Genomic DNA, 144179 nt, shown 5'->3' on the forward strand with positions numbered 1-144179 from the left:
TGTTATGTTAACAATTTAAGGACACAGGATGCTTGTGTACATGTAAAAGCTCCACACAATCAAGCATTACTAGCAACACAGTAGAGAGAGTTTGAAAAACTTTCCATGTAGACCACAGAAATCAACATGTCTCGCAAGTCGTGAACTTGGCATTCCTCATCCATCTGTTTGGAAGATTCTGCCCCAGAGACTGCTCCAGACACCATACCGCACACAGCTATTGCAACATTTATGGCAAGATGACCACGGAATCTGATACTAATTCTGTGCATTTTTTCAGACATCATTGGAAGATGACAAATTCACATTTTGAATAGTGTTCAGTGACTATTTAACCTTCCACTCAAATGGAAAGGTGAAGTGCCACAATGTCCGAAAATGGGGAATAGAAAATCCCAATGCCACTGTGGAAATCAAAAGATATTCTCCAGTAGTAGAAAGTATGTTTGGGTCTTGTGACAACAGGAGGACACAGAAGTTTTTTAAACATTATGTGCTAAACTTGGAGAGTTTATGATCGTTATCAAGTGCTATTCACTATTGCACATGTAACACATTTTTTGAAATATACCTCTTTGAAACCAAAAGCATCTTTTATTATCACTCTGTATATCAGTCTCTTAAACCCTCTGCACAGAACCCTATTTTGTAATATACAACTCTGGAAAAAACTAAAAGACCACTGCATGGTTTTATAAAAATCAGCTTCTCTACATGTCTGACAGCCATTCCATTCCAGTGTCAGTTGAATTCCAACCAGAGTACAACTAAATTCTACTTAATGTGCTTCTGATTAGGTGATCACCTGAACCAAATCTTATTTAACTAGAGAAAGTGTAAAAAACCCTGCTGTGGTGCTCACAATCCTCTTGCAATAGTGGAGCGCCCCGCGGGGCCTGGGGGTACTCGGTACCGGGCCCGTTGACTTCCATGGGGGACGGTGTCACAGCGGCGGCGACCTGGTCCGTGGTCCAGAGGCGTCCAGTAATAAAATAAGGGAAAGTTGTGTGATATTTTTGTGGTAAAAATGAAAATAAAGTAATTAGATGGTGAAATACGTAATGTCACCTGTGGTATTCTAGTCAGAGGTGACCAGCGCTGCGGTGTTGCTTCTCTGAGATGGATGTTGGGCGCAGCTATGATGTTGTAGCCCTCCACAGGTAGGGCTGTAGTCCCAGGGCAAAAATGTTAAATAAATAGTAAAAATGGCTGTAAACATTGGGGTGCAGATAAATGAGAGAAAGACACAGAGAGGTGCAGTTTCTTTACCTTTTACTGGTAATAGGTTGCAGTCCAGAGTACCACATACAGGTGATGGAATGAGTCCGGCTCGCCTGGAGGCATTCAGGGGATCCACCTTGCCAGGTGGGGATTTAGGACCTTCCTTTCTGTGCTATGTGTGTGGGTCTCCGCTGTATATAACTATGCTGCGACCCTCTATTCGTGATGGTTTCACTAACCTGTACGGCTGTCAGCGTGAGCCTATTCCACGGGTACCATTCTCTTCACCGTAGGCCCCGGGCTCCTTATCCGCTGATGTGCCCTCAGGTGTTCAAGGTGCACAGGAATTTACAATCCCCTGTACTTATTAGCGCTTCACTCAGGGGTCTGCTATATGCAGAATTTTAGCTTCCCTAGAGTCTCTCAGTCTCTGCTCTTGTCCTTTCTCTCTTCACAGATCAGCTGCCTGTCTTGAACTGACAGGATCTTCCAGAAAGATCTCTTTACCTCACCTCCTCATGTTTTTAACTGTCTTGTCATTTCTACTCACAGCTCACAGCTGCTTCGCTTCCATGAAAACCCCCTCAGCTGACTTCTAGCTGACTCACCAACCCCCTCTGCTGGCCAGAATTCATAAGGCATCTCCCTTTTCTGACCAGCAGCAGGAAATTGTGATTAAATCTATGCTGCCTGGCATGGGGGTCCCTTTCTGCCTCCAAGCATGACTTTACCCATTAGAGGGAGGTAATGTCACTGTGACAACCGGACTCTGGGGTGTCACATTCCCCCCAGTTAAGTTAAGTACTCCTGGACTGAGGAAACATAACAAGAATTGTTAACAGCAATTAGTGCAAATCTACAAAGTCTTAAAATTGTAAAAATTATCAAAAACCAGAAAAACAATAGCACAGTTACTGCAGCGACCAGTCCTTATGCTGCTGTCCAGAAATTGTCTTTGCGCTTGTACCTGGAGTTTGGTTGGTTGGAACTGCCTTAACCCACTTTGTGTGTCTTCCCTGGGCATGGCTACAGGGCACTCTGTAGATGGGCCTGTTTTTCGGCCACACCAGAGGCTTATTTCCAAGGCCTTTTTTGAGTATTTACAAATACAGTTCTGACCACACAAAGTCCTGTGGCCCAATTGTCATTTAACTGGTTATTGCGAATACTTTAAAAAAGGTTCATGCATTAAGTCTCTGTAAGCTCTCATGCTTAACGGTTACTACTATACATTCTTATTACTTTATTTACATTACGTAATCTCTGTAATGGGCAGGGATTTGACCTCTAGTACTACGAGTGGATCTACACAGTATAGGTATATCTGATGACCTGACCTGTTCTCTGATGTCTACTGTTGGTGCATTAGTCACTACGCTATAAGTAGACTTGTGTAAGATAGATATTCTAGACTGCCTTCTCTCTACTCCTAGACTCACCATGAGATTGTCAGATTTGCTGTTAGCAGGGGACAGATTTCCGAATTCTTCTGCAGATGTGGTATCTGTTACTGGAGCCATTTCATTTAGAGTCTCTTCATCTGGTGCAGTAGGCTGATGAAAGATTAGTACTGGTACTACTATTGCCTGATTTACTTGTGTCCAAGTCCGAGGAAATTCTCCAAGTATAGTTTGAATCTTTTCTTCCACCTCTACTATGGGTTGTGGAGTGTCTTGGACTTCTTTCTTGTCCTTCAATTCATCAGGGCATATCTTTAGATGATCTCTTGAGACTGCTTCAAAGGTTTCTCCTCCATCTTTGCTGATGATACATACTTTGGTGTTATTAAAGTCTGAAGGTATCACGGTGTATGGCTCTGCTTCCCACTGGTCATCTAGTTTGTGAACACGTCTCTCTCTTTTAAGTACTTGTTCTCCTGGTGTCAAGGGTACTGCAGGGGCATGTTGGTTGTAATTTCTTTCCTGTCTCTGTCTTGCTTGAGGCACTTTTCTCTACACATTCTTGTACTTTGCGGTATTGTTGCTGCCGCTCTGTATCCCAGTCTGTATCTGGTGATGTTGTCTCAGGTGTTAAGACTCCCATGTCTAAATCAATAGGTTACTTGCCAGGTCTTGCTCTCATCAAATAGGCCAGAGTGCAATTTGTGGAGTTTACCGGTATATGATTATATAGATCTACCAAATCTGGCAACTTCGCTGGCCACTAGTTTCGTTCTTCCAGAGGTAAGGTCTTCAATAAGTCAATGACCACTTGGTTCATCTTCTCACACATGTCAATTGTCTGTGGATGGTATGACGTTGTTCTGATTTTCTTGCATCCGTACATGTTACAGAACTCCTGAAACACTTCTGCCTCAAAGGCTGGACCTTGGTCGGTGAGCACTTGTTCAGGGTATCTGTGCGGTCGACAAAAGTGTTGCTGAAATGCCTTGGCTGCTGTCTTCGCTGTTTGGTCTTTAACAGGTACAACTACCAAGAACCTTGAGTAATGGTCTACGATGGTCAAAGCATAGGTGTAGCCATTCCTACTCGGAGTTAACTTCACATAATCCAAGGCTACCAGTTCAACCGGCTGTTTTGTGATGATTGGCTGTAATGGGGCTCGCTGGCTGTTTCGGTCTTTTCTGCGCAGGTTGCATGGGCCACATTCTCGGCACCACTTCTCAATGGAACTCTTCATGCCAACCCAGTAGAACCTTTCACGAAGTAGGACCTCCAACTTCTTCCACTCAAAGTGTCCTGCTCCATTGCGGTATGCCTCCAAGACCATTGGCGCGTCCCTCTTTGGGACTACCACTTGCCAGACCAGTTCCTGTGTCTGTGAGTTGATGTTCCTCCGACACAGTTTACCCTCGTAGATGAACAGCTTGCCTCTTTCCTTCCATAGCTGCTGTGCTTCTTGTGGGTCATCTGGAACAGGGTGTGCATCAGCTTGTGCCAGGCACTCCTTTATTAGGTGAACAGCTGGGTTACTGTCTTTTGTCTCTGCCCACTCATGATGGGGTAATGGGTTCAATGTTACTTCTCGTATGATTAGGCGCTTATTCCTTACTCCTTGAGAGCGCTGGGCTGCAATTGGATGGTGGAAGGCAGGTAACTCGATTTCTTCGAGTTGTTTGGATCTTCTCCCCCGTCTGGTGAATTAGGCATTCTGGACAATGCATCCGCAGTAGCATTCTTATGTCCTGCTCGGTACTTGATGGTGAACTCGTAGTTGGACAGCCGGGCCATCCATCGCTGCTCAAGTGCGCCCAGCTTTGCTGTTTCAAGGTGGGTTAGTGGATTATTGTCCGTGTAGGTGAACTTTGCGGAAGCCAAGTAGTGCTTGAAGTGCTCTGTTACCGCCCAGACTATGGCGAGGAACTCCAGCTTAAAGAAACTGTAGTTGTTGGGGTTCCTCTCAGTGGGATGAAGATTCCTGCTGGCGTAGGCAATCACACTCTCTCTCTGCCTTTCTGCACTTGTGACAGCACTGCTCCCAATGCTGGCATCAGTGTAAAGTACAAATGGTTGGTCATAGTCAGGGTAGACCAGGACCTCATCTCCTGTGAGGGCCAATTTCAACTTGGTGAAGGACTCTTCTATCCTTTTGTTCCACTCGAACGGAAGATTTTTATTCTCGGCCTTCTTGGTTTGGCCCACTAGAAGATCTTGCAGCGGTACTGCTATCTTGGTGAAGTCCTTGATACATCTTCGGTAGTAGTCTATTTACCCAAGAAATTGCCTCAAGTCATGGATAGTGCTGGGTCTTTGCCAGTCCCGGATAACGGTGACTTTGTTAGGATCGGGTGCCACACCTTCCGCGCTCACCACATGGCCTAGGTACTGCACCTTGGGTTTCAAAAGGTGACATTTGGACAGTTTTATTTTCAGGCTAAAGTTTGACAGGGCTTTGAATACCTCCGCTAGGTGCTTCAAATGGTCTTCGTAGATTTTGGAGAAGATGATGATGTCATCCAGGTACAGCAGAACGGTTTCAAAGTTTTTATGTTCAAGGCAGCATTCCATCATCCGCTGAAATGTTCCTTGTGCATTGCTGAGCCCGAACGGCATGTAGTTAAAGTCGCAGAGGCACATTGGTGTTGTAAATGCCGTCTTCTTTTTGTCTGCCTCTGCCACAGGAACCTGCCAATACCCACTGGTGAGATCTAAGGTAGAGACATAATTAGCAGTTCTCAGTGCGGCTAGTGATTCCTCAATTCTAGGCAATGGGTAAGCATCTTTATGTGTAATGCTGTTAATCCGCCTGTAGTCTACACACATTCTCATAGTACCATCTTTCTTCTTAACGAGGACTAATGGAGCTGCCCAGGGGATAAAACGATCTCTGATTACCCCAGTCTCCTTCATCTCCCGTAACATACTCTTGGCACATTGATAGTATGCTGGGGGTACAGGCCGGTATCTCTCTTTAATGGGTGGATGATCTCCGGTGGGGATATGATGTTGAACCCCTTTTGCCTGGCCAAAATCTAGAGGATGCTTGCTAAAGACCCGTTCAAATTCTCGAGCCACCCGGTAAGCCCCATGCTTTAGGTGCGAAGGGGTGGAGTCAGTGCCTACGTGTAGTTGCTGACACCAATCCTCCTGCTGCCCTTCAGAGCCATTCTCTTCCACCTTGTCAGATGGAAGCAAGGGTTCTAGTGTCTCGATTGCATTGTTACTGACGGTGAACAATTTAGCAAGGGTGGCATACCGGGGTAAGTGGACCTCGCTCTCCCCACAATTTAAGATTCGTATTGGTACTCTCCCCTTGCGGACATCAACTACCCCTCTGGCTGTCAGGATACTCAGCCTACTATCAGAGTACATGGGTTCTACCAGGGCTTGGTAATCTTGATGCCTTAGATCTATTGCTGCCCGACACCAACTTAACATTTCACTTCGAGGAGGTACTGCAATGGGGAAAGGATCACTTACTCTGACACTGCTGACTTCTCCACCAGACAGCTCTACCTGTTGTCTCGGCATCAGGGCTCTGATCTCCTTTTGCAGGACCCGTTCCTGACTGGAGCTGGCGGTCTCGGCTACCTGTTATAACAAAACAATAATTTCTCCAAGACAATTTTCAATTACATTAGTGCCTAAAGTTATCATAGGATGGCATTCTCGTTTGTCAATATCAACTATTATCAAACCTTGCGATTGCAATTCTACTCGGCCAATTTTGATGGTCACCTCTTTATATCCCATCTGAGGCAAGGGCTGACCATTGCTGGCAAAAATGGTAAGGTCTTTATCTGGGCTATGAGTAATGTCCGAATCTGCCCAGTACTGCTTAAAAAGAACATAGAATCATAGAATCATAGAGTTGGAAGGGACCTCCTGGGCCATCTGGTCCAACCCCCTGCTCAAAGCAGGATTCGCTAAATCATCCCAGTCAGATGTCTGTCCAGCCTCTGTTTGAAGACTTCCATTGAAGGAGAACTCACCACTTCTCGTGGCAGCCTGTTCCACTCATTGATCGCTCTAACTGTCAAAAAGTTTTTTCTAATAGCTAATCTGTGTCTCCTCCCATTCAGTTTCATCCCATTGCTTCTAGTCTTTCCTTGTGCAAATGAGAATAAAGATGATCCTTCTACAATGTGACAGCCCTTTAGATATTTGTAGACAGCTATTAAGTCTCCTCTCAGTCTTCTCTTTTGAAAACTAAACATTCCCAAATCCTGCAACCTTTCCTCATAAGACAGGGTTTGCCGACCAGTCACCATTCTGGTCGCTCTTTTCTGAACTTGCTCCAGTTTGTTGATGTCTTTTTTAAAATGTGGTGCCCAAAACTGGACACAATATTCCAGATGAGGTCTGACCAAAGAGGAGTAGAGGGCAATAATGACTTCATGTGATCTAGACTGTATGCTTCTGTTAATACATCCTAGAATTGCATTTGCCTTTTTTTGCTGCTGCATCACACTGTTGACTCATATTCAGTCTGTGATCTATTAGTATACCCAAGTCTTTTTCACATGTGCTGTTGCTTAGCCCTATCCCTCCCATTCTGTATATGCTTTTTTCATTTTTATTGCCCAGATGTAGTACTTTGCATTTTTCCCTGTTAAAAACCATTCTGTTAGTTGCTGCCCACTGCTCCAGTTTATTTATATCTTTTTGAATCCTCTCTCTTTCTTCTCTAGTATTAGCTATCCCTCCTAGCTTTGTGTCATCAGCAAATTTAATCAGTTTACCCTCAATTCCTTCATCTAAGTCGTTGATAAAGATGTTGAACAATACAGGGCCCAGGACAGAGCCCTGTGGTACCCCACTTGAGACATTCTTCCAACTGGATGTGCAGCCATTTACGACCACTCTTTGGGTCCGATCACTAAGCCAGTTATGAATCCACCTAACAGTTGCCTTGTCCATTCCATACTTAGTCATTTTTTCAATAAGGATTGTATGAGAGACTTTGTCAAATGCTTTGCTGAAGTCAAGATATACTATATCTACAGCATTTCCTTGATCCACCCAATCAGTGATACCGTCATAGAAGGAAATTAAGTTAGTCTGACATGACTTATTAGTTACAAACCCATGCTGACTCTGTTTAATCACTTCATTCTTATCCAGGTATTGACATACATGTTGTTTAATAATTTGTTCAAAGATCTTTCCTGGTATAGAAGTCAGACTCACCGGCCTATAGTTGCCTGGGTCCACCTTCTTCCCCTTTTTGAAGATAGGAACAACATTTGCTCTTCTCCAGTCTTCTGGCACTTCTCCTGTTCTCCAAGAATTTTCAAAGATTATGGAGAGGGGTTCAAAAATTTCTTCTGCTATCTCCTTCAGTACTCTGGGGTGTAATTCATCTGGACCTGGAGACTTGAATTCATTTAGGTTAGCTAAGTGTTTCCTCACTATCTTTCTGTTTATAGATATCCTGGATTCTTCTATTCCCTTAATAGGACAGTGAAGAACAGTTGATGTTACATTCCCTTTCTGAGAGAAAACAGATGCAAAATAGGAATTTAAAAGTTCGGCCTTCTCAACATCCTGTCTTACCATTTCATCATTTTCATCCTGTAAAAATCCTATAACATCTTTGACTTTTCTTTTACTTTTGACATATCCCCAAAATCCTTTATTATTGCTTTTGACATCTCTTGCAAGCCTCAATTCATTTTCAGCTTTAGTAAATCTAATTTGTGCCCTGCAGGTTCTGCAGACAGCATTATATTCTTCTTTAGATATGCCTCCCTCTTTCCATTTTATAAACATTTTTTTCTTCCTTTTTAGCATGTGCTTAAGTTCTGTGTTCATCCATCCTGGTTTCCTTAAATGCTTCCTATTCTTCCCTCTTTTGGGAATTGTTAACAACTGTGCTTTGAGAATTTCATTTTTCAAGATTTCCCATCCTTCCTGGACATTTTTGTCTTTAAGGATATCCAGCCATTGGATCCCTCCAATTCTCTTTCTGAATCCCTTAAAATCTGCCTTTCTGAAATCTAACCTTGACGTCTGAGTCTTCACAGGTCTTCCGCCTCTAGTTATCCAAAATTCTAAAATAGCATGGTCGCTACCTCCTAGGGTCCCAGCCACTTTTACCTCCTCAACCATTTCCTCCCTGTTTATAAGAATTAGATCCAAGGTAGCAGTTCCCCTTGTTTTCTCCCCTAACTTTTGGAAGATAAAGTTGTCAGCAAGAGAGGATAAGAATTTCCTTGACCTGTTAGTTTTGCCTGAGAGAGATTCCCAACAAATGTCTGGATAGTTGAAATCTCCCATGACAACTATGTCATATTTTTTGGAGAACTTGGCCATTTGATGCATAAAGAGTTCATCCATATCTTCAGCTTGCACAGGCGGCCTGTAGTAAATGCCTACAATGGTGTCCTTTCCATTGTTCTGTCCTTGTATTCTTACCCAAACAGTTTCCACAGAACTTCCAGTCTCTGAAGCTTCAATCTCTGTGCAGATATACGCGTTTCTAACATACAATGCGACACCCCCTCCTCGTTTATCAAGTCTGTTTCTTGCAAATAAGTTGTATCCTTCTAGTCTTGTATTCCAATCATGTGTATTGTCCCACCAAGTTTCAGTGATTCCAATGACATCATATTTCTTTTCCTGTGTTAGTAGTTCCAATTCTCCTTGTTTGTTGCCCATGCTTTGTGCATTAGTATAGAAACATTTTAGTTTGTGATTGGTTTCTCTTTCTCCAATATTTTTATTAATTAGATACTTTTGTCTTTGTTCTTCCTTTCCACTTCTAATAGCAGAGTTCTCAATAGCATTTGTCAGGTGTATGGCTTTTTCTGGTCTTTTGCTTCCCTTCCCATGTTGTTCTAGTTTAAAGCTCTCCTTACAAGTGTAGCAAGGCGACTTCCAAATACATGCTTTCCAGTCTTCGTAAGGTGCACCCCATCTCTAGCAAGTAGTCCATCGTATAAGTAATTCACTCCGTGATCCAGAAATCCAAATCGTTGCTGACGGCACCATCGACATAGCCAGTTGTTCACCTGCAGAATCTTATTCCACCTCCTTGTTCCATGGCCATCCACTGGGAGGATGGAAGAGAAGACCACCTGCGCTCCCAGTTCTTTCACTTTCTTGCCTAAGTCTTCAAAGTCTCTGCAGATGGTTTCCAGGTCATTTCTTGCGGTGTCATTTGTCCCCACATGTAGTAGCAGGAATGGGTAGTCATTAGTGTTGAGCATTCCGATACCGCAAGTATCGGGTATCGGCCGATACTTGCTGTATCGGAATTCCGATACCGACTTCCGATATTTTTTCAATATCGGAATTCGGCATCGGAATCGGAAGTTCAGTTGATTGACGGCCTGACGTCATCATGATGCGCGGTGTGTGCGCATCATGATGCGCCGTCATTTCGGGCATTCCGGGGGTCTCTGCCGGCCTGCCGGGGGGCTGTGCCGGCCTGCCGGGGGGCTGTGTGGACTGCCCGGGGTCTCTGCCGGCCTGCCGGGGGGCTGTGCCGGCCTGCCGGGGGGCTGTGCACCCTGTGGGGGTCTGTACCGGCCTGCCGGGGGGCTGTGCCGGCCTGCCGGGGGGCTGTGCTGATGTCCGGGGGTCTGTGCAAGCATCGTCCGATGGGACTACAAGTCCCATCGGGCGATGCCTGCTACCATGACAGTGATTGACACATTAGCCAATGATGGGACAGTAGTAGTCCCATCATCCGGCTAATGTGTTAAATGTTAAAAAAAAAAAAAAAAAAAAAAAAAATACTACATACATACTACATGCTACATACATACTACATATATACTACATACATACTACATACATACTACATACATACTACATGCATGCTACATACATACTACATATATACTACATACATACTACATACATACTGCATGCTACATACATACTACATACATACTACATACATACTACATGCATGCTACATATATACTACATGCTACATACATACCACATACATACTACATGCATGCTACATATATACTACATGCATGCTACATACATACTACATATATACTACATGCATGCTACATACATACTACATGCTACATGCATGCTACATACATACTACATACATGCTACATATATACTACATACATACTACATATATACTACATACATACTACATATATACTACATGCATGCTACATATATACTACATACATACTACATATATACTACATACATGCTACATATATACTACATACATACTACATATATACTACATACATGCTACATACATACTACATACATAACACATATATACTACATGCATGCTACATATATACTACATGCTACATACATACCACATACATACTACATACATGCTACATATATACTACATGCATGCTACATACATACTACATATATACTACATGCATGCTACATACATACTACATGCTACATGCATGCTACATACATACTACATACATACTACATGCTACATACATACCACATATATACTACATACATACAATACATTCATACAATACATACATAGACATACAGTACATATAACATAGAGTAACATACTTACCAATACTTGTCACATTGTTCCCCGAAGCCATTGTCTTTCCGGAATAAATATTAACATAACAAACCACAAAAATACTCACCCACGATCCGAAGCAGTCCACGAGTGTGTCCCACGACGATCTTGGGTAGAGAACTGCAGCATCAGATGATGCTGCCGTTCTCTACGGGCTGCAGGAATCCAATGACGGAAGGTAGGTATCCTTCCGCACTGTATTCCTCCGCCACTTAAAAAAAAAAAGTCCCTAGTCTCACTTTATGCCATTGCTGTGTGGGAATTTCCCACACAGCAATGGCATAAAGTGAGACTAGGGACTTTTTTTTTTTTTAAGTGGCGGAGGAATGCAGTGCGGAAGGATACCTACCTTCCGTCATTGGATTCCTGCAGCCCGTAGAGAACGGCAGCATCAGCTGATGCTGCAGTTCTCTACCCAAGATCGTCGTGGGACACACTCGTGGACTGCTTCGGATCGTGGGTGAGTATTTTTGTGGTTTGTTATGTTAATATTTATTCCGTAGACGACAATGGCTTCGGGGAACAATGTGACAAGTATTGGTAAGTATGTTACTCTATGTTATATGTACTGTATGTCTATGTATGTATTGTATGAATGTATTGTATGTATGTAGTATATATGTGGTATGTATGTAGCATGTAGTATGTATGTAGCATGCATGTAGCATGTAGTATGTATGTAGCATGCATGTAGTATATATGTAGTATGTATGTAGCATGCATGTAGTATATATGTAGCATGCATGTAGTATGTATGTGGTATGTATGTAGTATATATGTAGTATGTATGTAGTATATATGTAGCATGTATGTAGTATGTATGTAGCATGCATGTAGCATGTATGTAGCATGCATGTAGTATATATGTAGTATGTATGTAGCATGCATGTAGTATATATGTAGTATGTATGTAGTATATATGTAGCATGTATGTAGTATATATGTAGCATGCATGTAGCATGTAGTATGTATGTAGCATGCATGTAGTATATATGTAGCATGCATGTAGTATATATGTAGCATGCATGTAGTATATATGTAGTATGTATGTAGTATATATGTAGCATGTATGTAGTATGTATGTAGCATGCATGTAGCATGTAGTATGTATGTAGCATGTATGTAGCATGTAGTATGTATGTAGCATGCAGTATATATGTAGTATGTATGTAGCATGCATGTAGTATATATGTAGTATGTATCATGTAGTATGTATGTAGCATGCATGTAGTATATATGTAGCATGCATGTAGTATATATGTAGTATGTATGTTGCATGTAGTATGAATGTAGCATGTATGTAGTATGTAGTATGAATGTAGCATGTATGTAGTATGTAGTATGAATGTAGCATGTAATTTTTTTTTTTTTTTTTTTTTACATTTAACACATTAGCCGGATGATGGGACTACTACTGTCCCATCATTGGCTAATGTGTCAATCACTGTCATGGTAGCAGGCATCGCCAGATGGGACTTGTAGTCCCATCGGACGATGCCTGCACAGACCCCCGGAGCCTGCACAGACCACCGGCAGGCCGGCACAGCCCCCCGGCAGGCCGGCACAGCCCCCCGGCAGGCCGGCACAGCCCCCCGGAGCCTGCGCAGACCACCGGCAGGCCGGCACAGACCACCGGAGCCTGCACAGACCCCCTGGCAGGCCGGCACAGCCCACCGGAGCCTGCACAGACCCCCTGGCAGGCCGGCACAGCCCCCCGGCAGGCCGGCACAGCCCCCCGGAGCCTGCACAGACCACCGGCAGGCCGGCACAGACCACCGGAGCCTGCACAGACCCCCTGGCAGGCCGGCACAGCCCCCCGAAAGGCCCGTACAGACCCCAGAGAGGCTGTACAAGGGCAGGAAAGGGTTTTTCTTATTCCGATACCGGAAGTCCCATAGACTTGAATGGGACTTCCGGTATCGGAATCGGCGATACCGATACTTTTTTTAAAGATCGGCCGATACCATCCGATACGATACTTTGAAGTATCGGATGGTATCGCTCAACTCTAGTAGTCATCTGTAGGTCTGAAGAGTCCTGATATCCTGTCAGACACATCTTTAATTTTTGCACCTGGAAGACAGCACATTTCTCTTGAAGTTATATCCGGTCTGCAGATAGCTGCCTCTGTTCCTCTCAACAGGGAATCCCCCATGACCACCACTCTCCGTCTCTTCTTCACAACATTTTTCTTTCTCCATCCAGGAGGACTCTGAAGGCGTACAAGGTTGCTGTTTGTTGGCAAAGTCTTATCCTGATGTATTTCTTCATTGTTTTCCTGCGTGAGAGCCTGGTACTGGTTTCTGAGCAGTATGGGTGCTGACTGCCTCCTGATCCTCCTGCTTCTCTGGGTCACATGTCTCCATTCCTCTGTTTCTTCAGGTGCACTTCGAATTTCTTCTCTTTCTGTAACATGAAGAGATAATTCTGCTCTGTCCAAGAACTCTTCACCTTCCTTAATGATCTTCAACGTAGCTAACCTCTCTTCGAGATTTTGCAACTTTTCCTCCAACAGGGACACAAGCTTGCATTTGTGGCATGTGAAGTTTGGCTTTTCCACTGGTAAGTCTGGTATGGTTCATGCAACACTTGAATGGCTCTATCCTTTAAGTGTGCAAAGTGCAATTCAGGATTTTGTAGGGCCATTATGCGCAGCTGTGTCCTTTGGTTGTTAGACTGGAGTCCCTCTATGAACTGCTCTGTTAATAATCTATCTTCATCTTGCACGCTCTCAGGATCAACCTGCTTTACTGCCTGTAGTGGCTCCTGAAGATTAAGGGCATCGTCCCGTATACTGTCCTGCACTCTCTGTTTGCACCCAAAGAATCTCATTTTTATCTCTGTTGCAGTACGGGTATCAAAAGTGTCTTTCAGTCTGGCTAAGATTTGTTTGACACTTATTTTATCAGTGCCCGGCCAGGACTTTACTTCCCTCTGAGCCGCGCCAGTTAACTGGCCAATAAGGATACTGACTTTTTGGCTCTCTGACAGGGGGTACACTTTGAATAAACTACATAGTGTCTCTTTAAAATCACTCAGGGTGTGCGACTCCCCTGAGTACAGAGGTAACCAGGCCGCTTCTGGTATATATGGTATTGATAGCGGCATTATTGAGGCTGCAGCTGCAACCGCCGCTGAATCTTCACCCACGCTGAGCATTTCTCTTCCTGCTTTTTCACTTGCTCACTAACGTCAGAGCACAGGCAGGGGCTTTGCGTCGTGCTTTATTTCTGGCTCTGTCCACAATTGCACGTCCCTCTCTGCTCGTATGACCTGTATGAACCAGTTATGGCGGTTATTTGAAAGCTCATTAAAGTCTTTAGCACTCAATTTAATAAAGTCTATGGCGCACAGTACCCAGCTTTGCCAGGCTCCTTTTTACCCAGCTTTGCTAGGCTCGCTAAATCCTGTTCGTGACGCCAGTTGGAGCGCCCCGTGGGGCCTGGGGTACTCGGTACCAGGCCCGTCCACTTCCATGGGAGACGGTGTCACGGCGGCGGCGACCCGGTCCGTGGCCCAGAGGCGTCCAGTAATAAAATAGGGGAAAGTTGTGTGGTATTTTTGTGGTAAAAATGAAAATAAAGTTATTAGATGGTGAAATACGTGACACCACCTGTGGTATTCTAGTCAGAGGTGACCAGCGCTGTGGTGTTGCTTCTCTGGGATGTATGTTGGGCGCAGCTATGATGTTGTAGCCCTCCACAGGTAGGGCTGTAGTCCCAGGGCAAAGATGTTAAATAAATAGTAAAAATGGCTGTAAACGTTGGGGTGCAGATAAATGAGAGAAAGACACAGAGAGGTGCAGTTTCCTTACCTTTTACTGGTAATAGGTTGCAGTCAGGAGTACCACATACAGGTGATGGAATGAGTCCGGCTCGCCTGGAGGTATTCAGGTGATCCACCTTGCCAGGTGGGGATTTAGGACCTTCCTTTCTATGCTATGTGTGTGGGTCTCCGCTGTATATAACTATGCTGCGACCTTCTATTCGTGATGGTTTCACTAACCTGTACGGCTGTCAGCGTGAGCCTTTTCCACGGGTACCATTCTCTTCACCGTTGGCCCCGGGCTCCTTATCTGCTGACGTGCCCTCAGGTGTTCAATGTGCACAGGAATTTACAATCCCCTGTACTTTCAGATTCAGCTATCAGGGCGTAGAGTTCCTGTCAGCCTAGGACTCTGATGTCCCTTTTCTCTTTATTAGCGCTTCACTCAGGGGTCTGCTATATGCAGTATTTTAGCTTCTCCAGAGTCTCTCAGTCTCTGCTTCTTGTCCTTTCCCTCTTCACAGATCAGCTGCCTGTCTTGAACTGACAGGATCTTCCAGAAAGATCTCTTTACCTCACGTCCTCACGTTTTTAACTGTCTTGTCATTTCTACTCATAGCTCACAGCTGCTTCGTTTCCATGACAACCCCCTCTTCTAGCTCACTCACCAACCCCCTCTGCTGGCCAGAATTCATAAGGTATCTCCCTTTTCTGACCTGCAGCAGGAAATTGTGATTAAATCTATGCTGCCTGGCATGGAGGTCCCTTTCTGCCTCCAAGCATGACTTTACCAATTAGAGGGAGGTAATGGCACTGTGACAACCGGACTCTGGGGTGTCTCCATAGGACAACCTGGATGGCAAAACAAGTGCTAGTAATATCCCAAAAGTAATAAGAATGAAAAAATAACTTTTAACCATGCCAAAGGATTTGAAAAGAAAAGTCTTAAGTGAGGAAAAAAGGGCTCATTTCTGGCTTTACTAGCAGAGGGATACAGTTAACGTCGTGTTGCCTCCATCCTTAAAATTTCTATGATGGAAGTCCATTACAACAAGGTCAAGCAGCAGACATTGGGGCCAACAAAGCTACAGATCAGAATAGGGCAAAAATGACTCTCCACAGACTGAGATGACCGTCATCTTATTCGAATGTCACTCAGCAACCTCAGGATGACATCAAGTGACCTGCAAAAGGAATGGCAAATGGCAGCTGGAGTGAAGTGCGTGGCAAGAACAGTTCGCAACAGGCTCCTACAGGCAGGGCTCAAGTCATGTAAAGGTAGAAAAAAAGCCTTTCATCAATGAGAAGCAAAGGAGAGCTAGGCTGAAGTTTGCCAAAGACCATAAGGATTGGACCATAGAGGACTCGAGTAAGGTAATCTCTGATCAGTCTAATTTTCAGCTTTGCCTAACACCTGGTTGTCTATTGGTTAGACGGAGACCTGGAGAGGCATACAAGCCTCAGTGTCTTGCATCCACTGTGAAATTTGGTGGAGGATCGGTGATGATCTGGGGATGCTTCTGCAAGTTTGGAATTGGGCAGGTTATTTTTTGTGAAGGACGTGTGAATCAAGCCGCATACAAGGTTATCCGATGTAAAGAGAGTAGATTGCAAAATTGGGGCAGAGTGGGGCAGCAGTGCTAACCACTGAGTGGTGGCTATGTGGTTAGCACTGCAGCCTTGCAGCTCTGGAGTCTTGGGTTCAATTCCCATCAAGGACAACATCTGCAAGGAGTTTGTATGTTCTCCCCATGTTTGTGTGGATTATTATTATCAGAGTAGTACGGTACCAACAGTGTATATGAGATTTCAACAAATTATATCTGCAAACCTTGCAGAAGAATTATGCTTGGAAAATTTCCATTATGCCAATTCTTTATACAAAAGTATTTGCAATTTTCACTCTTCGCAAAAACAATCTAGTCAAATCTACAGTTAAATCCACAATTAAAATATAAAGGTTTTTCATCTGATATACTGTGAAAAAAACTATAGTAAAACTTCTATGCATAAACATACCTAATAGTTTTGGGAGCTTAAGGTGGACCTTATTAATTCATGGCTTTATAGCTGATTTAGAAATAAAGCTTTAGTTAGGAATAATATTGAGGAATAGGAGACGATTGACTGGGAACCCCCTCAACCAACTCCTGTCAGGGGGCACTCAGATACTTAAAGGGGTTGTCTGGTCCAAATCAAAAAAGCCTGCAATCACTGTGAATTCAGACTTATGAATCTTCTCAGCGCACGCATCTAGTGATGCGGCTGGCCAGTAAGCGTGTCTGTAAAGGGCGCAGCCTTGCTCTATGTGAATGTATAGCTAGCTGAGCAGTAGTCAAAAAAGGCTGCACCAGACTCTTTTTTTAGACTGAACATCATTATGAATTAAGGTTCCTAAATGAATGAGATTCAAATCTATTAAATGTAAGTAGCTATATTTATACGATCAGTCTCTGCAAGGTAAACAGCCTACTCTATGGATACGCTGCGACAATTCCGCATGTGTTCAATGAGCACATCCGGAATCACTGCGCATACAAAAGGGGTGGGCTTTGGGAGGGGCGGGGTTTCCGCTCCGTCCAAAGCGCAGGGATTATGGTACGTGAAAAGTACCCTAAAATAAATTGGAATAAATCAGACAAAAGTTAAAATCGCGAACACATTTCAGATCTATGTCTGACTTAATCATTGCATCAATGATTAAGCATATCTCTCTGAAACGCATTTGCAACTTTTAAATTTTGTACTACTTGTTCTGAGTTGTCCTACTGATCTACAATAAAGTAGATGCATTTTAACAAGCCATGACTTGTACTACTGGACCTTATCTTATCTCTTCCTGCATTCATCTTGCTGAGCTCCAAGTATTCTTTGCATGAGACATGTCTGACCTGCAGAATATGATAGTTTAGGTGTCTTTGCTTTCAAATTTAGGCTAGCTAAAACTGTTTATCCACAATGTAGTATGTTGTGAGTTCATTTTCCCCTCCGTCACTGAGGCCTGGTGAACTCCCTATTCTAGTGAAGGAAGGTAGTGAGCCTGATTATCAGGCACCTGGGACTAATGATGACGATTGGCTGAGTGGAGTCACTGACTGGATTTAAGGCAGCCTACGCCCTTTCTGCCCTGTGGGTGATTTCTCTGTGGACTCTTGGACACCAGTCTGATTCCTGCTCTCCTAAAGCTAAGTTTTCTGTTTTGCCTTTTTGCATTTAAGATTTGTTTTTGTTTTTCTTACTTTTGGATTCTGCCACTCCCTGCTGGAGTGTGGTGTGTGCCGTGAGCTCTGTCTCCTGAAAGTACCTGAGTGCTGATTTAGTTTTTGAAGCTTAGTTGCTTCAGGGCCATTTTTATTTCAGCTTGTTGGCTTTTGTCTCTGATTGGGTTTTGGCAGATTGCAGACAGCAGCCTTCCTATCCGTTCCTATCTAGGTAGTTTTTGGGCCCCGTCTTTGCTCAGCCTGTCTTTCTGTCTGTGTAAGTGTTTTCATCTTGCTTCACCGTCATTATATCTGGGGGGCTGCCTATTGCTTTGGGGTCTGCTCTGGGGCAGTTAGATTTCCCCTTTCCTTCTTTAGGCCTATGTATCTCTCCGGCTGTGATCGAGGGGTCTAGGTCATCGTAGGAACCCCCCACGGCTACTGCTAGTTGTGTTGATAGGTTCAGGGGTCTGCAATCTGATAGTTGCCAACTTCTCTGGTTTTCTGGACTTAGCTAGCATTTCTGTTTTTGCCTCCTACGGTGACTCAATCATAACAGTAGTAACTGTTAAGGCCCCGTCACACTTAGCGATGCCCCAGCGATCCCGATCACGATATGACCCAGTCAGAATCGCTGGTGCATCGCTAAGTGGTCACTAGTGAGCTGCCAAACAGGCAGATCTCACCAGCGACATAGCAGGAGTCGGCAGTCGTTACTTTCCTGTCAGACGCAGTGATGAAGACATCTTCCCGCCCGCATCCACGCGTTGCTCATCAGCGCCAGCAGGAAGCCCAGCAGGAAGCGCCTGACGAGAAATGGCCCAGGACATTCTCGCGCGATCAGTGATAGCCAGCGGGGGAGCCGGTCAGAGGTAAGTATCACATATAGCGATATTGCTTAGTGTGACAGGGCCTTTAGCCAAGCTTTCTATCATAATTAAAAGAATACCATTGGGTTCATAAGAAGTACTTACAGCAATATCAAAACAAGTGAACATTTTTACATAATGAAAAATGCTCCAGCAAAGGGTCCTACTTGAACCTTCTGTTCAGAAAACTGTAAATCACTGTTAATACACATCAGGCTTTTGTAGGAGCAGCCATTTCTTATTATTTCTCAAATTTTTGTATTATTATTTTGGATGTTTTACACTTATTGGGCAAATATATCATTTTTTTCTTAATATTTATCTTGTGTAATTGAGGGATAAATTTACTTGAATTTAGTGTGGGATACATTCTCTGTACTTAGCGTTTCTTCTTAGGGGTTATCTAATCTATGTTTTTTCTTATTTTTTATTACCACGTGAGAACTTGTTGTCTTGTGAAATAATATTAATTTAACATATATAGTAATAAAAGTGTCATGTAATAAATAGTGCTATAATTAATAATAATAATAATAATAATAATAATAATAATTTGCAAGTACTCTTCAAACTTGAGACATAGTAATTATGTCATGAGTAGTAAATCTCAGTATTAAACACTTAAAACGGAGGGTGCAAAAAAAGTTAAAAAAATAGAAATTTGTCTTCAGTTTGATATTGAAGTGTTGCTTTCTGTTCGACAGAATAAATAAAACCCTAATTATAGGAATTATTTTTTTTTTCATTTAGCAAAGTTGGGAGTTGTATTTTGACCTTGAGCAAGCCACAGTAAACATGCAAAAAACAATACCCTATGTATGCTCTATAACTCTTTTACTAATATACATTATGGAATACTAAGGTCTCGGGTTGAATGTTAAGACTTTTATATCTCTGTACAGAAAACTTTATCTGTCTGCCCCTGGAAGCAATTATGTAAATTATACCATTGCATCCATATATTCTGCTTGTGATAGATTTATCGTTATCCTTGTAATATAATTAGCATATTGAAGAGTCATTGTGGGATCACTGTATGCTATCTGTGAATCCTACATATCGTGAATTTTTCTTTCTATGGGAGAGATGAGTTTAATCTACATATCTTTTATTATCTCAAGTAAGTATCATTTACCCCGAAGAAAGAGCAATGCTGTAACAGCCATGTTTTGTAAATTATAAACTAACAATGATCTCTACTTATACGACAAATCGCTCTAACATATATTTTCCACTTGATAACGTAACTAAAGAAAATAGAACATCAGAAAGCAACATAGGTATCACTACTGGGAATTAAAGAATGCATACATGCAATATTCTTAGAAAGGTAAATACATTGCCAAGTAAAAAGCTCTTTCACTGACTTTTGAATGTCTCTTGGTAGGTGAATCCATTTACAGCAGCAGTGTGCATAAACATATCAACAATGTACATTGTCAATCAGGAATTCTGATGCTTTTATCTTAGTACTATGAATAAAACACTAGGTGGATCAAGTGTTACCAAATCTTAATATCTCTATTTAATGTCTAAAAATATATGTGTTTAATTACATTCCTCAGTACCAGCTTTGGAGCGCCCCCCGGGGCCTGGAGGTACTCGGTACCGGGCCCGTCGACTTCAATGGGGGACGGTGTCATGGCAGTGGCGACCTGGTCCGTGGCCCAGAGGCGTCCAGTAATAAAATAGGGGAAAGTTGTGTGGTATTTTTGTGATAAAAATGAAAATAAAGTTATTAGATGGTGAAATACGTGACGCCACCTGTGGTATTCTAGTCAGAGGTGACCAGTGCTGCGGTGTTGCTTCTCTGGGATGGATGTTGCACGCAGCTATGATGTTGTAGCCCTCCACAGGTAGGTATCAAAAGTGTTCTTCAGTCTGGCTAAGATTTGTTTGACAGTTCCTTTATCAGTGTCCGGCCAGGACTTTACTTCCCTCTGGGCCGCACCAGTTAACTGGCCAATGAGGATACTGACTTTTTGACTCTCAGACAGGGGGTACACTTTGAATAAACTACATAGTCTTTCTTTAAAATCGCTCAGGGTGTGCGACTCCCCTGAGTACTGTGGTAACCAGGCCGCTCCTGGTATTTATGGCATTGATAGCGGCATTATTGAGGTTGCGGCTGCTGAATCTTCACCCGCGTTGAGCATTTTCTTCCTGCTTTTTCACTTGCTCACTAACGTCAGACCCGGTCCGTGGCCAAGAGGCATCCAGTAATAAAATAGGGGAAAGTTGTGTGGTATTTTTGTGTTAAAAATGAAAATAAAGTTATTAGATGGTGAAATACGTGACGCCACCTATGGTATTCTAGTCAGAGGTGACCAGCGCTGCAGTGTTGCTTCTCTGGGATGGATGTTGGGTGCAGCAATGATGTTGTAGCCCGCCATAAGTAGGGCTGTAGTCCCAGGGCAAAGATGTTAAATAAATAGTAAAAATGGCTGTAAACACTGGGGTGCAGATAAATGAGAGAAAGACACTGAGAGGTGCAGTTTCTTTACCTTTTACTGGTAATAGGTTGCAGTCCTGAGTACCACATACAGGTGATGGAATGAGTCCGGCTCGCCTGGAGGCATTCAGGGGATCCACCTTGACAGGTGGGGATTTAGGACCTTCCTTTCTGTGCTATGTGTGTGGGTCTCCGCTGTATATAACTATGCTGCGACCCTTTATTCGTGATGGTTTCACTAAGGCCTCTTTCACACTTCCGTTTTTGACAATCAGTCAAGATCCGCCAATTTTGAAAAAAAACAGATCCGCCATTTTTCTTTGCGGATCCGTTTTTTTCCCCATTAACTTTCATTATTTGCGGATCATGACTGATTGCCCTCCGTTGCATCCGTTTTTTTGAGGATCCGCCACAAAGCTAGTGTCCGTCAACATCCTCAAAGATTTCCAAACGGAGCTTGCAACGTTTTTTTGGCCGGCGGATCCTCCAGACACTGAATTAACCCCAAAATCTGGGTGCCGGACAAAAAAGTTCTCTCTCTCTCTCTCTCTCCTCTTCCCGGCCAGCGGTTCCTTTAATTTTCCTCATTTTCAGGATCCGTCTCAAAACGGATCCTGTGCCATCCGTTCACATCAGTTGAGAACGGATCCGCTTGTCTGCCTTTTTGGCGGATTTTAACTGATGCAAATAACTGAAGTGTGAAAGAGGCCTAACCTGTATGGCTGTCAGCGTGAGCCTATTCCACAGGTACTGTTCTTTTTACCTTCAGCACCGGGCTCATTATCCGCTGCCGTGCCCTCAGGTGATTAATGTGCACAGGAATTTACAATCCCCTGTACTTTCAGATTCGGCTATCAGGGCGTACAGTTCCTCTCAGCCTAGGACTCTGATGTCCCTTTTCTCTTTATTAGCGCTTCACTCACGGGTCTGCTATATGCAGTATTTTAGCTTCCCTAGAGTCTCTCAGTTTCTGCTCTTGTCCTTTCCCTCTTCACAGATCAGCTCTGCCTATCGAGCTCCTCTCAGATCAGCTCCCTGTCTTCATCTCCTCTCAGATCAGCTCCCTGTCTTCATCTGACAGGATCTTCCAGAAAGATCTCTTTACCTCACCTCCTCATGTTGTAGCTGTCATTTCTCCTCACAGCTCACAGCTGCTTCATTTCCATGACAACCCACTCAGCTGATTTCAAGCTGACTCACCAACCCCGTCTGCTGGCCACAATTTATAAGGCATCTCCCTTTTCTGACCTGCAGCAGGAAATTGTGATTAAATCTATGCTGCCTGGCTTGGGGGTCCCTTTCTGCCTCCAAGCATGACTTTACCCATTAGAGGGAGGTAATGTCAATGTGACAACCAGACTCTGGTGTGTCACATTCCCCCCAGTTAAGTTCAGTACTCCTGGACTGAGGAAAAAATATAACAAGAATTGTTAACAACAATTAATGAAAATCTACAAAGTCTTAAAAATTGTAAAAATTATCAAAAACCAGACAAGAAAAGGAAAACAATAGCACAGTTACTGCAGCGACCAGTCCTTAAGCTGCTATCCAGGAATTGTGTTTGTGCTTGTACCTGGAGTTTGGTTGGTGGGAACCGCCTTAACCCACTTTGTGTGTCATCCATGGGCGTGGCTACAGGGCACCCTGTAGATGGACCTGTTTTTCGGCCACGCCGGCGGCTTATTTCAAAGGCCTTTTTTGAGTAACGATTTACAAATACAGTTCTGACCACACATAGTCCTGTGGCCCAATTGTCCTTTAACTGGTTATTGCAAATACTTTAAAAAAGGTTCTTACAGTAAGTCTCTGTAGGCTCTCATGCTTAACGGTTACTACTATACATTCTTACACTTTATTTACATTACGTAATCTCTGTAACGGGCAGGGATTTGACCTCTAGTACTGCGAGTGGATCTACGCCGTATAGGTATTTCTGATGACTTGACCTGTTCTCTGATGTCTACTGTTGGTGCATTAGTCACTACGCTATAAGTAGACTTGTGTAATATAGGTATTCTAGACTGCCTTCTCTCTTCTCTTAGACTCACCATGAGATTGTCAGATTCGCTGTTAGCAGGGGACAGATTTCTGCATTCCTCTGCAGATGTGTTATTTGTTACTGGAGCCATTTCATTTAGAGTCTCTACTTCATCTGGTGCAGTAGGCTAATGAAAGGTTAGTACTGGTACCACTATTGCCTGATTTACTTGTGTCCACGTCCGAGGAAATTCTCCAAGTATAGTTTGAATCTTTTCTTCCACCTCTACTATGGGTTGTGGAGTGTCTTGGACTTCTTTCTTGTCCTTCAATTGATCAGGGCACATCTTTAGATGATCTCTTGAGACTGCTTCGAAGGTTTCTCCTCCATCTTTGCTGATGATACATACTTTGGTGTTATTAAAGTCTGAAGGTATCACAGTGTATGGCTCTGCTTCCCACTGGTCATCTAGTTTGTGAACACGTCTCTTTCTTTTGAGTACTTATTCTTCTGGTGCCATGGGAACTGCAGGGGCTTGTTGATTGTAATTTCTTTCCTGCCTCTGTCTTGCTTGGGACAAACTTTTCTCCACACATTCTTGTACTTTGCGGTATTGTTGTTACCGATCTGTATCCCAGTCTGCATCTGGTGATGATGTCTCTGGTGTTAAGACTCCCATGTCTAAATCAATAGGTAACTTGCCATGTCTCGCTCTTATCAGGTAGGCCGGAGTGCAATTTGTGGAGTTTACCGGTATATGATTATATAGATTTACCAGATCTGGCAACTTCTCTGGCCACTGGTTTTGTTCTTCCAGAGGTAAGGTCTTCAATAAGTCAATGACCACTTGGTTCATCTTCTCACACATTCCATTTATCTGTGGATGGTACGGCGTTGTTCTCCTGGAACACTTCTGCCTCAAAGGCTGGACCTTGGTCGGTGAGCGCTTGTTCAGGGTATCCGTGCGGTCGACAAAAGTGTTGCTGAAATGCCTTGGCTGCTGTCTTCGCTGTTTTTCCTTTAACAGGTACGACTACCAAGAACCTTGAGTAATGGTCCACGATGGTCAAAGCATATGTGTAGCCATTCCTACTTGGAGTTAACTTCACGTAATCCAAGGCTACCAATTCAAGCCGCTGTTTTGTGATGATCGGCTGTAATGGGGCTCGCTGGCTGTTTTGGTGTTTTCTGCGCAGGTTGCATGGGCCACATTCTTGGCACCACTTCTCAATGGAACTCCTCATGCCAACACAGTAGAATCTTTCCCAAAGTAGGATCTCCAACTTCTTCCACCCGAAGTGTCCTGCTCCATTGTGCTACGCCTCAAAGACCATTGGCGCATCCCTCTTCGAGACTACCACCTGCCAGACCAGTTTGTGTGTGCGCGAATTGATGTTCCTCCGACACAGTTTACCCTCGCAGATGAACAGCTTGCCTCTTTCCTTCCATAACTGCTGTGCTTCCTGTGGGTTATCTGGACCAGGGTGTGCATCAGCTTCTGCCAGGCACTCCTTTACGAGGCGAACAGCTGGGTCACTGTCTTGTGTCTCTGCCCACTCATGATGGGGTAATGGATTCAGCGTTATCTCTCGTACAACAAAGCGCTTATTCCTCACTCCTTGAGAGCACTGGGCTGCAATTGGACGGTGGAAGGCTGGTAACGTGATTTCTTTGAGTCCTTTTGGATCTTCTCCCCCATCTGGTGAATTGGGCATCCGGTACAATGCATCTGCATTAGCATTCTTATGTCCTGCTCTGTACTTGATGGTAGTTGGACAGCCGGGCAATCCATCGCTGCTCAAGTGCACCAAGCTTTGCCGTTTCAAGGTGGGTTAGCGGATTATTGTCCTGTAGATGGTGAACTTGGCTGAAGCCAAGTATTGCTTGAAGCACTCTGTTATCACCCAGACTATGGCGAGGAACTCCAGCTTTAAGGAATTGTAGTTGTCGGGGTTCCTCTCAGTGGGACGAAGCTTCCTGCTGGCATAGGCAATCAATCTCTCTCTGCCTTTCCACACTTGTGACAGCACTACTCCCAATCCCACGCTGCTAGCGTCAGTGTAAAGTACAAATGGTTGGTCATAGTCAGGGTAGGCCAGGACCTCATCTCCTGTGAGGGCCAATTTCAACTTGGTGAAGGACTCTTCTATCCTTTTGTTCCACTTGAATGGAAGATTTTTGTTCTTGGCCTTCTTGGATTGGCCCACTAGAAGATCTTGCAGCGGTGCTGCTATCTTGGTGAAGTTCTTGATAAATCTTCGGTAGTACCCTACTAACCAAAGAAATTGCCTCACTTCATGGATAGTGCTGGGTCTTTGCCAGTCCCGGATAACGGTGACTTTTTCAGGATCGGATGCCACACCTTCCGCGCTCACCACATGGCCTAGGTACTGCACCTTGGGTTTCAAAAGGTGACATTTGGACGGTTTTATTTTCAGGCCAAAGTTTGACAGGGCTTCGAATACCTCAGATAGGTGCTTCAAATGGTCTTCGTAGGTTTTGGAGAAGACGATGATGTCATCCAGGTACAGCAGAATGGTTTCAAAGTTTTTATGTCCAAGGCAGCATTCCATTAACCGCAGAAATGTTCCTGCTGAATTACTGAGCCTGAACTGCATGTGATTAAACTCGCAGAGGCCCATTGGTGTTGTAAACGACGTCTTCTCTTTGTCTGCTTCTGCCACAGGAACCTGCCAATCCCCACTGGTGAGATCTAAGGTAGAGAAATAATTAGTAGTTCTCAGTGCAGCTAGTGATTCCTCAGTTCTAGGCAATGGGTACGCATCTTTATGTGTAATGCTGTTAATCCGCCTCTAGTCTACACACATTCTCATAGTACAGTCTTCCTTCTTAACGAGGACTAATGGAGCTGCCCAGGGGCTACAACTATCTCTGATTACCCCAGCCTCCTTCATCTCTCGTAACATACTCTTGGCACATTGGTAGTGTGCTGAGGGTACAGGCCGGTGTCTCTCTTTAATGGGTGGATGATCTCCGGTGGGGATATGATGTTGAACCCCTTTTGCCTGCCCAAAATCTAGAGGATTCTCGCTGAAGACCCGTTCAAATTCTCGAGCCACCCGGTAAGCCCCATGCTTTTGGTGTGAAGGGGTGGAGTCAGTGCCTACGTGTAGCTGCTGACACCAATCCTCCTGTTGCCCTTCACAGCCATTCTCTTCCACCTTATCAGATGGAAGCAAGGGTTCTAGTGTCTCAATTGCATTGTTGCTGATGGTGAACAATTTAGCAAGGGTGGCACACCGGGGTAATTGGACCTCTCTCTCCCCACAAATTAAGATTCGTATTGGTACTCTCCCCTTGTGGACATCAACTACCCCTCTGGCTGTCAGGATAGTGGGTCTACTATCAGAATACATCGGTTCTACCAAGACTTGGTAATCTTGACCCCTTAGGCCTATTGCTGCCTGACACCAAATTAACATTTCACTTCTGGGAGGTACTGCAATGGGGAAAGGATCATGTACTCTGACACTGCTGACTTCACCAGACAGCTCTACCTGTTGTCTCTGCATCAGGGCTCTGTTCTCCTTTTGCAGGACCCGTTCCTGACTGGAGCTGGCGGTCTCGGCTACCTGTTGTAACAAAACAATAATTTCTCCAAGACAATTTTCAATTACATTAGTGCCTAAAGTGATCATAGGATGGCATTCTCATTTGTCAACATCAACTATTATCAAACCTTGCGATTGCAATTCTACTCGGCCAATCTTGATGGTCACCTCTTTATATCCCATCTGAGGCAAGGGCTGACCATTGCTAGCAAAAATGGTAAGGTCTTTATCTGGGCTATGAGTAATGTCCGAATCTGCCCAGTACTGCTTAAAAATAACATATGGTATTGTTGTCACCTGGGAACCGGTGTCCAGTAAAGCGTTCATCGGAAAACCGTCAATCACAACAGGCAAGACTGGTCGTCCTCCTACGTACTTGTCTTGCCAATTTGGTGGGCCTGGTCATCTTTCTCCTGGGGGATGGCCTTTTTGCCCCAGGGGTTGCTTGTTTAAATAACAGTATCTTGCTAGGTGTCCTGCCTTGTTGCAGAGGCCACATATGGGCTGTCCGTCCTCGTCGTAACGATCGCTGTCTCTCCCTCTGGTCGGCAGGATCCTCTTCCGCTGTCGCCATGGGAAGTCTACTGAACTGGAGGCCAGCTGGATTTTCTTCTTTGGAGTCACTTGCAGGGACTGCACAGTTTTTCTGAGTGTAGCCACACTTTTGGTTAGTTCCTTGACTTGGAGACGTTTGTCTGCAACAGAATTATCATCTTGGGACGGCTTGTCAGTCTCAATAGAGGTCTTTTGAAAGGATGCTGTCTCCTGCTGGTATGTAATTGCAGGATGCTTAGAGGGCTCTGTGCTGCTAGGGTTAGGTTCATGCAGCACTCTGATGGCTCTATCCTTAAAGTGTGCAAATTCCAATTCACGATTTTGTAGAGCCAATATGCGCAGCTGTGTCCTTTGGTTGTTAGACTGGAGTCCCTCTGTGAACTGCTCTGTTAGCAATCTATCTTCATCTTGCACACTCTCAGGATCAATCTGCTTTACAGCCCGTAGTGCCTCCTGAAGACTAAGGGCATAGTCCCGTATACTGTCCTGCTCTCTCTGTTTGCCCCCAAAAAATCTCATTTTATCTCTGTTGCAGTATGGGTATCAAAAGTGTTCTTCAGTCTGGCTAAGATTTGTTTGACTGTTCCTTTATCAGTGTCTGGCCAGGACTTTACTTCCCTCTGGGCCGCACCAGTTAACTGGCCAATGAGGATACTGAATTTTTGACTCTCAGACAGGGGGTACACTTTGAATAAACTACATAGTCTTTCTTTAAAATCGCTCAGGGTGTGCGACTCCCCTGAGTACTGTGGTAACCAGGCCGCTCCTGGTATTTATGGCATTGATAGCGGCATTATTGAGGTTGCGGCTGCGACCACCACTGCTGAATCTTCAGCCGCGTTGAGTATTTTCTTCCTGCTTTTTCACTTGCTCACTAACGTCAGACCCGGTCCGTTGCCAAGAGGCGTCCAGTAATAAAATAGGGGAAAGTTGTGTGGTATTTTTGTGTTAAAAATGAAAATAAAGTTATTAGATGGTGAAATACGTGACGCCACCTGTGGTTTTCTAGTCAGAGGTGACCAGCGCTGCGGTGTTGCTTCTCTGGGATGGATGTTGGGCGCAGCAATGATGTTGTAGCCCTCCACAAGTAGGGCTGTAGTCCCAGGGCAAAGATGTTAAATAAATAGTAAAAATGGCTGTAAACGTTGGGGTGCAGATAACTGAGAGAAAGACACAGAGAGGTGCAGTTTCTTTACCTTTTACTGGTAATAGGTTGCAGTCAGGAGTACCACATACAGGTGTTGGAATGAGTCCAGCTCGCCTGGAGGCAATCAAGGGAACCACCTTGCCAGGTGGGGATTTAGGACCTTCCTTTCTGCGCTATGTGTGTGGGTCTCCGCTGTATATGACTATGCTGCAACCCTTTATTCATGATGGTTTCACTAACCTGTCCGGCTGTCAGCGTGAGCCTATTCCACGGGTACCGTTCTCTTTACCGTCGGCCCTGGGCTCCTTATCCACTGCCGTGCCCTCAGGTGATTAATGTGCACAGGAATTTACAATCCCCTGTACTTCGGCTATCGGATTCGGCTATCAGGGCGTACAGTTCCTGTCAGCCTAGGACTCTGATGTCCCTTTTCTCTTTATTAGCGCTTCACTCACGGGTCTGCTATATGCAGTATTTTAGCTTCCCTAGAGTCTCTCAGTCTCTGCTCTTGTCCTTTCCCTCTTCACAGATCGGCTCAGCCTATAGAGCTCCTCTCAGATCAGCTCCCTGTCTTCATCTCCTCTCAGATCAGCTCCCTGTCTTCATCTGACAGGATCTTCCAGAAAGATCTCTTTACTTCACCTCCTGATGTTGTAGCTGTCATTTCTCCTCACAGCTCACAGTTGCTTCGTTTCAATGACAACCCCCTCAGCTTATTTCTAGCTGACTCACCAACCCCCTCTGCTGGCCAGAATTTATAAGGCATCTCCCTTTTCTGACCTGCAGCAGGAAATTGTGATTAAATCTATGCTGCCTGGCATGGGGGTCCCTTTCTGCCTCAAAGCATGACTTTACCCATTAGAGGGAGGTAATATCTCTGTGACAACAGGACTCTGGGGTGTCACAGCATCTGCCCTGAGTGACCTTATGTTCAAGCTTTTTATTGACTGTTTAAGGAGTGGCCATCCAATGTAATTAACTGCCTACAATAGTATTCTGACTGGATATTCACTATAGCTTAACATGGGTAGAGTACATTAATCTTTAATATGGGAAAAACTTTCCCGAATCTCTTCTTTCAGTAGCTTGCAGAGGGGGAAAAGTGAAGTATTTGCCTATCCACAATAGTATTGGTGACTATTATAAATGTTCGCAAAATCTTGGGCCACGTTCACATGCACAGTATTTGGTCAGTATTTTACATCTGTATTTGTAAGCCAAAAATAGGAATGGAAAAATAAGAGGAAAAGTATATTAGAAATGTGTGTACTACTTCTGTATTTTTCACTAATTCTTGGTTTTGGCTTATAAATGCTGATATAAAATACTAACCAAATACTGAACATGTTAAAGTGGCCTTACACTTTTGTTTCAGTCAAGATTGTCACTGACTAGTACCAAGCTATGGTATGAATCAAGTACCCAAATCTAACATTAAAATCCCTACTTGTACCATTGAATTTTGTTTCTGTCACCATGTGTCTCCAGATTAATTCTATGAGCAACACTGGTGATGGAGGAGATGTAGTGGCCAATAGCTCTGGGCACTGAAGGAATTTCTAAGCTAGAAATACAAGTTTAGCCTGGATCTGTAATGCCAACTAGTCAGTCAAAATGTGTATGTGTTCTCTCCAGCAGCTCAGCAGGAGTAATTAGCTCATTACTGTAGCCAATGTGGCAGTACCAGACCCTATTTAAATTTTCAGCATATTGCTAGGAGATGTCAGTTATAAGTTTATACTGAGACTAGAATATTTCCCATATGTTACCCTGCTTCATGCTTTATATGACACCATGGATTGTGATGATTATGACTCTGATTCTATCCTCCTAGTTCTGAACTCAGTTATCCTCAAGACTTTGCTTTGGCTTAAGGATATTGTCTAGTATTTGCTCTCACTGGTTTTGACCCAGCTAGTTATTCCTAGTTTCAACTTTGTGGATGCAACCCAGGTGCCCCTGTTGTAAATTCAGATTCATGTATACAGGTTAAAGGGTGAAAACCAGAGAAATTCTGGTAGGTGGTAGATGGCGTAGCTTGCGCAAAGTCAGTCAATGGAATCCTCTGTTTCCACAAACAGAACTTTCAATAAATAAGTCCAAGGCTGGAGGAATCATGCTCACTTGAAATGTCATAAAAAGATGTGTAAAATGCAAAGTAAAAAGAAAATAATTAAAAAATATACAGCAATGTTCAAAATAATAGCAGTGTGTTATAAAACATGAGTTAATCACAAAATTTTTATACTAGTTTTAATTTTCATGTATTGGGAACATTCAAAACATGAATTTTTAACCACTTTAACATTGGCCTGTTGTAAAAATGGCAGCATCTGCATTTGTCTTTACAAACTCACAATATGTACTTTTTTGTGGATTTAGCTTTCCTGTGAATCACTAACCTAATATTTAGCTGTATATCCACAGTTGTTTAGAACTGCTTCACATCTATGCTGCACAGAGTCAATCAACTTCTGGCCCCTGTCAGCCGTTATTCCAGCCCAGAATGCTTGGACTACATCCCACAATTGTTTGGAATTTGTTGGCTTTGCCTCAGAAACTGAATTTTTTATGTCATCCCGCAAGTGTTCTATCAGATTAAGGTCCGGGGATTGGGCTGGCCATTCCATAACCTCATTTTTGTTGGACTGGAGCCATGATTTTGCTCGTTTACTGGTGTGTTTAGTGTTGTTCTCTTGTTGAAGCACCATTTCAAGAGCATATCTTCTTCAGCGTGAGACAACATGACCTTTTCAAGTATTTTAATATATGCAAAGTGGTCCATGATTCCTGGTATTCGGTAAATAGGTCCGGAACCATAGTAAGAGAAATATGCCCAGATCATGATATCATGATGGTTGCATTACCATGCTTCACTGTTTTAGAATGTACTGTGGCTTGAGTGCAGAGTTTGGGGGTCATCTGATGAACTGTTTGCAGACCTTGGACCCAAAAAGAACAATTTTACTTTCACCAGTCCACAAAATGTTTCTCTATTTCTCTTTAGGCTATTTGATGTGTTGAGAAATTGTATCCGCTGCAGTTCATGTCTTTTTTTAACAGTGGGGCTTTGCAGGGACTTTTTCCTAACTGTCACAGTACTCACAGGTAACTTGAGACTGTCTTTGATAATCCTGCAGCTGATCATGGCTGAGTCTTTGCCATTCTGGCAATTCTTCCATCCATTTGAATGTAGTATTCCATTTTCTTCCATGTCTCTTTGATTTGGCTTACTATATTAAAGCATTGGAGATCATTTTAGTTCATAGAATCATAGAATCATAGAATCGTAGAGTTGGAAGGGACCTCCTGGGCCATCTGGTCCAACCCCCTGCTCAAAGCAGGATTCGCTAAATCATCCCAGTCAGATGTCTGTTCAGCCTCTGTTTGAAGACTTCCATTGAAGGAGAACTCACCACTTCTCGTGGCAGCCTGTTCCACTCATTGATCACTCTAACTGTCAAAAAGTTTTTTCTAATATCTAATCTGTGTCTCCACCCATTCAGTTTCATCCCATTGCTTCTAGTCTTTCCTTGTGCAAATGAGAATAAAGTTGATCCTTCTACAATGTGACAGCCCTTTAGATATTTGTAGACAGCTATTAAGTCTCCTCTCAGTCTTCTCTTTTGTAAACTAAACATTCCCAAAACCTGCAACCTTTCCTCATAAGACAGGGTTTGCAGACCGGTCACCATTCTGGTCGCTCTTTTCTGAACTTGCTCCAGTTTGTTGTCTACACTTTATAAGTTTTACCCTCTCCAATAACTTTTTTAATCAAAGTACATTGTTGCTCTGAAAATTATCTCGAATGACCCATATTTCTCAGGCTTTCTATGAGAAATGTATGAACTACATGTCTTGGCTTCACTCTTAAATAAGAGCCACCTCATTCACTCCTGTTTCTTCACAGAATGATTGACCTTACTAATTGAACTCCACACTGCTATTATTTTGAACACACCCCCTTTCAATTAATTATTATAATACAAAGACTCAAAAACATGCAGATCATGAATGCAGAGTCTGTTGGTTTTCTTAGAATCTACTGCACAACTGTTAAATTGTTTGACATGGGGTAATATAATGTTTACCAAAAATAGTGATTATTCTGGATTGTCACACTGGACTGCTGTTATTTTGAACTCTACTTTAGCATATCCAGAAGATGTCTAAGCTAACAAACACCTTCCATAAGTCAAGCAATGCGTCTCAGCTATTGCCCTGATCATAACTTTCAGTTTGCAGTGGTGATATTAACAGTGATACTGGCTCTCTGCACAGAACAAGCAGCTGAGTTCACTCAGCAGCACCAGTCATATTCACTTTATATGTAACACCATTAATGCATGCTGTAAACATCTTGGAGTCTAATATGAAATAAGAAAAATATTGTTTAAGCCTTCTGGGAATTTTAAAGTAAAATTGACATCTAGGACGCTCCCAAAACCCCTTTGACAAGACGTACAGGAGGGCCTCATGAAAAAATTGTTCCATTATTAGGAAGTGGGTCTCCCATAGTGTTTGCCTATGCAGTGAGTGGCAGAGCTCCCCAAAAATTTGGATGCACCCCAATACCCCTTTGAAGAGATGCACAGTAGGGCCTCCTGAAAACAATGTTCCCATTATTAGGAAGTGGGTCTCCCATACTGTTTGCCAAAGCAGTGAATGCAATGCTTGGCCAAAATTTAGATGCACCCCAATACACTTTTGCAGAGATGTACAGGAGGGCCTCCTGAAAACAATTTTCTCTTTATTTGGAAGTAGGTCTCCCGTACTGTTTGCCTATGCAGTGAGTGCAAGGGCTGGAAAAAATTTAGACGCACACCAATATCCCTTTGAAGAGAGGTACAAGAGGGCCTCCTGAAAGCAATGTTCCCATTATTAATAAGTGGCTCTCCCATACTGTTTGCCAAAGCAGTGATTGCAAAGCCTGGCCAAAATTTAGAGCCACTCCAATGCCCTTTGGAAGAAATGTGAAGGAGGGCCTCATAAAAATTTTGCTTTTAGAAAGGAGCTGGTCTCCTATACTTGTAATTTCCATGCAGTAAGTGCATGGGCTGACAATCATTTACCCCTGGGGGGTATACATGAACATACTGTATAACCATTTTTTGTGTACAGGCATCATAAACACCCTTTAAAAAAATTATGTGGGTGGTGCATCATGGACCATGATCACCCTGGTGATATGGTGGTGGAGGTTGAGGATGAGGAGAAAGAGGAGGAAAACAGCAAATAGCCAAAATCAGGAAGCATATACCCATGTGTGGGTGTGAAGAGGTGCATGGGAATAGACCTCCCAAAAAAGACACTGGATTTGAGTTTGTGTTATTCGGCTATCATTCGGTGGTGTTGAGAAGTCTAGTCCAATCCAGTCCTTGTTCATTTTTATAAGAGTAAGCCTGTCAGCATTTTTAGCTGACAGGCGGATGCACTTATCAGCTATAATTCCACCAGCAGCTCTAAAAACCCGCTCTGACAAAATGCTAGTGGCAGGGCAGGCCAGGACCTCCAAGGCGTTGGAGCCAGTTCGTGCCACGTGTACAGCTTGGATAACCAATAATTATAAGGCATAGAGGAATCATGGAGGACATTGATACGGTCAGCAAAGTGCTCCCTCAGCATCTTCCAAAACGTTGTACTCCTTGTGAGAGTACCCCGCGCCTCAGGGTCTGTGCGATAGGGGGGTCTGAGAAAACTCTCCTAAAACTTTGCCAGTGATTCCCTGCCTCTGCTGGATTGGCATTCTTTCTCTCTTGCCGGTACTCCTTGGCTGTCCAACAAACATTGACCTCTGTCACAAGTTGTTTTCAAATGGGAATTTTTTTAACAATTCAGCAACAAAGTCCTTCTGGTACTGCCTCATTTTAGCAGACCTGTCCACCTTGGGAATAAGATATAGAAAGTTATCCATATAGTGTGGGTCTATGAGTAACATAAACTCAGCCATTCGTGCCAGAATGCTAACAGGCAAGACTTCCGTGTCCTCACCAAGAGGATGACGACCATGCTCTCCTACTCCTCCTTCTCCTCCCCCTCCCTGTCCTCAAGCCATACACGCTGAACAGACGGTATGACAGTTGTGCAGGTAGCACCATATGTAGTGCATGAAACTAGCTCCTGTTCTTCATCGTCCTCCTCTTCCTCATTGTCACCCAATCCACATTGGGATGACATGAGATTGGGCTGTGTGTAATCACCCTGTATGGTTCCTTGCTCCATCTCATCATGCCCCGCCTGCAATGCATCCTCTTTGATTGTGAGCAGAGAGCGTGGGATAGTGATGCTAATGATGTGATTGTTGCTCACCATCTTGGTACAGTCCTCAAAGTTTTGGAGGATTGTACATATGTCTGACATCCATGTCTACTCCTGAGGTCTTATGTGTGGAGTCTGAACTGAATACCGATGGCCTTGTTGATGCTGGTAGTCAACAACTGCCCTCTTCTGCTCACAAATCCTTTCCAACATATGCAGTGTAGAGTTCCAATGCATGGGGCCATCACACAACAGTCAGTGAGGCGGAAGTTGTAAATGCTGCTGAAGCATGGCAAGGGCAGCAGAAGCTGTATCTGACTTTCCTCAAGTGAGGTTTATATGTGGTTCATGTTTGATTACTTCATTATTTGTGACAGCAGTCATATAATCACTAGAGTTGAGCGACTTTTGGTTTTTTAGGGTCGAGTTTCGTTTCGTGAAACCCGACTTTTCCAAAAGTCGGGTCGAGCAAGATCGGCCGATTATAGGGAAAAGTCGGGGTCATCCCGAAACACGAAACCCAATGTAAGTCAATGGGGAATAAAAGTCGGCAGTGAGAGGAGGACAGGAAACACACCTACAGTGCCCATTTGAATGCCAAAAGCATCAATTCTTCTTACTTAAGCTTGTCAACCTTAATTAACTTCATAATACAAGTTACGCACTGAAAAATGGGGGTTATTTGGCTAAAGTTGTGGGGGGGTAGGGCTGGCTCCAGGTTTTCATGTGCCCTGGGCGAAAGAGCGCCCCTTTAACACATACCACAACTCATCATGCTCCGATACGGCAGAGAAATAGTGGTATAGTACAATGAAAAATACTTCACTTTTTACATCTCATGACGAGGCCCATCTATTTCTCCATACAGAATCATTGGTCCCATATAATGTTTGAAACAGTATATGATGAGCTCCACATAATGCTACAGTATATGTTGATCCCCATGGATGAAGCTCCACTGTCTTATGGGCCCAAATAATGCTCCAAACATGATGGGCCCCATTTCTAATGCTCTAGTGTATAATGGGCCCTGTAAATGCTGCTCCAGTGTCTGATGTCCACCTTTGGAATGTTCCAGTGTATGGTGGGCCCCATCTATCATTCTCCAGAGTATAGTGCTCCCCAAAAATTGCTGTCCCAACATTGAAACAATCAAATAAGTCTCCTCGCTAGGGAATCCCTGTACTAGTCTGGACTCCTCGTCGTCCCCATCTTCCATCTCACTGCACTGTATTTCAACCTTGCAAGTGCTGTGATCCTGAGCAAGCAGGGGGGGCCCACTCGTTGGCGACGGCACTGGCACAGGGCCCCTGATAGTACGGAGGTGTGTCTGATGGCGGGTGGGCCGAACCTGCACTTTCATCTGCATCTTCCACTTTGTCACCGTGTAAGATGGAACTGTATATGGGAAGGGTAACCTGAGTTTCATCAGGGTCAGATTCAGGCCGTGTAGCGTGTGAGGGGAATGTAGTGGTCTGGGTCAATGTACCAGCAGATTCATCGAGCAGTGGCTGGGCATCAGTGCACTTGTGTCACCCCCAGGAGTACGGTCGCCACAATGGCATTACCTTCCTCCTAGGGAGTGTGATGTCATGCTTGGGAGCAACGAAGGATCTCTCTAGCAGGTTAACTGATTGGGCGGCGTTATTCCCACGAGTCATGACCCTCCAAACAGCGTTCATGAAGGCAAAGTGTTTGTTTTACGTGGGCAGTATGGTTGCAAAGCTGAACCTTAAAGGAATGTCCAGAAGGGCACCACCAGGAGTGGAGCCTACGGTTAAATTCGACTCCACCTGGGAAACCTCAACCATGCCAGCTACAGAACAGATGCACACATTGCAAGCTTAATTCCGTTAACGAACGAGACTCCGTCATGCCCCGCGGTCCGAGTCCGGCTTACTAGAGGGACACGTGAGGCTCTGGCACATGAGATTGGCCAATAACTGGTGTGTCATGCCCTTACATGTCCGTGGCTGCATGTGCGCTACACTGAAAAGGCCAGTGTTTGTCGCTTACAGGTGCAGATAACCGGCTGAACAACGTTAGTGATGGGGATCACTGATTACAATTATTACCCGCGAACGATGATTTCCCAGTAAGTGCAGGTCAACCGCAGTTCCGGAATTAGGCCTAACCGTCATTCCTGAAAAAATGAAAAACTTACGTGTGCAAACCACAGGTGCTGTAGCTTGCTTAACAGCTCGCCAGCCGTTCTCACGCCCAGTATGGATTACACGTGATTGCACAAAGGTGAGAAAGGGTACCGTATCCCAGGATAACATGTATGGATAGCGTACACATTCAAAATATATGTCAATACATCAGGAGGCAGGCTCAGATGGTGTTAGGCCCAGTATGGCTTGCACGTGATTGCACAAAGGTGAGAAAGGGTACCGTATCCCCGGATAACATGTATGGATAGCGTACACATTCAAAATATATGTCTATACATCAGGAGGCAGGCTCAGACGGTGTTAGGCCCAGTATGGCTTGCACGTGATTGCACAAAGGTGAGAAAGGGTACCGTATCCCCGGATAACATGTATGGATAGCGTACACATTCAAAATATATGTCTATACATCAGGAGGCAGGCTCACACGGTGTTAGGCCCAGTATGGCTTGCACGTGATTGCACAAAGGTGAGAAAGGGTACCGCATCCCCGGATAACATGTATGGATAGCATACACATTCAAAATATATGTCTATACATCAGGAGGCAGGCTCAGACGGTGTTAGGCCCAGTATGGCTTGCACGTGATTGCACAAAGGTGAGAAAGGGTACCGTATCCCCGGATAACATGTATGGATAGCGTACACATTCAAAATATATGTCTATACATCAGGAGGCAGGCTCTGACGGTGTTAGGCCCAGTATGGATTGCACGTGATTGCACAAAGGTGAGAAAGGGTACCGTATCCACAGATAACATGTATGGATAGCGTACACATTCAAAATATATGTCTATACATCAGGAGGTAGGCTCAGACGGTGTTAGGCCCAGTATGGATTGTACGTGATTGCACAAAGGTGAGAAAGGGTACCGTATCCCCGGATAACATGTATGGATAGGGTACACATTCAAAATATATGTCTATACATCAGGAGGCAGGCTCAGACGGTGTCAGGCACAGTATGGATTTGACGGCCCAGACTACACAGCGGAGGAGCAGGGAGAGGTAAAGATTGCAAATGCTGGGGCCCTGCCCAAGCAAGGGGGCCCACTCGTGGGCGTCGGTACTGGCACTGGGCCCCTCATAGTACGGCGGTGTGTCTGACGGCGGGTGTGCACCACCACCGTCAGAGACACTTGATTGCACTATGAGGGACCCTGTGTCAGTGCACGTGCCCAAGAGTCAGCCTACCCACCTGTCCAGGGCAACGGCACTCGCACGGTGTCGTGCGCTAGGTGGTGACCCCGGCCATGGGGGGAGGCAGCACAGTTAGGGAGTTTTAGAAAGTGGCATATGTTGATGTTGGACATTCAGCTGATGCAAAAGGCGAAATAGGTGAAGTCCCAGGAAGAGGTGGACCAAAGCAAGCCATTTTTCTGTCACCCTATGTGTCATCAGGGGAAGGTGGGACAAAATCCTTGGAAACCCATGCATGGTTCATTTTAATGAAGGTTAGATCATCCACATTTTGGGTTGACAGACGGGTCCTTTTTTCTGTCAGGATTGATCCAGCTGCACTGAAGACTCTTTCCGATAGCACACTTGCAGCTGGGCAAGCGAGCTCCTGTAAGGCATATTGGGCCAATTCAGGCCAGGTGTCCAGTTTAGCGGCCCAATAGTCAAAGGGGAATGACCTGTGTGGGAGAACATCGATATGGGAGGAAAAGTAGTTTGTAACCATAGTTGACAACTGCTGTCTCCTGTCACTTTCCATCGATGCTGTATTACCAGTTGTGTGAGTGGTACTTGAAAAATCAGTCCACAACATTGTCATGAAACCCCTGTATCCAACGCCACTTCTGCTGTGTGCACCATGAACACCTCTGCCAAGCTGCCCCCGGCCCGTGTGAGAACCATCACCGCTGCTCTGTGCTGGGAATGCCTCAAGCAACCGATTTACCAGAGTTGCTTGTTTATTAGCCAATATTAGGTCAAGGTTCTCCTGTGGCATGATGTTTTGTAATTTGCCTTTATAGCGTGGATCCAGGATGCTGGCCAACCAGTAGTCGTCATCGTTCATCATTTTGGCAATGCGGGGGTCCCTTTTTAGGATCCGCAAGGCATAATCTGACATGTGGGCCAATGTTCCCGGTGTCAATGATGCACTGCGAGTGCTGGTTGGAGGAGCACTTTCTGGCAAATCCACATCCCTCCAGTCACGCACAAACCCTGTACCAGACCTTGCCACGCCAACATTTTCACTTGCCCCACGAGATGCATCCTCCTCCCCTAAGTAATCATCCCCATCATCATCCTCCTCCTCCTCTTCTTCCTCCACCTCGTCCAGGAGAGGTCCCTGAGCAGACAATGGCTGAATGTCATCAAGGATTCCCTCCTCGTCAACATTGGCTGCAGACGCCTGCTCCTTAAGGTGCGTCAAAGTTTGCATGAGCAGACGCATAAGTGGGATGCTCATGCTTAGGATGGTGTCGTGTGCGCTTACCAGCCGTGTGCATTCCTCAAAACACTGAAGGACTTTACAGAGGTCTTTCAGCTTCAACCACTGCACACCTGTCAACTCCATGTCTGCTCTCAAAGTGCCTGGCCGTGTATCCTCCCACAAATGCATTATGGCCTGCCTCTGCTCGCACAGCCGCTCTACCATGTGCAGGGTGGAGTTCCACCTTGTTGCAATGTCGATAATGAGGCGGTGGTTGGGAAGGTGGAGCAATCGCTGCAGCTTCTGCATACGAACGGAGTGTACAGGCGACCGGCGGATGTGCGCGCACAGTCTTCGCACCTTCTGGAGCAGGGCTGTTAACTCCGGATAATTTTTGAGGAAGCACTGCACCACCAGGTTCAAGGTGTGAGCCAAGCAAGGTATGTGGCTGAGTTTTGAAAGGGCTATGGCTGCCACAAAATTACGGCCGTTATCACTAACTACCTTGCCTGCCTCAAGATGTACACTGCCCAGCCATGACTCAGTTTGTCGCTTCAAGTAATCGGCCAGCACCTCGGCGGTGTGTCTGTCGCCCAAACACATCATCTGCAACACAGCCTGCTGACGCTTTCCACTAGCTGCTCGATAGGGGGACACCTCGTGTGCAACAGTGGCAGCTGCAGATGGAGTGCTCATACGACTGCACTCTGTGGACGAGCTTTCGGTTCTGGAGGAGGAGGAGGAGGAGGGTCGAACGCCTACAGCCAACTGTTTCCTATACCGTGGGCTAGGCAGCACTGTCCCACCACCGCTGTTCCCTGTGGACCCTGCATCCACCACATTAACCCAGTGCGCAGTGATGGACACGTAACGGCCCTGGCCATGCCGACTGGACCATGCATCAGTTGTGAGGTGCACCTTTCCACTCACTGACTGCTTGAGTGCATGGACAATGCGGTCTTTTACATGATGGTGGAGGGCTGGGATGGCTTTGCGAGAGAAGAAGTGGTGACTGGGTAGGTCATATCGTGGTACTGCATAGGCCATGAGTTCGCGGAAAGCTGTGCTTTCCACCAACCGATAGGGCATCATCTCAAACGAGATTAGTTTGGCAATGTGGGCGTTCAAACCCAGTGTACGCGGATGAGAGACTGAGTACTTTCTTGACCTACTCATAGTGTCTGGGAGGGTGAGCTGGACTTGAGAGCTGCATATGGTGGAAGTAGCGGTGGACAGGGTGGACTGAGAGAGGGTTGATGATGGTGATGGAGTTGGTGTTCTTTCTGATGGCCTAGATTCAGTATTTTGTTGATATAACAGTGGGATTCCCTGACTGCTGTGGCCTTGCAATGACACTTCAACATTTGCTGCTGTGCTAACCGGTGGGCTTACAGTGGGGGAAACAATGTAGCTTTGCTGACTACCTTCTTTGTGATCAGTTGCACATGTGGTACTTGAGGTTTGGTGTTGTGTCCACGCTTGCAAGTGCATGGTGGTTAAATGACTAAGCATGCAACTGATATTCAAATTTTTCAGATTTTTCCCTCGGCTAAAGGTCTTTGCGCATTTCTTACTGATAACCTTGGCCTGATCATGAGGATTTTGTTCAAAAAAGTGCCACACTGCACTCTTCCTACTTTGGCAGACATTTTGCGGCCTAGCACGCTGTGATCTTTTGACCCTCTGGACAAGCTGTCCAGCAACTCTTTTGATTTTTGGAACCTGTCTTTGGAGTGCTCCGGGCCTGCCAGATAACAGCTGTTGCGATGTCGATGTCTGCTGTGGATGCTCCTCATCTGAGCTATTGGAAGCAGCACCCTCTTCCCCCAATGGATGCCAATCTGGGTCAACAACTGGGTCATCCATCACCTCCTCTTCAATGTCATGTGCACCTTCCTCTGTGTCACCGTGTATGGTGGTATAGTGTGCGGCAAGGGGCACCTGAGTCTCATCAGGGTCAGAATCTGGCTCTGTACACTGCGAGGACAATGTAGTGCTCTGAGTGAACGTACCAACAGAATCATCCATCAGCGGCTGTGCATCAGTGCACTCCATGTCAGATTCATCTTGGCCTGGGTAATTCACCATTTCACTTGATAATCCATGCATGGTATGTGAAAACAGCTCCATTGAGTAATCACTAGTATGGCCTACGTCATCCTTCAATCTTGGTTGGGGTGAAGGACACAAGGAAAGGTGTGGTTCATGAACATGAGCCTCCAATGACGACTCAGTGCTTTTACTTTTTACAACTTCAGAAGAGGAGGCGATAGAGCTAGAGGCTGAGTCAGCAATGTAAGACAAAACTTTTTCCTGATGCTCTGGCTTTAAAAGTGGTTTGCCAACTCCTAGAAAACTAAGCCTTCGAAGCCTTATGGAGCCAGATGATGACGCAGGCTCAACACCTCCTGCATTCGGTCCTATTTTGCTCTTGCCACTACCATCAGATCCACCACCAACACCATCATTACCAGCTGCCAACCCCCGCCCAATTCCACGGGCTCTTCCACCAGCCTTCCTCATTTTTTGTAGAAATGTAGACAAAATCCAACAAACTATATAGTAATGTAAAACAAGGTACAAGGTGTCTATAGGACAGGGGAGATTTTGAATTTCTGCACACACTTGTGGACACTGGACACTTATGGATTGTGTGAGGCCCACTGAATATCACAGCGCTATGTCACAGGCTCGATGGCACAGGTGTGAAAAAAGTGACTACAGGATAAGGGAGATTTTGAATTTCTGCACACACTAGTGGACACTGGACACTTTTGGATTGTGTGAGGCCCACTGAATATCAGAGCGCTATGTCACAGGCAGAAATTGGCTAGTGTATCACAAACTACAAGGTGTATGTAGAATTGGGCAGAATAGGAATCTCCCTAGAGTGTAGGTCTGTAAGAGTAAGTCCTCCACTTATCCTTCCACAGTGACACACAGATAGCTTCACTGTGGCCGTGATAACAGCCGTTACACGGTACTGAGAGGAGCGTGCACGTACATGGCTGTCTGGTGTACGTAAAATTGTCAAGCTCCGTGTTTTTTAAGTATACGGACTGACACACGCTGTCTCTCTATAGTTTTGAATGTGATCAAACAGCAAATATATTTAACTGTTTGAAAGCTAGACAAAACTAGTAGGTGCAGGTCTGTAAGAACGGAACATGTCCTCGACTTATTCTCACAGAGTGACACACAGATAGCTTCACTGTGGCCGTGATAACAGCCGTTACACGGTACTGAGAGGAGCGTGCACGTACACGGCTGTCCGGTGTACGTAAAATTGTCAAGCTCCGTGTTTTTTAAGTATACGGACTGACACACGCTGTCTCTCTATAGTTTTGAATGTGATCAAACAGCAAATATATTTAACTGTTTGAAAGCTAGACAAAACTAGTAGGTGCAGGTCTGTAAGAACGGAACATGTCCTCGACTTATTCTCACAGAGTGACACACAGATAGCTTCACTGTGGCTGTGATAACAGCTGTTACACGGTACTGTGTGAGGAGCGTACACCACTGTATGGTGTGAAAAAATGCACGCTCAGTACCTCAGCAGGACAAAAAAAAAAATTGGGATTGCTTTTAAAAAAGCAGTTTGCAGAGCAGTGGGTAAACAGCAATGCAGGAATGTCAGGAAGCCTTAGAAGGCAGCGTAACAACCAACACCGCTGATCCACCACAATATAGCCTCCCGTTGCACTGCACACACAGTGACTGGTGTGTTGTACAGGCAAAATCGCTAGCAGCAGAAGCAGTTTTTTTTTCTTCTTCCCTGCCTAACGCTCTCCCTACAGAATCAGCAGCAGCAACCTCTCCCTATGCTAAGATCGGCAGAAGTAAGATGGCGGTCGGCGTGCACGCCCTTTTATAACCCCTGTGACGCCCACCAAAGCAAGCCAATCACTTGCATGCCCTTCTGAAAGATGGTGGTGACCCCTGCCTATGTCATCACGTTGCCCACAGTGTCTGTGGATCCTGATTGGCTGAAAAAGAGTGCAAAACAAACTTTTGAAACGCGACTTTGGCGCGTAAGTCGCCGACCTCGTGGCCGACCTCATCCTAGGGTCGGGTTTCGTTTCATGAAACCCGACTTTGCCAAAAGTCGGCGACTTTTGAAATTTTTCGACCCGTTTCGCTCAACTCTAATAATCGCATCAGATAAAGATAAACAGATACACATATTTTCTATAGATCATTATTTGGTATGCACTTCTGCACTTTTTCTGATCTTTATGAGGAATTATTATCTTTTTGTCACACTGATAATTTAGCACTATGCACTTTATTTTTGATTAAAATAGATATTTGTGTCTTCCATATTAGATGGTCATTTTTTGCATTTGTCCCATTTTTTTGGTGGACTGTAATACACATTTTATTACATTTTCTGAGTTTTCTGCATTATATCAGGCTCATTTATACATGCAATTTTGTCTATATTGCCAATTATTTAGCTTTCCTTGCTCATGTGGTGATACTAAGTGTGGCTGATACCCTTTTGTATTCAACTTTTTGAATGAATTATTAAACTTTGTATTTTATTCATCTTTTGGTATATATAATAAAATTATACAATTTTTACATATTGCTCTTTGTTCCATTCCTTTTTTGGTTTCATGATTTGTTGTGGTGGATGAGCTTTTATTGGCCTTCCTTTTGGTTTATTGCTGATTCCAGAGCAGACTGGGACGAGCAGGTTGGCGTCAGGTCTGATATAGACCTGATGATGCTGTGCGGCCAGCCAATCACTGTAATGCCACAACCAACATGGCTGCGGCATTGCAGTGCGTAGCAGACAATCCCTGCATGTTCATTGGCTCTTTAAAGACTGCCAAACATGTAGGGCGGAGACCTAAGCTCCCTACGACCAACGCCGGAAATAGTCGGTGAGCCAAAACTAACCTTAGCAGACAATTTTGTGCTAACAAAGAGGATATTAGTTTGTAATACTTATATGCAATCTTTAAAAAAGGTTACTCTATTTACTAGGGATGAGCCAAACTATCTGCTGCAAATAGAGAAGAGCGAATCAACTTTGAATTAAATTCCTTTAACCACTTACGCATTAAAATGGGTTAAGGGGTCTTATTCCCTCATTGTGGCTTTAAAATGATGGTCAGCATAAGGGAAAGGCAATGCCAGGTGGCTGCAATTCATACGAGCAGTACTTAAGTGGTTGCCAAGAGGTCAAAATACCCCTTAGTAACTATCAGACCTCCGCAATTCTCCTGGTTAGGCTGAAGTCACACATACCGTATAAATATCAGTCCATTTTTCACGTCCGAGAATCGCAGAAATGTTCCCTGAACAGTGTTCCATATGTCACCCATGTGACATCCGTATGACATCCATATGGCGAGATTTTCTCGCACCCTTGCAAAATGGACATCTAACAGTTTTTAGGCCTGAAAATAATTTAAATCATAATCAACAACCCTATTTATTGCCTCTACAATAGGTGGCAACCTCCAATCTTTGCATTTAGAGTCCGTGCTTCTGTTGGGGTATTTCTGCTTTGTGTCAGACATGTCAGACAGACTTACTTTCAACACAACTGAGCGGATGTTTTACAACTGGATTTTGTCACAACGTTTTGGGGAGCCATACTCAGTGATTGTAGATCCTAGGAGGAAGAGACGAATGTGGATACATCCGCTTTTGAGGCAACGGCTCACTAAAGGGCATGTTCACCGTCTCTATGCATCTCTGTGTACCCATCCTGACAATTTCTTCCAATATGGTCGGATGAGCCTTGCCATCTTTGAAATTCTGATGGAGATAGTGCCCCCTGGGATCACCTTTAAAGACACCAGGGTGAAGTGTATTTCTGCCGAGGAGCAACATAGAGGATGAATACGGTATGTATTCATCCTCTATGTTGATGATGTTTCAAACAGCCTTGTTTATTTAATTTACTCAAACCTTAATTTTTGTACTCCTCGTTTTCCAATGTGAAAAAACAATATTTGAACATTCTGAATATTTTATTAATTTTTTTAACAGCAAAGCCATTGCATGTATTTTAATGTTGTAAAGGCATGGCTTGTTAGCTAGAGACTATAACTTTGATGAATGTGAAAATGATTTTTTAGGGTGAACGTTCTCTAATTTTTTGTTTGGTTTCTGTTTACTTTTAGCTTCCTGGGCTTAGCTGGGCTTTCCTATGCGGCACTGCATCTCAAATTTTTAATTGGAAAATCCACAGTCTCAGGCATTGTCCGGTCTACGTGTTCGGAAATATGCTCCCGACTACATCAAGTGGTCATGCCTGAGCCCAAAATGGAAGACTGGTTGCGGATAGCCTGTGGTTTTGAGGAGACCCGCACGATGACTGGTTGAGTGTGCCTTTGGCATTTTTTTGTCAGATGGCGAGTCCTGCAGTCAGCCATTCAGCTTAGTGAATCCAATGTGAAAGAGGTGATTAAACCATGTGTGATTTTTCACAACTTTATCAGAATACATCACTGCTCCTCATCTGAACATAATTAAGTTGTGTTGTCAAATGTTGTGAGGCCTATTGCACATGTGATACCTCACCTTCATCAGCCCTCTGGATTAAAAGTGCGTGATGAGTTTAACAATTATTTTGTCACACCAGAGGGAGCTACTCCATGGCAAGACAATGCTCTTTCTATTAAAATCCACAGAAAAAATGAGCATAAATACCAAATGAAAAGACTGAATAAATCTTTATTTAAACATATTTTATACTAGCTGAAGAGCCCGGCATAGCCTGGGCATAGTAACCAACTGTGGTTAGTTATAACAAATCATAATGATTATATTGCACATAAAAACTGTGCATCTAATCCTATCCTGTGTGATACTGACTGCTGAGCCATGTATCCAATCCTATTCTGTGTGATACTGTCTGCTGAGCCGTGTATCTATTCCTAGCCTGTGTGATACTGACTCCAGAGCTGTGTATCTAATCCTATCCTGTGTGATACAGTCTGCTCAGCTGTGCATCTAACCCTATCTTGTGTGATACTGACTGCTGAGCCATGTATCTAATCCTCTCCTGTGTGATACTGTCTGCTGAGCTATGTATCTAATCCTATCCTGTGTGATACTTACTGCTGAGCTGTGTATCTAATCCTATCCTGTGTGATACTGCCTGCTGAGCCATGTATCTATTCCTACCCTGTGTGATACTGACTGCTGAGCTGTGTATCTAATTCTATCCTGTGTGATACTGACTGCTGAGCTGTGTATCTAGCCCTATCCTGTGTGATACTGACTGCTGAGCCGTGTATCTAATCCTATCGTATGATACTGACTGCTGGGCCGTGTATCTAATCCTATGCAGTGTGATACAGACTACTGAGCTGTGTATCTAATCCTATTCTGCGTGATACTGTCTTCTGAACCGTGTATCTAATCATATCCTGTGTGATACTGACTGCAGTGCTGTGTATCCAATCCTTTCTTGTGTGATACTGCCTGCTGAGCCATGTGTCTAATCCTCTCCTGTGTGATACTGACTGCTGAGCTGTGTATCTAATTATATCCTGTGTGATACTGACTGCTGAGCCGTGTATCTAATCCTATCCTGTGTGATACTGGGCTCCCCTTGCAGTCTGTGTCAGAGGGTGGTCTGTGTTGGCACGGTGATAAATTGAGTTATTTCCAGCTTTACAGAAGGACCATAGCACCATAGAAATGATAAGAATAATAGGCCTCAGTTACCACAACTGTCTACAAAGAAAACTGTTGCTGATAGCAACCAATCATAGCTCATTTTTCATCTTTTAAACAGCTATGGGACAGCATGGTGAGTTTTGAGTGGCGACTTTTGTGTTTCGACTTTTATGTGGCGAGGTTGGTGTATGTGTGGTGAATTGTGTGCTGAGGGTGGAATATGTGTTGAAGCACGTGGGAGTGTGTGGCACATTTTGTGTATGTGTTCATATCCCCGTGTGTGGTGAGTATTCCATGTCATGGCCCCATCTTAACAACTGTATGGTATTTACTCTTTGTCGCCATCGCTCTCATTCTTTAAGTCCCCCTTGTTCACATCTGGCAGCTGTCAATTTGTCTCCAACACTTTTCCTTTCACTTTTTCCCCATTATGTAGATAGGGGCAAAATTGTTAGGTGAATTGGAACGCGCGGGGTTAAAGTTTCACCTCACAACATAGCCTATGACACCCTCGGGGTCAAGACGTGTGACTGTGCAAAATTTTATGGCTGTAGCACACTTATTCGCTCTTCAGAGATGTGCCCCGACGCACGTTTCGCGGTATAACCACTTCCTCGGGGGGCGTGGCCACGTCGGGGCTCTCCTGGTCTGTGGGTCCTTGGTGGTCATTATGATGGGTATGTTTTAACCTTTTCCCTATTTGAATGGGCTAAGTGCAATAGATTTACTTTGTTTTCCTCCACCCCTTTCTATCACTTATGAGGATGGTATTCCCAGTTTATGGCTATTGAAAGGGGATTTGGAAGGTTCATTATGTTTTGGTCACAATAATTCTGTTCGCTCACTAAGAGGGAATTCATTATTCTTACCCCCATTTACCACTATCCCCACTGCCCAGGGTGCTTCTTGTATCCGGTGACTATGAGAATATTTTTCCATCTGAATTTTTGAATGCCTGTTTGTATCTTGCTCCTTTTTTGTCTCTTACAATAAAATATGTCTTTTTCATGTAGCCTTGGACTCATTTTCTCCTTTTATTCTTAATAATAATAATAGCTACGACGGTGCAGATGCCAATACATACATATACTTTTTCCCCATTATGTAGATAGGGGCAAAATTGTTTGGTGAATTGGAATGCACAGGGTTAAAATTTCGCATGACAAAATAGCCTATTATGCTCTTGGGGTCCAGACGTGTGACTGTGCCAAATTTTGTGGCTGCAGCTGCGACGGTGCGGATGCCAATCCCAGACATACATACATACATACATACATAAATACCCACATTGAGCTTTATATACTAGACCAGCTGAAGAGCCTGGCGTTGCCTGGGCATAGTAACCAACTGTGACTAGTTAAAACAAATTATAATGATTATATTGCATATAAAAACCATGCATCTAATCCTATCCTGTGTGATACTGACTGCTGAGTCGTGTATCTAATCCTATTCTGTGTGCTACTGTCTGCTGAGCCATGTATCTAATCCTATCCTGTGTGATACTGTCTGCTGAGCCATGTATCTATTCCTATCCTATGTGATACTGACTGCTGAGCTGTGTATCTAATGCTATCCTGTGTGATAGTGACCTCTGAGCTGTGGATCTAATCCTATCCTGTGTGATACAGTCTGCTCAGCTGTGTATCTAACCCTATCCTGTGTGATACTGACTGCTGAGCTGTGTATCTAATCCTATCCTGTGTGATACTGACCTCTGAGCTGTGGATCTAATCCTATCCTGTGTGATACAGTCTGCTCAGCTGTGTATCTAACCCTATCCTGCGTGATACTGACTGCTGAGCTATGTATCTAATCCAATCCTGTGTGATACTAACTGCTGAGCTGTGTATCTAATCCTATCCTGTGTGACACTGCCTGCGGGGCCATGTGTCTAATCCTCTCCTGTGTGATACTGACTTCTGAGCTGTGTATCTAAACCTATCCTGTGTGATACTGACTGCTGAGCTGTGTATCTAATCCTATCCTGTGTGATAGTCTGCTCAGCTGTGTATCTAATCCTATCCTGTGTGATACAGTCTGCTCAACCGTATATCTAATCCTATCCTGTTTGATACTGCCTGCTGAGCTATGTATCTAATCCTATCCTGTGTGATACTGACTGTTGAGCTGTGTATCTAATCCTATCCTGTGTGATACTGCCTGCTGGGCCATGTGTCTAATCCTCTCCTGTGTGATACTGACTGCTGAGCTGTGTATCTAAATCTATCCTGTGTGATACAGACTGCTGAGCTGTGTATCTAATCCTATCCTGTGTGATAGTCTGCTCAGCTGTGTATCTAATCCTATCCTGTGTGATACTGTCTGCTGAGCCGTGTATCTCTTCCTATCCTGTGTTATACTGATTGCTGAGCTGTGTATCTAATCCTATCCTGTGTGACACTGCCTGCTGGGCCATGTGTCTAATCCTCTCCTGTGTGATAATGACTGCTGAGCTGTGTATCTAAACCTATCCTGTGTGATACTGACTGCTGAGCTGTGTATCTAATCCTATCCTGTGTGATAGTCTGCTCAGCTGTGTATCTAATCCTATCCTGTGTGATAAAGTCTGCTCAAGCGTATATCTAATCCTATCCTGTTTGATACTGCCTGCTGAGCTATGTATCTAATCCTATCCTGTGTGATACTGACTGCTGAGCTGACAGAGTTGTATAGTGGCTTGTTTTTTGCATGACAAGATGACGTTTTCAGGGATATTATTTTTATTTACCTTCGTCTTTTTGCTCACTTTTTATTCCACTTTTTCTTCTGTGGTATGATGATACAGCACAGATTTTTGCCATGTTTATTTACTTTTTAACCGTGTTCACTGAAGGGGTTAACTAGTGGGACAATATTATAGATTGAGTTGTTCCGATGTGCCGATACTAAATATCCAAATATGTGTAATTTTTTTACATGAATAAATGTATTTATTGGATTGATATTTTTTGTTCTTTATTTTGTAAAAGATTTTTACAAAGTTTAATAACTTTTTTGGTTTGTCCTAGGATTGGACATCAACCGTATACAGACAGATCGCTGATCTAATACTCTGCAATGCTTCTGCACTGTAGAGCATTATAGCAGCATCTTAGTGTCTTACATGCAAGGAGAAGATGTGTCAGCTCATGCTCTCAGCATGAGAGCCTAGAGTCTCTATGGTGTGTATTGTCACAATGCGATTGCATTGCATTGTGCTGATAGGAGATGAGAAGGAGCTCCCTCTCTCTGCAATGCTACACAATATCGCTATCCCTATTGGCAACGGCATCAGAGGTATTAACCTCCCACAATTGGTGCCAGCACTGATAGTGAGCATTCTACAGGTTGTCAACTCTCATATAGAGCTGACATCCGAGATTGGTCACCGCGGTGCTCATTGTTAACCTGCGTGATCTTGGCACCATAAGTATATGGCTATTTTTGGGAATTCAGCTCCCGCTTCTCCATATATCAGCAAGGGTTTAACAACCATATGTGGCATAACAGCACTGGTGCCTATTGCTGCAACCTGATTTCTATTTGATTACCTAGTTAGCAATAGAGTTGAGTGAACCTTTTAAGGTTTGAATTGCTTCTATTCGAAGAATGTTTAAATGTTCACTGCACATGTTCACTGAATAGTTGGACGATCGTACCCGAACCCCATTAGATTAGGGAGGCCAAACCAAATGTGTACACATCTTAAGGGGTGTCAAAATACTTCCAAAATAGCTAAAATTAGGGGCAGACACCATGAAAAGTGGTATCAAGTGACCCACAGTAGAATTTTGCAAATGGCACAGAAGCAGTCAGCCATGGGCCATGCATGAGGTATCAGGGTCTGCCCCAGCATTTACAGCTTGGAATTGAAGTTTCAATGAGGACCTGGTGGTTAAGGGAGCAGTGTAAGCCTTCTCAGCTGGGAGACCTGATACCTCATGCAACACCTCGATTTTTTATTTTTTTTATTCCAGCCACACTCAGATGGCACAAACATAAATTTCATACAGTAGTATTGGTATAAAAATATAAGGAAAGTAACACAGGTAGTTGACTGAGAGGAAGTGCAGGCCTGCCTGTCTGGGAACCCTATTTACATGGGCAACCCACCAAATGGAGATCCAACTTTGATTATCCACATCTTAAAAATAATTGTCAAACACTATTAAAATGACATTAATTTCCACAGAGTAGAATATTATAATAGGCCTCTGGCACACCTTCCACCACAGGAAACCCACCAGAAGAAGACCCAACTTGAAGTCTCTACATTTTAAAAAATAATTTTCAGACACCATTAAAGTGGCATCAATTTCCACAGAGTAGAAACATTATAATAGGCCTCTGACACAACTTCCACAACACAACCCACCATATGGAGACCCAATTGGAGACTTCACATTTAAAAAAAAATGTTTGTAACATCAGCAGCAGTAACAACAGCAGGCACAGAAGACACCACAAAGATGGCACACACTGCCATAACGCAAGATCAGAGCATGTCACTAAAAATGACACCATCGCCTAATCTGCCAGTCTGCGACTGCAATGTCAATGATTTCATTAGCTATACCATTTGCCTGTCCATTATCTATCTTCTGATCTGTCCTGCTGCCCCCACTGCTTATGGCTACTCTAAATCTGTCATTTACTCCCTGTCTATCATATCATCTGTACTTTACTTCTGTTGCTAGGGCAGCAGTTGTGGACCCCATGCTGTTAAACATGTTCTTGCTTTCCCCATCATGTTTTTCTACCAGGCCACTTCTGCTCCTGCCACTGCCACTGTTCAGCCATGTCAGCTACATATTTCATGATTACACACTTTGTTTTATAGTGCTATACTGTACTGCTGCTGGAAAGCAAACCCTTCTCAGAGTACATGAATATGAAACAGCTCCAAAATAGAGATACATTTTTACCATTTGTTGACAAGCAAACCCTTCTTCACTTTAAAAACTGCTAACTTGCTCCTATTCTTGAAAGAAATGATTATTTTTTGGATGGCTTCATAAAATTCCATTGTAGTTATTTAGTCATTTTGAATATACCTTTTTGCAGATCTTAAAATATATTTTTTTTCCTTCTAGTTTACCATGATCTCCTCCTAAATAAAGGGCTATTTTTGGACAACAAATGAAAAATCTATTCTTCAATTAGTAAGGGACAAAGCTCTTAATATTCCCAAACAAGGATAATTCTTGCACTACACCGTGATAAAAAAACCTAAATCTTGCATTTCAACCATCTATGTATTAATATCAGCTAAGCAGGCATCTATCTCAAAAAGAGATCATTCTTGGACCATTTTTACAATATAGCTTCAAAGATTTGCTACTGCAATGAGATGTTAACTAGACTGTTAATTGCCACTAATTACTCTCCTTTCTGCCACACCTAGATAGGTTGAGGCCACTTGGGCTTGACTAATTCTCCGCTTGTGTTAAAATTCTCAAAACAGTCCATTTCATTCCTATGAGTCCTTATAGTGTTATACATGTGTTTTCCAGGAAAATTGAGGCTTTGACTTATTAATATTTAAAAGTACATTTTGGAGGAAAATTTGGGAAAACTGGAGTTTGAATTCTAAAAGATATGTTCATTTCTATGGTTTACTAATCATTGGATTTCTCACCACGGGAACATTTTGTAACTACCTGTTTTATTTGTCAAGGAACATTTTCAAAACATAATACTGTTTCCTGATTAACAAATAACTTCAAATATTAGAGATAACTGTAGATCCACATAATATTTTTAAATAAGATAAAATTAATATATTTCTTAAACTGGTAGCAGATTTCAAAATTTATACATTTTAGAATGATTTATTATTTTTAAGGACAAACTGAATTTAGCATTTTATACATTTGTGTGAAAAAGTGTTTGCCTCCTTCCTGTTTTCCTACTCTTTTGCATGTTTGTCTCCCTTAAATGTTTCAGATCACCAAACAAATTTAAATATTAAACAAAGATAACAGTAGTAAACACAAAATGCAGTTTTAAATGAAGGTCTTATTATTAAAAGGAAAAATAACTCAAAACCTATAGGGCCCTGTGTGAAAAAGTGATTGCCCCCTAAACCTAATACCTGGTTGAGCTGCCCTTAGCAGCAACAACTCCAATCAGGCTTTTGTGAAAACTGGCAATGAGTCTTTTACAGCACTCTGGAGGAATTTTGTCCCACTCATCTTTGCAGAATTGTTGTAATTCAGCCATATTGGAGGGTTTCCAAGCATGAACCATCTTTTTAAGGTTTTGCCACAGCATATCAATTGGATTAAGATCAGGAGTTTGACAAGGCTACTCAAAAGTCTTAATTTTGTTTTTCTTAAGCCATTTAGAGGTGCACTTGCTGGTGTCTTCAATGGTGATCATTGTCCTGCTGCAGATCCCAAGTGCACTTCAACTTGAAGTCAGGAAAAGATGGCCGGACATTCTCTTTCAGGATTTTTTGGTAGACAGCAGAATTCATGGTTCCATTTACCACAAGATGTCTTTCAGGTTGGGAAGAAGCAAAACAGTCACAGACCATCGCACTACCACCACCATATTTTAGAGTTCATATGATGCTCCTTTCTCAAATGCTGTGTTACTTCTACGCCAGATGTAATGGGACATACACCTTCCAAAAAGTTAAACTTTTGTCTCATCAGGCCACAGAGTTTTATCCTAAAAGTATTGGAGATCATCAAGATGGTTTTTGCAAAAACTGAGACAAGTCTCTATGTTCTTATTGCTCAGCTGTAATTTTCATATTGGAACTCGGCTATGCAGGCCATTTTTGCCCAGTCTGTTTCTTAAGGTGAAGTCATGAACACTGACCATAACTGAGTTTTGCAGTTATTTGGAAGTTATTGTGGAGACTTTTGTAACCTCCTAAATGTGTCATCGCTGCAATCTTGGGGTTTTGGTCTGCTGGCCACTCCGGGGATGTTTACCAGTGTTCCATGTTTTTGCTATTTGTGCATAATGACTTTCACTGTGGTTCCCCTGAGCCCCAATGCTTGAGAAATGGTGTATTAACAATTTCCCAGACTGATAGAGCTCAATTACTTTGTTTCTCATTTGTTCCAGAATCTCTTTGGATCATGGCATGATGTCTAACTTTTGGGGATCTTTTGGTCTTCTTCACTTTGTCAGGTAGGTCCTATTTAAGCTATTTCTTGATTGAGGACAGGTGTGACACTAATCAGGCATGCATGTAGCAAGGTAATTTAAACTCAGCTTCCAAAAGCTGTGATAAATAACTGTTAATTTATATTTTAAGGGGGAAGGGAAATCACTAATTCACACAGGGCCGTGTACAATTGGTATTTCTTTTTCCATTAATAATAAATACCTTCATTTAAAAACTGAATTTTGTGTTTACTTGTGTTATCTTTATCTAATATTTAAATATGTTTGGTGATCTGAAACATTTAAGTGTGACAAACATGCAAAAGAATAAAATCAGGAAGGGTGCAAACACTTTTTAACACAACTGTATTCCTGTACATAAGAATGTTTTAATTAAATGTAGGAAGTTATTAATTACTTTAAAGTCATAGCTGTTTGCAACAAATCGTCAATTCAATCTTTTTAAAATATTTCCATAATAGAAGAAAGCAAATTCAGAATGAAAATAGATTAAATTAGTGTTCCATCAAAATCACGTAAACAAGAAAACTCTCTGATGGCAAAGCAAAGATCAATTAATCCTGCAACTTGGCATCTGGAGCACACAACTGCCAAGCATGCCTCTGTAGTCAGTTTTATTTGAATGCCAGACAACGGAGGATGATTTGCAGAAGCATGTTCTGCAACACCAGCATTGGGAACATTCCAAGCCAAATGAATATTACAATTCCATGCATGTGCTAATATGCTATGAATCTATAACACAATAAAACTGTCACATTAAAAAGACATTGTTTTTGCAATAATGATGCATTAAGGTTGTGAACTAAACATAAACAAGGAAATTTCTCATTTTTTATCACGTCTTCAAAATTTTTTTTACACCTGCTTCATTTTTAATCAAATTTTGTATCATGAGATGTTTTGTAACCAGTCAACTGTGGTTTTTATTTCTCCTGGGGTTTTCATGAAAGCTGTGATAGCCCACCGAGTTAAGAATATTATGGAAAACTTATGACTACAAAGAATAACATGAAACACAAAATTACGAAATTCAGCTCTGCTGTAACTACAGTACTGAATACTTTAAAAGAAAACATAACAGTTCACCAATACATAAAGAAATGGAAAGTATTCTTCTTGTCAATATGCCAAGTGGTCTGCAAGCCAGTATCTACGGGTAGACATATAAATCCAAATTCCAGGTTGCAATCTAGCACCATAGAAAGGTAAAACAAATAGTCATTATTAAATATTCTCCTTTTTTTCCTATACATTCAATTTTAGCATTGCATACAGCATGGATCAGATTGCTATACATTTAGAATGATTATGATGAAATATAATTAATACTAAAATACAATATATTTGCATTAATGTACATCTATGGCATATAATTTAACTGTGCAGTGCACAAAATAAATCATTCTAGTAGATAATTTCTTTGTGACAGACAGCAATGAGCAGTGGAATGGCATAAAAGAATGAAGCTATGGTGATATGAGAAGAGAGAGGGATAATGTTGGGATTGGCAATGATGTCTTTAGTGAGTCTGGATTACAAGCTCTGTTGGAGGGATCACTCAAATAGTCAATATTTCAGTCTGGTTGATCTTTACGAGAGGATAAACTTGTAATATAAAGTAATAATATATAGATGAATAGCAATGATGGAAAATGAGTGATCAGCTTGGAAGATATACTATATTATCAAAGAATAAACTGGTCTTCTGTGAGCCACCAAGGGGACTAGATCTCCTTCAAGTGTGCATGTCACCTGTATTCCAAACTAATTGATTCTTTAAGTCTACAGATTTGCAAAACTTTTTGTTTTAAGGCCCTTTTACATTTAGCGATGCACCAGCGATCCAACCAGCGATCCGACCCGGTCAGGATCGCTGGTGCATCGCTAAATGATCGCTAGTGAGCTTTCATACAGAAAGATCTCACAGCGATGCAGCAGCGACGCAGCGCACGATACTTACCATTCACACACAGCGATCCTGCGTCCTCCCGCCCGCGTCCAGCGTCGCTCGTCGTCACAGCAGGAAGTCTCAGCAGGAAGCGCCCGACGAGAAATGGAGCCGGACATTCTCGCGCGATCAGCGATGGACAGCGGGGGAGCCGGTCGTTGGTAAGTATCACACATAGCGATATCGCTAGCAATATCGCTATAACGTCACAAAACCAGTGACGTTTTAGCGATATTGCTAGCGATATCGCTTAGTGTAAAACCCCCTTAACTGCATAATAGCGATAGCCATATCTGATTTACAATAGGCAGAGACAAGGATTCTAGAAAATGTCTGTAAGATAGCAGGAAGCTTAAGAGGGGGAGAGAGAGAAAACAAAAGAGTGCTACCTAAGCACAGTAAAAAACTTTAAAATGACAATAGTGATGCGTTTGTATATGCTCACCTGTAGGGGTTGTGCAGAGTAGGCACAACTCTATGAATGATTTTGTTAGTCTTTGGATTCCAACTTTGTGGCTTGCTGCCCATCCTGTTCTATTCACTGCTCCAAATGGAAATACAGTAGAAAAAGCTTTTTTCTGAGGCACTTCCCTCTAGTAGCTGGAATCCTAAAAAGACATTGATTCATGAGCAATCTCCAGGTGGTGTTTCAGAGTAACAATATTACACTTGAGTGTTTACAGTTAAATTTATTCTAAAAATATTTTTAAGTGCTGATGCACAAACAGCATAAAGAAATTGAAAAAAACTTTTTAAAAAGCACTATGCGTTTCTGCTCTGAAAGAGCCTTCCTCAGGTGTGGAAGAAAAAGTAAACATTACTTTTTTTTCACAAATATTTTCCCTTAAACCTATTTTTTTTACTTTTGCAAGAGTAACAGGAGAAATTATGACAGCAAATTTTACATTCATCTCGTTGCCCCCACCCTGCGTGATGCTCCTCTATGCCGCTGTCACTACTGACAGCAGCATCAGAGGGGTTAAATGCCCGTAATCCGTGCTTGCACCGATCGTGGGTGTTGCTGCAGGGTGTCAACTGTCACATACACCAGCATGCAATCACCTCGACGCTCAGCGTGAGGCCGCACGATCACCGCGAAGTACATATACTTTCCTTTGAGGGAACGCACCTCCCGCAGAGCAGTTTACGTGCGACACATATTGGGAAGGGGTTAAAATCAGAAAATAGTCAGTAACATTCCACATAAGTACATGAAAATAATTGCGCTGTTAATAAAATATCTTAAAGTAGATAGTAGATAGATAGACTTTAAATGTCTATGGAGTGCTGCCTTCCCTTTTTCGCCTTATTTATCTATTTATCTATCTATCTATCTATCTATCGGTGAGCAGGCTGCAAGATGCAGTAGCGGGTCGAAGGCAGAGCAAGGGTTAACATGGGGTTTAATTTACCAAATATACCCCTCAAAGGGAGAAAACAGGGGACACAGTATAAAGGAACAGAAGATACGTAACTCAGGGGAAATGGGTGTGAAGAATAAGGTAGGAAGTTCAACAAACAAGCAAACATCAGTTTCGACAACTTCAGAATTTGGATAGTTCAAGATGTGGATGTTGGCGCCAAAGCAGTGGCGCATAAGGGGTCCAGTATGATCCTAAAAAAGATGGCATACGGGATCCTGGTGGTGGCGGTGATTCCTCGTGGTCTGGTGTAGTCCTGGAAAAGATGATGTCTTGGCTCCTGGTGGCGATGGTGAATCCTTGTAGTCCGGTGGATGATCGGTGGGTCAGGAAATTGCAAGCCAGACATATTACAGTCTTTTGCCCTGTCAGTGTACAGGGACAATGAGGGACTCGATTCAGGTACAAAGGGAAACCCATCACAGCGGGTATCCCAATTCTCCCGTCGGTGCATGCATGTGCTTTTGTTTTGACTGGGCGTCCTGTCACTCACGGTCAACGATGTCAGCAAGAACCAGGTACGTTGCTGTCAGCAGTTTCTGTTAGCAGCTTTTAGCCTCTGCTGGTTTAGGCCTGCTCTGGCAATTGGATTTTCCTCAGAATCCCTGACACTACCCTCCTGCATGCTCCTGTGGCAACTAACTGATTTCAGGCACGCTGTGGCCCTGTTATCTTGGCTACGCCCCCTACTCTTTGGTGCAGAGGTCAGTCCGGGGCCTTAAGCTTTACCCCATGATACCTGGGTGACATCCCTGACAGTTCTGGATCTGTCACGGTGTAGGTAGGCCTGGTCTGGGTCTTCTCCTTACATTCTCCCACTCTTTGTGCTCGACATTACATGGGCAAGAGTTCCTGCGGTAAGCGCTGACATTCTCTCATTCCTTGAGCGATTTGTCACCAAATAAAATGATCTTGATCATGCCAGTTAGGGGGTTTTCCTGCTGTTCAGAACATCGTAATCTTGGAGTTTCCATCAAATCCAGTTGAGTAGTTGAATAAGGTTGAAATGGCAAGGGTGGGGACACGCCCAGTTCTGGTGAAGAAGCCATTTCAGGAATTTCAGAAGTTCCAGGTGTCTTGGATATTAGCTTTCCTTTTGGCCTCACTATCGGTAACCTCGGACATTCTTCTTCTTCACAATCGTTATGAACTAAGGGAGGGCTATCTGCAACACTGGGCTTTTCTTCTTCTTCTAAAACAGGATCCCCAGCATGCAGGGGCAGAGCATGTTTCAGTGTACTGTGCGAGTGGAGGCATCTTATTCACCATCAGACTGGACTTCATAGACTAGTCCCTCAGAACAGACTCGCCGCTTTACCCGGTACGGTGTTTTTTCCCATCAATAGTTCGTTTTATCTCAAGGGCGCTTCTCTCGTACCAACACCCGGTCTCCGGCCTGTAGAGCTGTTTCTCAAAGAGGAGTTTTCTCAGAATGCTACAACTCTTGAACCCGGGTCTATACCAGGTGATGTAGTGTTTGCAGCCAATGGTGATGTTCTCATACCCAGGTAGACACCCCGTCTGTGATTAGTCCTCTTCTGGGTCCGGCTCCAGCTCTGTGATCTCTTTGCCTGGTCTGCCGAAGGACAGGGTGTAAGGGGTGTACCCTGTGGTGTGATGTACGCAATTGTTGTATACCCACACCTTCTATGAATTCAGGCCAGTGTATCTTACAATCTTCCTTCAGCGTTCTCAACATCTGAATGAGAGTTTGGTTGAATCGTTCACACACTCCATTACCCTGCGGATGATAGGGTGTCATTCGAGACATCCCAATTTGGTACATACGATATAGTTCCTCCATCACTCGTCCTAGAAAAGAGACCCCCTTATCTGAGTGTAACCTCTTCGGACAGCCGTACACCTGGATAAAGTTTTTACAGATGGCATAGGCTGCGGACTCTGCAGTTTGGTCTCGGGTAGGAGTCACAATGGCAAATTTGGTGAAATGATCCACCATTATCAAGCAGTGTTCATACCCTTGATGGGCTGCCCTAATAGTCAAATAGTCGATCATCAAGACCTCCAATGAGGCCGAGGTCACAATAGTTTGCGTGGGGGTCCCCTGTTCTGGGGATTTGGACAATTCACAGCTTCTACAATGTTTTGCACTATAGGAACACAAAAGTGCAAATAGGGTCATATCCAATGATAAGTCTATAAAAATAGGCACACAGAATTGGTGATAAGCTGCTGCACGTCCAAGAGTCAGACAAGTGAACACCGAAATATCAAATCCTATGGAGCTTTTTTTGGACTCCGTGCTCTGCTTAATAATATACAAAATTACAGTTGTGATAAAAGATCAATGTTTTATTCCCAATGCGGTTCGAAGTATAAGCTACCTCTTCCTCAGGGGATGACAGACATGAAAAAATAGCATTGTTTCCAGACTATATACACTCCACATTTGAAAATTGGCGCCAATAGTCACACTTCTACCTTGGTCCTCAGTAAGGGATAAACTAATTTCTGTAGCCATTGATAGGTCTTGTCTTGGCCGAAATGTGCACCTTTTTACGTGTACCTCCATGGCCACATTGTGCAACAGGCCTTGGGCTCTCTGTAGTTGAATTTTCCTTTACAACAGTCCATTCTTTATATGTAATCTCTCCTATTGACGAAGAATTTGTAGAGCCCCAGGAGATAGGGCCTCCCTCTCTTTCTTGCTAGGCAGATCTTTGTGGGCCACCCGCTGCCAAATTTGTGCAAGCTCTCTAACTTCCTGTTGTTGTTGTCGGCGCGCTCAAGAACTTCAGACCCCAACAGGTATTCGGCGAACTTCTCCATCATAGCCCACACTAACGCCAGCAGTTCCAATTTGAATTAACTGTAGTTGTCCAGATTCCATTCGGATTCATGAAGAGAACGACTCGCATAAGCAATCACTCGCTCCTTCTTCCCATCCTGAACCTGCGACAGCACAGCTCCTAGTCCATGCAAGCTTCCATTAGTATGTAGAATGAAGGGCCAAAAGAAGTCAGCATAGGCCAGGACAGGAGCTTATGTTAAAGCCACTTTCAAGGCTTGAAATGCTTTCTCCTGCTGTTCTCCCCACTGGATTTCCCAGTTTTTGGCTGCAGATGGAACTCCTCTCAGCAGCTCTAATAACGCATTCATGATGCAAGTGAAGTCTTTCACGAACTGTCGATAGCACCCGTTTATTCCCAGAAAAGCCCGGACATCCTTGGCAATCTTCATGGTGGGCCAATCTTGGACTGCTGGAATCTTTTCACGGGACAGATGTACTCCTTCCGCAGAGACCACATGCCCTAGGTATTCGATTTGGGTGCGGAACAAATGGCACTTGGATGGTTTTACCTTATAAGGCTCCCTGATAGCTGCATTGCTGTTTGCACACTGCTGTGTAAACTGCTTTTTTAAAAGCAAAAATACTTTTCTTCCTCTTTTCTGCACAGTTACCAAGCGTTCATTTTTCCACACTTTTGTGTGCAGTAGTCTTGCTTATTAGGCTGCCTGCTGCCATACTTGAACTGAGAGCATCATTGCCAGCCTCCTAAAATCTCTAGAGAGATTCAAATTCTCCCCAATACTATATACACCTTGTACCTTGTCATACACCAGCCTATTTCAGCCTGTTAAATTGAGGTGTAATCTATAGTGGGCCTGAGATAATTGTACAGCCTCCTAAAATCTCTAGGGAGATTCAAATTCTCCCCAATACTATATACACCTTGTACCTTGTTTTACAGTACCATATAGCTGGTGGTAGTTTGGGTACATTTTCCCAAAAATGAGGAAGTGTGGTGGAAGAGACCGTGGACATGGGCGGGTGTTGCCAGCTGGTACTGATGGTGGTGGTGGTGCATCTGCTGGTAGTGGCAAAAGTACAATAGCACCTAAGGCAGGAAGAGTTGAGCCTGCGTCATCGTCTGGCTCCACAAGGCCTCGAAGGCTCCCTTTTCTGGGAGTAGGTAAACCGCTTTTAAAGCCGGAGCTTCAGGAACAAGTTTTGGCTTACATTGCTGACACAGCCTCCAGCTCTATCGCCTCCTCTTCTGAAGTTTCAAAAAATAAAAGCACTGAGTCGTCAGTGGAGGCTCCTGGTCAGGAACAACACCTTTCCTTGTGTCCTTCACCCCTACCAAAAGTGAAGGATGCGGCAGGCCACACTACGGATTACTCCATGGAGCTCTTTTCACATACCATGCCTGGCTTATCAAGTCAAATCGTGAATTCCCCAGTCCAAGATGAATCTGACATGGAGTGCACTGATGCACAGCCACTGCTAGATTTTTCTGCTGGTACATTCACTCAGAGCACTACATTATCCTATTATAGTGTACTGAGCCAGAATCTGACCCTGAAACTCAGGTTCCCCTTCCCGCATACTATACCACCTTACACGGTGACAAAGAGGAAGGTGCAGTTGAAAGTGCAGGTTCCTTGAGCAGGTGGGGGGGCATACTCATGGGTGACAGCACTGGCACAGGGCCCCTCATAGTAGGCAAAAGTGTCTCTGCCGCCATCAGACACACCGCCATACTATGAGGGGTCCTGTGCCAGTGCCGTCGCCAACGAGTGGGCCCCCTCTGCTTGCTCAGGATCCCAGCACTTGCAAAGTTGAAATACTTACCTCTCCCTGCTCCACCCCTGTGACATCTTCCGCATTTCCTGACAGTGACATTCTGGTCAGAGAGCACAATGACATCACGTCTGTACGCCCTATACCTAAACAGTCCAAGTGCAGAGAGATGGAAGACGGGGACGACGAGGAGTCCAGAGTACAGGGATTCCCAAGTGAGGAGACCTTTTTAATTGTTTTAAAGGTTCGGAGAAATTTTTGGGGAGCACTATACTCTGGAGAATGATATATGGGGCCCACCATACACTGGAGCATTCCAAAGGTGGACATCAGACACTGGATTAGCATTTACAGGGCCCATTATACACTGGAGCATTAGAAATGGGGTCCATTATATATGGAGCATTATTTGGGCCCATAAGACACTGGAGCATCATCCATGGGGATCAACATATACTGTAGCATTATGTGGAGCTCATCAGATACTGTATCGAACATTATATGGGACCAATGATTCTGTATGGAGAAATATATGGGCCTCATTACTCTGTATGGTGCACTATGCGGTGGCAATAATACTGTATGGAGTAATATGCTGTCCGTTTTTGGAGCTATTGGAGAATTTAAAATGGATATCAGTCATGTGATGTAAGAAGTGAAGTATTTTTCATTGTACTATACCGCTATTTCTCTGCCGTATCGGAGCATCATGAGTTGTGGTATGTGTTAAAGGGGCGCTCTTTCGCCCAGGGCACATGAAAACCTGGAGCCAGCCCTACCCCCCCACAACTTTCACCAAATAACCCCCAGTTTTCAATGCCTAACTATTATTATAAAGTAAATTAAGGTTGACAAGCTTAAGTAATAAGAATTGATGCTTTTGGCATTAAAATGGGCACTGTAGGTGTGTTTCCTGTCCTCCACTCACTGCCGACTTTTCTTCCCCATTGACTTGCATTGGGTTTCGTGTTTCAGTTGGCCTTCAACTTTTCACGATAATCAGCCGATTGCGTTCAACTCGACTTTTGCGAAAGTCGGGTGGTCCGAACCCGACTCGACCCAAAAAAAGGGAAAGTTGCTCATCTCTACTACCCTAGGACAATGCTATTTTAGAATTTTGGATAACTAGAGGAGGAAGACCTGTGTAAACTCAGACTTCAAGGTTAGATTTCAGAAAGGCAGATTTTAAAGATTTTAAGGGACTCAGAGAGAGAATCGGAGGGATCTAATGGCTGGATATCCTTAAGGACAAAAATGACCAGGAGGGATGGGAAGTCTTGAAAAATGAGATTCTCAAAGAACAATCGTTAACAATTCCGGAAAGAATATGAAGCATTTAAGGAAATGGATGAACACAGAGCTTAAACACATGCTAAAAAGGAAAAAAGAAATGTTTATCAAATGAAAAGAGGGAGGTATATCTAATATAATGCTGTCTGCAAACCTGCAGGGAACGGATCAGATTATCTAAAGCTGACAATGAATTAAGGCTCGCAAGAGACGTGAAAAGCAATAAAAATGGATTTTGGGGATAAGTCAGAAGAAAAAGGGAAGTCAAAGATGCTATAAGATTTTTATAGGATGAAAATGATGAAGTGGTAAGAAAGGTTGTTGAGAAGGCGAAACTTTTAAATTTCTATTTTGCATCTGTTTTCGCTCAGAATGGAAATGTAACATCAACTGATCTTCACTGTCCTATTAAAGGAATAGAAGAACCCGGGATATCTATAAACAGAAAAATAGTGAGAAAACACATAGCTAACATAAATTAATTTTAGTCTCCAGGTCCAGATGAATTACACCCCATAGTATTGAAGGAGATAGCAAAAGAAATATTTGAACCCTTTCTTTGTCCTATAAATGGCAATGAGATGGTTGATGCCAATTCCTTATTTCCCAGGCTTTTATAAAGCAGACACAGTTTGGAAAAATCATTTCTTAGGCCTAAAAATGGCAACAAGATGGCTGATGCAAATTATTTATTTCCTAGACTACTAAAAAAAGCACACCAACCCAGAAGAATTATTTCTTAGCCCTAGAAATGGCAACAAGATGGCTGATGCCAATTATTTATTTCCAAGACTATTAGAAAACACACAACAGCTTAAAGGCACAGTGCTCCCTCAGGTGGGCGGGCAGGGTACAGACTGTGGTTAAAAGTACAGTACTCCCACATGCAAATGCAGAGTACACAGAGCAGCTTAACCCCTTCCTGACATCCGACGTACTATCCCGTCCACGGTACCCGGGCCCGTATGACCGTGGACGGGATAGTACGTCTACCGCGATCAGCGGCGCCCACGTGGTGAGCGCCGCTGATCGCGGCCGGGTGTCAGCTGATTATCACAGCTGACACCCGGCACAATGTGTCAGGGGCGGTCACGGACCGCCCCCGACACGTTAACCCCTTGCACACCGCGATCAAACATGATCGTGGTGTACCGGGGGTTAAAGGGAAGCATCAGCAGGGAGGGGGCTCCCTCCGTGCTTCCCTGAGCCCCCCACGGCAGCGCAATGTGCAGCGCTGCTGCGGGGGGCTCCTTTCCTCCAGGCCCTCGAATCCAAGATGGCGACGGGGGCCTTCGGGGGCCTGAGGAAGCTGGCTCCCTCAGTGCCTGCAAAGCGCAGGCATGAGGAAGCCTTTTGCAGTGCCTGTGTCAGATCGCTGATCTGTCACAGTGATCTGTGATGTGACAGATCAGCGATCTGTCACAAGACAGTGATGTCCCACCTGGGACTATTTAATAAAGTAAAAAAAAAAATAAAAAAAGTGTTAAAATAATTAAAAAAAAAATCGCCAAATAAATTAGAAAAAAAAAAAATATTCCCACAATAAATCCATTTTTTGGAAATAATTAAAAAAAAAAACAATAAAAGTACACATATTAGGTATCGCCGCGTCCGTAGCGACCCGCCCTATAAAACTGTCCCATTAGTTAACCCCTTTAGCGAACCCCTTAAAAAATAAAAATAAAAAACGAAGCAAAAAATAATGATTTATTATCATACCGCCAAACAAAAAGTGTAATAACGCGCGATCAAAAAGACGCATATAAATATCCATGGTACCGCTGAAAACGTCATCTTGTCCCGCAAAAAACGAGCCACCACACAGCATCACCAGCGAAAAAATAAAAAGTTAAAGCTCGCAGAATAAAGCGATGCAAAAATAATTATTTTTTATATAAAATAGTTTTCATTGCATAAAACAGACAAAAACATAAAAAAACGACCTAAATGAGGTATCGCTGTAACCGTACTGACCCGAAGAATAAAACCGCTTTATCAATTTTACCGCACGCGGAACAGTGTAAACGCACCCCCCCAAAAGAAATTCATGAAACGCTGGTTTTTGTTCATTCTGCGTCCCAAAAATAAGAATAAAAAGCGATCAAAAAATGTCACGTGCCCGAAAATGGTACCAATAAAAACGTCAACTCGTCCCGCAAAAAATAAGACCTCACATGACTCAGTGGGTCAAAATACGGAAAAATTATAGCTCTCAAAATGTGGTGATGAAAAACTATTTTACAATAAAAAGCGTCTTTTAGCGTATGACAGCTGCCAAATATAAAAACCGCCATAAATAGTAAATCAAACCCCCCGATATCACCCCCTTAGGTAGGGAAAAATAATAAAATTAAAAAAAGTATTTATCTCCATTTTCCCGTTAGGGTATGGCTGTGTGCACGCGCTGCGGATTAGGTGCGGATTCATCCGCGCTGATTTTGTAAAATCCGCAGGTGAAACCGCAGGTCAAAAGACCTGCGGTTTTACCTGCGGATTGCTCTGCGGTTTTGTCCTGCGGTTTTTCATCTCCTCAATAGAGGAGATGACAAACCGCAGGAGAATCCGCAGAAAGAATTGACATGTCAATTCTTTCTGCGGATTGAAAACCGCAGATAATCCGCGCGGAAAATTCCGCACCGTCTGCACTGCGGTTTTTGATTCCCATAGGGAATCATGGTACTGTACACCGCAGCAGAAACTGCTGCGGGTCCGCAGCAGCCAAAACCGCTGCGAAACTGCAGCAAAATCCGCAGCGTGTGCACACAGCCTTAGGGTTAGGGCTAGGGTTAGGGCTAGGGTTAGGGTTAGGGTTAGGGCTAGGGTTATGGTTAGGGTTAGGGCTAGGGTTAGGGCTAGGGTTAGGGCTAGGGTTAGGGCTCAGATTAGGGTTAGGGGTGTGTTGGGGTTAGGGTTGGAGTTATAATTGGGGGTTTCCACTGTTTGGGCACATCAGGGGCTCTCCAAATGCAACATGGCGTCTGATCTCAATTCCAGCCAATTCTGAGTTGAAAAAGTCAAATGGTGCTCCTTCCCTTCCAAGCTCTGCCATGCGCCCAAACAGTGTTTTACCCCCACATGTAGGGTATCAGCCTACTCAGGACAAATTGCAAAACAATTTTTGGGGTCCAATTTCTCCTGTTACCCTTAGGAAAATAAAAAATTGGGGGCAAAAATATCATTTTTGTGGAAAAAAATGATTTTTTTTATTTTCACGTCCGAGTGTTATAAACTTCTGTGAAGCACTTGGGGGTTCAAAGTGCTCACCACACATCTAGATAAGTTCCGTGGGGGGTCTAGTGTCCAAAATGTGGTCACTTGTGGGGAGTTTCAATAGTTTAGGTACATCAGGGGCTCTCCAAACGCACATGACACCCGCAGACCATTCCATCAAAGTCTGCATTCCAAAACGTCACTGCTTCCCTTCCGAGCTCCGACGTGTGTCCATACAGTAGTTTTCTCCCACATATGGGGTGTCAGCGTACTCAGGCCAAATTGGACAACAACTTTTGGGGGTCCAATTTCTCCTGTTACCCTTGGGAAAATGAAAAAATTGGGGACTAATTGATCATGTTTCTGGAAAAAATACGATTTTTTTATTTTCATGCCCTGGCATTATAAACTTCAGTGAAGCCCTTGGGGGTTCAAAGTGCTCACCTCACATCTAGATAAGTTCTTTAGTGGGTCTAGTTTTCAAAATGGGATCATTTGTGGGGGGTTTCCACTGTTTAGGTACATTAGGGGCTCTCCAAAGGCAACATGACACCCGCAGACCATTCCATCAAAGTCTGCATTCCAAAACGTCACTACTTCCCTTCCGAGCCCCGACGTGTGCCCATACAGTAGTTTTCTCCCACATATGGGGTATCAGCATACTCAGGACAAATTGGACAACAACTTTTGGGGTCCAATTTCTCCTGGTACCCTTGGGAAAATAAAAAAATGGTGACTAAAAGATCATGTTTGTGGAAAAAATATGAATTTTTTATTTTCACGCCCGGGCGTTATAAACTTCTGTGAAGCACTGGGGGGTCCAAAGTGCTCACCACACATCTAGATAAGTTCCTTGGGGGGTCTAGTTTACAAAATGTTGTCATTTCTGGGTGGTTTCCACTGTTTAGGTACATTAGGGGCTCTCCAAAGGCAACATGACACCCGCAGACCATTCCATCAAAGTCTGCATTCCAAAACGTCACTACTTCCCTTCCGAGCCCCGACGTGTGCCCATACAGTAGTTTTCTCCCACATATGGGGTATCAGCATACTCAGGACAAATTGGACAACAACTTTTGGGGTCCAATTTCTCCTGTTACCCTTGGGAAAATAAAAAAATGGTGACTAAAAGATCATGTTTGTGGAAAAAATACGAATTATTTATTTTCACACCCGGGCATTATAAACTTCTGTGAAGCACTGGGGGGGTCAAAGTGCTCACCACACATCTAGATAAGTTCCTTAGGGGGTCTAGTTTCCAAAATGGTGTCATTTGTGGGGGTTTCCACTGTTTTGATACATCAGGAGTTTTCCAAACGCGACATGGTGTCCGATCTCAATTCCAGCCAAAAACGTCAAATGGCGCTGCTTCCCTTCCAAGCTCTGCCATGCGCCCAAATAGTGGTTTACCCCCACATGTGGGGTATCAGCGTACTCAGAACAATTTGCACAATAACTTTTATGGTCCTGTTACCCTTGGATAAATAAGAATTGAGGGTGAAAAGATCATTTTTGTGGAAAAAATATGATTTTTTAATTGTATGGCTTTATGTTATAAACTTCTGTGAAGCCCATGGGGGTTCAAAGTTCTCACCACACATCTAGATAAGTTCCTTAGGGGGTCTAGTTTCCAAAATGGTGTCATTTGTGGGGGGTTTCCTCTGTTTTGGTACATCAGGGGTTTTCCAAACGCGACATGGTGTCCGATCTCAATTGCAGCCAAAAACGTCAAATGGCGCTGCTTCCCTTCCGAGCTCTGCCATGCGCCCAAATAGTGGTTTACCCCCACATGTGGGGTATCAGCATACTCAGAACAAATTGCACAATAACTTTTAGGGTCCTGTTACCCTTGGAAAAATAAGAATTGAGGGTGAAAAGATCATTTTTGTGGAAAAAATATGATTTTTTAATTGTATGGCTTTATGTTATAAACTTCTGTGAAGCCCATGGGGGTTCAACGTTCTCACCACACATCTAGATAAGTTCCTTAGGGGGTCTAGTTTCCAAAATGGTGTCATTTGTGGGGGGTTTCCACTGTTTTGGTACATCAGGGGTTTTCCAAACGCGACATGGTGTCCGATCTCAATTCCAGCCAAAAACGTCAAATGGCGCTGCTTCCCTTCCGAGCTCTGCCATGCGCCCAAATAGTGGTGTACCCCCACATGTGGGGTATCAGCGTACTCAGGACAAATTGCACAATAACTTTTAGGGTCCTGTTACCCTTGGGAAAATAAAAATTGGGGTGAAAAGATCATTTTTGTGGAAAAAATATGATTTTTTAATTGTACCGCTGTACGTTATAAACTTCTGTAAAGCCCTTGTGGGTTCAAAGTTCTCACCACATATCTAGATAAGTTCCTTGGGGGGTCTAGTTTCCAAAATGGGGTCACTTGTAGGGGGTTTCCACTGTTTAGGTACATCAGGGACTCTCCAAACGTGACATGGCGTCCAATCTGAATTCCAGCCAATTTTGCATTGAAAAAGTCAAACGGCGCTCCTTCCATTCTGGACTCTGCCATGCACCGAAACAGTGGTTCCCCCCCACATATCAGGTATCTGCGTACTCAGGACAAATTGCACAATAACTTTTGCAGTCCAATTTCTCCTGTTACCCTTGGTAAAATAAAAAAAATTGAACCTGAAGTATTTTTTTTATGAAAAAAAGTTAGATGTTCATTTTTTTTTAAATATTCAAAAAAATTCCTGTGACGCACCTAAAGGGTTAATAAACTTCTTGAATGTGGTTTTGAGCACTTTAAGGGGTGCAGTTTTTATAATGGTGTCACTTTTGGGTATTTTCTATCATATAGACCCCTCAGAGTGGCTTCAAATGTGATGTGTTCCTTAAAAATAAAATGGTGTTGTAAAAATGAGAAATCGCTGGTCAACTTTTAACCCTTATAACTTCCTAACAAAAAAAAATTTTGGTTCCAAAATTGTGCTGATGTAAAGTAAACATGTGGGAAATGTTAGATATCAAGTTTTTTGTGTGCCGTATCTCTGTGATTTAAGGGCATAAAAATTCAAAGTTGGAAAATTGCGAAATTTTCAAAATTTTCGCCAAATTTCCGTTTTTCTCACAAATAAACGCAAGTTATTTGAATGAAATTTTACCACTAACATGAAGTACAATGGTCAGAATTGTAAAAATTGGCCCAGTCATGAACGTGCAAACCACCCTTGGGGGTGAAGGGGTTAAAGGGACAGTACTCACACAAGCGGAGGGAGCAATGTACACACTGTGGCCTAAAGGCACAGCACTCCCACAATCAGGGTTGCAGAGTACACACAGCAGCTTAAAGGTACAGTACTCCCACAAATATGGGTTGCAGAGTGGACAGTGGCTTTTTTGCAGAATGCGCAGTCAGAATCTGTCACTCACTTCAGCTGTGTCCTATCCCTACACATATGAAAGCAGAATGGTTATAGCACTCATGCTGCGCTGTCCAATCACAGCCATGCCAATACATGGCTGTGATGGCTCTGGAAGTGCCCACAGTCTAAAAGCTTGTTGATTCGCTGCACTTCAAGCTTAATTAGAATGATGAACCTGAACAGGAACCAGATGTACATTAAAAAGTCCATGTTTGAGATTCGATATCAGACACTAGGTGTCTGGTACGGACCCAGAAGTTGACCATTCGGGTTTGCTCATCCCTACTTTTGGCCATGTCTGTTCATAGAGTGAAATACTTTTATCCACTTTTGACTGTCTATTGCCATGGTTACAGATGGGTTTCCACCCCTGCCATCATGGGGTTAATGTTGTGTGCCTCATTTTGGTTCTGGGAGGGACATATATACCTCTTCCTGGCTAAGATTCTCTGCCAGTTATACTGTTGTTCTGACTATGTGTCTGACTCCCTGATGTGCGTGTATATTGCATTGCTTGATTGCATCCCGTGTAAGACCTGGTCTGGATGCTCACACTTTTCTCTGTCTCACGTTTTGGTACTATTGTCTTCTTCAGTTCTGACCTTCTGGCTTGACTATTGTTAGTCCATTACAGTTTGTCCCTATTATACTGCACTGCTCGTTCTGGCTTTTTGACCTTTATCTTCGACTTGACTACCCCACGTCTCAAGTATAAACACTATAGAGAAAAAGGTCCTCCAAGGATATTATATAAAATATTCAAATTTTATTAAATAACACAAAAATTTTTAAAAAAAGCAAACCATACAGAAAGTGGAAAATAGCATGACCCTGGGTGATTCTTTCATTCTGGTAAATATGTTATTACTTTAATTTTCTAGCCATGAGGTGCATTTCCCTTACATGACCCTCTCTATACCCACATCATTTATTTTTTAGGAAGGATTTTTTCCTTCTGCGGAGATCAGCTATGGGAAAACCAGCAATGTCTGGGTTTCATCTATTTCATTGTGCATAATGTCGCTGCAGGCTTCATTTAACATGCTATTAGGCTCTAATATGTGAGATTATATCATTAATATTATCTATTTCTGCTTGCTGCATCAGCACTTTAAGAATTGCTTTATATTCCCTCATGTGCTACATTATTGTACCCGTCATATTATAGTTCTTATGTTTGTCACCCTGAGTCATGCTATTTTCCACCTTCTGTATGGTTTGCTGTTTCTTTTTATTTTTTTGTGTTATTTAATAAAATTTGAATATTTTATATAATATCCTTGGAGAACCTTTTTCTCTATAGTGTTTATACTTGGTTTCACGGTCCTCCGTGTTATAACCTTTCTCTTGTCTTTAAATGCCCCTACGTCTCAGTCCAAGGTACCTCCCGTATCTCTCGGCTTTCACCTCGGCACGCATTGACTTGTCTCTGGTTTTCTTTGTCCCCCTTGCCTGTCGATGCCTGGCTCTGCCCCCGGCCACTCCCCCACAGTCATATGGGACAGGTCCTGTGCACAGTCTAGTAAGTGCATCTACGTTCCCCAGTTATCTCTCCTATTTCAGTGTGCAACCCCCTGCGGTAGGATGTGCAGGGGGTTGTTACATTTATACATGGCAACACTATTGCATCCAAATTTTAAATGAGCTGTCTATTGTTTCCTGCTCCTCACTGTTTATCTGTATTCTGGTTGCATTAATATTGATGCAATATGACATATAGATGCTATATGATATGTAAATATGTCCATTTTGCAGATTCATAATCTGCAATTTGACATATACACTTAAATTATGCAGGTCAAGTACAAAGACATCCCCCTGAATATTGAAAATATGCAGACTTGTGTTATGTAGAAGCACTATCAAACTTTATATTTGACTCAGGTTGCACACAAATGCTATAAGCTTAGGTGGGCTAGTCAGAGTTTACTGTAATAACATGTTATAAGTTCATAATCACCATCAAGGGAATAGATAATAGCACTTTTACAGATTACTATATTATTGATAGCAGAAAAGAGGCACCAAACATTGGGAGCAATAAAGGTAGAGTGTGGAGATAACATTGTGATAAGCCCAGTGTATTCTTTTAAAGTAATAAGGAACGTATGAAATGGGGAAAGGTTAATGTCTGTGTCTTTCCTAATGTAAATTTGAATGTTTCTTTGGAATATTAACCACCAGCTATTAGAAATCACTCTGTATGCTACTACTGACACTTTCCTACAATATTTAAGAGGTTTCAGACTTTGTTGTTCTTTAGCTTTGAAATGAAACTTTGGATCAGAAAATTATGTCTTAATGCAGACTAATAAAAGAAAAAATGTAACAAATGCAATGTCTATTCAGTAGTCATGCAATGTCTAATCTACAAAGACATAAATACACAACATAACCTTCTGTTTTTCGAAGAGGGAAGAGCAAATGATATTTCACAAGAGACTACATAGAGAGCCTTCTGTTCCAAAATTAAATATGCATGTTCCTACGGAAGCCATATTGTGGCTGTATAATATTACAGATGCACAAAACATAATTATCAAACTAGATTTTTCCCTAATACTCGGTTACTCAGATCAAATGATATCAAAATCAGTAATAAATTAAGAGTATAAAAACAGTAGATGTAAAATGGAAGGATAAAATTGTACATTAAATGTGGACAAATTATGCTATAAGTCACATTTTTATATGTACAGTAGGAACGGAAAGTATGCAGACCCCTTTAAAATTTTCACTTTGTTTTATTGCAGTCATTTGGCAAATTCAAAAAAGTTCATTTTTTTCTCATTAATGTACACTATGCACCCTATCTCGACTGAAAAAAACAGAAATGTAGACATTTTTGCAAATTTATTAAAAACGTAAAACTGAAATATCACATAAGTATTCAGACCCTTTGCTCAGTATGGAACGTTGATCGACAGCCATTTTCAAGTCTCACCAGAGATGCTCTATTGTGTTCAGGGCTCTGGGTGGGCCAGTCAAGAATGGTCACAGTTTTTCTGAAGCCACTCCTTTGTTATTTTAGCTGTGCGCTAAGGGTCATTGTCTTGTTTGAAGGTGAACCTTTGGTCAAGTCTGAGGTCCAGAGCACTCTGGAAGAGGTTTTCATCCAGGATATCTCTGTACTTGGCCACATTCATGTTTCTTTCCATTGCAACCAGTTGTCCTGTCCCTGCAGCTGAAAAACATCCCCATAGCATGATGATGCCACCACCATGTTTCACTGTTGGGATTGCATTGGGCAGGTGATGAGCAGTGCCTGGTTTTCTCCACATATACCACTTAGAATTATCACCAAATTTCTATCTTCATCTCATCAGACCAGAGAATCTTATTTCTCATATTCTAGGAGTTCTTCATGTTAAGTCTCGACTGGTGGAGGGCTGCAGTGATAGATGACTTTGTAGAACTTTATTCCATCTCCCTACTGCATCTGTGGATCTCAGGCACAGTGATCTTGGGGTTCTTCTTTACCTCTCTCACCAAGGCTTTTCTCCCACGATTGCTCAGTTTGGCTGGACGGCCAGATCTTGGAAGACATCAAGTGGTCCCAAACTTCTTCCATTTAAGGATTATGGAGGTCACTGTGCTCTTAGGAACCTTGAACTCTGAACAACTCTGTGACCATTCAGGACTGACCCAGCCAGAGCCCTGTCCTAAACCCAATTGAGCATCTCTGGAGAGACCTGAAAATGGCTATCCACCAATGTTCACCATCCAACCTGACAAAACTGGAAAGGACATGCAAGGAAGAATGGCAGAGGATCCCCAAATCCAGGTGTTAAAAACTGGTTGCATCATTCCCAAGAAGACTCATGGCTGTACTAGCTCAAAATCGTGCTTCTACTCAATACTGAACAAAGGGTCTGAATACGTATGACCATGTGATATTTTCATTTTTCTTTTTTAATAAATTTGCCAAAATTTCTACATTTCTGTTTTTTTTCAGTCAAGATGGGGTGCAAGCGTGTACATTAATGAGGAAAAAAATGAACTTTTTTGAATTTAACAAATGGCTGCAATGAAACAAAGAGTGAAAAATTTAAAGGGGTATGAATACATTCCGTACCCACTGTAATTCTAGAATGTAGCAAGAAATTAAATTGTTTCATTTAAAGCTTCTTTCACTCCAACAAGATTATTTTCATGTTTTTCCAATATTATAGCATGTAGAACTATATTAATGTATTAATTCAGTATGATAGAGAACATAATAACTTCCACATTTGAAAAATTATGGCTGTAAAATTCAGTTTATAAGTTAATTTCAACTCCATCTTTATGAATCACTTACATCAAATGTCCAAAAACATATGTTACTGCAAAACTAAGAAAATCCCTAGTATTCCAGACTTTTGCAATGGCTGTGTTTGCATTGATGTTCTTCCTTCGTAGTCGAAGATGATCACGGCTTCAGGGTTAGAAAATAATTAATAGTTATGGATCCGGAAGAGGCTAATGAGGCCAATCCAAGCCCTGAAGGTTTGCCCACATACAGTACTTGACATAAGGACGTAGATGTGGTCAGTACACCAGATTCTGCTTGTGCCTTGCAGATGGCACGCTTTCTTTTTGCGTCCAAGATTTTTCTATCTTCAGCTGCATGTGCTCCTGAGGTGATCCTGCCCCGCCAACTCAATGATCCAGGGCAAGCTCTTCCCATTCATTGATGTTGACTTCCATGGTTTTAAGATATGCCTTAAGGCAGTCTTTACAGCGCTTCTTTGCCCACCAACTGCTCGCTTTACTTGGCACAGTTCTCTGTACAGCAGTTGTTTTGGTAGTAGGCTGTCAGGCATTCTGACCACATGTCCAGCCCACCTGGCTTGGACATTCAGCAGGAGAGATTAAACTCTGTAGAGCCCAGATTATTCCAGAATTGTTGTGTCCAGGACATTGTCTTGCCACCTGATGTGGTGAAGTCTGCAGAGGCAGCTCATGTGTAAATGATTAAGCTGTTTAGCATGCTGGCTGTAGACTGTCCAGGTCTAGCTAGCATAGAGAAGTGTGGTGAGGACCACCACGCAGTAGACCTTCAGCTTGGCGGCAAGGCTGAGTCCCCTTCATTCCCAGACGTTTTTACACAATCTTCCGAAGGCGGCACTGGCTTTGGCAATTCTGTTATTAACCTCAGCGTCTATGGTTATTTCATGGGAAAGTGTGCTGCCTAAGTAGGTGAAGTTATCGACTGCTTTGAGGTTTTGCTCCTTCACCGTGATACGTGGCTCCTTGTATACTTTCCCTGGAACAGATTGATACATGACTTCGTTTTTTCTAGTGTTGATTTCGAGACAAAAATTGTCGCAAGCTTGAGAAAAACAGTCCATTTCATGCTGCATCTGCTGTTTCATGCTAGTGTTAAGTGCACTACCATCAGCAAACAAAAATTCACACATAACAGTCTCATGCACCTTTGTAAATGCCTTCAGGCGTTTTGGGTTGAATAGCTTGCCATCAGTCCTGTACCTAACCTGGATTCCATCTACACAGTTGTAAAAGCCATTACTTAACATTGCAGAGAATAGCATACTGAAAAGGGTTGTTACAAACACACAGCCTTGTTTTACACCGTTTGTTACTGGGAAAGCTTCAGATTTGTCTCCATCATTTGCATCTTATAGACATTCAGCCTCTTTATAGTTTTTTGGCCTTGGGGTCTCCTCGCCGGCAGGATGTGGAGCCTGCACTTAGACACAATGAGGCGATAGTCAGTCCAGCAGTCTGCATCACACATGGCCTTCGTCACTCAAAAGTCCATCCCATCCCCTTTCCTGGCATTGATGCAATCAATGAGATGCCAATGGCTCGAGTGTCAGTGCATCCATGATGTCTTCTTGCATGTGGGTAAACGGAATAGGATGTTGGTGATGACAAGGTCATGTGTGGCACACATCTTGAGGAGCAGCAGGCCATCACTGTTACACTTGCCAGTGCCGTGTCTCCCAATGACCCCTTCCCAGTTTTAATGGTCGGTTCCGACTCTGGCATAAAATGTCTCCAAATATAATGAGCTTGTCTGCCTGTGGGATTGATGAAATAAATGTGTCAAGTTCATCATAGAACTTATCTTTAATGTCATCAGGGTTAGTCATAGTGGGAGCATAGGCACTGATCAGAGTTGCATGTTTCTTGTTTGTAAGTGGGAGCTGAAATGTGATAAGATGGTCGCTGTTGCCTTGAACTAGATGATAGCAAATCCGATGCCTGTTTCTTGTTTTTTAGTGCTGCCTCAACCACTCCAAAAAAGCATATATCCACCACTATGCTCTGTCAATTGACCCTTGTCTGCCAGGCGTGTTTCACTGAGAGCTGCTATATCAATGCTGTAATGAGCTAGCTACCTAGCAAACAATGCCGTTCTTCTCTCCGGTCTGTCTGTCTTAGCATTATCCAGCAGAGTTCTCACATTCCATGTGCCAAGGTTGAGTACCATCATTTTCTTTTTCTTTATTGCATGTCGTCCGCTGTATGGGAAACCCGCCAGCTGTGTTAGGCTGGCCAGGTGAAATGAAGCAGACTATGCTTCAGGCACCTTTTCTAGCCACGTCCTCGATTGAGGTGAGTAGAGTGATCCTAAATAGGACTGCTCAGACACCCAGGAGGCGGCCAAACTCCACTGCTGCTTTGGTCCAGTGGGGAGCGACCATATGGCCTGAGTTGCCTGCATGCAGCTTCGTGACTACAGCTTCCAGTGATTCCACACCTGCTGCTTTGCCACTCTCCCATTGCCACAGGACTTTGGATACGCAGTGGTTGAAGTCATGACTTTCGCCTAACTTGGATTAAAGTGAGGAAGAGTTGCGCAAGTCGTCAACCTCACTCTCTCGCCCATACCTATCGAGCCCCAATGGCAAGAACTAGATGAGACAACTGGAGATAGGTCAGGGTGCAGTGGATGGCCAGCAGTATCCTATATGTGCCTCTCTGCACCCTCTCAGCGCTCCACAACGCTGTGCTGGGAATCGCTTGTCTGTCCGTTGAATCTTCAATGGTTTATTTCGCACAGTCTTCCATATCCAGTCTTTGCATACCTGGGTAGTCAAATCTTTGAAAATCACCATAGGTCTCAGAGATACCCGACAGCTACCCTCAACTGGTTTGGCCTGCCTGCAGAGGCGGTGTTCTGGGGTCTACCCACTGCCACATGCTAGCAGCTATTTGGAGGTACAGGTGAGAGCTGAGCATCAGATGAGGACCAAAGATGGAAGAGCTGTCCAGAAAGCACATGTCAAGCCCTCCACAAGAGGTGCTACCTCTATCTAGATACCTCAAACACCCCAAGTTTGCATTCATCAATATATGGATACCAAGATCTTCATTCATTAAGACTGACATGGTTCACACCAGTCTTGATAAAGGGGCTTGCCAGAGTCAGAGGTGCCTTATTTATTAAGAGTAGAGATGGGCGAACCTGAACAATAAGTCCGTGTTACTGTTCGGGTTCGGCTGCCCAAATACCAGGTGTTTGTCACGCTGTCATGTGCTTGGCAGCACGGCAAATACTGCCTCTGATCAGTGGTGAAATCATCCCCGCCGGTCAGACAGTCATGGTTTCCACACTGTCAAAAGACAGCGTGAGCGCTAAGCTGTGATAGGAGGTATAAAGTTTACCTCTGGTCTCTGGTGTCAGAGGATGAGACTACAGCTCCCATCAACTGACACTTGCAGGCGCTAATAACAGTAACAGCAGGAGCGGCGGGTGGGAGTATTCATTAGCAGTTCCTGCGCTGTAAATAAATTATAAAAAGGCATGTGTGCCCCTGTATTTTTGCTTACCAGCCAGGCAAAACTTACATCTGGGGGCTGCATTCCTCAGCTGTCAGCTTCAGCAAGGCTGGTTATCAAGAATAGAGGGGTCCCTTGCTATTTTTTTTTTAATTACTTACATTAAGAATAGTGGAGTCCCCATGCTGTTTTTTTAATTATTTAAAATAAATAATTATGAAAACTGCATGGGGTCCCCCCATTTTTGACAACCAGCCTTGCTAAAGCAGAAAGCTGGGGGCTGGTTTTCTCAGGCTGGTAAGGGGTCATGGATATTGCCCCCAGCCTAAAAAAGCAAGCCTGAAGCTACCCAGAAAAGGCACATATATTAGATGTGCCAGTTCTGGTGCTATGCCCCGCTCTTTACACTTGACATATAGCAATGGCAAGTGGGGAGATATTTGAGGGGGTTGATGTCACCTTTGTATTGTCAGGTGACATCAAGTCCCGAGGTTAGTAATGGAGAGGCGTCAATAAGACATCCCCATTACTAACTCCATAGTCATATTGTAAGAAAACACACACACAGAAAAAGTCCTTTTAATTGAAAGAATTACACAGATTCCTTTAATAATCTTAATTAAACCATACTTACAACCTTGCCTAATTCCGCCGAAGCTCTCAATCTCTTGTAACGACCTGGAAACGACCTGGAAACCATCTGCAGAGACTTTGAAGACTTAGGCAAGAAAGTGAAAGAACTGGGAGCGCAGGTGGTCTTCTCTTCCATCCTCCCAGTGGATGGCCATGGAACAAGGAGGTGGAATAAGATTCTGCAGGTGAACAACTGGCTACGTCGATGGTGCAGTCAGCAACGATTTGGATTTCTGGATCACGGAGTGAACTACTTATACGATGGACTACTTGCTAGAGATGGGGTGCACCTTACGAAGACTGGAAAGCATGTATTTGGAAGTCGCCTTGCTACACTTGTAAGGAGAGCTTTAAACTAGAACAACATGGGAAGGGAAGCAAAAGACCAGAAAAAGCCATACACCTGACAAATGCTATTGAGAACTCTGCTAATAGAAGTGGAAAGGAAGAACAAAGACGAAAGAATCTAATTAATAACAATATTGGAGAAAGAGAAACCAATCACAAACTAAAATGTTTCTATACTAATGCACAAAGCATGGGCAACAAACAAGGAGAATTGGAACTACTAACACAGGAAAAGAAATATGATGTCATTGGAATCACTGAAACTTGGTGGGACGATACACATGATTGGAATACAAGACTAGAAGGATACAACTTATTTGCAAGAAACAGACTTGATAAACGAGGAGGGGGTGTTGCATTGTATGTTAGAAACGCATATATCTGCACAGAGATTGAAGCTTCAGAGACTGGGAGTTCTGTGGAAACTGTTTGGGTAAGAATACAAGGACAGAACAATGGAAAGGACACCATTGTAGGCATTTACTACAGGCCGCCTGTGCAAGCTGAAGATATGGAGGAACTCTTTATGCATCAAATGGCCAAGTTCTCCAAAAAATATGACATAGTTGTCATGGGAGATTTCAACTATCCAGACATTTGTTGGGAATCTCTCTCAGGCAAAACTAACAGGTCAAGGAAATTCTTATCCTCTCTTGCTGACAACTTTATCTTCCAAAAGGTAGGGGAGAAAACAATGGGAACTGCTACCTTGGATCTAATCCTTATAAACAGGGAGGAAATGGTTGAGGAGGTAAAAGTGGCTGGAACCCTAGGAGGTAGCGACCATGCTATTTTAGAATTTTGGATAACTAGAGGCGGAAGACCTGTGAAGACTCAGACGTCAAGGTTAGATTTCAGAAAGGCAGATTTTAAGGGATTCAGAAAGATAATTGGAGGGATCCAATGGCTGGATATCCTTAAAGACAAAAATGTCCAGGAAGGATGGGAAATCTTGAAAAATGAAATTCTCAAAGCACAGTTGTTAACAATTCCGAAAAGAGGGAAGAATAGGAAGCATTTAAGGAAACCAGGATGGGTGAACACAGAACTTAAGCACATGCTAAAAAGGAAGAAAAAAATGTTTATAAAATGGAAAGAGGGAGGCATATCTAAAGAAGAATATAATGCTGTCTGCAGAATCTGCAGGGCACAAATCAGATTAGCTAAAGCTGAAAATGAATTGAGGCTTGCAAGAGATGTCAAAAGCAATAATAAAGGATTTTGGGGATATGTCAAAAGTAAAAGAAAAGTCAAAGATGCTATAGGATTTTTACAGGATGAAAATGATTAAATGGTAAGACAGGATGTTGAGAAGGCTGAACTTTTAAATTCCTATTTTGCATCTGTTTTCTCTCAGAAAGGAAATGTAACACCAACTGTTATTCACTGTCCTATTAAGGGAATAGAAGAATCCAGGATATCTATAAACAGAAAGATAGTGAGGAAACACTTAGCTAACCTAAATGAATTCAAGTCTCCAGGTCCAGATGAATTACACCCCAGAGTACTGAAGGAGATAGCAGAAGAAATTTCTGAACCACTCTCCATAATCTTTGAAAATTCTTGGAGAACAGGAGAAGTGCCAGAAGACTGGAGAAGAGCAAATGTTGTTCCTATCTTCAAAAAGGGGAAGAAGGTGGACCCAGGCAACTATAGGCCAGTGAGTCTGACTTCTATACCAGGAAAGATCTTTGAACAAATTATTAAACAACATGTAAGTCAATACCTGGATAAGAATGAAGTGATCAAACAGAGTCAGCATGGGTTTGTAACTAATAAGTCATGTCAGACTAACTTAATTTCCTTCTATGACGGTATCACTGATTGGGTGGATCAAGGAAATGCTGTAGATATAGTATATCTTGACTTCAGCAAAGCATTTGACAAAGTCTCTCATACAATCCTTATTGAAAAAATGACTAAGTATGGAATGGACAAGGCAACTGTTAGGTGGATTCATAGCTGGCTTAGTGATCGGACCCAAAGAGTGGTCATAAATGGCTGCACATCCAGTTGGAAGAATGTCTCAAGTGGGGTACCACAGGGCTCTGTCCTGGGCCCTGTATTGTTCAACATCTTTATCAACGATTTAGATGAAGGAATTGAGGGTAAACTGATTAAATTTGCTGATGACACAAAGCTAGGAGGGATAGCTAATACTAGAGAAGAGAGAGAGAGGATTCAAAAAGATTTATATAAACTGGAGAAGTGGGCAGTAACTAACAGAATGGTTTTTAACAGGGAGAAATGCAAAGTACTACATCTGGGCAATAAAAATGAAAAAAGCATATATAGAATGGGAGGAATAGGGCTAAGTGACAGCACATGTGAAAAAGACTTGGGTATACTAATAGATCACAGACTGAATATGAGTCAACAGTGTGATGCAGCAGCAAAAAAGGCAAATGCAGTTCTAGGATGTATTAACAGAAGCATACAGTCTAGATCACGTGAAGTCATTATTTCCCTCTACTCCTCTTTGGTCAGACCTCATCTGGAATATTGTGTCCAGTTTTGGGCACCACATTTTAAAAAAGACATCAACAAACTGGAGCAAGTTCAGAAAAGAGCGACCAGAATGGTGACCGGTCTGCAAACCCTGTCTTATGAGGAAAGGTTGCAGGATTTGGGAATGTTTAGTTTGCAAAAGAGAAGACTGAGAGGAGACTTAATTGCTGTCTACAAATATCTAAAGGGCTGTCACATTGTAGAAGGATCAACTTTATTCTCATTTGCACAAGGAAAGACTAGAAGCAATGGGATGAAACTGAATGGGAGGAGACACAGATTAGATATTAGAAAAAACTTTTTGACAGTTAGAGTGATCAATGAGTGGAACAGGCTGCCACGAGAAGTGGTGAGTTCTCCTTCAATGGAAGTCTTCAAACAGAGGCTGGACAGACATCTCACTGGGATGATTTAGCGAATCCTGCTTTGAGCAGGGGGTTGGACCAGATGGCCCAGGAGGTCCCTTCCAACTCTACGATTCTATGATTCTATGATTCTATAATAAAGCTAAAATAAAAAAAATATATATATACTATACCTGTTTATCGTTCTGTCCCACGCATGTCTGGGGGATAAACAGTTTTAAACCTGGACTGTGTCAAGATGCGACCTTCCGTCCTGAGAACCACTAGTGATAGAGTGGCTGCGAGCATGGCCTCAATGACCGGTGGTGACATGATAGAAGTTACGTCTGGTCACTGAGGCTCAGTTCTCAGCCAGGCTGAACTGTGGTGACCTTCAATGAGATCCCCGCTAGCAGCGTGAGAGTTTTTTTGCAGCCTCAGTGACATCATCGCTAGTCACTGACACTGCACTCGCAGCAGCTCATTTACCAGTGGTTCTCAGCCTGGATGATCACATCTTGGCTTCATGTCACCTGCCAATACAAAGCTGACATCAACTCCACAATTATAACCCCATTTGCCACTGCTACAGGGCAAGAGGGAAGAGCTGTGCAAAGCGCCAGAATTGGCACATCTAATAGATGTGCCTTTTCTGGGCAGCTGCAGGTTGCTATTATTAGGCTGGGGGGGCAATGTCCATGGCCCCTTATCAGCCTGAGAATGCCAGCCCCCAGCTGTCTGCTTTAGCAAGTCTGGTTGTCAAAAATGGGGGGACCCACATTGTTTTTTAATTACTTATTTAAATAATTAAAAGAACCTCATTGGGACCCCTCTATTCTTGATAGCTAGGTTCCCCCATGTGGTTCTGTATTTTTTGCTCACCGTTCATGTGATCATTATGCCCCCACAGTGTGAGATCTTGTTTGGAGCCCCAGATCGAGGGAGATTATCAGTGGTCTTGCATGTCTTCCATTTTCCTATTATTGCTCCCACAGTTGATTTCATCACACCAAGATGCTTGCCTATTGCAGATTCAGTCTTCCCAGCCTGGTGCAGGGCTACAATTTTGTTTCTGGTGTCCTTTGACAGCTCTTTGGTCTTCACCATAGTGGAGTTTGGAGTGTGACTGTTTTAGGTTGTGGGCAGGTGTCTTTTATACTGATAACAAGTTCAAACAGGTGCCATTAAGACAGGTAATGAGTGGAAGACAGAGGAGCCTCGTAAAGAAAAAGTTACAGGTTTGTGAGCACCAGAATTGCATGTTTTAACCCCTTACCTACAATTGACGTAATATTCCGTCCATGTGACCATGGACCTAATTACCATGGACGGAATATTACGTCATCGCGATCAGCGGCGCCCACGTGGTGAGCGCCGCTGATCGCGGCCGAGTGTCAGCTAATTATCATAGCTGACACCCGGCACAATGTGTCAGGGGCAGGCACGGACCGCCCCCGACACGTTAACCCCTTGCACACCGCGATCAAACGCGATCGCGGTGTACCGGGGGTTAAAGGGAAGCATCGGCAGGGAGGGGGCTCCCTCCGTGCTTCCCTGAGCCCCCCACGGCAGCGCAATGTGCAGCGCTGCTGCGGGGGGCTCTTTCCCTACAGGCCCCCGGATCCAAGATGGCGACGGGGGCCTGCAGGAAGCTGACTTCCTCACTGCCTGCAAAGCGCAGGCATGAGGAAGTCTGCAGCAGTGCCTGTGACAGATCGCTGATCTGTCACAGTGATCTGTGATGTGACAGATCAGCGATCTGTCACAGGACAGTGATGTCCCACCTGGGACAAGGTAATAAAGTAAAAAAAAAAAAAAAAAAAAGTGTTAAAAATAATTAAAAAAAAATCGCTAAATAAATCAGTAAAAAAAAAAATATTCCCCAATAAATCCATTTTTTCAAAATAAAAAAAAACAAAAACAATAAAAGTACACATATTTGGTATCGCCGCGTCCGTAATGACCTGCCCTATAAAACTGTCCCATTAGTTAACCCCTTTAGCGAACCCCTTAAAAAATAAAAATAAAAAACGAAGCAAAAAATAATGATTTATTATCATACCACAGAACAAAAAGTGCAATAACGCGCGATCAAAAAGATGCATATAAATATCCATGGTACCGCTGAAAACGTCATCTTGTCCCGCAAAAAACGATCCACCATACAGCATCATCCGCAAAAAAATAAAAAAGTTATAGCTCGCAGAATAAAGCGATACAAAAATAATTATTTTTTATATAAAATAGTTTTCATTGCAAAAAACCGACAAAACATAAAAAAACGACCTAAATGAGGTATCACTGTAACCGTACTGACCCGAAGAATAAAACCGCTTTATCAATTTTACCGCACGCGGAACGGTGTAAACGCACCCCCCCAAAAGAAATTCATGAAACGCTGGTTTTTGTTCATTCTGCGTCCCAAAAATCGGAATAAAAAGCGATCAAAAAATGTCACGTGCCCGAAAATGGTACCAATAAAAACGTCAACTCGTCCCGCAAAAAATAAGACCTCACATGACTCGGTGGGTCAAAATACGGAAAAATTATAGCTCACAATATGTGGTGATGCAAAAACTATTTTTACAATAAAAAGCGTCTTTTAGCGTGCGACAGCCGCCAAACATAAAAACCGCCATAAATCGTAAATCAAACCCCCCGTTATCACCCCCTTAGTTAGTGAAAAATAATAAAACTAAAAGAAAATGTATTTATTTCCATTTTCCCGCTAGGGTTAGGGTTAGGGTAGGGGTAGGGTTAGGGCTAGGGTTAGGGCTAGGGTTAGGGCTAGGGTTAGGGCTAGGGTTAGGGTTAGGGCTAGGGTTAGGGCTAGGGTTAGGGCTAGGGCTCAGATTAGGGTTAGGGGTGTGTTGAGGTTCGGGTTGGAGTTATAATTGGGGGTTTCCACTGTTTGGGCACATCAGGTGCTCTCCAAAGGCAACATGGCGTCTGATCTCAATTCCAGCCAATTCTGCGTTGAAAAAGTCAAATGGTGCTCCTTCCCTTCCAAGCTCTGCCATGTGCCCAAACAGTGTTTTACCCCCACATGTAGGGTATCAGCCTACTCAGGACAAATTACAAAACAACTTTTGGGGTCCAATTTCTCCTGTTACCCTTAGGAAAATAAAAAATTGGGGGCAAAAATATAATTTTGCGGAAAAAAATGTTTTTTTTATTTTCACGCCCAGGCGTTATAAACTTCTGTGAAGCACTTGGGGGTTCAAAGTGCTCTCCACACATCTAGATAAGCTCGGTGGGGGGTCTAGTTTCCAAAATGGGGTCACTTGTGGGGAGTTTCAATAGTTTAGGTACATTAGGGGCTCTCCAAACGCATATGACACCCGCATACCAATCCATCAAAGTCTGCATTCCAAAACGTCACTACTTCCCTTCCGAGCCCCGACGTGTGCCCATACAGTAGTTTTCTCCCACATATGAGGTATCAGCGTACTCAGGACAAATTGGACAACAACTTTTGGGGTCCAATTTCTCCTGTTACCCTTGGGAAAATAAAAAAATGGGGACTAAAAGATGATGTTTGTTGAAAAAATACGATATTTTTATTTTCACGCCCGGTCGTTATAAACTTCTGTGAAGCACTGGGGGGTTCAAAGTGCTCACCACACATCTAGATAAGTTCATTAGGGGGTCTAGTTTCCAAAATGGGGTCACTTGTGGGGGGTTTCCACTATTTAGGTACATCAGGGGCTCTCCAAACGCAACATGACACCCGCAGACCATTCCATCAAAGTCTGCATTCCAAAACGTCACTACTTCCCTTCCGAGCCCCGACGTGTGCCCATACAGTAGTTTTCTCCCACATATGAGGTATCAGCGTACTCAGGACAAATTGGACAACAACTTTTGGGGTCCAATTTCTCCTGTTACCCTTGGGAAAATAAAAAAATGGGGACTAAAAGATCATGTTTGTGGAAAAAATACGATTTTTTTATTTTCACGCCCGGACGTTATAAACTTCAGTGAAGCACTGGGGGGTTCAAAGTGCTCACCACACATCTAGATAAGTTCCTTGGGGGGTCTAGTTTCCAAAATGGTGTCATTTGTGGGGGGTTTCTACTGTTTTGGTACATCAGGGGCTTTCCTAACGCGACATGGTGTCCGATCTCAATTCCAGCCAAAAACGTCAAATGGCGCTGCTTCCCTTCCGAGCTCTGCCATACGCCCAAATAGTGGTTTACCCCCACATGTGGGGTATCAGCGTACTCAGGATAAATTGCACAATATCTTTTAAGGTCAGGTTACTTTTGGAAAAATAAGAATTGAGGGTGAAAAGATCATTTTTGTGGAAAAAATATGATTTTTTAATTGTACTGCTGTACGTTATAAACTTCTGTGAAGCCCTTGGGGGTTCAAAGTTCTCACCACACATCTAGATAAGTTCCTTGGGGGGTCTAGATTCCAAAATGGTGTCATTTGTGGGGGGTTTCCACTGTTTTGGTACATCAGGGGTTTTCCAATCGCGACATGGTGTCCGATCTCAATTCTAGCCAAAAACGTCAAATGGCGCTGCTTCCCTTCCGAGCTCTGCTATGCGCCCAAATAGTCATTTACACCCACATATGGGGTATCAGCGTACTCAGGACAAATTGCACAATAACTTTTAGGGTCCTGTTACCCTTGGAAAATTAAAAATTGGGGGTGAAAAGATCATTTTTGTGGAAAAAATATGATTTTTTAATTGTACCGCTGTACGTTATAAACTTCTGTGAAGCCCTTGTGGGTTCAAAGTTCTCACCACATATCTAGATAAGTTCCTTGGGGGGTCTAGTTTCCAAAATGGGGTCACTTGGGGGGTTTCCACTGTTTAGGTACATCAGGGGCTCGCCAAACGTGACATGGCGTCCGATCTGAATTCCAGCCAATTTTGCATTGAAAAAGTCAAACGGCGCTCCTTCCATTCTGAGCTCTGCCATGCGCCGAAACAGTGGTTCCCCCCCACATATCAGGTATCAGCGTACTCAGGACAAATTGCACAATAAGTCTTGCAGTCCAATATCTCCTGTTACCCTTGGTAAAATAAAGAAAATTGAACCTGAAGTATTTTTTTTGTGAAAAAAAGTTAAATGTTCATTTTTTTTTTTAATATTCAAAAAATTCCTGTGACGCACCTAAAGGGTTAATAAACTTCTTGAACGTGGTTTTAAGCACCTTAAGGGGTGCAGTTTTTAGAATGGTGTCACTTTTGGGTATTTTCTATCATATAGACCCCTCAAAGTGGCTTTAAATGTGAAGTGGTCCCTAAAAATAAAATGGTGTTGCAAAAATGAGAAATCGCTGGTCAATTTTTAACCCTTATAACTTCCTAACAAAAAAAAATTTTGGTTCCAAAACTGTGCTGATGTAAAGTAAACATGTGGGAAATGTTATGTATTAATTTTTTTGTGTGCCGTATCGCTGTGATTTAAGGGCATAAAAATTCAAATTTGGAAAATTGCGAAATTTTCAAAATTTTCGCCAAATTTCCATTTTTTTCACAAATAACCGCAAGTTATTTGAATGCAATTTTACCACTACCATGAAGTACAATATGTCACGAGAAAACAGTGTCAGAATAACCGGGATCCATAGAAGCGTTCCAGAGTTATGACCTCATAAAGGTACAGTGGTCAGAATTGTAAAAATTGGCCCGGTAGTTAACGTGCAAACCACCCTTGGTAGTGAAGGGGTTAAGGTGACCAAATGCTTATTTTCCACCAAAATTTGCAAAATAAATGTTGCCAAATCAAACAAGGTGATTTTATGGATTTGTTTTCTAATTTTGACTGTTATAGTTGTGGTCTACCTGTAATGTCAAGTACAGACCTCTCTCATCTTTTTAATTGGGAGAACATACACAATTGGTGACTAGCTACTTTTTCCCCCACTGTACCTCCGATCACTGCTGAGTGGTATACAACTGTTCTAGTACTCAAACCCAATCTTTTTGTAACTGTTTGGCAAAACCTGCCAGACCCGAACATCCAGGTGTCCCCCCATCTGTAATTAAGAGATATATCTTTCTTAATGAATCAGTTGAGTAAAAAGTGATAAATCTCTGACAATACCAGCCCCCAGTTGTCAGCTTTAGTTTGGGTGCTTGTCAAAAATGGGGGTAACCCACGCAATTTTTTTAAAATTATTTATTGAAATATTTTTAAAAAAACAGCATGTGACCCTTCTATTCTTGATAACCAGCCTTGCTAATGTTGGCAACTGATGTTTGCAGTTCCCAGCTGTCAGATTTGCCTGGCTGTTTATCAAAAACACAGGGGATCCAATGCCATTTTTTTTATAATTTATTTAGAGTGCAGGCTCTGGCTGATAAATACTCCCATCAGCCGATCCTGCTCTTGCCGTTATTAGCAGTAGCAGCGGGCCTAGGCTAATGGAAGAAGTAGTCCCATCAGCCAACGCCAGTGACTGAAGGTAAACTCTTTAATTCTGATCACATCTGCAGGCTCACACTTTAATTTGACAGGAAATGCATCTGTCTGACTGGTGGTAATGATTTTACTGCTGATGAGAAGCAGTGTTCGCCATGATGTCATGCACAGTCCCACATTCAAATGAATGGGTTCCAGGTTCGAAACCTAACAACCTGAACATCTCTAATTTCTACATAAATCTTACTTCAGTCTGGGACTGAAATGTAGGGCTAAGAGGGTATCATTATGAGACAGTCTGCAAAGATAGAGTAAAAATGAGTGAATTATAACCTAAAATCAAATTAAAGGTGATCTCTCAATATTGCAGTATTCACGTGAATTCCACAACAAATATTCATGCATATATTTTAAGAATTTTGCACTGTGCTGTTCCTCATGTTATTCCTTGTGGAAAATGAAAAAATGAAAAGGAACATGCCATATAAAATAGGTCTATTTTTCTGCAGATATGGGGTTAAACTGCACGTTAATAGTGTTCTGACTTCAAGTGGTATTTGCTCTGAGAGCACAGCTGCAGGGAGGAAATTAACTTTGTTCTCCTTGGCCGAGTTGTGCATTAAGGCTGGTTTTACATTTGCATTGGGCAGAGCTGCGGAGGGCTGCGTACTTCCTCCATTAAACCCCATGCACTTTCGCATCTCTTCCATTCAGCTCCGCCTACGTCTGCATGCGTCATGCGTAACTATCTTTAACATTGGGTATGCAGGACATGTGGATGTATGCGGATGCATCCGCTTGCGTTGTTTTGACGCTGCGTCGAACTGTGTAGAACGCAACATGTTGCATTTTATTGTGGTCAGCAGGCGTGTCAAAACTCAGGACAGATGATTGTGACAAGCAAGCACATTGTTTTTATCTACCACTGATTGCAGATTTTTTACCACTGAAATGTATTCTGCTACCTTGCTGCTGCTTTCTCGTGCATTAAGAATGAAGAACAACTCTGTCATTGCTACTGCCAGAACATCTGCTATCTCTTTATCCCTCTGTTAAATCTGTATTTTTCAGAGCCTTCTATACTGTTTTACCACACTCATCTTTGTCATTTGCTCTGAAGTATTAGTCTACTGTTTTAGAGGTTTCTCTTACGTTCACTATTGCTTATTTGATTTACTCTAGCTGTCGTAAATTACCCTAAAATAGCTTCTGCATTCAATGCTTAGGCTGTTAAACATCTATGATAGTCTTGCTGATTGACTGTGCTGTAACATGTGATTTGAAAGCTGCAAAGCAGTATGGTGAAGCCCATCTCGTTATGCCATGGGTAATGTGAGCTTTCTTTGGCTGATACAATCTTCTATAGTTTGTAAAACAGGCATTTTGTTTGAAAAATAGTCAAGCATTTTCATGTAACTTGCAAGAATTTCCCATTAAAAAATTTAAGTTACATGTGATCCAAAATGGCACCAATGAAAACTACGCTCTGCCTCGGAAAAAAACAAGCTATTTCTGAAAAATTGAAAAAGTTATGTCTCGTAGGGCAACCAAAGAAATATTTTCTTGTAAAAATTGCATGTACAGTATGATTATGTGTTGGGGGCTTGTGCAAAAATAGTGAACCTTGAAAAATATATACATTCTCATTGTCATTATTGTCATTATTAATTAAAAGAATAATATTAACATGACAACTATGTTGAACAATGTTTGAAAATAAAAAACAGAATCCCATTTTTTTGTTCATTGTACAAACGACAATGTGTAATAAAAAGAGATCAAAAAGTCAAACATGCCACAAAATAGTATGAATGAAAACTACATCTTGTCATGCAAAAAAAAGCCCTCATGCAGCTCAATGGACAAAAATAATGTGAAACTAGTAGTTCTTAGAAATTGTTGACAAAAGACAAATGATTTTGTTCTTCAGTTTATTTAATGTTCTAAATTATGAACATTTAAGTAAAACTATAAAAAAGGCATGTACGGAATCGTATTAAGAAACGAAATAATGTTTAAGGTTTGTATTATTAAACTAGCTGAAGAGCCCGACGCTGCCCGGGCATAGTAACTAACTGTGGTTAGTTATAACTAGAGTTGAGCGAAACGGGTCGAAAAAATTCAAAAGTCGCCGACTTTTGGCAAAGTCGGGTTTCATGAAACGAAACCCGACCCTAGGATGAGGTCGGCCACGAGGTCGGCGACTTACGCGCCAAAGTCGCGTTTCAAAAGTTTGTTTTGCGCTCTTTTTCAGCCAATCAGGATCCACGGACACTGTGGGCAACGTGATGACCTAGGCACGGGTCACCACCATCTTTCAGAAGGGCATGCAAGTGATTGGCTTGCTTTGGTGGGCGTCACAGGGGGTATAAAAGGGCGTGCACGCCGACCGCCATCTTACTTCTGCCGATCTTAGTATAGGGAGAGGTTGCTGCTGATTCTGTAGGGAGAGCGTTAGGCAGGGAAGAAGACAAAAAAACTGCTTCTGCTGCTAGCGATTTGGCCTGCACAACACACAAGTCACTGTGTGTGCAGTGCAAGGGGAAGCTATATTGTGGTGTATCAGTGGTGTTGGTTGTTGGGCTGCCTTTTAAGGCTTCCTGACACGCTGGCATTGCTGTTTACCCACTGCTCCGCAAACTGCTTTTTTAAAAGCAATCCAATCTCCCTTATCCTCTAGTCACTTTTGTCACAGCTGTGCCATCGAGCCTGTCACATAGCGCTCAGATATCAGTGGGCCTCACACAATCCACAAGTGTCCAGTGTCCAAAAGTGTGCGCAGAGATTCAAAATCTCCATTATCCTCTCGTCACTTTGGTCACAGGCACCTGTGCCATCGAGCGTGTCACATAGCGCTCAGATATCAGTGGGCCTCACACAATCCACAAGTGTCCAGTGTCCAAAAGTGTGCGCAGAGATTCAAAATCTCCATTATCCTCTCGTCACTTTGGTCACAGGCAGCTGTGCTATCGAGCCTGTCACATAGCGCTCAGATATCAGTGGGCCTCACACAATCCACAAGTGTCCAGTGTCCAAAAGTGTGCGCAGAGATTCAAAATCTCCATTATCCTCTCGTCACTTTGGTCACAGGCAGCTGTGCCATCGAGCGTGTCACATAGCGCTCAGATATCAGTGGGCCTCACACAATCCACAAGTGTCCAGTGTCCAAAAGTGTGCACAGAGATTCAAAATCTCCATTATCCTCTCGTCACTTTGGTCACAGCTGTGCCATCTAGCCTGTCACATAGCGCACAGATATCAGTGGGCCTCACACAATCCACAAGTGTCCAGTGTCCAAAAGTGTGCGCAGAGATTCAAAATCTCCATTATCCTCTCGTCACTTTTGTCACAGGCAGCTGTGCCATCGAGCCTGTCACATAGCGCTCAGATATCAGTGGGCCTCACACAATCCACAAGTGTCCAGTGTCCAAAACTGTGCGCAGAGATTCAAAATCTCCATTATCCTCTCGTCACTTTGGTCACAGCTGTGCCATCGAGCCTGTCACATAGCGCTCAGATATCAGTGGGCCTCACACAATCCACAAGTGTCCAGTGTCCAAAAGTGTGCGCAGAGATTCAAAATCTCCATTATCCTCTCGTCACTTTGGTCACAGGCAGCTGTGCCATCGAGCGTGTCACATAGCGCTCAGATATCAGTGGGCCTCACACAATCCACAAGTGTCCAGTGTCCAAAAGTGTGCGCAGAGATTCAAAATCTCCATTATCCTCTCGTCACTTTGGTCACAGGCAGCTGTGCCATCGAGCCTGTCACATAGCGCTCAGATATTAGTGGGCCTCACACAATCCAAAAGTGTCCACTGTCCACAAGTGTGTGCAGAAATTCTAAATCTCCCCTGTCCTATAGACACCTTGTACCTTGTTTTACATTACTATATAGTTTGTTGGATTTTGTCTACATTTCTACCAAAAATGAGGAAGGCTGGTGGAAGAGGCCGTGGAATTGGGCGGGGGTTGGCAGCTGGTAATGATGGTGTTGGTGGTGGATCTGATGGTAGTGGCAAGAGCAAAATAGGACCGAATGCAGGAGGTGCTGACCCTGCGTCATCGTCTGGCTACATAAGGCCTCGAACGCTTAGTTTTCTAGGAGTTGGCAAACCGCTTTTAAAGGCAGAGCATCAGGAAAAAGTTTTGTCTTACATTGCTGACTCAGCCTCCAGCTCTATCGCCTCCTCTTCTTCAGTTGTAAAAAGTAAAAGCACTGAGTCGTCATTGGAGGCTCATGTTCATGAACCACACCTTTCCTTGTGTCCTTCACCCCAACCAAGATTGAAGGATGACGCAGGCCATACTACTGATTACTCCATGGAGCTGTTTTCACATACCATGCCTGGATTATCAAGTGAAATGGTGAATTACCCAGGCCAAGATGAATCTGATATGGAGTGCACTGATGCACAGCCGCTGATGGATGATTCTGCTGGTACATTCACTCAGAGCACTACATTGTCCTCGCAGTGTACAGAGCCAGATTTTGACCCTGATGAGACTCAGGTGCCCCTTCCCGCACACTATACCACCATACACGGTGACACAGAGAAAGGTGCACATGACATAGAAGAGGAGGTGATGGATGACCCAGTTGTTTACCCAGATTGGCATCCATTGGGGGAAGAGGGTGCTGCTTCCAATAGCTCAGATGAGGAGCATCCACAGCAGACATCGACATCGCAACAGCTGTTATCTGGCAGGCCCGGAGCACTCCAAAGACAGGTTCCAAACATCAAAAGAGTTGCTGGACAGCTTGTCCAGAGGGTCAAAAGATCACAGCGTGCTAGGCCGCAAAATGTCTGCCAAAGTAGGAAGAGTGCAGTGTGGCACTTTTTGAACAAAATCCTCATGATTAGGCCAAGGTTATCTGTAAGAAGTGCGCAAAGACCTTTAGCCGAGGGAAAAATCTGAAAAATTTGAATACCAGTTGCATGCTTAGACATTTAACCAGCATGCACTTGCAAGCGTGGACACAACACCAAACCTCAAGTGCCACATGTGCAACTGATCACAACAAAGGTAGTCAGCAACGCTACATTGTTTCCCCCACTGTAAGCCCACCGGTTAGCACAGCAGCAAATGTTGAGGTGTCGTTGCAAGACCACAGCAGTCAGGGAATCCCACTGTTATATCAACAAAAGACTGATTCTAGGCCATCAGAAAGAACACCAACTCCATCACCATCATCAACCCTCTCTCAGTTCGCCCTGTCCACCGCTACTTCCACCATATGCAGCTCTCAAGTCCAGCTCACCCTCCCAGACACTATGAGTAGGTCAAGAAAGTACTCAGTCTCTCATCCGCGTACACTGGGTTTGAACGCCCACATTGCCAAACTAATCTCGTTTGAGATGATGCCATTTCGGTTGGTGGAAAGCACAGCTTTCCGCGAACTCATGGCCTATGCAGTACCACGCTATGACCTACCCAGTCGCCACTTCTTCTCTCGCAAAGCCATCCCAGCCCTCCACCATCATGTGAAAGACCGCATTGTCCATGCACTCAAGCAGTCAGTGAGCGGAAAGGTGCACCTCACAACTGATGCATGGTCCAGTCGGCATGGCCAGGGCCGTTACGTGTCCATCACTGCGCACTGGGTTAATGTGGTGGATGCAGGGTCCACAGGGGACAGCGGTGGTGGGACAGTGCTGCCTAGCCCACGGTATAGGAAACAGTTGGCTGTAGGCGTTCGACCCTCCTCCTCCTCCTCCTCCTCCAGAAGCGAAAGCTCATCCACAGAGCGCAGTCGTACGAGCACTCCATCTGCAGCTGCCACTGTTGCACACGATGTGTCCCCCTATCGAGCAGCTAGTGGAAAGCGTCAGCAGGCTGTGTTGCAGATGATGTGTTTGGGCGACAGACACACCGCCGAGGTGCTGGCCGAGTACTTGAAGCGACAAACTGAGTCATGGCTGGGCAGTGTACATCTTGAGGCAGGCAAGGTAGTTAGTGATAACGGCCGTAATTTTGTGGCAGCCATAGCCCTTTCAAAACTCAGCCACATACCTTGCTTGCCTCACACCTTGAACCTGGTGGTACAGTGCTTCCTCAAAAATTATCCGGAGTTAACAGCCCTGCTCCAGAAGGTGCGAAGACTGTGCGGGCACATCCGCCGATCGCCTGTACACTCCGTTCGTATGCAGAAGCTGCAGCGATTGCTCCACCTTCCCAACCACCGCCTCATTATCGACATTGCAACAAGGTGGAACACCACCCTGCACATGGTGGAGCGGCTGTGCGAGCAGAGGCAGGCCATAATGCATTTGTGGGAGGATACACGGCCAGGCACTTTGAGAGCAGACATGGAGTTGACAGGCGTGCAGTGGTCGAAGCTGAAAGACCTTTGTAAAGTCCTTCAGTGTTTTGAGGAATGCACACGGCTGGTAAGCGCAGACGACGCCATCCTTAGCATGAGCATCCCACTTATGCATCTGCTCATGCAAACTTTGACGCACCTTAAGGAGCAGGCGTCTGCAGCCAATGTTGATGAGGAGGAAGAGGAGGAGGGAATCCTTGATGACATTCAGCCATTGTCTGCTCAGGGACCTCTCCTGGACGAGGTGGAGGAAGAAGAGGAGGAGGAGGAGGAGGATGATGGGGATGATTACTTAGGGGAGGAGGATGCATCTCGTGGGGCAAGTGAAAATGTTGGCGTGGCAAGGTCTGGTACAGGGTTTGTGCGTGACTGGAGGGATGTGGATTTGCCAGAAAGTGCTCCTCCACCCAGCACTCGCAGTGCATCATTGACACCGGGAACATTGGCCCACATGTCAGATTATGCCTTGCGGATCCTAAAAAGGGACCCCCGCATTGCCAAAATGATGAACGATGACGACTACTGGTTGGCCAGCATCCTGGATCCACGCTATAAAGGCAAATTACAAAACATCATGCCACAGGAGAACCTTGACCTAATATTGGCTAATAAACAAGCAACTCTGGTAAATCGGTTGCTTGAGGCATTCCCAGCACACAGCAGCGGTGATGGTTCTCACATGAGCCGTACGGGCCGGGGGCAGCTTGGCAGAGGTGTTCGTGGTGCACACAGCAGAAGTGGCGTTGGAGACAGGGGTTTCATGACAATGTTGTGGACTGATTTTTCAAATACCGCTCACACAACTGGTAATACTGCATCGATGGAAAGTGACAGGAGACAGCAGTTGTCAACTATGGTTACAAACTACTTTTCCTCCCTTATTATTATTATTATTATTATTATTATTATTATTATTATTATTTATTGTTATAGCGCCATTTATTCCATGGCGCTTTACATGTGAGGGGGGTATACATAAAAACAAGTACAATAGTCTTAAACAATACAAGTCATAACTGGTACAGGAGGAGAGAGGACCCTGCCCGCGAGGGCTCACAATCTTCAAGGGATGGGTGATAATACAGTAGGCGAGGGTAGAGCTGGTCGTGCAGCGGTTTGGTCGATCGGTGGTTACTGCAGGTTATAGGCTTGTCGGAAGAGGTGGGTCTTCAGGCTCTTTTTGAAGGTTTCGATGGTAGGTGAGAGTCTGATATGTTGTGGTAGAGAGTTCCAGAGTAGGGGAGATGCGCGAGAGAAATCTTGTATGCGATTGTGGGAAGAGGAGATAAGAGGGGAGTAGAGAAGGAGATCTTGTGAGGATCGGAGGTTGCGTGCAGGAAAGTACCGGGAGACGAGGTCACAGATGTATGGAGGAGACAAGTTGTGGATGGCTTTGTATGTCATGGTTAGGGTTTTGTAATGGAGTCTCTGGGCAATTGGGAGCCAGTGAAGGGATTGACAGAGGGGAGAAGCTGGGGAATAGCGGGGGGACAGGTGGATTAGTCGGGCAGCAGAGTTTAGAATAGATTGGAGGGGTGCGAGAGTGTTTGAGGGGAGGCCGCAGAGCATGAGGTTGCAGTAGTCAAGGCGAGAGATGATGAGGGCATGGACTAGGGTTTTTGCAGATTCTTGGGTGAGGAATGAACGGATGCGTGAAATATTTTTGAGTTGAAGTCGGCAGGAAGTGGAAAGGGTTTGGATATGTGGTTTGAAGGAGATATCAGCATCAAGGATTACTCCGAGGCAGCGAGCTTGTGGGACTGGGGAGAGTGGGCAGTCATTTACTGTAATTGATAGGTTCGTAGGGGGGGTCACGTGAGATGGGGGAAAGATGATGAATTCTGTTTTGTCCATGTTGAGATTCAGATATCTAGTGGAGAAGAAGGATGAAATAGTGGACAGACATTGAGGGATTCTGGTTAGTAGGGAGGTGATATCTGGTCCAGAGATGTAGATCTGTGTGTCATCAGCATAAAGATGATACTGAAAGCCATGAGATTCTATGAGCTGTCCCAGGCCAAAGGTGTAAATAGAGAACAGCAGGGGCCCTAGGACTGAACCTTGTGGGACTCCGACAGATAGGGGGCGAGGTGAGGAGGTGGTGTGTGAGTGGGAGACGCTGAATGTCCGGTCTGTTAGGTATGATGAGATCCAGGAGAGGGCCAAGTCTGTGATGCCGAGGGATGAGAGGGTCTGTAATAATAGGGAATGGTCCACTGTGTCAAAGGCAGCCGACAGGTCCAGGAGGAGGAGGACAGAGTAGTGTCGCTTGCTCTTGGCAGTTAAGAGGTCATTGGTGACCTTAGTAAGGGCAGTTTCAGTGGAGTGGTGTGACCGGAAGCCAGATTGTAAGCGGTCGAAGAGGGAGCAAGAAGAGAGATGGGAGGACAGTTCAAGGTAGACGTGTTGTTCCAGTAGCTTGGAGGCGTATGGGAGAAGTGATATAGGGCGATAGCTAGATACAGAGGATGGGTCAAGAGAGGGCTTTTTGAGGATAGGTGTGATGGAGGCATGTTTAAAGCTTGAGGGGAAAACACCAGTTGTTAGTGATAGGTTGAAGAGATGGGTTAGGGTTGGGATGAAGACTGTGGTGAGGTTTGGGATGAAGTGGGATGGGATCGGGTCGAGTGCACAGGTGGTGAGATGTGATCTTGAGAGTAGAGTGGAGAGTCGATCTTCTGTAATGGTGGAGAAGTTGGTTTTGAAGGTGGAGGGCTGGGAAGTCGGGAGGAAGGGCTCTGGGGGTTGTTGACCAAAACTGTCCCTGATGTTATCAATTTTCTGCTTGAAAAATGAGGCAAAGTCTTCAGCTGAGATGAGTGGGGAGGGAGGAGGTGCTGGGGGGCGGAGGAGAGAATTGAAGGTGTTGAATAACTGTTTCGGGTTGTGAGACAGGGAGGATATGAGAGATGAGAAGTAGGTTTGTTTAGCTGTGGCGAGTGTGGTCTTGAAAGTAGTGAGGGACTGTTTGAATGCGATGAAATGCTCGTTGGAGTGGGATCTTTTCCATCTGCGCTCAGCAGCCCTGGAAGCTCGCCTCAGCTCTTTGGTCAGGCTGGTGTGCCAGGGCTGTCTGTTGATTTTGCGAGTTTTGGTATGTGTAAGTGGGGCAGCGGATTCCAAAGCTACAGCTATTGTGGTGTTATATAGAGCGGCAGCGTCATCCGCATTGTGTAAGGAACTTATATCTGTAAGAGGGAGGAGGGATTCGGAGAATGAGTGTAGGTCAAGGTGTTTAAGATTCCTGCGAGGGTGTGAAAGTTTGTGGGGTGGGGATTGTAGACATGGAGTGAAGAGGGAAGAGAATGTGAGCAGGTTGTGGTCAGAGAGAGGAAGAGGTGAGTTAGAGAGGTTAGATAGGAAGCAGAGGCGGGTGAAGATGAGGTCCAGTGTGTGGCCATCTTTGTGAGTGGCTGTAGAAGACCATTGAGTGAGGCCGAAGGAGGAAGTGAGAGATAGAAGTTTAGTGGCAGCTGAGAGGGAAGTGTCAATGGGGATGTTGAAGTCGCCCATGATGATAGTAGGGATGTCCGCGGAAAGGAAATGAAGTAACCAGGTGGTGAAGTGGTCAAAGAAGGTGGTGGCTGGCCCTGGGGGGCGGTAGATGACAGCCAGTTGGAGGTTGGAGGGGGAGTAGATGCGCACAGAGTGCACCTCAAAGGAAGGGAGGGTAACAGAGGGTGGCAGTGGGATTGGGGTGAAGGAGCAGGTATCTGACAGGAGAAAACCAACTCCTCCACCATGTTTGCTGCTGGGGCGGGGGGTGTGAGAAAGGTGGAAGCCGCCATACGAAAGTGCAGCAGGAGAGGCTGTGTCAGAAGGGGTGAGCCAGGTTTCGGTGATGGCGAGGAAGGAGAGTTTGGTAGTAACGAAAAGATCATGGATGTAGGAAAGCTTGTTGCAGACAGAGCGAGCGTTCCACAGAGCTCCTGTTAGTGGGACTGGGGAAGCGGGGGCTGGGTGAATGGGTATAAGGTTGGAGAGGTTACGGAAGGTTGTGATAGAGCGTGGATGGGAGGTAGAAATGACTGTGGGAATGTGGTGAGGAGGACCAGGATTTGGAGAGATATCACCAGCAGTGAGAAGGAGCAGAGAAAGTGTTAGCAGGTGGGAGCAGGAGAGGGCATGAGGGGGCTGTCTGTGTTTGGAGACAGAGGATTGTATGTTAAGGAACAGTTTTGAGGCGGAGGTGAGGTGGATGGGGAGGATTGAAGAAGAGATGAACAGTTCCTTACTAGGAGTAGGGATTAGGGGAATTAGCAGAAAGTGAAGGATTATTGGGGTGAAAGTGAAAACAAACAGAAACATTGTTTACAGTGACTGTGTCCAGTTACCTTCAGTTCCCTTCTGGTTCATTTCTGGTTTTAATTCTTAAATTAATCTTCACACTTCTAGCACACACTTATAGCAATCACAATGCAGACTGAAGTCTATGCAGACTTGTACTCTGCAATATATGTACAACTAAGTGCAGTCAGGTGTGAAGCAGAGAGGAGTGGTCTCTGCTCATCTTGGCCAGACAATTAAGAGTGGACCAGATGTATATGATCAAGCCAGAGTAAACAAGGTCATAAATAACACTGGGGTAAGCTGGGGTTAGCTGAAAGGCATACCATGTGAATGCTAGGTGCAGAGGCAAGTCTATGTGCAAAGCTGGGTGACGCACTGTGTGTCCTTCATAGACAGACAGCAGGAGAGCAGGAGAGCTGGGTGGATGGACATACCATGTGAATGCTAGGTGCAGAGGCAAGTCTATGTGCAAAGCTGGGTGACGCACTGTGTGTCCTTCATAGACAGACAGCAGGAGAGCAGGAGAGCTGGGTGGATGGACATACCATGTGAATGCTAGGTGCAGAGGCAAGTCTATGTGCAAAGCTGGGTGACGCACTGTGTGTCCTTCATAGACAGACAGCAGGAGAGCAGGAGAGCTGGGTGGATGGACATACCATGTGAATGCTAGGTGCAGAGGCAAGTCTATGTGCAAAGCTGGGTGACGCACTGTGTGTCCTTCATAGACAGACAGCAGGAGAGCAGGAGAGCTGGGTGGATGGACATACCATGTGAATGCTAGGTGCAGAGGCAAGTCTATGTGCAAAGCTGGGTGACGCACTGTGTGTCCTTCATAGACAGACAGCAGGAGAGCAGGAGAGCTGGGTGGATGGACATACCATGTGAATGCTAGGTGCAGAGGCAAGTCTATGTGCAAAGCTGGGTGACGCACTGTGTGTCCTTCATAGACAGACAGCAGGAGAGCAGGAGAGCTGGGTGGATGGACATACCATGTGAATGCTAGGTGCAGAGGCAAGTCTATGTGCAAAGCTGGGTGACGCACTGTGTGTCCTTCATAGACAGACAGCAGGAGAGCAGGAGAGCTGGGTGGATGGACATACCTGTCGGAAGAATAGAGATGCTTGTTAGAGTGCGATGGTGGCAGGTAGCAGGGCACAGTCTGTATTCATCCTTCTGGTTTTAATTCTTAAATTAATCTTCACAATATATATATATACCATATCGATGTTCTCCCACACAGGTCATTCCCCTTTGACTATTGGGCCGCTAAACTGGACACCTGGCCTGAATTGGCCCAATATGCCTTACAGGAGCTCGCTTGCCCAGCTGCAAGTGTGCTATCGGAAAGAGTCTTCAGTGCAGCTGGATCAATCCTGACAGAAAAAAGGACCCGTCTGTCAACCCAAAATGTGGATGATCTAACCTTCATTAAAATGAACCACGCATGGGTTTCCAAGGATTTTGACCCACCTTCCCCTGATGACACATAGGGTGACAGAAAAATGGCTTGCTTTGGTCCACCTCTTCCTGGTACTTCACCTATTTCGCCTTTTGCATCAGCTGAATGTCCAACATCAACATATGCCACTTTCTAAAACTCCCTAACTGTGCTGCCTCCCCCCCCATGGCCGGGGTCACCACCTAGCGCACGACACCGTGCGAGTGCCGTTGCCCTGGACAGGTGGGTAGGCCGACTCTTGGGCGCGGGCACTGGCACAGGGTCCCTCATAGTGCAATCAAGTGTCTCTGACGGTGGTGGTGCACACCCGCCGTCAGACACACCGCTGTACTATGAGGGGCCCAGTGCCAGTACCGATGCCCACGAGTGGGCCCCCCTTGCTTGGGCAGGGCCCCAGCATTTGCAATCTTTACCTCTCCCTGCTCCTCCGCTGTGTAATCTGGGCCGTCAAATCCATACTGTGCCTGACACCGTCTGAGCCTGCCTCCTGAGACATATATTTTGAATGTGTACGCTATCCATACATGTTATCCGGGGATACGGTACCCTTTCTAACCTTTGTGCAATCACGTGCAATCCATACTGTGCCTGACACCGTCTGAGCCTGCCTCCTGAGACATATATTTTGAATGTGTACGCTATCCATACATGTTATCCAGGGATACGGTACCCTTTCTAACCTTTGTGCAATCACGTGCAATCCATACTGGGCGTGAGAACGGCTGGCGAGCTGTTAAGCAAGCTACAGCACCTGTCCAGACAAGTACAGGGATTCCCTAGCGAGGAGACTTATTTGATTGTTTTCAATGTTGGGACAGCAATTTTTGGGGAGCACTATACTCTGGAGAATGATAGATGGGGCCCACCATACACTGGAACATTCCAAAGGTGGACATCAGACACTGGATCAGCATTTACAGGGCCCATTATACACTAGAGCATTAGAAATGGGGCCAGTTATGTTTGGAGCATTATTTGGGCCCATAAGACAGCGGAGCTTCATCCATGGGGACCAACATATACTGTAGCATTATGTGGAGCTCATCATATACTGTTTCAATCATTATATGGGACCAATGATTCTGTATGGAGAAATAGATGGGCCTCGTCATGAGATGTAAAAAGTGAGGTATTTTTCATTGTACTATACCGCTATTTATCTGCCGTATCGGAGCATGATGAGTTGTGGTATGTGTTAAAGGGGCGCTCTTTCGCCCAGGGCACATGAAAACCTGCAGCCAGCCCTCCCCCCCCACAACTTTAGCCAAATAACCCCCATTTTTCAGTGCGTAACTTGTATTATGAAGTTAATTAAGGTTGACAAGCTTAAGTAAGAAGAATTGATGCTTTTGGCATTCAAATGGGCACTGTAGGTGTGTTTCCTGTCCTCCTCTCACTGCCGACTTTTATTCCCCATTGACTTACATTGGGTTTCGTGTTTCGGGACGACCCCGACTTTTCCCTATAATCGGACGATCTTGCTCGACCCGACTTTTGGAAAAGTCGGGTTTCACGAAACGAAACGCGACCCTAAAAAACCAAAAGTCGCTCGACTCTAGTTATAACAAATTATAATTATCCTCCATCCCATAGTCCCGTGCCCATATACCCATCATACATATCCACAATCCCATAGGCCCGTGCCCATATACCCATTATACATATCCTCCATCCCATAGTCGAGTGTCCATATACCCATCACACATCCTCCATCCCATAGTCCCATGCCCATATACCCATCATACATATTCTCCATCCCATAGTCCCATAGTCCCATGCCCATATACCCATCACACATATTCGCCATCCCATAGTCGAGTGCCCATAAACCCATCCTTCATCTCATAGTCCCATGCCCATATACCCATCATACATATCCTCCATCCCATAGTCCCATGCCCATATACCCATCATACATATTCACCATCCCATAGTCGAGTGCCCATATACCCATCACACATCCTTCATCTCATAGTCCAATGCCCATATACCCATCATACATATCCGCCATTCCATAGTCCCGTGCCCATATACCCGTCATACATATTCACCATCCCATAGTCGAGTGCCCATATACCCATCGCACATCCTCCATCCCATAGTCCCGTGCCCATATACCCGTCATAAATATCCTCTATCCAATAGTCCCGTGCCCATATACCCATCATACATATCCGCCATCCCATAGTCCCGTGCCCATATACCCGTCATACATATCCTCCATCCCATAGTCCAGTGCCCATATACCCATCACACATCCTCCATCCCATAGTCCCGTGCCCATATACCCATCATACATATCCTCCATCCCATAGTCCAGTGCCCATATACCCATCACACATCCTCCATCCCATAGTCAACCATTATGACATCATAATGAGCGGCGGGGCTTGCAGCCTATGATGACATCAGCGTCGCCATGGCAACCATTATGACATCATAATGAGGGCTGGGCTTGATACGCACACACTGTTTCCCCATTTTGTAGATAGGGGCATTATGACATCCTAATGAGCGGTGGGGCTTGACGCACACACAATTTTTCCCCATTATGTAGATGGGGCAAAATTGTTTGGTGAATTGGAATGCGCAGGGTTAAAATTTCGCCTCACCACATAGCCTATGACGCTCTCGGGGTCCAGACATGTGACTGTGCCAAATTTTGTGGCTGTAGCTGCGACGGTGCGGATGCCCATCCTGGACATACACACACACACACACACACACACACACACACACACACACACATACATACACACTTTGAGCTTTATATATTAGATTTCCTGAAATGTTTCCTTAAAAGAACTGATAAAAAGAAGAAAAAAGGTATTCAGCGCTAAAATAGGTCTTCGTCTCAAAAGTTGTGCTGCAAATAGCATTTATTATCAATGAAATGTGAAACTATAATTTTTTAATATTTTGTTTGTTTTTTATCAAATGACAAAAGTTGACTGTTATTTTATAGTGTTGTAAAAAGAATAATTATACACACATATTATTCTTTTAAAAAAATGACACATTCCTTTAATGGGTTAGCCAAATAAGCAATTATAGTTTGTCAAAGTAAGGCTAGGTTCACATCACGTCTGTAGCTTTTTTTCAGGTGTATATGCTCTCAAAGTATACAGCTGATACGTACCAAAGTTAGACAGAATGCTGAGGCATTCATACATCATAGGAAAAGAAACATACTGTATGACATTTGTTTTTTTGCAGCAGCCTTCTCTGTACGAAAGTCTGTCAGTCTGAATACATTTTATATACTGTTCAATAAACGGTAAGCAAGTACATAGCTGAAAAATGGAGGCTGAAAGAACATACAATTGTAAAAGTATGTTATGAATCGTCACCTAGGGAAACATTACAGCATGCGTGAGGAAAAGCTCCCTATGTATATTGTAGGGTAGTGCAAAAATGTAATGTACCGTATTTTTCGCTTTATAAGACGCACATGATTATAAGACGCACCCCAAAATTTGTTGAAGAACTAGAGAAATTTTTTTATGTTAAATGGGGGTCTGTCTTATAATGCCAGTGTCCGTCTTACAAATCATATATATGTCCTTCATCCTGGAATCTATTAAACCCCCATCCTGGCACATGGCCCCTTTGTGCTGTCACATGGCCCCTTGTGCTGCTGGTACACTGCCCTCTTGTGCTGCTACACTGGCACATTGCCCCCCCTGTGCTGCTGGCACATTGCCCCACTGTTCTGCTGGCATGCACATGGCTCCCCAATCCCATCCTGGATATTCCCCCTGTGCTTCTGGCATGCACATGGCCCCCCATCCTATCCTGGATATGCCCCCCTGTGCTTCTGGCATGCACATGACCCTCCCACCCCATCCTGGATATGCCCCCCTGTGCTGCTGACACGCACATGACCCCCACATCACATTCTGGATAAGTTCCCCTGTGCTGCTGGCACACATGTGACCACCCCACCCCATCCTGGATATGCCCCCTGTGCTGCTGGCACGCACATGGCCCCCATCCCATCCTGGATATGCCCCCCTGTGCTGCTGGCATACACATGACCCCCCTATCCCATCCTAGATATGCCCCCCTGTGCTGCTGGCACACACATGACCCCCCACCCCATCATGGATATACCCTCTGTGCTGCTGGCACACACATGGCCCCCCATCCCATCCTGGATATGCCACCCTGTGCTGCTGGCATGCACATGACCCCCCTACCCCATCCTAGATATGCATCCCTGTGCTGCTGGCACGCACATGACCCCCACATCACATTCTGGATATGCCCCCTGTGCTGCTGGCATGCAAATGACCCCAAGACCCCATCCTGGATATGCCCCTGTGCTGCTGGCATGCACATAGCCCCCCATCCCATCCTGGATATGCCCCCCTGTGCTGCTGGCACACACATGGCCCCCACATCACATCCTGGATATGTCCCCCTGTGCTGCTGGCACGCGCATGGCCCCCCATCCCATCCTGGATATGCCCCCCTGTGCTGCTGGCACACACAACCCCCATCCCATCCTGGATATGCCCCCTGTGCTGCTGGCACGCACATAGCCCCCCCATCCCATCCTGGATATGCCTCCCTGTGCTGCTGGCACACATGTGACCCCCCACCACATCCTGGATATGCCTCCTGTGCTGCTGGCACGCACATGGCCCCCCATCCCATTCTGGATATGCCCCCCTGTGCTGCTGACATGCACATGATACTGTAAAATAACAAACAGCAAACTCACCTTCCGATGATGGCTCCATGCACCCAGCTCCCCCACGGCTCTTCCTGTGTCTGTGCTGACATCCAGGAGCTGCTCATGCAGGCATTTCATTGTATCTGCAAGACCTTCCATCACATGACCACAGTGCTGCACACTGGGAGTCACGTGACCGCAGGTGCTATTGGCACAGACACAGGAAGAGGCAGGGGAGAGCTGGGAGCATGGAGCCATCATCAGAAGGTTACTATAGTGACGGGGCAGTGGGGGGAGGGTGCAGCCACATGCAATATGTGCTGCTCCCTCGGGGAACCAACTCGGTGCAGCTTCAGCACCAAAGTGATGGAGAGCGGGTGCAGTGAATATTACATGAGCCTAATGAGTGGGAGTACGTGACCACCCGCTGTCTCTGCAGCCAGCAGCCAGCCCACCCCATCCCCCTGACACCACACCAGAGCTGCCCCCCTCCTCTACAGCACACATTCGGATTATAAGACGCACCCCCCCACTTTCCCACAAAATTTGGGGGAACAAAAGTGTGTCTTATAATCTGAAAAATGCGGTATATATATATATATATATATATATATATACACACACACTGTATACACTTCTCAAAAAAAGGGAACGCTACTCCATTTACAACAGGCTGTTTGTGTTCCCTTTATTTCTTTGAGCAGTATGTAAATATGGAACCTGCACCAAAAGAACAATGATGTCATACGATTATTGCAATGTTCTATGGAGATCAGTGACGTGGGTCAGAGTGAAGGCAAGGACACGTAATTTCAGAATTCAATTAAATATATATATTGTAGAGAAACACGCTTCAGGTAACAGATGAAAACAACAGTGGATTAAAGCATCAGGCAGAGTCAGGAATATGAGGGGTTATCAGGACAGACCAATGGTGCGAGTTCAAGTCTGGGAATGCAGGATCCAAAGGTCCGGAGCCCGCACCGGGCTCCATGCGGAGAGCCAGTCACAGCGGAGGTGGGTGCAGAGCAGGTCCAAAGTAACAGAGTCTTTCAGATGGAACATGAATCCGGAAGCAAGCAGGGTATCTCGAGGAACCGAAGAGATAAGCAAGATACTAGTCCTTCTAGCTTGGTAGCAAGTGAGGTACAAGATACTTAAGCAATGTATAGTGTGCAGAGTCCCTTTATATATGCAGCAGACATGAAACAAAGCATCTCAAACAGGAAACAATATGGCCCCCGTGAAGTCATTAACTCAGTCTCAGGTAAGGGCAAAATCCAGCACAACTAAGGGCAAAAACAGGTACACAGTTCAGATCCTTACATTACGCTCCCTTTTCAAGATGTCCTCAGGACGATCTCAGGCCTGGTTTATTGGGTTATCTTCTGTGAAACTGTTTGATCAGGTGAGGGGCATGGATGTTCTCCTGAGGTTCCCTGAAATTCTCCTCAGGCGGGTACCATTGCCATTTCACCAGATACTGGAGTCGCCTCCTATGGATCCGGGAATCAATGATTTTCTCCACGATGAATTCTTCTTGTCCGTCAACGAGAACTGTATCAGGGGGAACGGAAGTGCGTCCAGGAAAGGGATTTGATACTGCCGGTTTTAGCAGGGAGACATGAAAAACAGGATGAATTTTCAGAGAATTAGGCAACTTGAGTCGACAGGCTACAGAACTTACTATGCTGTTGATTTTGTACGGGCCAATGTACTTTTGCCCCAGTTTAGATGTTGTAACCCTGAGCTTCAAGTTCTTTGTTGAAAGCCAAACCATGTCTCCTACCTTGTATGTTGGTGCTGGTTTACGAAACCTCTCTGCTGCCTTCTTGCATCTCTCCTGGGCTGTAGCCAGTGTTTGTTTTAGAACCTCTAAATTCTGTTGAAGAGACGTGATGCACTCGGCTACCGCGGACATGGACATGTCTATTGGGAGTCAAGGGAGAAAGCTAGGATGATACGCTTTGTTAGCGAAGAATAGAGACTGTTTGGTGGATGCATTCTGTGAATTGTTATACGTGAATTCAGCCAGTGGGAGTAAACACACCCAGTCATCTTGTAAATGGCACACGTAGCAACGCAAGTACTGCTCCAAGGTCTGGTTGGTCCATTCAGTTTGGCTGTTAGACTGCTGATGGAAAGCAGATGACAAATTTACCTTGATGTCCAGAGCAGCACAGAAGCTTCGACAAAATCTTGAGGTAAATTGGACTCCTCGATCTGATATTACTTCATCCGGAACTCCGTGTAGCCGAAAAGCATTCTGTACAATAAGATCCGCTGTCTGTTTGGCTGTTGGTAAACTGGTGCAGGAAATAAAATGAGCAGCCTTGGTTAATCGGTCGACCACTAATAAAATCGTGTTTTTTCCTCCTGAAGTAGGCAAGTCTACGATAAAGTCGATTGATATAGACCCCCACGGACGAGATGGAATAGGAAGAGGTTGCAACAGTCCAGTAGTTGAGGACCGGGGAATTTTTTGTCTGGCACATACCTCACATGACGAGACGTAATGTTGAACGTCCTTTCGGTAGGTCGACCACCAAAAGAAGCGAGACACGAACTCTTGAGTCTTCTGGACTCCTGTATGGCAGGCGATCTTAGAGTCATGCATCAACTTTAGTGCACTCAATCTCACCATTTCTGGAATGTAAAGACGTTGTCCCTGGAACCAAAGTCTATTTTTCAGGATTAGGTTTACCTGACTGGGTGGTTGGATCAGAAGTGGCCTAGCGTAAGCCCACTTAATATCCGTTAATAGATCTTGGTTGTGTAACACACCAATGAAGTTACGTCATTCGAATGAATTCTAGATAATGCATCGGCTTTCCCGTTGCGAGAGCCAGGCGACCTCATGAATTCAAGATTTCGTGGTCCGTGAGTATGACAATCTGTTGGGACACCCCCTGTAGTAGCTGCCTCCATTCTTTGAATGCAGTTATAATGGCTCCTTATTCCCAACGTTGTAATTCTTTTCTGTGGGTGACAACTTTTGGGAAAGAAAAGCACAAAGATGTAGAAGATTTTTCTCACCTGCTCTTTGTGAAAGTATGGCCCCTATAACACAGTCAGAGGCGTCTACTTCCACTATGAAGGCTCTGGGTGTACGAGGATGGGAGCTGATGTAAATTTAAACTTCAATCTGGAAAATGCTGTCTGTGCTTGTGGTGGCCAAACAAACGGTGTCTTCTTTCGAGTCAGTTGAGTGATAGGTGTGACGATCTCCGAAAAAATTTTAATGAACCGTCTGTAAAAATTAGCGAATCCAATAAATCGTTGCACTTCCTTCACTATCTTGGGAGTTGGCCATTCCTGAATGGCTTGCGTCTTGCTTGCATCCATGCTGAGGCCCTGAGGAGAAATAACATACCCCAAGAATTGGATTTCCATTTTGTGGAACTCGCACTTCTCCAGCTTGATGTATAATTGATTCTGCTGTAGATGATATAAAACAGTTTTCACGTGCAGCTAATGATCCTCTATGTTGCTGGAAAAAATTAAAATGTCATCTAAATAAACCACAATGAAAACATCAAGCATATCTCTGAAAATATCGTTTGCCAAGTGTTGAAATGTAGCAGGTGCATTACAAAGGCCGAAAGGCATAATGAGGTACTCAAAATGTCCATAACATGACCGAAAAGCTGTTTTCCACTTGTCACCGGGGTGGACCCGTACTAAATTGTATGCTCCCCGAAGATCTAATTTTGTGAAGACCTTAGCGTGTCGCATCCTATCAAGTAGTTTAGAAATTAATGGGAGTGGAGAGGAGTTTCTAATTGTAATTTTGTTGAGCTCTTGGTAATTGATACATGGTGGGAGTGAGCCATCTTTCTTTTTGACAAAGAAGATTGGAGCGCCTGCTGGGGAGGAAGATGGTCGTATAAATCCTTTAGCTAGTTTCTTCGTCTATATACTCCTTGAGAGCTTTCAATTCTGGCCCGGACAAAGGATAAATACTGCCGAATGGAATCGCGGCACCAGATAGTTCTACAGGACAATCGTACAGACGATGTGGTGGCAATTTGTCCATGTTTTTCTTGTCGCATACATCTATGAAATCTTGAAATTCTGTTGGTAGTTTTAAATCAACTGTACCTACTGAGCCGACTGAAGCTATTTCTCCTGTTAGTAACTGTTTATTTCGAACCTTTAATTCCCTCGTCTCCTAGTTGATAGTTGGGTTGTGCAGTTGTAACCATGGTAATCCTAGGATTATGGGGAAGTGTGGGGAAGAAATTAACAAAAACGACAGTCTTTCTGAATGATTCGCCCCCATAAGGACTTTCAATGGTGTTGTTTCAAGATCTACCAGTCCAGATACCAGCGGGGACTCATCCACGGTATCTATTACCACCGGTGAAATTTTCCTCTGTGAATGTACGCCGTGTTTTTTGCAAATGTAATGCCCATGAAATTACCGCTGTCTCCAGAGTCAACCATAGCGTAACTAGTAATCCAACAGGATTGCACCCATATCTTGATGGGGACATAACAATAACAGTGTAAGTCCTTTTTCGACCCAGCCGAGGCCAGAGTAGTGGAACTTACTGACAACACCACTGCATTCACAGGTGACGGTGCTTCTGAAGTACAGTCAGGAAAGTCGTGATTTCCGTTGAGCATTTCCCTGTGAGAGGTTGAATGAGAAATTACTGAGGATGTATCTGAGAAATCACATTCAATTACCGCAGCCGTGGTCTTAGGATTTTTACTGGGACAAGCCGAAATGTAGTGACCCGATTTTCCGCAGTAGAAACATAAATTTTCTCTGAAGCGATGTTCCTTGCGTGCGTCGATGGTACTTCTCCAAACTGCATCAACCTGCATAGGTTCGGACTCTCTCTGAGAGGATCACTTGTTTTGGGTTTCCCTGGAGAAAGATGAGAGGAATATGGGGTTATTAAGGATGGCCTCTGTCCACCTCTCTTGCCGGCATTCCGTGAGACGAATATCTATCCAGATTCAATGATTTGTAAAGTCAATCAGATTAGTAGGTGATTCACCCCGAGCCAGTTCATCCTTAATAGTAGCAACCAAACCCCTCCTGAACACTGCATATTTTGCTGAGTAACACCATGTAGTGTCCAGCATCCACCTCCGAAATTCCATAGCATATTCGACAACAGGGCGCTTTCCTTGACGAAGTGTTAATAATGCAGCTTCTGCTGTGAGGTTCTGGTTGGGATCATTGAACATCTGACACATTGCAGAAATAAATTCATTCAGCGAATTCAGACATGCATCATTGGTTTTAATCAGAGGATTAGCCTAGGTTAAGGCTTTGTTCATCAGCAACATTATCATGGTTAACACCTTGTCCTGTTCAGTTAAGAACTGAGCTGCACGTGCTGAAAAATATAACTGACACTGATTCAGAAACCCACGGAATTTCTCTCTTTCTCCACCAAACCTGAATTGTGGGAGTTTGAGAAAAACTGGACCCAGAGCTGGAGTTGGAACTGGGGCTGGAACCGCAGCTGCAGATGTAGTCTCCACATTTGAGAGGCTGTAGCCTGGATCCAGGGGTTCGGAGCCCGGATCGGGCTCTAAGCGGAGAGCCAGTCACAGCAGAGGTGGGTGCAGAGCTGGTCCGAAGTAGCAGAGTCTTTCAGATGGAATGTGAATCCGGAAGCAAGCAGGGTATCCTGAAGAGCTGAAGAGACAAGCAAGATACTAGTCCTTCTAGCTTGGTAGCAGGTGAGGTACAAGATACTCAAGCACTGTATAGTATAGTGTGCAGAGTCCCTTTATATATGCAGCAGACAGGAAACAAAGCATCTCAAACAGGAAACAAGATGGCCCCGGTGAAGCCATTAACTCCATCTCAGGTAAGGGCAAAATCCAGCAGAACTAAAGGCAAAAACAGGTAAACAGTTCAGATCCTTACAAATGGGCACTGGGCGCTGTCACAAAAAAAATCACATAAAAATCTCTTTAGTATAACATTCTCCTTCAGAGAGTATAGCCAGATATGGTGGTGATCAGTTTGGTTAAAATACAGACGTAGACAATTAGTGTCACTGGTGAGACTGTTTTTAGTCTACGTCTGAAGAATAAAATTAATGTGTACTTAGCCTGATACAGACATTAACCAAAAGTATTGGTGCACTTGTACATCAGAGCATATATGGGCCGTATGGTCTGAAAATGTCCCAAAAAGTTCTTAAAGATATATTTAGAGTGAATTTTTAATTGCCCTCATAATTCGGCAAAATTTTGATGGCTAGGACCTCTGGGCAACTCGGTCATTGCAACTTATCCATATTTTTCCTGCTCCCAATAACTTGAAAAATTGGCTGTTCACTTGATTAATATATCCCACACCTTGACAGGTGAAATCATGACAAAATAATTATTGAATACAAGTCCAAGAAGTTAGGAAGAGTGACTTAGACAAATTAAGCATAAGCTATGCCTAAAAAAAACTTAAAGTGAACCTGATAAATAATACAGTGGGTATGGAAAGTATTCAGACCCCACTATAATTTTCACTATTTGTTTCATTGCATCTATTTGGTAAATTCAAAAAAGTTCATTTTTTCTCATTCATGTGCACGCTGCACCCCATCTTGACTAACAAAAAAATGGAAATGTAGAAATTTTTCAAATTTATTAAAAAAGAAAAACTGAAATATCAGATAGTCATAAGTATTCAGACCCTTTGCTCAGTACTGAGTAGTAGCACTCTTTTGAGCCAGTACAGCCATAAGTCTTCTTGGGAATAATGCAACAAGTTGTCCACACCTGGATATGGGGATCCTCTGCCATTCTTCCTTGCAGATCCTCTCCAGTTCTGTCAGGTTGGATGGTGAACATTGGTGGACAGCCATTTTCAGGTCTCTCCAGAGATGCCCAATTGGGTTTAGGTCAGGGCTCTGGCTGGGCCAGTTAAAATGGTCACAGAGTTGTTCTGAAGCCACTCCTTTGTTATTTTAGCTGTGTGCTTAGGGTCATTGTCTTGTTGGAAGGTGAACCTTTGGCCAAGTCTGAGGTGGAGAGCACTCTGGAAGAGGTTTTCATCCAGGATATCTCTGTACTTGGCCTCATTCATGTTTCCTTCATTTGCAAGAAGTAGTCATGTCCCTGCAGCAGAAAAACACCCCATAGCATGATGCTGCCACCACCATGTTTCACAGTTGGGATTGCATTGGGCAGGTGATGAGCAGTGCCTGGTTTTCTCCACACATACCACTTAGAATTATCACCAAAAAGTTTTATCTTCATCTAATTAGAGAAGAGAATTTTATTTCTCACAGTCTGGGAGTCCTTCATGTGTTTTTTAGCAAACTCTATGCTGACTTTCATATGTCTGGCACTGTGGAGAGGCTTCTGTCGGGCCACTCTGCCATAAAGGCCTGACTGGTGGAGGGCAGCAGTGATAGTTGACTTTGTGGAACTTTCTCCCATCTCCCAACTGCATCTGTGGAGCTCAGCCACAGTGATCTTGGGGTTCTTCTTTACCTCTCTCACCAAGGCTCTTCTCCCATGATTGCTCAGTTTGGCTGGACAGCCAGGTCTAGGAAGACTTCTGGTGGTCCCAAACTTCTTACTTTTAAGGTTTATGGAGGTCAATGTGCTCTTAGGAACCTTGAGTACTGCAGAAATTGTTTTGTAACCTTGGCCAGATCTGTGCCTTACCACAATTTTGTCTCTGAGCTCCTTGACCAGTTCCTTTGACCTCATGATTCTCATTTGGTCTGACATGCACTGTGAGCTGTGAGGTCTTATATAGACAGGTGTGTGCCTTAACAAATCAAGTCCTATCAGTTTTATTAAACACAGCTGGACTCCAATGAATGAGTAGAACCATCTCAGGGAGGATCACAAGGAAGTGGACAGCATGTGACTTAAATATGAATGTCTGAGCAAAGGGTTTGAATTTTTCTGACCATCTGATATTTCAGTTTTCTTTTTTAGTACATTTGCAAAAATTTCTATATTTCTGGAAGGAAGAATGGCAGAGGATCCCCAAATCCAGGTGTGAACAACTTGTTGCATCATTCCCAAGAAGACTCAAGGCTGTACCAACTCAAAATCGTGCTTCTACTCAATACTGAGCAAAGGGTCTGAATACTTATGACCATGTGATATTTTAATATTTCTTTTTTAATAATTTGCTAAAAAAAAAATTCTGTAATTTTACAGTCAAGATGGGGTGCAGAGTGTACATTAATGAGAAAAAAAAATAACTTTTTTGAGTTTGCCAAATGGCTGCAATGAAACATTTAAAGGGATCTGAATGCTTTCCGTACCCACTGTACATGCTGCCCGATTTATGTATTAATAGCCGACGGCATTCAAGCTGCGCTGGAGACTCGCCAGAGAGGCAGGTCACTAGTGGCCTCCCTGGAATAACAGGTTTTAGGCATGTATGGGCAGACTCCTGTCAATTCACGGCAGTGGGTGGTGAGAAGCTACCGAGTCAAACATACCTGGAAGAGATAATACAGTCATTACCTGACACCTGCTGACCATAAGTTGAGGAGCATATATCAGCTGTCAGGTTTCCTATACATTACATGAGAACTGTAAACCAGCCTCAGACTGGAGTAACATGTACAGCAAAGTCAAAACGTATTTGTAGATGTGCCAAATTCATTAAGAGTTGCAGGCCTTTTAATGAAGTTGATGCTTCTTACTTCAGCATTCCTTTTATTAAGACTGGCATACAAAACACCATTCTTTATTAATCAACATCTATATATAATATAAATGAAATACCTATTGTTAATACTGGTGGAGGTCATTTGTAGCAGGCCTGACAAGTTTGTACATTAAAAAGTAACAATACTGTGCATATTCCAAAATCAAGCAATTCCTTTAATTAATCCAAATATGTAATTGTAACTTGAAAAATTATTTAACTTTTCATACAATAATGACTACACACCTATATGATATCAAATACAAGTATTTGACTTAAAAAGTTGTTTTTGCACAGGTCAAGAAAAATAAACATATTTATAAAAATAGAATTAGGAAAAAGTTCACACGAGTGAAGCTAACAAATACCTATTGATACAAGACTGTACGGAAAACCACCTAAAATAATCGGAAGAAAATGAATTGCATTTTATTATCATGTGTTGTACACCAAACAGCCAGAACATTAACCCCATAAACCAATATTTTTTATTTTTGCACTACAAAAGCAATAACTTTTTTACTTTTTCTTTCAAATTACCGAATGAGAGCTTATTTTTTCAGGACAAGTTGCAGTTGTAATTACAAACTTTAATTTAACCATATAATATGCTTAAAAGAGGAACAAAATTCCAAATTAAGTGAAATGGTAAAAAAAAATAATTATTCCATTGGGGTTTAATTGTTTACGGTGTTCAATGTGGTGGAAATGACCAAATCTTTTGAAATTCAATTTTAACAGAATCACGGAATTTTTCCACAGAATTCGATTTGAGGCAAATAAATTTACAAGAATCTCATATTTAAAAAGTTTCTTATTGGCTGGAAAAAAGGGTATAACACTGTGATTATAAGCAGAGTTATTATAATACAGATCAAAGTTTGGGGGCATTGGATCACTGCCTGCACCTCCCTCTGTGAACAGGTTATTGAAGCTGGTTGTCTGAGGAGGAACAGACATGAGGTGTCTATACAGAGTAATTAGCAAGTAGCTGACAGTTGTTGGAAGTGCAAACTTTGTGTGCATCCTAATAACTAAAGAGGTGCTAATCAGTGCATGGTGAAAAATACTGCCCAAAAAGGCAGAATACATGGCTTCGTACCAGGAGCATTACATGACAATGGAAAAACAATATTTTCCATGCCAAATCTATAAAATTCTAGTTTGAAGCAACCAGTGGATATGTCATGATACCAGTGCTGGGTGACCGGCACTTCTGGGGTTAATGTTCTGATCTCAGTGCAGACTCTCACCTGCACACCTGGGACCTATTATGGTGGCCTCTCATTGGTTCTTGGGAGGCTTCTTATAGCCTCAGGAAGCTTCCATCCCCCGTCAGTTATACTTTCGCCCTTGGCATTGTGTGGTGACCCCTGAGTGTGTTAGTGCTGTGTTGTGGTTGCATGATTCTCTGTGTATGACTCAGTCTGTTCTCTGGATATTGCTTTGGATTCTGCTTGGTACCTTCTGCATCTGTGTGGTCTTTTATCTCTGCTTGGCCCTGACTATCCATTCTGTCTCATCCCTGGTACTGTACTGATATCTTGTGTATGACCTTTGGCTTTGTCTGACCTTCAGTCTGTTTATCCCTCCTGTACCTCGCTTGCCTGTATTGTGCCTGACCTCTGCTTTGCCTGACTCTGAGTTTTCTACCTTCTCTGAAAGCAAGATGCTAAGCCCCGCCCCCTTGCAGTCACATGACCGTAGGTCCTGTGCGGCTTGCTAAACTTCAACATTCAGGTCTTGTGCATCTTTATTTTCTGGCTTTTCTTGTCCACAGGGGTCCCTATGGTGCGGGTGAGTCCCTGCTTAGCAGAGGCTGTACGCCGGCGCAGTCAGGACCCTGACATTATAACTGACCATTAAGTTTTTTGGGGTTTTTTTATGCAGAGAGTTATGGATCCTATACAGTCTCTGGCTGACCAGATGAAAAGACTGAGTCAGATGTTTCAGGGTTTATCTCTGGAGCAGCAAGCTCTGGCTCGTTCTCAGCAGCAAGTGTCTGAGACAGTGCGGGGGGCTTTAGCTGCTGGGTCTCTGGGGGCTGGGGCGAGTGATGTTGTTTTGGTGTCCCCAGAACCACCTGTTAAACTGCCTGACTTTTTCTGGAAACAAAAAGGAGTTCAGGGTCTTCATGTAGGGGTGCAAACTTTTTTTAGTTTGAGACCACGTTCTTCTGGGGATGAAAGTCAGAAGGTTGGGGTCATTATGTCTCTGTTAAGAGGGTCCCCACAAGCTTGAGCTTTCTCCCTTTCTCCCACTGCCCCTGAGAGAGTAAATGTGAATGCATTCTTTGAGGCCCTTGGGCACATTTATGATGAGCCTGACCGAGTGCGATTGGCAGAGGACATGGTGATGAGCGTCTGTCAGGGGAAACACTCAGCTGAGTGGTTTTGTACTGAATTCTGCCACTGGGCCGCAGAGGTCTCTTGGAACGATGTTGCACGCCGAGGACGCTTTCACAGAGGCTTTTCCGAGTGGCTGCAGGATGCCTTGGCGTTACATCCCCCACCTAACGCTCTCGAGGACGCCATGACCCAGGCCGTCCGGATGGACTGCAGGCTGCAGGCCAGAGGGGTGATGCAGGTGGAGACTCCATTGTTCCCCAGTGGAAAAGAGACTGCCCCTGAGCTCATGGATGCAGGTGCCCTCTCCCTGAAGGATACGGAGAGGAAACGCCGGAAGGACAAGCAGTTATGCTTTTACTGCGGTAAAATGGGACTTTGGAAAAGGGAGTGTCCTGATTGCCCATCTTCAACCCGGTCGGCGGGAAACGACTAGGTCTGGGTAGTCAACGGGGAGACTACTCAGACCCTCAGGTACCCTTTTCCTCATTTTCTAAAGTGTTACTGCCTGTGTAACTGTTTGTGGACGGTAGTTCTTTTTCCTCTACAGCCTTCGTGGACTGCGGATCATCGATTAATCTCATTGACTCCCAATTGGTCACACACTGCAAGATAGGGACAGTTAGGCTCAAGGTTCTGATCAAGGTGATGGCCATTGACTCCTTTCCCCTCACTAGGGAGGGAATTCTCTTTATGTCTGACTTGTTTTCACTCAGAGTGGGTGCTACTCATGTGGAAAACCTAAGTTGTTTTGTTCTGGACAATCTACCTGCAGGGTTGGTGTTGGGCATGCCCTGGTTACAACACCATAACCCAGTTATTAACTGGAAAACAGAGGAGATTGTTGAATGGGGGTTTAATGATTTTAAGTTATGTGATAAATCCGCACTGTTGGTTGAACCTGTTAAATCTGTGTCTGTATCATCTGTCGAGCTGGAAGGTATTCCGGAATGCCTGAAGGACTTCGTAGATGTATTCTCCGAAAGTGAGGCCAAGACGTTACCGCCACATAGACCCTTTGACTGCGCTATTGAGCTGGTCCCGGGGGCTAAATTACCTAAAGCCCGTCTGTTTAATTTGTCCGGTCCTGAGCGCTTGGCTATGAAAGAGTACATTGCTGAAAGTCTGTGCAAAGGACACATACGTCCTTCAGTCTCACCTGTGGCTGCAGATTTCTTTTTTGTAAAGAAAAAAGATGGCGGGTTACGTCCCTGTCTCGATTTTCGGGCGCTTAATCAGATTACTGTACGGAATACGTACCCCCTTCCGTTGTTTCCCGATTTATGTAACCAACTATCAGGGGCAAAGTGGTTTTCTAAACTGGATCTTCGGGGGGCATATAATTTGATTAGGGTCCGAGAGGGGGATGAATAGAAAACTGCGTTCCTCACGACCGAGTGACTGTTTGAAAATTTAGTCATGCCGTTTTGTCTTACCAACGCCCCCGCCATATTTCAGAATTTCATCAATGTGGTATTCTCGGATCTCATTGGTCGTTTTGTCATTATCTACTTAGATGATATTTTGATATACTCCTCCGACAAGCATTCTCATATGGAACATGTACGAACTGTTCTCCAAAGACTGAGAGAAAATCATCTGTATGCCAAATTGGAGTAATGTGTATTCTGTGTGCAAGAATTGTCTTTTTTGGGATTAATTGCATCCGGTGAGGGTTTTCGCATGGAGCCCAAGAAGGTGCAGGCCATTGCGGATTGGGTGCAACCCCAAGATTTTAAGGGTCTTCAGTGCTTCTTGGGGTTCATCAATTATCACCGCAAATTTATCCAGGGGGTTTTCGCAAGTGGTCAAATCTCTCACGGATCTAACATGCAAAGGTGCGGATGTGAGAAATTGGTCCCCACTCGCAAAAGAGGCCTTTGCGACGCTGAAAAAATGTTTTATGTCTGCTCCTGTCTTGGTACAGCCAGATCCTTCCAAACCATTTGAGGTGGAGGTGGATGCCTCCGAGGTGGGGGTGGGGGCAGTGTTATCCCAAGGGCCTGCCACTCTAACCAAACTCAGGCCATGTGCCTTCTTTTCCAGGAAGTTCTCTGCTGCTAAAAGAAATGATGATGTAGGCAATAGAGAGCTTCTTGCGGTCAAGTTGTCGTTTGAGGAATGGAGGCACTTTTTGGAGGGGGCCATTCACCCGGTTACTGTGATCACTGATCACAAAAATTTGTCTTACATTGAGTCTGCTAAAAGATTAACGCCCAGACAGGCCCGTTGGTCACTTTTTTTTTCTCGTTTCCAGTTTACTAATACATTCCGTACAGGGTCAAAGAATGTCAAGGCTGACGCCTTATCTCGTAGTTTTCACCCTGTGTTTGTCCCTGAGTCACGTCCTCCATTCTGCACCCTGGGGTGATGTTAGCAGGGATCTCGTCTGAATTGGAACGGGAAATTGAGGGGGCCCAGTCGCTGGCTCCTGCGGCCAAGCCAGGGGGCAAGTTGTTTGTCCCAGAGCAACTTCGCCTTAAACTCATGCAAGAGTTCCAGGAATCCAAGTTGTGTGCTCACCCTGGTATATAAGCCACACGACTGGCGGTGGCTAGGATCTTCTGGTGGCCTACTCTTGGTTCTGATATAAAGAAATTTATTTCTGGTTGTGGGGTCTGTGCTCGTTCTAAAAGCTCCCATAGCCGGCCGGCGGTGGAGCTGATGCCCTTGGAAGTTCCCGAAAGACCGTGGACCCATCTGCCCATGGATTTTATTACCAATCTTCCCTCTTCCAGGGGTAATACGGTGGTATGGGTAGTGGTGGACAGATTTTCAAAGCAGGCTCATTTTGTACCCCTGCCCGCATTACCTTCTGCAGAGACCTTATCCAGATTGTCTGTGCAGCATGTGGTCCGGTTGCATGGGGTACCCCTGAATGTGGTGTCTGATCGTGGTGTGCAGTTTGTGGCTAAGTTTTGGCGTGCTTTCTGCAAAAAATTAGTGATATCTCTGTCCTTTTCATCTACATACCTGAGAGTAATGGTCAGACGGAATGCACAAATCAGTCTCTGGAACAGATCCTCAGGTGTCTGACTTCTGCTAGACAGAATGACTGGTGTGATATACTGCCACTGGCTGAATTTGCCTTCAATAGTCGGGTGAGTCAATCCACTGGTATGTCCCCTTTCTTGATCAACTATGGGTTCAGTCCTCATTTTGGTGAGTTTTCTCGTCTGGATTCGGGGTGCCCCGGGGCTGAGGACTCTGTTCAGCGGTTAAAAGATACATGGGCAGAAGTCCAGCGGCGTATATCTAGGTCTCATGGCAGGTATAAGTTTTTTGCGGACAGGAAACGAACACCTGGTCCCATGTTTCAGGTTGGAGAGAAAGTTTGGCTCTCCACGCAAAACATTAAGTTAAAGATTCAGTCAGCCAAGTTGGGCCCCAAATTCATTGGCCCGTACAAGATTGTGGAAAAAATCAACCCAGTAGCGTATAGGCTGTTCCTTCCACCCTCTTTCAAGATCCCTAACGTCTTCCATAGATCTCTACTGAAGCCGTTTGAAGCAGTCCGGGGAGAATCCGAGTCCGCTGCTCCTCCGGTTTCGGTTGAGGGACATGTGGAATAAAAGATTGGTCACATCGTAGATTCTAGGTTGATACGGCGGTCAGTACAGTACCTAGTTCATTGGAAGGGGTATGGGCCGGAGGACAGGTCCTGGGTGCCGACCCGGTTGATGCATGCGGATCATCTGGTTCGGGCTTTCCATGCTAGATACCCGGGCAAGCCTGGGGGTCCAGAGGCCCCCCCGTTGAGAGGGGGGAACTGTCATGATACTAGTGCTGGATGACCGGCACTTCTGGGGTTAATGTTCTGATCTCAGTGCAGACTCTCACTTGCACACCTGGGATCTATTATGGTGGCCTCTCATTGGTTCTTGGGAGGCTTCTTATAGCCTCAGGAATACAACATAGTCTCCCTCATAAAATATAATGTACACCCCATAGTATTTAACACAACCTTCCCCATAGAATATAATGTACCCCCCATAGTATATAACACAGCCTTCCCCATAGAATATAATATACTCCCCATAGCATATAACACAGCCTCCTCCATAGAATATAATGTACTCCCAATAGTATATACTGTAACACAGCCATATAGTATATAACACAGCCCACATAGTATATAGCACAGCTCACATAGTATATAGCACAGACATGTAGTAATCCATGCAAGGAGAAGAGGTCGCACTCATCGAGATTAAAGTTTCACTGAGTTATTGACATATCATGAACATGTCAAGTCGGGGGAGTGACATAAGGAGTGCAAGGAAGGCTGACAACGGCCGTTTCGCGCTGCTCGAGCGCTTCAATGCGAAACAGCCGTTGTCAGCCTTCCTTGCACTCCTTATGTCACTCCCCCGACTTGACATGTTCATGATATGTCAATAAATCAGTGAAACTTTAATCTCGATGAGTGCGACCTCTTCTCTTTGCATGGATTCCCAGGATTGACTGCTTCCAGGTCTGGCATCCGAGATTCCCAGCTGCTGGACTTCTGCATGCCGCACATCATTTGAAGTCACACGGTAACAGCGGTGCCGTCCGCTTTTTATCTTGAGTTTTGTGACAGACATGTAGTATATAACACAGTCCATGTAGTATATAGCACAGCCACATAGTATATAACGCAGCCCACGTAGTATATAATGCAGCCACATAGTATATAGCTCAGCCCACATAGTATATAGCACAGCCCATAGTATATAACACAGCCTCATAGTATATAACACAGCCAGCATAGTATATAGCACAGCCCAAATAGTATATAGCACAGCCACAGAGTTTATAACACAGTCCACATAGTATATAACAGCCCACATAGTAGATAACACAGTCCACGTAGTATATAACACAGCCCACATAGTATATAACACAGCCCATATAGTATATAATGCAGCCCACATAGTATATAGCGCAGCCAACATAGTATATAGCGCAGCCCACAAAGTATATAGTGCAGCCCACATATTATATAGTGCAGCCCACATAGTATACATCACAGACCACATAGTTTATAGCGCAGCCCACATAGTATATAGCACAGCCCCGTAGTATATAGTTAGTACAACCCACATCTCCCTCCCGTGAGTGGCCCCACAGTCAGGCAGGCAGGCCCCCCAGCAAGATGGGCCCCATAGCGGCTGCGTGATGTGTCACTAGTAGTGTTGAGCATTCATATACCGCAAGTATCGGGTATCGGACAATATGAGCTGTATCGGAATTCCTATACTGACTTCTGATACTTTTTTCATATTGGGTACTGGAATCGGAAGTTCCCATAATGCTATGAGCCTGCTCAATTTGATTCAGCCAATGGGAATCCTCAGAAGTGTGGGCACATCCTGTTAGGCATGTAGGCATGTTAACTAATGGCATGGCTGTGATTGGCTGCTGAAATGATGTCATGATGCACTATAAAAGCCGCCGCCATTTCTGGTCACTCTGCTGTGAATTCAGTTAGGGACAGGCTGCTGTTGAAGACTGTGAGGGACAGTTAGAAATAGCGATTCTACCAAACATATTGTGCTTTAACCAGGCTACATAAACCACCACTGTAGCTTTCTTTTCCCTAGCAGCAGTATTCACAGCTGTCTGCAAGGGCTGTGTGAGTGCAGCTCACGCTGTGGAGTGGGTCCTGCAGCCACGTCTGGTTGTAGGCCGCCCAGCGTGCCTCACTGCTGCCTCATACATATTTTTCTTTTTGAGCTGCTTATTTTTCAAAAATTATATCTAGTGTGCTTCCATCCGTATCCATATACGTTGGTTGAAAACACTAGTAGTAGACAGTGGAGCCTTCCTGCAGCCTTTCAGTGCTAGTGCCCACTTAGCTGCACTGTTCACGGCTGTCTGAGAGGTCTCTGACTGTGTGTGAGTGCAGCTCACGCTGAGTAGTGTGTCCTGCAGCTTCGTCTGGTTGTAGACCGCTCAGCGTGCGTCACTGCCTCACACATATTTTTCTTTAATTGTAGCTCATTTTTTCTTCTCCTATTAGTGTGCATCCATCCGTATCCATCTACATTGGTTGGTTGCAAACACTATATAGGAGTTGATAGAGGAGCCATTTTTCTGGCTTGTGCCCTTCAGCTGCAGCCAAATTAGTATTACCCAATTTTTTTGGAGCCTCATCTTTTGCATTGTAGGTTACCTGCCTGCATTGTAATAGCTCCAAAAAGTTGGTGATACTATCACTTTCAAATCTTTGGTCACATCCTTTTAGTTTTTTTTCACAAAAAAACCAATAAAGTTCACCAAACACTACATTTGAAAGTTGTGTTGGCCACATTAGCTCCTATTAAAGTGTAGTCCACACACACACTTCATAAAATTAGTGTTTCTTCTACCTGTAACCAGCTGTTCAGGAATAAGCACACTAAGCCCCCCCTTTGTACTTTTCTGCCTATCTTTATCAGTCTAGCAAGATGAAGAAGGCAGGGAGTAAGGCACGTGGGTGTGGAGTTTCAGCAGGGAGAGGACATGGGGAGTCTGCAGGGAGAGGACATGGGGATTCTGCAGGGAGAGGACGTGGGGATTCTGTGCCTGCTGCGGGCAACAGTGAGTCAGCAGCCCCCAGTTTTAGCAGGCAACAGTCCTTTATGCGCAGCTTTGTAGGACCTCGCCGTACACCACTGCTGCGGGAGGAACAAATTGAAGCCGTTGTCGCATGGAAGGCAGCCAGCACATTGACTTCAATGACTTCCACATCCTCTCAGGGCCAGAGCACCGAAGAGCAACCATCTGTCTCTTCACCACCTGCCAAAGTGCCCAGGCAGTCAGAGAGCCCTGGACAGGAGCCATCACAGTCTCTACTTCTGTTCTCTGAATCTGTTGGCTTGGAAAGAGGGGGCCAGCCAAGCAGCATTCCAGGATGTGAAGAAGAGGGAGTATGCAGTGATGCGCAACTTCTCTGTCCCTCTGAATCTGAAGAGGCGGGTGGGCCAGTGCCTATGGTCAGCACACCTCAGTACGCATCAGATGATGACGAGACACAGGTGCCACTTTCTGGTGCGTACGGTGCTGGCAAGACAACCCAGGAGAAGCAGGTATTTGAAGAGGGGAGTGTAGATGATGAGGTCCTTGACCCATCATGGCATGAGGAACAGGAAGGTGGTGGGAGCAGCTCTGAGGAAAAGAGTCCCTGAACGGCCAAAACAGGAGGGAGAGGGAGGGGGCAGACTTGGTTGCCTGTAGCCTCCACTTCGGCACCCGGTAGGAGCATTCCTCTTTCAAAAGGCAAAACGGGCGCTCCCAAGACTAGCAGTGCGTGGTCCTTTTTTGACACAGTTGCAGATGACATTTGCTTTGTCAAATGCAAGCTGTGTCATCAGAAAGTCAAAAGAGGGAAAAATGTCAGCAACCTCAATACCACAAATATGTGGAAACATGTGCGGACCAAGCACGAGGTGGAGTTACACAGACACACTGAAGACGTAGGCCAACGTACAGCACCACCTACCACCTCTTCAGCTCGTGTTGGGGCCTCTTCCTCCAGCTCACACACAGCTGGTTCGGCTTCCTCACAGGATCGCCAAGGAAGAACCTCTGGCAATGTTGTCCGGAGACCCAGTGAACTTCCACCCACAGCACCACGTTCCCAGTCCTCCTCACACTCCCAGGCCACTCTACAGCCATCGGTAGCACAGGCATGGGATAAAAGGCAGTCATACTCGGCAAACCATCCCCAAGCACAGGTTCTGAATGCTGGCATTGCCAAACTACTGGCACTTGAAATGCTCTTATTCAGGCTGGTGGAGACTGACATCTTCCAGGACTTGATGGTATTGGCAGTCCCACAATACACCATGCCGAGCCGCATTTATTTCAGCAGGCGAGCCGTCCCTGCCCTGCAAAAACATGTGGAGGGAAAAATACAACATGCGCTACTAAATGCCGTAAGTAGCAAGTTCCACCTGACCACCGATGCGTGGACCAGTAACCATGGACAGGGACGATACCTTTCCCTCACTGCCCATTGAGTCAATGTTGTGGAGCCGGGTACAGATATGGAGAGTGGCACTGTACGTGTTCTGCCAACTCCACGGATTGCAGGAATCCAGTCTGTACACATTGACTCCTCCTCCTACTCAAGTTCCTCAGAAACAGTGCAGCAGGAGCCTGTTACGACCAATATGAGCACAGCCGTGGCCAAACGTCAACAGGCCGTACTCAAATTAATTTCTTTGGGGAATCGAAGCCACACAGCGCAGGAGCTCTGGAATGCCATCAAGCAGGAGAGCAACGTGTGGTTGTGCCAGCGAATCTCCAGCCGGGCTTGGTAGTGTGTGACAATGGCCGAAATCTGGTGGCAGCTCTTGGCCTAGGCAACCTCACTCACAACCCATGTCTGGCATATGTGCTGAACTTGGTCGTGCAGAGCTTTCTGAGGGACTATCCGGATCTTGATGCACTGCTGTACAAGGTCCGCATAGAGTGTGCTCACTTGCGGCGTTGCAGCACGGCAAGATCGCGCCTTGCTGCTCTGCAGCCCCGATTACGCCTTCTGGAACATTGCATCATATGTGACCTACCCACCAGGTGGAATTCAACGTTACATATGTTGGAGCGGTTGTGTGAGCAACAGGCAGCAGTCATGGAGTACCAGCTGCATCAGGCGCAAACAAGTCGCACTGTGCGCCGGTCACACTTCAGCACCACTGAGTGGGCCTCTATGAAGGACATCTGCCTCGTTTTGCGTGCCTTCGATGATTCCATGCGGTTGGCGAGTGCAGATGATGCACTAGTCAGCATGACTGTCCCCCTTATCTGCCTGCTTCAAAAAACACTGCAAGCACTAAGGGAGGAGGTTTTGGAAGAGGTGGAGGATGAGGAGTCCCAAATGCCATCTGCTTCTGGACAGTCTGCGCTACGTGGTTCCTCACAAAGGCCTAGGCAGGGGACACTTTGTGAGGAGGATGAGGAGGAGTCGATGAAGGAGGAAGACATCTCTCAAGAGAAGGGAGGTTCACAATCCTCTAGTCAGTATGTACAGCGAGGGTGGGGTGATGCAGAGCAGGCAGAGATGACACATCAATCAGGGGACAGCGTTTCTTTGGCAGTTGGGAGTCTTCAGCACATGGTTGAATTCATGCTGCAGTGCCTGAGAAACGACCGCCGCATTGCCCACATTCTCAACACGACTGATTATTGGGTGTACACCCTCCTAGATCCTCGCTACCGGGACAACTTACAAAGCCTCACACCACCGTTGACCCTGAAGCGTAAACTGCGGGAGTACCAAGACACACTGGTGCAGTCCATCATGTTTTCCATTCCACCCGACAGCAGCGGTGCTAGTGCTTTACAAAGCAGCTCTGTGCGTCAAGGCAGTGGAGGAAACTCGGCACAAAGAGGGAGCAGAGGCAGCACCTCAGCACAAGGCAAGACCACAATGGCTCAAATGTGGCAAAGTTTTGTGTGTCCGCCACAATTGTCTACACCATCACAGACGGCTCCAGTCAGCAGGAGGCAACGTTTCGGTCAGATGGTGACAGACTACATGTCTTGCCCTGTCAGTGTACTCCCAGATGTCTCTTCCCCCTTCTAGTTTTGGGTCTCTAAGCTGGATACATGGCCAGAGCTTAGCCAGTATGCATTGGAGGTGTTGGCTTGCCCTGCTGCCAGTGTATTATCGGAACGCGTCTTTAGTGCCGCAGGTGGTGTGCTAACAGACCGTCGCACGCGACAATCTTCCAATAACGTTGACCGGCTTACTTTTCTGAAAATGAACAAGGCCTGGATCTCACCAGAATTTGCCAGTCCTCTTCCAGAATAAATAATTTGTTTGCAACAGTATCCAGGTCTCCTGTTGGGTTCATGTTTCTCCCACCTGAACTATAATCCCGGGGCTTCAACACAGCCAGTTGTCGCTCAGAAGTGTCGTCTGCACAGAGAAAAACACTAGCTCCTGTGTTAGTGGGGTTCAGTAACGCCAGCTGTTCCCCTACTGTGTGGACGGCAAAGTCTCCTGCTCCATCCACATTCAAACTACTACTGATTTTTAACCGTGCTCCACTTAGGCCTGTGGCTCCACTGTCTCTAGTTTTTCCCCTGGCCTCTAACCCTGCCAGTTTCTGCTCTGAAGTGGCGTCTGCACAATCCACAATTGTTCCTGGGTTACAGGGGCTCTGTCACGTCACTGGATCCCCTGATGTGTGTCCGGCAATGTCTCCTGCTCTGTCCACATTCCCATTACTAGTAGTGTGAATGAGGACAGAGCAGGAAACCTTGCCAGACACACATCAGGGGATCAACTGACGTGACTGAGCCCCAGTTACACAGGAACAAGTGTGGATTGTGCAGACACCACTTCAGAGCTGAAACTGGCGGGGTTGAAGGCCAGGGGAAATACTAGAGACAGTGGAGCCAGAGGCCATAGTGGAGCACTATTACAATCAGTAGTAGTCTACAACCTATATAATACCAGCTGCAAGTTTGCCTCCGCCTGCTGCATGATTGATCCTGTGCTCCAACAACGCCAGTTGGTGTTCAGAAGTGCCGTCTTTACAGAGAAAAACACACTAGCTCATGTGTCAGTGGCGTTCAGTAACGTCTGCTGTTCCCCTGCTGTGTGGACGGCAATGTCTCCTGCTGCCTCCACGTGCCAAAAACATCAGGCCTCAGCCTGCTCCATGCTTCATCCTGGGCTCCAACAACGCCATTTGGTGTTCAGAAGTGCCGTCTTCACAGAGAAAAACACACTAGCTCCTGTGTTAGTGGGGTTCAGTAACGTCTGCTGTTCCCCTGCTGTGTGGATGGCAACGTCTCCTGCTGCCTCCACATTCAAAAAACAGCAGGCCTCAGCCTGCTCCATGCTTGATCCTGGGCTCCAACAACGCCAGTTGGTGTTCAGAAGTGCCGTCTTCACTGAGAAAAACACACTAGCTCCTGTGTCAGTGGGGTTCAGTAACGTCTACTGTTCCCCTGCTGTGTGGACGGCAGTGTCTCCTGCTGCCTCCACATGCCAAAAATATCAGGCCTCAGCCTGCTCCATGCTTCATCCTGGGCTCCAACAACGCCAGTTGGTGTTCAGAAGAGCCGTCTTCACAGAGAAAAACACACTAGCTCCTGTGTTAGTGGGGTTCAGTAACGCCAGCTGCTCCCCTGCTGTGTGGATGGAAAATTCTCCTGCTGCCTACACAGTCACACTACTACTGATTTTTTACCATGCTCCACTTATGCCTCTGGCTCCACTGTCTCTTGTATTTTCCCCTGGCCTCCAACCCCACCAGTTGCTGCTCTGAAGTGGCGTCTGCACAATCCACACTTGTTCCTGGGTTACAGGGGCTCTGTCATGTCACTGGATCCCCTGATGTGTGTCCGGCAATGTCTCCAGCTCTGTCCACATTCCCATTACTAGTAGTGGGAATGTGGACAGAGCAGGAGACCTTGCCGGACACACATCAGGGGATCCAGTGACGTGACAGAGCCCCTGTAACCCAGGAACAATTGTGGATTGTGCAGACGCCACTTCAGAGCAGCAACTGGCGGGGTTGGAGGCCAGGGGAAATACTGGAGACAGTAGAGCCAGAGGCATAAGTGGAGCACGGTTACAATCAGTAGTAGTCTACAACCGATATAAAACTTGCTTCAAGTAGGCCTCAGCCAGCTCCGTGATTGATCCTGGGCTTCAACACAGCCAGTTGTTGCTTGGAAGTGCCATCTGCACAGATAGAAACACTCGCTCCGGTGTCAGTGGGGTTCAGTAACGCCAGCTGCTCCCCTGCTGTGTGGATGGCAAAGTCTCCTGCTGCCTCCCAAATCACATGACATCTTATTTTCTACTTGCTCCAAGTTGGCCTCAGCCAGCTCCGTGATTGATCCTGGGCTTCAACACAGCCAGTTGTTGCTTGGAAGTGCCATCCGCACGGATAGAAACATTCGCTCCGGTGTCAGTGGGGTTCAGTAACGCCAGCTGCTCCCCTGCTGTGTGGATGGTAAAGTCTCCTGCTGCCTACACAGTCACACTACTACTGATTTTTAACCATGCTCCACTTAGGCCTCTGGCTCCACTGTCTCTAGTATTTCCCCTGGCCTCCAACCCCACCAGCTGCTGCTCTGAAGTGGCGTCTGCACAATCCACGCTTGTTCCTGCGTTACAGGGGCTCTGTCACGTCAGTGGATTCCCTGATGTGTGTCTGGCAATGTCTCCTGCTCTGTCCACATTCCCATTACTAGTAGTGGGAATGTGGACAGAGCAGGAGGCCTTGCCGGACACACATCATGGGATCCACTGACGTGACAGAGCCCCTGTAACCCAGGAACAAGTGTGGATTGTGCAGATGCCACTTCAGAGCAGCAGCTGGTGGGGTTGGAGGCCGGGGGAAATACTAGAGACAGTAAAGCCAGAGGCCTAAGTGGAGCACGGTTACAATCAGTAGTAGTGTGCAACCGATATAAAACTTGCTCCAAGTAGGCCTCAGCCTGCTCCGTGATTGATCCTGGGCTCCAACATCGCCAGTTGCTGCTCAGAAGTGTCTTTGGCACGGGTTCTCCCTCCTGCCCAGCCTGGTTCCAGCGCGCCTGCTTTTTCCGGGTAGTGTCAACGTCACTTTGCCACCAATACGTTGTCCTGTCGTGTTGCCGTCTGGTTAGCCGAGCCTATGGTGCCCGCAGTTTAGGTGCTTCCTATGTGGGCTGCGGGTTGTGGTAATAAAGGCTGGTTCCGTAGTGCCAATAGGACAAGCACCCCCTGTAGGACTGTGGGTTTCGGTAACTGCGGCCGGCTCACGGCCTTGCAACTTTGTCTTTTTTATGGGTACCTTCTGCTACCCATCCGGGTTCCAGCACCGTCAGCTGGTTCTCAGCAGTGCCTTTGGCTTAGGTGTCTCCTACTTGGTATCCGAGTTCCAGCAACGTCTGCTGGTCCTTGGTAGTGCATTGTAGCACAGGTACCTCCTGCTTAGTAACCGTGTTCCAGCACCGTCAGCTGGTTCGCGGTTATGCCATTGGCTGTTGCTCCTTCTGCTGCCCCTCCGGGTTCCAGCACCGTCAGCTGGTTCTCGGAAGTGTCTTTGGCACGGGCATTCCCTCCTGCCCAGCCTGGTTCCAGCACGCCTGCTGTTTCCGGGTATTGTCAACGTCACTTTGCCACCAATACATTGTCCTGTCGTGCTGCGGTCGGGTTAGCCGAGTCTATGGTGCCTGCAGTTTCTGTGCTTCCTATGTGGGCTGCGGGTTCTGGTAATAAAGGCTGGTTCCGTAGTGCCAATAGGACAAGCACCCCCTGTAAGACTGTGGGTTTCGGTAACTGTGGCCGGCTCACGGCCTTGCAACTTTGCCGTTTTCATGGGTACCTTCTGCTACCCATCCGGGTTCCAGCACCGTCAGCTGGCTCTCAGCAGTGCCTTTGGCCTAGGTGCCTCCTTCTTGGTATCCGAGTTCCAGCAACGTCTGCTGGTCCTTGGTAGTGCTTTGTAGCACAGGTACCTCCTGCTTAGTAACCGTGTTCCAGCACCGTCAACTGGTCCACGGTTGTGCCATTGGCTCTTGTTCCTTCTGCTGCCCCTCCGGGTTCCTGCACCATCAGCTGGTCCTCGCTAGTTCCATTTGCTATTGTTCCTTCTGCTACCCATCCGGGTTCCAGTGCCGTCAGCTGGTTCTCACCAGTTCCTCAGCCTTCTTGTACCTTCTACTACTTTTCCAAGTTCAAGCTTGTGGAATTGTTTTTTGATTCTAACTCTGGATCTCCCTGACGATGACCCTGAAGACGATGACCCTGAAGACCACACCGAAGAAGACCAAAGAGATGACCCTCAAGAAGATGACCAAGAGGACAAAGAACATGAAGACAACCACCAAGATGCAGAACAACAAGAGACAGAAGACCAAGAAGCAGAAAAACCAAAAGCAGAAGAACATTAAGCATAAGACAAAAAATAAGAGCAAATGATATTATCTAAATTATAAGCAGAAGAAGACTAAGCAGTGTATGGGGGTGAGTCCGTTCCTCCTCGTGGTGCCCCTGGAAAATGCCTGCTGCTGCAGGCCAAACTGAACGCGGACAAATCCTGTTGTAAATATTTTGTGACAGGCAAAACGGAAGGTGTAATCTTCAAACTTTTATAGATAACAAATACAGGAATGCCTGTCACAAATAAGAATATGATGAAGAAGAAGAATAGGAAGAAGATGAAGAAGTAGAATATGAAGAAGAATAATAGTTGAATAAGAAGAATATGAAGAATGTAAAAAAAAGAATAATAGGAAGAAGGTGAAGAAGAAGAGGAAGATGAATAAGGTGAAGAAGTTGATGAAAAAGATGCTGCTGCTGAGGATGATGAAGGAGAAAGTGTGGGAGAAGTTAAAAAGAAGGTGAAGAGCATGGAAGTAGTGAAACATACATATCTGACAAAATATAAAAGAGGTTAACATAGTCAATATCTTTGTAACTCCAAACGTCTTTAAAATAAAAAAATTATTACTGCTATTCCATTTGATTGGGCTAAAGCGCTATGGCTTTAATGTCTCCCACACCTCCCACAATACATTCTACATTATTCTTAGTTGTTTTTCTTCAAGTAGAATTAATCTACAAGGAAAGAAAGGGTTTTTTTCAATTCCGATATTTCTGTTCCATTGACTTGAATGGGACTTCCGGGATCGGAATCGGCGATACACGATATTTTTTTTAGATCAGCCGATCCAATCCGATCCGATATTTTTCAATATCGGGTGGTATCGCTCAACACTAGTGATCACCGAACAATCAAGCATTTCATGGCAAATAGCCAACAGGGTGGCAAGAAGCGTGTTGATAAAAAAGGCGCAGAACAACTGCTCATGAATTGAGGAAAATCAAGCGTCAAGCTGCCAAGATGCCATTTGCCACCAGTTTTGCCATATTTCAGAGCTGCAACGTTACTGGAGTATCAAAAAGCTCAAGGTGTGCCATACTCAGGGACATGACCAAGGTAAGGAAGGCTGGAAAATGACCACCTTTGAACAAGAAACATAAGATAAAATGTCAAGACTGGGCCAAGAAATATCTTAAGACTGATTTTTCTAAGGTTTTATGGGCTGATGAAATGAGAGTGACTCTTGATTGGCCAGATGGATGGGCCCCAGGCTGGATCAGTAAAGGGCAGAGAGCTCCACTCCGACTCAGACACCAGCAAGGTGTAGGTGGGGTACTGGTATGGGCTGGTATCATCAAAGATGAACTTGTGGGACCTTTTCGGCTTGAGGATGGAGTGAAGCTCAACTCCCAGACCTACTGCCAGTTTCTGGAAGACACCTTCTTCAAGCAGTGGTACAGGAAGAAATCGGTATCGTTTAAGAAAAACATGATTTTCATGCAGGACAATGCTCCATCACATGCATCCAAATACTCCACAGCGTGGCTGGCCAGTAAAGGTCTAAAAGAAGAAAAAATAATGACAAGGCCCCCTTGTTCACCTGATCTGAACCCCATAGAGAACCTGTGGTCCCTCATAAAATGTGAGATCTACAGGGAGGGGAAACATTACACCTCTCCGAACAGTGTCAGGGAGGATGTGGTGGCTGCGGCACGCAATGTTGATCGAAAACAGATCAAGCAACTGACAGAATCTATGGATGGAAGGCTTTTGAGTGTCATTGTAAAGAAAGGTGGCTATATTGGTCACTGATTGTTTTTTTTGTTTTTGAATGTCAGAAATGTTTATTTCTAAATTTTGTGTTGTTATATTGGTTTACCTGGTAAAAATAGACAAGTGAGATGGGTATATATTTGGTTTTTATTAAGTTGCCTAATAATTCTGCACAGTAATAGCTACCTGAAAAAACAGATATCCTCCTAAGATAGCCAAATCTAAAAAAAAACCCACTCCAACTTCCAAAAATATTAAGCTTTGATATTTATGAGTCTTTTGGGTTGATTGAGAACATAGCTGTTGTTCAATAATAAAAAGAATCCTCTCAAATACAACTTGCCTAATAATTCTGCATACAGTGTAGATGCGAGAGACAATCAGAAGCCCATGGTTTTGCACCTGGGCCAGACAGCGTATGCTCTGAAATATCTGATATCTGGGACATTTCCAGTAGAGCTCATCTAGCCTGTTTGTCAGTCCTTGTTCTGGCTAGAGAATTTGAACTCAGATTCCCAAAGATTTGACAAACCACAGATAATTTATGCTTTAAGGTAAGGGGGCAATCACTTTTTCATACAATGCCCTGTAATTTTGGATTTAGTTTTCCCTTAATAATAATGACCTTCATTTAAACACTGCATTTTATGAATTTGTGTTTTCTTGGGTCAACTTTGTCTAATATTTCAATTTGGTTGATTATCTGAAACATTTAAGAGTGACAAAAATGCAAAAGAATAGGAAATTAGTAAGCGGGCAAACACTTTTTCACACAACTGTATATAGCAAATAGCTGATCAACTTCCTCTCCTTCTCTATCAGCTCATGATCTGCTATCAGTCCTACAAAATCACAATCATATGGCCACATACCCTCAGCAGTTTCCTGTGCGGCTCTCTTTGAGCTGTGTACTTCTACAAATATCCTACTATCTCTATTTGCAAATACAGTGATAGCAATGTAGATGTCAGAGCAATCGCTCACACGCCTTCATTTCCCACAGTAGCACTATAACTGTTACAAATCTGCAGCTCAGGACTAGGGTAGATAGGGGAGAAGCTGACCCTGCATTAGGACTAGGCTGTAATCCTACGATAGAGTGGACTACATATTCCTTGTGAATAGTCCCACCGACGTTTCCTAGACTAAACTCAAACGAAGACCTATAGGTATGAGGAAGGGAATCCCTGTAGTCTAGGGACTGGGAAAAAAAACAAGTAACCTCCTAGTAGGAAAATAGCAGGAGCTGCAGAAACGAACGGAAAAACAAAAGCAAAACTGGCAGAACTAGAGAACCCAGAACTGCACAAAATCACACACAGAAAGCAAACAAGGCACCTAGCCAGAACACTAGTGGATTAACACTGTTGTCCAGCGAGGAATGGGAGGCAGGTGCTGGGTAATAAAGGATGATACAATCACCTGACCTAAGACAAAGCCAGCACCAGAGGAAAAAGACCAGCAGCCAGAAAACCACAACAAGATGGCCGATGGTCAAAATGAAACAGATTCTAACAATAACTGCAGCAGTGGCTGAAATGACTGAATCAGAACTGGCACTTGAGGGTGAGTCCCCACCCCCTATTAACAAGGAAGGGAAAGAAGTTGTGGAGCAGTGTGATTCTTAACACCTGAAGATAGATGTTGAAAATAAACTTTTAATAACCTTTAATATGTTTCTGGTACTTTTAAGAGTGAAACTATCTGCAAATGTGTAGCATCAGTGTCCTTGAATATTTCTTTCCTCCCCCAACTGGAACACTAGCTCACTAATCACTGTGGCCTCCACCCCACACCTCCTCCTCCTTTTATGACTGCTGTTTTGTGTCTGTGTATGGTGTGCAGATCCCCAGGCACTGTGTTTAGGGCTCCAGAGCATGCATTTCCTTTTTAAAGGGGCAGTGCTCACCATCCTAAAGTGTTCCCAGCCAATGGCTGGGAGACATTTATTATTTAAGGCACCTTCACCTGCCTGAGCAATGTGTTTAGCTAGTCCTTTGAACGCTTGCTTGTTGTCAGGTCCCCAGTACAAGCCAGTCAGTCTACCTGTCCATTACTTGTCTGCCTGTACTTATCTTGACTCCCTGTACTTAAGCTGTGCCATCCTGCACCTACCAGTACCTATATGTATACCAGTTGTACAAGCCTGCGCCTGCCAGTGCTTACCTGTATACCTGCCAGGATCTGTGCTTCCTGTGTTCCTTCTATGCCTGCCTGTATAAGCTGTACTTTCATACTAAGCCATTCCAGCTTCCTGTACCCTTGGGGGTCAGATGCCATGCGTCCATGGTCTGTCCTGGTGCAGCATCTGGTGTCCATTGGGAGCCAAGCCTAACACCAAGAATATGGAGTCTAATGAATGAGGTGCTCACCTAGTCACACCCCACCAGGCTCTCCTCTGACAAAGGCAAAGTGTTTCCACCACTCCCGTTACACCATGTGTATTTGTAAAAACACAATTATTTTATTAAATTATTTGCAACTGTTTTTTTATTCAAGTAATAACCATTTTTTTCATTCTACATGTTATATTTTTCTAAGCTTTGAAAAATTCTATTTCTATTTTCAAAATTATTAATTATTGCAATAACAGTTTGAAATACTTCAAATTAGCATTAATTAACAGTATTAATAAACATGCTAATGTGTTCATTATGGTAGGACCTTATTAAAATGCATAACTTATAACCAGGATTGAAACCTAGATTAGTGTTTGTATTATGTAGTTAACATTTTAAATAGCTTTTAAACAGCAGTTTGAGAATTAAAATAGAATGTTTATATTTTGAGCATAAGAGATATACATATGGTAAGTGATAAACTGGTTTAATTCTCATAGCGTAGTATAAACTCACTCCCCAACATTGAAATTGTAACACCAAGGACAAACTATACAGTTATGCAAATCGAGGTAAAATCAAGTGGCACTAAAGGGGGTTTTACACATAGCGATATCGCTAAAGCATCACCGATTTTGTGATGCAGCAGCGATATTGCTAGCGATATCGCTATGTGTGATACTTACCTCCGACCGGCTCCCCCACTGTCTGTCGCTGATCTTGAGAGATCGGTCGGGTCCATTTCTCATTGGGCGCTTCCTGCTTGTGCTGACGAGCAACGTGTGGACGCGGGTGGGAGGACGTCAGCATCGTTGCGTGTGAAAGGTAAGTAACGACTGCTGCTGCGTCGCTACATCGCTAGTGAGATCTGCCTGTTTGGCAGCTCACTAGCGACCATTTAGCGATGCACCAGCGATCCTGACCGGGTCGTATCGTGGTCGGATCGCTGGTGCATCGCTAAATGTAAAGGGGCCTTAAGATTCTACATTTTCAAGCATCTTCCTCCAATCTGTGGCACACGGGAGTGGTATAAAATTGAATGCAAAATCATGTAATCACTTGAAAATTCAAAAATGGGAACAAGTCTTGTAGGATGTTTATATGAAATGTCTACTGCTTATCCATGTTCCAGTTATCACAAGTTAGTTAACTTGTTACAGGCTGAGAGGTGCAGCATATCTGAAGTGAGAGACCTTGGTTAATAACAATGTACATACTGTAGGCCGAGATGTCAGCATCTTTTAACATTGCATGTCCCAGTGATTGGGAGTACAATTGTGAACTGAAATGACATCAAGAGGGCAAAGATGCTAATTTCTGCAGATACGGATCATCAGATTGGAAGAATATAGAGAAAACACCGTATGTACTACTAAGATAGGAGCCCAAGTAGGTTCCCACACCACATATATAGAAAATAAACTTGGCACTCAACTTGTGATGAAGTATTTGTACTTTTAATGCAGTTAAAGAAGTTTACAAAATGATTTAGCCTTCCTCAGTTACAAACGGTGGAAAGGAAGTGGTACATGGTAAACGTTGGTAAGCCATATGTTAGGCGTCGGGTTTCTGTAGCTGCACAGCAGAGATCCCGAGCCATGCATTCGGCAGTCTCCCATTTCTCTCTGACCACAGTGGAGGCTGCTCAGCAGACTTGTCGATCCAGGCGCTCTTCTCAGACCAGCTCTGTAGGTTTGGTTGCTGCTGCCGCCTCTGGTCCAGCTAAAGCAACACATGCTGGTCAGCAGCGAGCTACTCCTGGGACTAAGTCCTCCTTTCGGTCCATATAGACTATCATGCTCATTTGTGTGTATGATGATGATGATCTGGTGACTGACTCATTAAGACTCCCCTCCCTTTGATACACATGTTGGTTAAGGATTCAGAGTGAGAATCAGCACCAATGGGTGGCTATGCTCAAGCCACTGTGCTCCCAGTAGTCTACGCACACTAGCGTCCGACTGTGCCTCCCTGCTACGGGCACTGTCGTACCGCACCAGGTAGCTGTAACCGCTGTGTGACGCCGTGCGCACCTCTAGCGCTTTCCTCCCCATCCTGGGTGGTTAGTGGCATCCGCCGAAGCGGCACTGTGTGCACTTGGTGCGATTAAATATATTTTTACCTTTTGCTGGCACCGCAGCCACGTCGCTGAGTGCTGATGATCTATAGGAGCTCTAGTCCGGTGTCTCTAGGACAGGGCTCTGTGACCCTAATTAGCGCTCACTCAGCCGAGCTCTGTGAGTTCAACAGGCTTCGGCGTTTGTTTCAGCGGCTCTGTGGAGTAACAGAGTTCGCCACTATTCACACTGGGTAAAGTTAACCCACATGTAAGCAAGCATTTAGCCACTATCTTGTTCCGCCATTACTCAGCAGCAGGTTCCATCTCTGCACGGTGGACCCCAGGCTGCGAATGCACCTCATATCTCCTTTCATATTATTTGGTGCGTTCCGCAGTCCCTAACACTATATCATGACATTTGTCCGCTTAATGTTGATTAATGGTTAATACGGTCCAACCGATGTTACCAGTATTCCTATAATACCATTATGGGCTGTGCATCAGCATGTCCTACAGTGACGCAGTACAGCTGACTAGCGATGGATACCGTGTCACTTCAGTACAAAAGAGCTGCTGAAATACACCAGAAACAAAATTGTAGCCCACACATAGATCAGCAAATACAGTGGAATAGAAGCCTGAAATGCCACAATTTGTTGCCCACAGACAGATGAGGCATATGACGGAGACACCACACTGTTCAATATGTGGACTGTATTTTTATTTTTTACCCCAAAATATTGTATAGAAATAGGGTAGCAGACAGCAAATACAGTGGAAAGGAGACCTGCAATTCTACAATTTGCAGCCCACAGATAGATCAGGCATCTGACAGAGATACCACAATGTTCAATATGGGCCCTGTATTTTTTTATTTTTTACCCCAAAATATTGTATAGAAGTAGGGTAACAGACAGCAAATACAGTGGAGTGGAAACTTAAAATGCAACAATTTGTAGCCCACAGATTTTTTTTGTTGTGTCTTAACCTACTCGTTGACACAATTTAACTGGGCAAGATAAAAAAACAGGTCAGATATTTGAAAGTGGGCTATCTCCATCAGATGTCTCTGACGGAGATAGCCTACTTTCAAATATCTGGCCTGTTTTTTTATTTTGCACAGTTAAATTGTGTCAACGAGTAGGTTAAGACACAACAAAAAAAATTCTGTGGAGGCCTGAAAAGGCACAATTTTGAGCGCAATGAAATGTGATCCATATGATGGACAAAACCAGGTGTAAAATATCTGCCCTTTAGCTAAATGCTTTTTTGTCAGCTAATTATTTTTTGGGCAGCAAAATGTTGTCAAGAAATTATATAAGACACTCCAAAAAAAAATTTAACAGTACCACAAAAATGTTAGAAATTTCTGCACACTCAGATGTGATGGCTGGGATAGGCAAACTTGTTAAAATAGCTGCATTTTCGGGGGCGTGGCCTGGGCTCTGAGCATGTAGGAGGCAAGAGCTCTAAGCTCCCACAGTCACACACTAAAGCAACAAAAATGCGTGCAAAGGGTTAACAAAAAAACCCATACTGGACCCTATTCTATTCCTGAAACTCTGGTGCACATTCTGAGCCTAAAACTAGGACCCTGGTCCAAAGGAGACCGAAGATATGAACTTTTAAAAGTTTGGGACAGTAGTGATGTAGGAGAAACAGAGGGACATCACCCTCCCACCATTTGCCTTCCTGGAAGTGACTGGAGTGCTACTGTGGGCTGTATATAAGCCAGGACTGATCTGGAGGCTCATCGCCAGTAATAAGGACAATAAGGACTTTATTTGGAATCCTCCCGGTAAGGCACAGCTTGATTATAACTGACTGCAATGTTTTTTGCCTGCGGGGTGTAGAGGATAGTGGCACTGCTGCGGCGGAGGGATACGGAACTATGTACAATCTCCCCTCTGGATTTCTGACTGAGTGCCGCCGAAATCAGGAAGTTTCACGGCCAGGGTGAGGAGAGCGGGGGCAGAAGAGCTGATCTGGATCCTTTCTGGATTTACACACCAAGGATATAAGCAGAGGACACCGGCGGGGACTACTTTCTTGTCACAGAGCAGAGAGGCAGAAGGGATACCACTGGACCCATTGAACAGACATCAGAACGGCTAAGAACAGCATTCCACAGCCACATTGAGGACCAGACAGGGGGCGACAAGCACAGGGGGAGCCTCTGAAGACAGCAGAGGTGAGGCACATCCGAGTTTGGGCCACTAGATCCGGCTGCTGATTGGTGCTCACAGCCGCAATAGACTTCAATGGAAAGTAGATCTGACCACTCCCAGCTTCCAGCCTGTCAGCACTGAGCAGACCTGATGTCACAGGCCCTGCAGCGTTCAGTCAGCGGTCTCCCCTGTGACAGGCACAGATATTCCCACGAACTGTACAACAGAGCAGAGACTTAACCACAGGGGTACTGGGGAAAGGACACAGGCATCTGGGAGGCACTCTTCATCCCCATATAGCGTCCCAAGGGATTGTTCACTGGCTGCTTTCAGCATATGAGCGGCGCAGGCATACAATATAACAGAGTCTGCAGTTCCTGGCTGGTGGTCCTGGTGCCTGGTATCCATCTGACCAGTGAATTATAACAGAAGATTACCTTTATTTCAACTGAGGATCAGAGATACAGTGGGCTGCTGATATTGATACTGCAGAATTGTGTGACTTTACTCGCGCTCACTAAGGGTCTCTCAGTTAACTCCTTTGGGAAACTTGCTTTTTGACCATTTTTCTTAACTTGTTTGATTGAATAATTTAAAGGGGTTATAGATCTGATGTCTGTGAAGGGTTTGTGGCAAACCAAGATGCAGGCAGGTAGGGGCAGAGCTTCCAATAGCCCACACAGGGTCACGAGGCACAATTTTGGGGCACACTCTAAATCATACAACGATATCTCTAATTTGTTAAGCCCAATAAAATCTAGGTCACCTCTGAAAGGAGACGAGCCAAAAACGCCTTATCTAAAAAAATCTCAGAACCCTGCATCTGTCAAAGTTGCAAAAGGGGGATCAGGTACTAATAGCTCATTGACTAAAACACAACCTGAAACGCCTCAAAAAATAAAAATTTAGGGGGTAACACTAAACCTCCCCCTCCAATTGAGACTCTTAACGAGGAAATGGACACTTCCAAATCAAACAAAAGGAAGGGACCAGGCGATCAGGGAAAGACTGGGAGTCTCTCATCTGAGGACTCCGACAGTGTCTCAGCTGACAATACTCCAAACACAAGCCCTGAAAGGCAGAAGCCGAGGAGGATAATGGAGGTCCATTCCCTTCGTTTGAGGTTCCTCCTCCATCCATAAACCTGGGGGAATACAAGGGGTCCAATAAACAAGCCACTGAAGGATTCATGGCGGATCTCTTCCAGTCCTTCAGTGATGCCCTAAAAATAGGGTTTGAGACTCAGGCCAAGGCCCTACAGGAAACTTGCAGAAATCTTAGCCAAAAAGTTGAGAAATATGAGGTAAAGATGGTACAGGCGGAGAGGGATATAGTTTACCTCTCAAAGGAGAATTCACTTCTCAAAAAGGAGGTTATTTCCCTTAAAAACAAATTGACGGATCTGGAAGACCGAAGCAGGAGAAATAACTTAAAGATACGAGGTATCCCTGAGTCGGTCTCCCAGGCAGATCTCTCTGATTACACCAAAAATTTGTCTAAAAAATTATCGCCAAAATTGACAGAATTAGAAGTCAATATCGATCGTATACACCGCCTCCCACGTCCCAAAGGAGTCCCACAGGAAAAGCCCAGGGACACTATCCTCAGGGTCCATTTCTTTGAAACCAAGGAGAAGGTTTTAAAATCTTTGCGAGAGAGAGGATCACCCCCTGAGCCTTATAAGGATCTTAAGATTTTCCAAGACTTTTCCAAAGAGACTTTGGACGCAAGAAGCTCCTTCAGAGATCTGACCTCTAAACTTAGGGAACTTAGAGTGTCATATAGATGGGGTTTCCCTACCAAGCTTTTAGTCTGGTATAAAGATAAACACTAGCCCATCTATACTCCACACGAAGGTCAGAGGTTTCTTAAATCCCTGATGGATGAGCCATCCATTAGAGATAGGGATTAGGATTGATCTTTGTCTTATGCTTGAATTTATTTGGGGGTCACTATTATTTCCTTTTCCTGAACATGAATATTAGTACCCGTAATTACAGTTTATCATTGTCACTGTGGGAACTTGCCACTTAATTTTTTTTCTCGTTTTTCCCCCAATCTAAGGTGAGACACCAACCAGTTTGGAGTCCTCCAGGAGAACTCTCAAGTTCGTAATTTTTTTTTCTGTATTTCACTGTTCTATTTGTTTCCCTTTCCTGTTTTGATATTGCATTCTAACGATGAAAATTTTATCGTACAATGTTAGGGGGCTCAACAGTCCGAATAAGAGGTATGCGGTATGGAAGGAGATCAACCAAACCCGGGCCGAATTGGTATGCCTTCAGGAGGTTAAACTGGCTTCCGATCGACACTCGGTCTTCCAGCACAAGAACTTCCCACACATGTACAAGTCACTCTCCACAAAGAAAAAGGCTGGGGTCATCACATTGGTAGGTGGCACCATTCCTTTTCAGCTCATCAAAGAAATACCAGAATCCTTGGGCAGGTTTCATATACTGATGCAAAATAAACAGGAAGACCTGTGCTAAAAGGGTTAAATCCTAGCACATTATCACCCTGCATTGTGCTCCCGTCACCTTTGTTGGTATGCAACTCCTGTTGTTTTTGTAATTTATGTCCCTGTTCATTCCGGTACATGCTCAGCTTTTGCTTTCATTATCATCATCATCATCATCGTTTCTCTGGTGAGTGCATGCCTCTTCCCTTGAGGACGAGTATTTAATGATTACTGTTTTATGTGCAACTATCCATTGCATTTGGAGCTTGCACTTTTGTTGAACTGGTGTTTGTTTACTTGGGGGGTGCCTTTGACTATCATTTGCTTACCTTTGTAGCCTCGATTTAACCCTTTTAGCGCAGGTCTTCCTGTTTATTTTGCATCTGTTTTCTAACTGTGGGCTGACACCGTCCTGCACTAGACCTAGCAGCTGGGGAATTACTAGTGTTGATTGCTTGGTAAGCGCTTGTGTGATTTGTTGTTTAGGTTTCATATACTCATATGCTTACTCCATGAAAGGCCATGCACAATAGTGAATGTATACGCACCCAACAAGGGACACATTCGTTTCTTGAACAAGCTTATCAAAAAAATCGACAAAGTTAAAACAGGCGAACTCATCTTATTGGGCGACTTTAATATTGTCCCAGATAGCAGCATTGATTCATCCTCTTTAGTTCGCCACAAGTTCCCAGCTTTAAAAAACTGGTTAATTCAAAATGAGCTTTATGATGCTTTCCGCTGCTTGAATACATCGTCACGTGAGTATTCCCACTTTTCAGATGTACATAAGACAGCTTCCAGGATAGATCTTCTACTTACTAACATATTCACTCTGTCCAAAATTAAGGACATTCGCTTCATGCAGAAGTCCATCTCGGATCATACCCCGGTTCTCATTGACTTCCTTGTGGGTCCTCCCCCTGACAAACCATTCCGCTGGAAGCTTAACTCAGCTTTGCTATATATACCAGAGTACAAACAAGAGATAGAAAATGCTCTCTTAAATTACTTCAAGGAAAACGCACCTGGTGAAGTAGATCAGTTCACGGTCTGGAACGCCCATAAAGTGGTCCTGAGGGGGTGTCTTATGCAAATTCTTTCTAAACATAAGAAGAGAAATAGGGAAAATATTACAAACCTACAGGCCCAAATTAATGATCTAGAGAAAAAACAAACAAACTTAAAAGTTCCTTCCCATACCGTCCAGGCTGAGATTTTGAGACTTAGACAGAGTTTGAGATCTGAAATCTACCAGGAATATGATGCAGTCATCAAAGCATCTAGATATAAATCGTATGCGTCTCTTAACAAGCCTACCAGGTTTATGATGAGGAAATTAAAAAGAGAAAGAATTAAAAGGAGAATAAACAAGATAGTATCTCCCTCGGGTGACCCCAAAACTCACCCTAGGGACATTGTCAACTCGTTTGCAGAATTCTTTAAAACTCTCTATAACCTGAAAGATGACCCCCAAACACCGGTGGTTAACTCGAATTTTGTAGATTCTTTTCTACAGAGTATCGATCTACCAAGAGTCGATGAGCTAGACTTGAATTATGTCAATAGCCCCTTTACAGAGAGAGAAATTGTTGACGTTATCAAGAAACTGCAGTCCCAAAAATCACCAGGGCCAGATGGCTTGTCTGGAGACTACTATAAATCCTTTTCAAAAGTTCTGGCTCCACAGCTGGCTTCCGTCTTTGATCTGGCGTCCTCTCGGGGTTCCTTCCCAAAGGAGATGTTAGCGGCAACAATTATCATGATTCCAAAGGAGGGAGGGGACCCCGAGAGGATACAGAGCTATAGGCCAATATCGCTCATAAATAGCGATATTAAAATCTACTCAAAGATCATTGCAAACCGATTAAAAAACATCCTTCCACGTCTGTTGGCAGATGATCAAATAGGCTTTACAGAGGGCCGCCAGGCCTCAGACGGAACTAGAAGGGTGTTGAATCTGATAAATTTAGCGAACAACCTGAGAACCCAAACTGCTCTTCTGGCACTGGATGCCGAGAAGGCGTTTGATAGACTAAACTGGCTTTACTTAAAAGCAACTCTCGCTAGATTTGGCTTTGACGAGAAGTTTCTATCAACAGTCTTCGCCTTGTACTCGGGTCCTAGTGCCAATTTCCTCTCCGACCTGTTCGACATTACCAATGGCACGAGACAGGGGTGCCCCCTGTCCCCCCTTCTATTTGTGCTTGCCATAGAGCCCCTAGCCGAAAAAATAAGAATAAACAATGATATTAAAGGCTTTGAACTCCCATCACGAAATTTTAAAATTGGATTATTCGCAGATGATCTATTCCTCACGCTACTGGATCCTGCAAACTCCATTAAAGCCCTTTCAGTTGAGCTAGAAAAATTCTCTAGAGCATCTTATTTTAAGATAAACCCAAACAAATCAAAATTTATAACTCTAAACATGAAACAATCTGAAATTAACAAAATAAAGGCCCAAACCCAGTTCATTTGGGAGGAGAAAGAGATTGTCTATCTAGGGATTAGAATAGCTGGATCAATCCAAGCCACAGTTAGGGCCAATTTAGACAGCATTATAAAGACTATTACAGGCGATCTATCCTTTTTGGCTCAGCTAGAGACTTCCATCTTTGGGAAGACTCTGGCAGTCAAAACTTTTATCCTTCCCAAAATTTTATACATATTTAGGACTTTACCAGTTAGCTTTCCGCGCCAAACCATTGATAAAGCTCAAGAGCTCATCCGACTATTTATTTGGAAAGGTAAAAAAGCAAGAATATCTGCAGACTTGATGTACAAAAATAAAAACATGGGGGCACAGGACTGCCCAACATATACGCTTATTATCAGGCCTCGTTCATCAAACAGAGCTGGCACTGCTTTACTGAAAACATGACACATCCAGCTTGGTATTGCTTGGAGAGAGATGCTAGTGATAGAGGTTCCTTGCAAAAGCTTTTCTTTCACTTCCTTCTGCAAAAGCCCAGTGCGAACTCATCCCATCCTATATTCCGGCCAATAATCTCAGCCTGGAGGGATCTCATTAAGCCGACTAAAAATATCAAAAAAGCAGAGCAAATCTTAAAGTTGCCTCTTTCTTCATTGGCACTGATGGATGATCTCCCGATACCGGAGGTTTGGGGGAAATCTGGAATTAAAAGGGTGGGGGATGTTTTTAGTGGAGTGGAGTTCTTGAAATTCAGTGAGATCAGGGTTAAATATAATTTACCGTCATCTGAGCTAGTCTTTTACACCATGTTGAAAGACAGAATTTGGAAATTCATAAAAGGGAAGACTTTGAATTATGAAATGCTATCTTCACTATTGTGCAACCTTAAAAATAAAAACCTCTGGAGTCTGCGTAATTTGTATAGATCTGTCGTCAAGGACCTAACGAGCCACAAAAACATATACATGAAGAGATGGGAGTCCGATTTTGATGCTGATATCCGTCTCGAGAACTGGAACATCAAAAACACTTACAATTCCAACATATCAATGGGTCTTCATGAGAGTTATTTCAAATTGTTAAATAGGTGGTACTATACCCCAACGAGATTATCGCATTTTAACACAGAGCTATCTTCCTTGTGCTGGAGAGATTGTGGACACCAAGGGAACCTCTACGATATTTTATTGGGTTGTTCAAAAATCAAAAACCTCTGCCTTCAAGTCACACAGCACATTAACCTCATTGCTAAGGACTTCACAATTACACCCAAAAGAGCAATTCTTTCATTAGACATGGAACAATTTGATGATTCAGTAAGACACATTATCATACACATCCTCTTAGTGTCCAAGACCATGTTAG

Source organism: Dendrobates tinctorius, unplaced genomic scaffold (assembly GCF_039654945.1).
Source record: "Dendrobates tinctorius isolate UK_male_01 unplaced genomic scaffold, ASM3965494v1 ptg000064l, whole genome shotgun sequence".
Taxonomy (NCBI): domain Eukaryota; kingdom Metazoa; phylum Chordata; class Amphibia; order Anura; family Dendrobatidae; genus Dendrobates; species Dendrobates tinctorius.